The sequence below is a fragment of the Periplaneta americana genome, chromosome 14 (assembly GCF_040183065.1).
Source record: "Periplaneta americana isolate PAMFEO1 chromosome 14, P.americana_PAMFEO1_priV1, whole genome shotgun sequence".
NCBI classification, from domain to species: Eukaryota; Metazoa; Arthropoda; class Insecta; order Blattodea; family Blattidae; genus Periplaneta; species Periplaneta americana.
In genome coordinates, this window is record NC_091130.1 from 66,671,443 (window position 1) to 66,797,106 (window position 125,664).

Below are 125,664 nucleotides of genomic sequence, written 5' to 3' on the forward strand. Positions count from 1 at the left end.
GGGGTGTTTGTATAACCGATCATTTACGAAAACAAATTGTACCAGTGTCATAGGAGCAGTATGAAACAAAAAAACACTGATATTAAACACAAAACTGTACGTACAAGTAACACAGAGAACTGACTAGCCTAGTTTGAAAAGTTCAAAATGGCCATTAAAGTAGGCCTACAATTTACTTATTTATTTAACCTGGTAGAGATAAGGCCATCAGGCCTTCTCTTCCCCTCTACCAGGGGATTACAACTACAATATTCAGAATACAATTATAATTACAATTAATATTAAATTTACAAATACAATAAAAAACAAAGTACTCAAAGATTAACTGATTAATAAAGGCTAGACAGTTTGTTGTAGAAGTTAAGAACAAAGAAAGATTTTTTTACTTAAGTAAAAATTAAACTTACTCTATGCAGTAAGAAAATGCTTAATGAGTTTGTTTTTGAACACTGTTACATTTTGACAGTCTCTGATGTCACTGGGTAGGGTATTCCACAAGCGCGATAGCAAGATTGTGTATGATGAATATGATGATGCCTTGTGTGTTGGTATGGCTAGTATGCGGCTATTTTGCGTGCGTGTGAAGATATTGTGATACGATATGAAGGACTTGAAAAAAAAGAACAAGGGAATGATAATTTCTATGTTAGTTAAGCCATAGCCAGTTTAGAGTTTGAAAGGATGGGGTAATGTGGTCAGCACGATGGACATTGCAGACAAAGCGAACACAAGAATTATGAACACACAATCTTTGCAACTGGTTGACATTGAGGTCAGTCAGTAGAAAATCGCAATAATCAAAGTGAGGCATTACTAGTATTTCACTAGTATTTTTTTTTTTAGTGATAGCGGGAGAAATTTTCGAATGCTGTTTAAGGAATGTAGTACGGTAAAGGTTTAGGAAAAGAAGTCCATTTTTTTGTTTGCTTCAGAGCTGAGAGACTTTTTTTGCCGCTAAATCTCGCAAACAGCGCTAGCGAAACTTCTGCGCACGTGCAAATTTGAATTTGCCGACTAGAATGCTTTCAGTGAACCGATGTTTCGGTTGGCTGGTATTCGGGTAATCGCTCTATTTTATAGTCATCACTGTGCCTCTAAAATCCAGTATGTGCATTTAAAGATTTTTTCAGGAGAAAGAAAAAAAAACATAGTCACTTTTAATTCCCTTGATTTTCAGAGCTACTTTCGGTATAATTTTAGTCATTACATGAAAAATGAAATTATACAGAAAGTATTTTTGAAACTCAAAGAGAATTAAAAGTGTGTTTTTTTTATTATTATTATTCCTCCTGAAAAAATCTGTTTAAATGCACATAGCAGATTTTGGTGGTGCAGTGATGATATGTATTTACAGAGCTACTGCCAAGAGTTTTTGTGAAATTGACAGAGGAAGTGTTGTGATAAGTAGATGACTTAATCTGACTCATAACGTTGTCATGGCAATAATGTAGTGGTCCCAGATTTTAAATCTAAAAAAGTGGGACACTTAAAACTTTTTTTTAAACAAAGATAATTAAGCCTGCTCATCCTTTAAGTGACATTTCCAGCTGTACAACTACTAGAAGGTAAGGATGCCGCCTCTCATAGGTCTTACGAACTATATTTTGCATAACCATGTATCTAAGTCAAAATCTTGCGATTTTTCAAAGAGAAGTACAAAACATCCCCTAACTTCTAGTCACTGAAATTGTTTTTTACTGTAATCACAGCTTTCAGCATGTCAATGTCTATGTGATTTCGTTCTTTTGTCTAAAGTGCATTCACCAGAGAGAATGTGCGCTCTACAGCACCATTGTTTTCCGGAATATAAAGTGAGAATTTCAACAGTTTATTAATGTTTTCAAATGATACACTCTCTTTTTAAAATACTGAAACACTTCCTGCCTGCACTCGATAGGAGATAATTTGTTACCCAGAGCATATTTCTACTGTCTACGTAAAATATAATATATCCATTTTCATTAAATAACATATTTTCATTAGAACAATCAAATTTCTTCTCTATCATAAATTTTAGGGAGTTCTGTACATCTTCCCATGTATAAGGCTTCTTTAGAGAAGTCCATGTCAAGCAAGTTAACTCATGAAATGGGTGGTGGTGGTAGTATTCACTTGAAGGATTAGGTTCATGTTGCACCTGTTCCCAGAGGACCTGTAACCTACCTACGTAAATATTAAGCTGCTTGTGCCCATAATGATGATTATAATAATACTAATAATAATAGCAATAATGATTAGATTCATGTTGAACCTGTTCCCAGAGGACCAGTAACCCACCATGTAAATATTAAACTATTTGTGCCCATAATAATCATAATTTTTATTATATTATATTTTTATTATAAAATGGACTTAATACTGATTTTACTGTAAAACAATGTAACGTGATTTTATATATATATATATATATATATATATATATATATATGTATATGTGTAAGTTAAGTATTGTTATTGGAAGAAATTACGACTATGGTACAAATCATTAACAGAAAAGAATGGAAGATTTGCAGTGTCATGTTTTAATAATAATCATTTATTAGGGAATGATGTAAGAATTGTAATAAAAACTAATAAAATAATGAAAAGTGTAACATGTGATTAAACAAAATGATAAATGAAAGAAAAAGTAATTTTACACCACTGAAAACTAGAATGGATGTAAGGACAACCAGAACATCAAGAAAGGAAAAAATTGTTATTTGTCACAATATTAATGTTAAAAATACAATTATTGATTATAATCAAACTAAACAATGTGTGGACATGTACAAAGAATGAAAAATAGCAATTTCCATACTACTACTGCTATTACTGCTACTGCCACAGCTTACTTAATACCCTAGGAATGAAACCAAACCATTTTTCCCCCATTACTACATATGCTAATGGATTATGGTGATTTTTTTAGTTTGAAGGTTGAATTTTCTTTTGCCAACTTCGCTTCGAATTTTGATACTGAGAAATACAACTGGTAGTGATTTTCTAACTGTTATGTTGACAGCAGGAACAGTTGTTGTCGGTAGTGCAAATTCTGAAAATTCAAATTGTTCTAGATTTCTGAGCTGATTAGACTACTGGAAGCTAGTGAAATTCAAATATACTAATAATTAATTAATATCAGTATTATATTAATACAGAACAGTTATTTCATGTGTTGCATTGTGATTACAATTCAAGATTATAGTCAGGGAAGTGTAAATAAATATAAAATATGGTATGATACATGCACTTGGGCGATTGATAGAAAATGCGGATGGAGACAGCAATTATAACTAGAATAGCAAAATTAGGGTAGGAGTAAATATTTAAATATTCTTAAGCATACATTTCAAAGTGGCATTTGGTTTTCAGAGTTTGTACTAATCATTTTACGTGATCAAACAAAATACATTTTTATACTTGTTTTTTTTGAAAGATGGGACATGACAGGAGCGTTGCGATTGGAAAAACAACAATGTCACATAGCGTGGTAGGCCTTTTGCTATGGTAACAACGATTGAGTTGCCAAACGTATTGTTCCCCTTGGCGAGTGCTTAATAGCTCTCTTGGCTACATTTATTGTGCACACAATGTTAGCATTGGTGCGTTTCGTTTTTGATTCTCTGTCGATTTTTGTATTGTTTTCTTACCTTCGCGTCAATTGTCAATGAATATTTTAACGTCAGCTATCTTAACGACAATTGTTAGCTTCCATCAGCTGGCAGTATAGTAGTCCATATTGGCAACATAGCACTGTAGTTCCAAGCTCGGCCGCTTAACTGTCATGTCCCATCTTTCAAAAAAACAAGTATAGGTTAGGTCTTGTGAATTGTAAACTGTTTAGTCAAAGCAATGAATTTCATGTTGTCAGACAAAATATATTTCAATATTAGATCATAGTAATCTACTAATTGAACCATTCAGAAAACACCTCCGAACATGAAAGATGAGATGTAGTAAATAAGCAATGCATTGTTATTGTTAATAGTATATTATTATTATTATTATTATTATTATTATTATTATTATTATTATACGTACATGACATTGTGATTTTACCCTCTTTGGTTATATCTGCTATTAGTTGTAACACTGAAAAAAAAGGCCAAATTAGCCTTTTAGGAACTACTCTTATGTGATACTCACTAGTAGTTGATGGTGGTAGTGGAAGCAGTAGCAAGCAGTATCTAATGCCTAGGCACTTGGAGTTTTACATATAGATATACATACATACATACATAATGATGATGTAGTAGATATCATAGAATATTGTCACTTGTTTACTTGTTTCCAATATCATATCACAAGTTCAGTAGTCTCTATGCTGATATTCCTTGTTTTCTTAGTAATATTGGAACTTATTTCACAGCAATCAGCGCACAGTCTCCATAAAAGAAACAACTTGATGCGTGAAACAGACAACCTGCGAAGAAATAGCTATAAAATATGCCACAACAGTAGATATGATCTGGTATAGAATAAATTGGAATAATCAATTCACATTTATTCATTTTTTATATTTTTATTAACTCAACAAGGTATTTTCAATTACAATAGGGTAATATGAAGAATTGCATAACATACTTGGAATAAAATTCAGTAAGATCTAAGTTGATGATCCACTGAATGCCACTTGAGACATACTTCTTCTATAAACACTTCAAGTTCTCTACTATGCTCGGTGCACAATGAATAGCAACGCAGATAGAATAAAAATTAAAGGAACACCACTTCTGTTATCACACATCCTAATTCATAACAGAGCTGATGTCGTATTTCACGTCACTGTACAAAATTATTGCATTCTCAAATACAAAACAATACTTAATCTGAATTTCTGAACATCTTATATCTCTGGTGTAAAATTATAATGTGAAGGACATAATTATATTTTCCAACGAAGTGAACAGTATTTTATAATATTTACTGCATTTTTTTTAAATAAGTTACACACCTAGAGGAGCAGCTATGCAGTGTGATATCCTATTTTAATATTCAATCTTCAAGTTTCTCCAAACCCATCTCACTAATATTGAAACTCCACACTAACATAAGCAAAACAGCCACAAGTTTTGATCAGGGTTACAAAACTCACAGAAAAAACAGAAGAAATAAATATGAACCTAGAAAAGTGCTTTTCAGAGTTTTTTATTATTATTATTATTTTTTTTTTGTAATTTCTCTTTCCTTTTTAAAATCTAAAATGAGTGGGGCATTATGGTGATATTTTGTACAGGGTCTTACAATTGTAAATGACGGCTCAGTGATATCTGTGACTATAAGAGTTCAGAACAGAATAATGGCAGTTTTATATTATTAATTTTTATTCATGAATAAAGGAATCTTTTACATATACACAGTAAATGTACTTACATGACTACAGGCAGTCAGTAGCCATAGGACTACTTCATCTCATGGAAGCAAATTTACGATTTTAGTATAATGTTAAAAATTTGTAATTACTTCTTCACGTGAAATCAATTTATGACTTTGCTCTTGTTATCACAACAGTATGCCATGATAGACCTTCAAGCTTGCCTGAGTACTTCCTGGAAAAGAAGCTGCAAGGTTAAACAGTCTGAAGGCCATTGACAAAAGGTCAATGGAATTTCTAACAAGAAAGACTACAGTAATTCAATATTTCAGATTTATTAACACTGAAGTATCATTAATCATTTGTTGAATAACTTCTGACTTTCACGTGTTAATATTGAAACTTTTACCTTAATTAATTACTAGTTTCGGCTTGTATTCGTCATCTTCAGATTTCTAGTGCTGTCTTACTAGGAATCTAGTAAGCAATTAAGGCAAAAGTTTCAATACTAACACAGAAAAGTTAAGAAGTTATTTATTTAACAAATTTAACCAATCATTAGTGATAAAACAGTTAAATGTGTTAATCAAGATGTACTATTCAAATATCTTGAAGTAACAGTAACAAATATAAATGACACTCAAGAGGAAATTAAACGCAGAATAAATATGGGAAATTCCTGTTATTATTTGGTTGAGAAGCTTTTGTCATCCAGTCTGCTAACAAAAAAGCTAAAAGTCAGAATTTATAGAACAATTATATTACTGGTTGTTATGTATGGTTGTGAAACTTGGTCTCTCATTTTAAGACAGGAACAGAGACTAAGGGTATTTTAGAATAAGGTGCTTATGAAAATATTTGGGGCTAAAGAGGGATGAGGTTACAGGAGAATGGAGAAAGTTACACAATGCAAGAACTGCAAGCATTGTATTCTTCACCTGACATAATTAGGAACATTAAATCCAGATGTCTGAGATGGACAGCGCATGTAGCATGTATGGGCGAATCCAGAAATGCATATAGAATGTTAGTCGGGAGACCAGAGGGAAAAATACCTTTGGGAAGGTCGAGACGTAGATGGGAGGATAACATTAAAATAGATTTGAGGGAGGTGGAATATGATGCTAGGGACTGGATTAATTTTACTCGGAATAGGGACCGATGGCAGTGTGAGGGCAGTAATGAACCTCTGGGTTCTCTAAAAGCCATTTGTAAGTAAGTACTGGTGATCAAGATGTACTGTAATATATTAAAAGAATATCAGTGTTCAACATGGCTTCAACCGTTTTCAAATAAATTAAAAAAAAAAACACAATTATTTCAGAATATGTAAAACAAATCTTTGTATAAACACTGTCTAAAATAAAATCTATAAACGTAAATAACTGCTAAGCTTCATAAGTAGGCCTACGTTACATGGAAAGCTCATGCCTAGCACTACATACAACTTCAATTTAGCTATCTTCTTGCACCCATGAATACAGAAATAACTCATCACTAAAGCTACCTCATAACGAAACAATATAATGGATCACAGACCATGAAAGCCTTTTAAGAGTATTTTAACACTGACATCTTGAATATTCTTTTACAAAAATTTCTGCTGTCACTTAAACATCCTGAACAGAAACTAATGTCGGAAGCTAATAGCACCATTCATAAACATTTCACACGATGCAATTATTTTAATCACAAAACTTCGAGAGGTATGGCTGAATAAAATAACATTTAATGTAATAGATAGTCAATGTACATTAATTTATATTTTCAGATCTATAATATAGTTCATCAGCATTTCATAATTATTTCATGTGAAACTAATTTGTTAATAGGTTATTTAAATATAAACTATAAACAATCTAAAATTAAATTGATAAAGATTTCAATTTTCTCTTTTCTTTACAATAATTAAAATAAGGCAGGCAGTTTATTTAATGTAACATAACATTTGCAGCTATTCATTGTGCACCAAGATTATACCTTAAATTAAACAATAAACTAATAAGGATAGAGCCAGCTATCCTCCTCATAAATAACTCACACGCAATGCTGGTAAATATAACTAGAACAGGAAACAACCTGTAGCTAAAGGTTGCAAAAGGCATCTTTTTTATTATGTAAATATGAGCGCATTCAAACTTTCAACCTCTGATCACTCATCCACATCAGCTGTTCTGTTTCCTGTAGCCATTATCACATATCTCATTAAATGGCATAAAGGTTCCAAAAAGTTTACCAATAAATACTGACTGTAGATACCATTTAATTGCATATTTTGATTATGGTACGAAAAGCATACATTTCAAATCCATAATAGGTTTTGTCTGGTGAAACGCAACTTACTGTATAAAAACAAGATACAAATATCACAAATGCCTTTAAGTGGGAAAACAACTTTTGGGCAACAGAAAGCCAATATGCTTCCTGAAGGCTACAACATAAACAATAGGAGGATTGATTAAACTCGTCTGATAATAGCCTATGCTATATCCGTAAATAATTCTAAACATATAAACTAATAATGATTTAGGTTTCCTAATCATGTGCTGAGAATATCTACAACTTTTGAAAACCTTTTACAAGTTTCATCATGAGGGCTGTGTTACTCGAAATATTGTTATGTCGTTATATTTCAAAAGACCAAACAATTGGACAGTAAACCCATCGAACTTCTGTAGGCTACATGAGAGTAGTCAGCCTAACTTTATAAGTCCAGTTGTTTGGACTACCCGAGAGTAAGTGTCATCCTAGGTCTTGGATAGTACAACACTGATGACGGAATCTGTAGGTAGTTCCAAAACTGTCGGAGATATTAAACCTCAATGAAGGTTTAAAAAATCCTAAATCTTCAACAGGAAACAAACACCGTGAAAACATAAAATCTGGTGACATTATATTATGTAGGTATCAAGATTCATTGCCACAGAAACAAAAATCATTAGCAATTATGAGATCTTTTCTCTATACTGAAAGTTACCTATCCATAATCTGAAGTTCGTATTCTTCTGATAGTGACAATACTATCATTTAATCACATACATTACAACTTTAAAAGTATAAATAATTTAATCTCTCTAGTCTGATCTATAAATAATAATTATATCAATATTGTTAAAGACAGTTTTGGAACATAAACATTTTAAAAATACGCTTGTAATTATATAATATCATGATGTATCTTTACAGCATATGAGTTAAAGTTATTTTTATTTATTAATTACATATACCCCTTATGAGAAATGAGAAATTGTCTTGTTTCTTCAATAAAGTTTAAACGTCACATTTTTTAAGTTCTCATTTCTATTAACTAGAGCCCGAATCTTATGCAGTATCATACTGTAAACTATTTGCAGAAATATGCAAGAAAAAATCTTCAAATATTTCACATAAAAAAATGTACACTTATGTCGGATAATGCTTCATGGAATTTATGACCAAATAGCTCATTCTTACGATGAATTAAAAAAAAGCGATAAAACAAATATAAGAAAAATTCATGAATTATCACAAGCAGATAATAGAATTAATTTACTTTCAATTCGTAAGAAAATGGAACATTTATTCACATTGTTATCTATATATTCAAAGCAGATAAAATGGAAAATGTGTCATTTTTTTACTCAACTATAATTACAGTGTAATTTTTAAAATATAATTCAATAGAACTGCTTCTCTAATTATTTCAGCATCAAAATTCTAGTACGTAGTGTCTAACATTCTCCACTGAAGGAATTTTCTTCCTAATACCCCTGGTCACATACAACAGATTGATCAGCCTAACCCACTTTCAAGACATCTTTTATCGATTTCACTATGCTGCCATCTAGCGACTGCAAAAGAAGTCACGTTATAACATGGACCAAAAGATTGCAGCAGCACTTCCAGCTAGTGGTAGATACCAAAAAATTCATTTTCGACGGTGGAGATCCTGGTGGTTTTTCTCTTTTATATGTTGCCATTTCATAACATTGGAATGGCGAATCTGATATATATGTGATCAAGGCTAATACTTAGCATTCCATTTTCTTACACTACATGTGGCAAACTTCCACAGAACTGAAACTGTGAATGTTAATAAATTCTATACATTTTTTTTTTTTTCAGTTCTTATAATTTAGTCAAGCTTTAAGTATCTAGGTTGTGATATTTCTTATTTTAAGTAAGAATACCTCTTTAATAAAATTAGTAAATTTAACTTTATATGTGGCACAATTAAGGGATCACGAAAATACACTAGAAGAGAAACTAAATTAAAGTTCTACAAGGTAATGGCCGTCCCTATATTGGTGTGAGTTTTGGACTCTAACAAAAAAGGAGGAGAAAACCATAAGGCAGCCGAAATGAGGTTTTTAAGAAGTGTGGCTGATTGCAGGCTTTTGGATTATAACCCAAGAGGTAGAAGAGGTGTCGGTAGGCCAAGGAAGAGATGGATCCAAAACCTCATTTGAAAACTATGAGATCAGAACGAGCCTTAATGGCTTAACCAGTGAAATGCTGATGATGATAATTTAGTCACAGCTTAATTGTATATCTTAGTGAAAACTGCATTAAAGATCAGTAGGCCCTATCTTGAGTAAAAATCAATCTTAAAAGATAAAAATCACATTTCACTAATTTGTTTGTTGGCGTCTTCAATTGTTCATTAAGTTCATCTCAAATATTTATTTAGGGGCATAGGGAGGAACAATGAAAATAAATAATTAATTTAATCATTATTACAAGTATTAAAACAATACTTAATTTACACTAAATGATGATTAGCTTCAAATTGAATGTGGATTTTAAGCAGTTTTGTTCCATTATAGACATATTATATTCATTAAAAAATGAAACTGTCTCCTTTCTGCTCTTCAAATGGGACAAAACTTAAATAAAAGATGTCTTCTAACTAAAAAGGTAGTAGGAATGGAAGTGCAGAAACAAGATACAACAGCCATTCCTATATATACTATACTGAACATAATTCTGATTTTCATATAATATATAGAATATAATAAAGTGAATGAGTTGGTGAGTGAGTGGGAGTGGGTGTGTGAGTTATGAAGTTAAACAATATCTTGTAAATATCTGACAAAGAATTTAGGCATTAAAGTGTAAATACTGAATAAATTACAGCACAGTTAAATAAGAACGACTGAAAAACAACAAAGATAAATTGTTTTTAATAAAAACATCTAATCATGCACATTTAAGCTCACTAAAAATTTTAGAAGGAATATTTTAAAGTTTCTTTATAAAAATTACTGAACAAACACATTTATTTATTTTATAAATTACAAAGTTTTCTTTTCTAATGATTGTTTTTGAGTTGAATGAAACCTTATAAATGAATCTGGAAATACTATTACTGTCAGACCGTCTTTCATTTAGCCCATTATTTGTCTCATTTTTATCCCTCCTGGCCATTGATTGATTGATTTTACGAGAGCTGGATCCGGCCGTTTAGGCCCACTGTACATCCTATTTGTGATGATTGTTTAAGTTCAACAGGTGGCCCGGGTGGTATTTGTGAATCCAATGCTGACAGGCAGATCATCCTTCCTGGGCCCTGCACATAAGGTCCCATCATTTACTGACGAGCCCAGAGCTCCAAGACCTTAGAACCTACATCAGCATCAGAAACCCATACTTCCTCCAGACATCAACCCAGCCTATTTTTACTATTACACATGATAGACGAAATGAGGAGGAAGTGGAGTGTGTTTATTGAATGAAAGAGGGAAATGGGAGTACCCTGAGAAAATTCCTCTGCAACATCTGTTCTGGCCACCAGAAATTCCACTGAGACCTGACTAGGGATCGAACCTGGGCCATATGGATGGAAGGCCAGCGCACTAGTTCTGTAGCTGTGGACATGGCCTTCCTGGCCATACTGAAGAATTTGAGTTTCAAAACTAAACTATTTTACGTGTTTAAAAACTGATAACTCGATTGAAAAGCCTCAACATGTAGGTAGTTTAATGTACAACAACATGGGAATATCAAATATGTAACGTTAAATTTTAATAAATTTAATTTAACATTTTAATTCACAAATCTGCAAATGAGGAATAAAATATGCAATTACATAAAATACGGGCTCTAGTAATAATAAATTCCTTTAATAAAATTGACGAGAAAGAAGATATAACATGTACTTCTATGAAGGCAACTTTTTCCTGGTCTGTATTACATCGTGAACCCTAAGAAGGCTCGCTGTAGCACCCAATGAATATTCTAAGATACAAAGTCTCACACCTACAGATTCCATATCAGAACATTCTTCTTTCTCACCAACCAGAGGCAATCTTCTTTGAATTGAATGTAAAGTTTTTATTATGGCTCCCAATACACTTTCATCAAGTCCCGAACAGGCACTGTTTACACAACGGAGAATGCTCTCAGTATTATTAACAAAGGAATCAGAACTATAAAATTGTGCAAGTTTCGTCGTATTATATTCATCATTGCAATCGCCAATTTTAAGTACATTGTTCAATGAGTCTACAATATTTTCACCTTCCCCTCTGGTCCCTTCTTTATTATTCCTGGTAATAACATTGTATTCAGAACCTATTTGCTTCTGTTTATGCCACGCTAATAATTCTGCCCGACTTCTAATACCACACACCGAAGGGTTAAGCGGTCGTATTCCACTCTTCAGTGAAAGATTAAGTTGCAGATCTCTTTCGAAATAACCTCCAGCTCTTGTAAGATGTGGGTTCAAGTTTGGCAGCACTGCACAAGAGGCAGCTACCATGCAAAGTCGTAATGCACTCTGGCAGGCACAGGCATATTCGGTGGTTAAAACAGAAGTAGGTGCTCTCAGAATAAGCTGATGAACGTTCGGTATGTCTAGCCATGTGTAGTCCACACCATATTCAGTTTCGGATTTCACATTTAGCACACTATCAGCACAGCCATCAAATTGCGAACATGACAAACATGAATAAATAAAAAGAACCTCTTCTGGCAGTACACCTTGAAGGACAGCAACGTTCAAACGTCTTAGGCGAAATACTGTTAGGTCAGAAAATAATGCTGAGGTTACAAGTAAGATTCCTTCGCATTCAAGATCCAGTCCTTTCTTTTCAAAGTCTGAAATGAACCTATTTGCTTCAGCCTCAACATCAATATCATCGAAACATCCACTCTCTGGCTTGTCACTGTCTCCAAGCATAATGAATTTTATTTTCCATAAACCTGACCTCAACAAATTTAGAACTGGTCTCTGTACCCTGAATCCCTGTCGAACGCAGGACTCTGCAACAGCTCTAGAACTTCCATCTTCAAACTGACATAAAAATGGAAAATGTTTCTGTAAAGTTTGTAGAGAATTATAAGAATAAAGCTCCAGTTTTGGATCACTGTTATTGGAAAGAATCCACTGACACAGTAATGGAGAAATGACTTTATGTACAGCAGCTGGAAATCTTGTATAAAAGAAATTGTGAATAATTCTTTCAAAGCAAACAATTCTCTCTTTGAGTGCCTCATCACTCATCCCAGGAAGCGCTGATATCTGGCAATGAAATGAACTCAATTTCATCTGTACCATTTGTAATTGTCTTGCAACATGTGCAGGGTTGTCTATGGATTCACAGTTTCTTAAGAGTGACGAGGTTATGATGATAAAACTCTTCACTCCATCTCCCAGGGATTCATGCACTTTCCTGGCACAGTTCATAAGTACACTTCTGGCTGGGAGTTGCGGATCAGGTTCAGTGTAGATGGATGTCAATATGCTGTAACCACTGCGGGTGATGGAGAACTGGCCTGTAGGCTGTTGCACCATTATTGCTCGGCCTTCTGGACCAAAAGCAACAACCACAAGCTCCTCCATTTCTTGAGCAGCTGCTGATGCAGACTGTAATACTTTATTCGTGATTCTTGACATCTGTTGGAAAAATGTAACCATTTTATTACACAGGACTCAGCTTTGTGGTTCTGGCAGCAGGGGAAGATAAGAAGGGAATCTGATAGTGGGGAGTGATCACAGGTGGTCTTCAGGAATGACGTAAACGAAAACACTGTTTTAGATATGGTAGGCTAATATTTCAATAAATAATACTGTTACCCGTAAACTAGGCTGACCAGATTTTTTTATGCTCCAGCAGTGGACATTGGCAATTTCAAAAAAAAAAAACCATGAATGCTTACCTAGTCACTCTCTATTGAAATGTTGCAGAAACAGTAGATACAATGATAGAACTTTGCATATTAAATTTGTAGAGTATCTTAACTTTTTTAATTAAATGCAAAAACATACGTAATTCCTATACATAATTAGAGCCACTAAGAATTCAATTTCAATACTGACACATTCATGGAAGTTTTTCACATAATATTGTACACTTTGAACTCTAACACACACATTTTACTACCTGTCTGAAGAATGTGTCTTTTTTTAAGTATCTGTTCCTTCCCATACAGCTTCACACTAAGTACTTCACATGAGAAATGACAGTTTGTTTTCACTTGTAAAAAAGCTTTAACTGTTTCAACTTTCATTCTTGATATTTCATCAGTCCAAATTGAGTCCATTGTGGAGAAAAGTCTTTCAATTGATGAATTACTGACTGGAAGACACATGATTAGTGACACTATTTTGAGAAGATTTTGAAATAGAATGGATTTTTTTTTTTTTAAATGTTGAAAAGCATCATACCACTTTTCACCTGTTGGTTTGTCACAAAATTCCTCATTTTTTGAACTACTTAAAAATAGACACTGTGGCAGTTCTAACGCTTCCATGCAATGCGAATACTGAGATGACCAATGCTATGTTCTTCTCGAAGAGTACAGAATATCTCATAATGCGCTCGCTGGTTCTTCTGTCTGATACTAAGAACCATTCAGAAATGTGCATGAATCGCAGCAGTTTCAATAAAATGTTACTGAAACAAAATCAAAGCTTCTGGGCACAAAACGGAGACTTTTCTCCTCGGAGACAATATCTCAAAATCGGGGACTGTCTCCGGAAATCAGGGACATCTGGTCAGCCTACTGTAAACTTGCTGAAAACTAAAAAAAAAAAAAAAAAAAAAATCAGGAAGTTTACGAATACACTTGACCTCATATTTCTATTAAGATGCATCCAAGTATGAGAGCACAAAGCAAGATATAAACCGACCCCAGCCTATCTGAATAGGCTACACGCATCCCTTTCCAAGATTGAGTGTAACCAAATCTAAATTTCATGTTCGAATCCAATGTTCGGTGTGCATTGGATGCTTTGTGTAGGCATCAGCCAAGTAAAATCTCTTTTAGACTATAGGTTACATAAAAAGTACTATGCTTACCTACCTGTAGTATTATGTTGTGTTGGCCTTCATAAACTATCAGTTTGAAACAGTAAACAGTTCTGATCAAGTTTCAGAAGACTAATTCTATTAACACTACCATTTATATCATGTCCTGCTTAAAGGGTTCGAGAAATAAATGCTCACCATTTAAAATCAATGAAGATATCGTTATGATTTACATCTGACAAGATGCAGAAACTGTCCAAGTTTATGCACCAATGGTTTAAAAACAGTCGCATGTTCATGTGCATGCGCACTAATGTTTATTGTGGAAGCAAGCCTGGCACCATTCAGTAGATCATTCCGTCATTGGAATACCCTCCTTCATCAAGGCGACAATCAAAGGGAATGTGTATCTGGACATGTGCAGAACTTTTGTTGTTGATCAACTCCTCCCAGAATCGGTTTTTCAGCATCATGGGGCTCCACCCCATTACTATGGAGCAGTGTGTGGCTTCTTGAATGCAAACTTTCACAATAGGTTGATTGGAAAAGGAGAACCCTTGCCTGGCCACCTAGATCACCCAACTTGATGCCCATTGACCTTTTTCTGGGTCTTTATGACGAATGTTGTGTACCAACGTGGTACAGTTGATACTTTGGAAAAACTGAGACAACGCATTATAAATGCAGCTGCGCTAATCACTCCACAAACGTTATGGAACATTTGGCAGAAGGTTGAGTACTGTTTGGATGTCTTCAGGGTAGCTCGAGGCACACACATCGAGTTGCACCTGACCATTCTCCGAAACTCTAAGAGTTTTTACATCAAGTTGTACAAAAAGTTATGTTATAAAACCATTATTTATACTTTAAATTAGCACTTATTTCTCGATCCCTCTAAGCGGGACACAGTGTATATAACTGATCACCTTTTTATTCCTTAAGGTTTATAAAAACTAGTATACTTGATTAGTGATAAGTGAAACTACTGTTATTTTACCTTTATAAAGGAAGTAAGTGCTTAACAATGTTTAATTAGCTAAAGAAAATAAGCATTTAAACATTTTTAATTAATACCTCCTACTAAAGAACAAAAAGGAAGGAATGTCTTCTGAAAATAAAGGTTACAGATACCCAACTCTAATTGGTTGTTCAGGGACAGCTTCTTTTTGTACAGAAGATACGTATTTATAAACTTTGTTACTATCTTGTTTATAATCTAAACTTTCTATGAATTTATTGAATGAATTTCTTTTCGCATTTACTATACCATTTTTTAAAACTTGCAGCTTTGTTCTTCCAAGCGAATAGACTTGCTTTGTCCTTATTAGTTTCAGCAGTCCATTCAGCTTGCTCTCATTCAATTTTTTTTTTTTTTAGTTTTTCTCACTCTTTAGTCCAAAAGTCAACTTCGCTATCAAAATTTGTTGTATATCTGCCAACATTTTTATAGAAAGAAAAATACAGGCAAATAGCTCCTGCTCCAGCTCCTCTTTTTGTTTTTATCGCAGAAATTAAGATTTTTCGCATAAGCAGCCAATATTCGCGACAAACTTACCTGCATATACTTCTTTGTTCACCTCTCAGTCACATTTCGTGCTAAGAACAAAAAAACTCGTCCCTGCAAATACCTAAGATATTGCTGAACATTCAAGTGGCCAAATAAATTATAATTTAATAACATGCTAAAAATCTGTTGTATTTGGAAAACCCATTTCCTTTTGGTTTAGTTAATTCATTCACAAAGACCCTGCCAATGCTTGGATCGAACAGCAGGAAGCAGACCAGGATAGAGGGCTCAAGTATATTCAAGGGTAAGTGAATCTTGACCGAGCATAACCATTGTTTTGCATGACTAACATGTTAGCATAGCTCACAACTGTAAAATAAAGTGATCCCCTTGTACATATTCTCACTACCTATCAGGACAGAACGAAAGAGTCAACTGAATAAGAGAGCTAAATATTCAGCAATTATATCTTAAGTTTTGATTAGCACTTCAGCCAGGCTGTTTCTGAAAATAAACAAATTGAGAGGGCTGCATATGTTGCCGATAACCAATTTCAGATCGCTATGTGGTATCAAATAAGAAATAAGTCACATATATTGTAAGGAACTTGAATTGTGTTAATCATACCAGTTCATAGTGTTGGTGTAAAGCATTTGGTATATCAACTACGAAACTGTATCAATCCTATATTAATTGTTACCAGTGGCGGCTCGTGGGTATTGAATTCAGGGGGGCTGCATATAAAAATAAACCGTGCAAATTATCTTATTTAAAGATTAGTTCCATGCGCCTTGTCTTGTAGGTTGCGGACTTTTGAATCATCTTCTTATTAAAATCCGATATGTCGTTTAACATAGTCTTTACAATGGAAAACAGTCAGTCTCTCATCTCTCATCGTATTTCTAAGATAGGATTTCACTCTTTTCAAACACTAAAAGCAACGTTCTGGTTCGGAAGTTGTCATTGGTATGGTGATAGCTATGCGTAGTAGTTCCACAACTTCTGAAAATGAGGCCTGCAAGTTCTCAGGTAGAAGAAACTGCAAGAGCTTGACTGCATCACTGATATTTCTGAATTCTTGTCTCTGATACAACACAGTGAGTTACGTTTTTAGTTTGTCTTTATCGAACATTAAAAAAAGCTTCACACATACATTTAGGTCATTTTCAGGAAATGAGCTTTTGTAGCATTCAAATTTTTCTTGACACAGAAGAGAAGATAATATCAGAAATGATCTATGAATTGGAATCGGGTGTTAGCTTGTGTGATAATGTGGTCACATACTTCCTTAGTTGCCGCAACCCTTGTCTGAATCCCTTCGACCTTCCGACACTTTTTAGAGTTTTCATTTTCACAGAACTCGCTGCTCAACTGTGCACTGATCCGTATTGTTTGTATGGCATTAACAAAGCTTGATATGCGGAGTCGGCCTCGGTAGCATAGTCGTTGTGGGTTCGAGCCTGGCCCAGGTCAATGGCATTTAAGTGTGTTTAAATGAGAAAGGCTCATGTCAGTAGATTTACTGACATTTCAAAGAATCCTGCGAGACAAGATTCTGGGACACCGGCGACGCTGATATAACCCCTACAGTTGCGAGTGTCGTTAAATAAACCACAATTTATTTTTTTTTATATGCAGATTTGGACCTTAGAAATATCTAACTGGCGATGTTGTAGTTGGTTGTATAATATATCTACATGATACATCAGTAAATGAAAAAATCTGAGCCAGAAATTGAATTCAGGATCTTCAAGAGCACGCACCAGGGCGCTTGCCTCATTTATTGTAATGTTGTTAGATGTTTCGGATTCCATTATGGTTTGAAAACATTATAGCAATGGCTCCTTTTTCTCATGAACAACATTTACTGTTCTTATTTTAAAACTCCATCTTGTTGCCCCAGCTGATGGAATTGTCTTTAAACACATTAATCTAATACAGACTAAGTGGAGATCAAGAGAAGAAAGCAGGGATACTGGATAAATCAGCAAAAAATATGCCAGCCTTTCTATTTTGTTTAGCGGCTCTTTCCGTTATGAGATTCTACTGATTGGCACTTAATTTCACATTTCTCCTGAACTGTTAAGGTTCTGAAGTGAATAGACTGTAAATATTGTACAGAATTAAACATTGTTACACTTCTTATACTCACAACATTAAAGAAAATGTATTTAAAACTGCGCGCTACTGACAAGTTGCTGCAAATTTTGCAGTGCCTGGTGACTCTGGATTCATGGCCAGGGGCAGCAGGGGGAGGGGTAAAACTAACGCACAAAGCATCCGAGAAGAGACTGGCAGCTCCAGGGGAGGAAGTGGCTTCACCCATAGTCCTTGTCTCTGGCTTCGCTCTGGCAGCACCAGAGGAGGAAGTGACTTCACTAACGATTGCGTGCATGTCAATGAGAGCGAGATTTAAAAAAATTCGAGCCGCTAAATAGAGACTGTATAATAAATGTATTTCACAACATAAAATGAGACAAGAGTCACAAATGTCTGGGGGTGCTGCAGCTCCGCAGCCCCTCTTCAAAAGCTGCCCCTGATTGTTACATAAATTTGTTTCTTATAGTACTGTAGCATTAGTAGAAGCCATTAATATGGGACCTCCAGAAAGGAACAAAACTATTCATTCAGACAGACGAGAAATAACAAGTAAAGTTATCATGTAAAAAAACTGAAGACCATATTACACTAGTCAGACTTCAGATGCATACAAACAATTGTTCTTCCTCTGACACACATCGTCAAATGAGATGTACTGCCTCATAACAGATTTACATATCAGCCAGAACCTCAATCAGAGGATATGATGGGATTAAAGACCTTAAGGGGTTAGGTACAGCTTACAGCAGTAAAATTTTTGGAAATATTCAACATTTTTTTCCTCCATTACTGTATCTTGTACAATAATGAAAATTGGTACAGTGAAACCTGTTCAAATCGGAACCTGAATAATCCGGAATCCTGTCTATTTCGTAACAATTTATTGGTCCAGGCAAAATTCATATGTATTATGAGTAATTTTTTCTGAATAAAATGGAAACTGTCCAACGCGAAAACGGAAACTGTCTGCTACTGTTCAAAACAGAAATAATATTTTGGACACACTACTTTAATGTAAACTATATTTTGAAACAGTATGTGCTTTCAAGGAATGTACGAAATACATAGGTCACTAAGATAAAAACAAGTTTTGTTTGCAAAAGTTTCGAGGGTATGAGGGTGTGTTGGCCTGGTGGTCATAAATTTTATTACCCTATTGACTAGGCAGACGAGTCCCTTAAAAGATGTTCAGTGCTTCACAACCTGTATACTGTCATAGCTGGGTAGAACGCAAGTGTATTAGTGATTTCGTGATAAAAAAAAGTTGCGTAAAAATGTTGCACTAGCATTAACTGATGAAGTAAAAGTTATCGAAAAAATGAGAAACGAAGCATATGGAAAATAATGTTGAAATTTAGGAATGAAAAACTCAGGTGTAACTTACACTTTCAAAAATGAAGGCCGTATCATGAGTGAGTGGCTTGCGGTCAATGATGGTGACATAAAATGGAAACAGAAAACAACTGGTCACATAGAAATAAATGAACTGTTGTGGGAGTGGATTCTTCTTGCCCTTTCAAAGATCATGCCAATTTCTGGACCTATTCTGCAAAGCAAATCTTTGAACTGGCAAAGAAATTAGATAATCCAGAATTCAAGGCTTGTAGGCTCCTAGTCCAATTAAATAATGTGCTGTTATATACAGTACAGTATTATAGTGTTAGATATTAAATTTAGTGTTTTTAATACACTTCATAGTGCTTAATGAGTGAGTTACGATACAATTTATACAGGAAATGAGATTTTCATGAAGATCATTCACCAATTAAATAAGCGACATGAAGCTGATTTAATGTCAGTAGTGTTAAACGGAATATTTTGTAATTCCTACAATTTGCGGCATGTCATTTTGTTTTTCATTTATACAAATGATAAAATATTTCATTTTAACTTCACACCTGAATAACACGGAAACCTGTCCACAACGGAAAAAAAATGAGGACCGTGTCACTTTCGTCTTGAACAGGTTTCACTGTATATGTAAAACACTGTCCTTCTGCTATATGAAAAAAAAAAATATATATATATATATATATATATATATATATATATATATATACACATATATTTACAACTAAAAAAAATTATATATATATATATTTTTTTTCAAAATTCAAAATGATGGCAGTTCACTGTGCAGTGATGAAGTGTTTCACTCATAACTCATAAACTTGTTAACTTTTTCATGTTCTCTTTCTTTTATTTTATTTCTGAAACTCATGTTTACAATATCATGCTCTTTCAACTACATTCCTTAATAAATAATATTTTTTTTTATTTTGTGTTAAAAGAAAATACTGCTATTTGACCATTTTTTAAAATGAATTTATTTTTTATCAGACAATCTATCAAAGGTAGAGAAGTGATCTTGCATCATATTGTAGATATGGCATGCATAAATACACAAAAAAATTTCATCACAGAATGTTGGATAGTTTTTTAATTATGTGGGAAACACTTCATCACTGCACAGTGAACTGAATTTTGAAAAAAAAAAAAAATAAATAAATAAATAAATAATTTTTTTTTAATCGTAAATATATTTTTTCATGTAGTAGGAGGACAGTGTTTTATACATACTAATTTTCAATATTGTACAAGATACAGTACCGGTAATAGAGGAAAAAAATGTTGAATATTTCCAAAATTTTACTGCTGTAAGCTGTACCTAACCCCTTAAATAGTTAAAGGTTAAAAATTGGACAACAATAATCTAGAATAGGAAGGAATGGAGAAAACTTGTCGAAAAGATTAAAACTTCATTCTCAAGATTTGCAGTGCCGGAAGAAGGAGGTTTTGTGAAGGTATACAAATTTAAGTTGTTTAGAACCCAATTTCTTAATAAATTAAACTGTTAGGTATTTATTTTAGTCTATGGGCACTGTAAAAAGAATTGAGAGAGATTATAGGGAAGGGTGCCGTGAATTTGGGAACTTGTATCTTAAATATTGCAATATAATCGAAGATTCCTCTGCATAACTATAAAAACCTAAGAGTGTTATCAAATGGTGTAATTGTTTCGAAACATGAGCACTTCTATGTTCCGAATGCAATATAGCCTGAAGATTTAGGGAGATTGTCAAGATGATACATTGCGTGTTAAGCAAGAATTCACCATAGGATTGTCTGATATTTATCTTACAATTATTGAGAAAACCTCAGAGAAGCCTGACTCCAACATGTATTGAGCTATGCTAGGGCCAAAATGTGAGATGGTGGTGTAAGGGTTCGAATCTCATTGCAGCTCCTCTGTCCTCTCCCTCCCTCTGTCACTATCTATAAGCTACAAAACATTTTATTTATAACCTGTCAATACATAGCTTCATGAAACAGACTAAGTTTGGGCTTAAGAACAGAAGAAGAATACTTCACACTTACTTTTAATGTCTTCCGTTTCTCTCACTAGTACCATCTTGAAGAGTATAGGCTGGGCAGTAGTGAACAGTTCCATTAGTGTCAACATAACTTAAAGCAGGATTAGGTGCTGTGTTGTGACGGTTACCCAATGAAGTATACCTGCAATATAAATTACCAATGTGGTTAAAGAAAAACAAAGAATTACAATAGACATGAATGAAAAATATCTTCATAATTATAATTTAATAAATCATTATTAGCTCTTGTATACACAGCACTGTTTTTTTTTTTACTTGGTCATTTAACAATGCTGTATCAACTACCAGGTTATTTAGCGTCTATAGGATTGGTAATAGTGAGATGATATCTGGCGAGATGAGACCGACCATTCGCCATAGATTACCTTATATTTGCCTTATAGTTGGGGAAAACCTCGGAAAAACTCAACAAGGTAATCAGCCCAAGTGGGAATCGAACCTGGGTCTGAGCGAAACTCTGGATCGGTAGGCACCAGTATGTACTTTTTCTGGGGATGCCAGAGTGATTTTTATATAGGGTGACCAGATGTCCTTTTTAGTCTGGACATGTCCTCCTTTTTAGGCCTTTGTCAGGGGTATGGGCGGATTTTAAAAAAAATCAAGAAATGTCCTGATTTGACGCCTTTTTCAAGTAATTTGCCTGCAGGTGGCAGTAGCATCGACGGAATATACTCTCTTACCTCTCTTTGCTCCTATTTGTTATGGTCGTTGCTTTCATATGTAGCTAACTGTAAAATAATTTTATATTATTAAGTTTTATCATAAGTATGCTGTAACAAAATAGATATTTACATCATTTCAAGTACCGGTATAATATAGGCCTAAGCCTAAATCTAAATAGATATTTTCTATCCTCTTTAATATTACGGTTCCCTTGACTTTCATATGTAACTGTAAAATCATTATTATTATTATTATTATTATTATTATTATTATTATTATTAAGTTTTATCCTAATTGTTTTGTAATAAAATAGATATTAACATACTTTTAAGTATGATATAAGCCTAAATCTGTACCGGTACTGTAAATTTTTGTAATAAAATAGACACTGACGTAGTATAATATAGGCCTAAGCCTAAATCTAAATTGATATTTTCTGTCCTCTTTAATATTATAGTTCCCTTGACTTTCATATGTAAAGTCATTATTATTATTATTATTATTATTATTATTATTATTATTATTATTAAATTTTATCATAATTATTTTGTAATAAAATAGATATTAACATACTTTTAAGTATGATACAAGCCTAAATCCGTACTGTAAATATTTTGTAATAAAATAGATATTGACGTACCATAATTTATAGTATAATATAGGCCTAAGCCTAAATCTAAGTACATATTCTCTGTCCTCTTTTTCGGACAATGTCCTCTTTTTTTAAGCTTTGTGTTCTCTTTTTTTAGCCATGTCAATCTGGTCATCCTATTTTTACATGTAAAAAAATATGTAACTTAACTTTGTTTTAGCAATAAATTGTTATTATTGTTATTATTATTATTATTATTATTATTATTATTATTATTATTATTATTATTATTATTACTATTATTATTATTTGCTCTTAATTTGTGGAGGGAAAATCCCGGACAAAACTTTAACCATATAACTTGTCCCAACCAGGATTTGAACCCAAGCCCACTCATTTCACGGTCAGACATGCTAACCATTACAAAATTTCATCCCAAGTTTTATTTTTCGATATATAAATACGGAACCCGTCTTCGAGACAAATTCTTAGAGGAAAGAAAGTATTTTAAACCTAAAAATATTGTAAAGTCACAGAATAACTGTTAACATATGGAGTAAATTGGTTGTAGGTCAAGAGGGCTATTAGGGCTATTATTAGTTTTAGGTATAGCACATGGCTAGCAAGAAAAACAAAAAAACTTAAAATAAAACACTAAATTATCAACTTCTGGCACAATTTCATGACTTGGTTTAAAATATTTTTCGAATAATTAAATTGAAAATATTGAACATAGCTGCAGACTACTCACAATTTCATAAGAAAATGCTCAAATTTACATACAGATACATTCTTGGAAAGACAAATATGGTTTTCCTACAGCAGATTACTCTACCTATGTAAATTAGCTTTCTCATAATGAGACATGAAGAAATATTCAATTAATGAATGGGATGATGATGGAGGAGGAGGAAGAGGAGAACAATAGCACACGCATACAAGCACACACACACACATACATACACAGTATTCACATAGACACATTCACAAGTGCAAAGTACGCTGTAATGTTATATCCCCAGATGACACGACATATACAAGGGCGGCAACCTAACCACTCCCATGACTTTCATTTCCTACTCAGCCATGCAAAAGAAGGGTGTGGTCAAAGATGTCACACACGCATTTTAATTACCCTAATTTATAAATTAGTATGAACACAGAGGTTTTGCGTTTCATTCATTCCCAAAGGAATTGCTCAGCTTCGTATTTCCCAACAGGCCTCTATTAAGTCCTTGTAATAGAGGTTCAAATTACACTTGCACTTAACATAGAGCTATTTTCTGGTTTCCAATCTCCAACTCAAAAGTGCCCACAAACGTTTTTACTTTTAATATACTAATTTTTTGTAATCCAGCAATATAAACATAATATGCCATATTACTCCACCAGAGCCGTAAACTATTACCATGTGCCAACGTAAACGTGACTTCTATTATGACGGCATAACTTGTGCCATAAAGTTAACTTTATGAAACGATTTGCCGTGCAATAATATTTAATACATCATTGTTGTTACAGCAACCTCTTTCTTCATAGACCATGATATCAAACTACTCATCATTATAAATCTGACGTTATTTCTTTATTAATTGTTTTATAAGGCTGTCGTACAAAAATAATACATGAAACATGTTTATAATGTTATACAGTTATTGCACTCGTCAAAATTAGGAAACTTGCTTCGCTCATTCCCTAAAAATTGACTCTTGCCATAACGTATCACATTATGAACTTGTTTCATAATATACAATTATTTCTTATCTAGATTTTTTAAACCATTATGTTCACGACTGTGTGCATTTTTCCATGAGCGTTATTTTAGTTACAATATATCGGGGAAAAGAAAATCAGCACAGTATGTTACAATTAAAAATTAACACCATGGTTATCTAGAAAGTGTTCCTACCCTAATGGGACGAAAATTTGCAGGCACTTCTGAATAATAGGATATGATAAGTAATACTGCACTATCACCTTTACTTTTTAACTTTGCTCTAGAATATGCAATTAGGAAAGTTCAAGATAACAGAGAGGGTTTGAAATTGAACGGGTTATATCAGCTTCTTGTCTATGCAGATGACGTGAATATGTTAGAAGAAAATCCACAAACGATTAGGGAAAACACGGAAATTTTACTTGAAGCAAGTAAAGAGATAGGTTTGGAAGTAAACCCCGAAAAGACGAAGTATATGATTATGTCTCGTGACCAGAATATTCTACGAAATGGAAATATAAAAATTGGAGATTTATCCTTCGAAGATGTGGAAAAATTCAAATAACTTGGAGCAACAGTAACAAATATAAATGACACTTGGGAGGAAATTAAACGCAAAATATATATGGGAAGTGCGTGTCATTATTCGGTTGAGAAGCTTTAGTCATCTAGTCTGCTGTCAAAAAATCTGAAAGTTAGAATATATAAAACAGTTGAATTACCGGTTGTTCTGTATGGTTGTGAAACTTGGACACTCACTTTGAGAGAGAAACAGAGATTAAGGGTGTTTGAGAATAAGGTGTTTGAGAATAAGGTTCTTAGGAAAAAGGGATGAAGTTACAGGAGAATGGAGAATGTTACATAATGCAGAACTACACGCATTGTATTCTTCACCTGACATAATTAGGAACATTAAATCCAGACGTTTGAGATGGGTAGGGCATGTAGCATGTATGGGCGAATCCAGAAATGCATATAGAGTGTTAGTTGGGAGGCCAGAGGGAAAAAGACTTTTGGGGAGGCCGAGACATAGATGGAAGGATAATATTAAAATGGATTTGAGGGAGGTGAGATATGATGATAGAGACTGGATTAATCTTGCACAGGATAGGGACCAATGGCGGGCTTATGTGAGGGAGGCAGTGAACCTGTGGGTTCCTTAAAAGCCATTTGTAAGTAAGTGATACTAATAATGGTATGAAATGATACAATGATAAGTAATGTCCCGTATCATAGCAATGTGGTCTAAGGCAGACTCATATTACAGAATGAGTACTGATTTTGGTCTTCATAAAGGAACATATTTTCCCATGAAATTTCGGCCAGTTTATGGGACTACTGCCCAATCAGCATCGTGGGAGCTACTGTACGTAGTGAAATCCAGTTCCGCAAATCATCTGTAATGGTTGGGGGGATCACGTGCTAATCACACAATATCCTCTTACTGGTTGGATGATCGTTCACATCTACTGAGGTATGTGACGTGAGTTGACTGGACGCCTTGGCTCTCTATGGGCTGTCGCGCCCATTATTATTATTATTATTATTATTATTATTATTATTATTATTATCATTATTATTATACAAAGATTCATGCCAACACTTGAACTTATAGTCCCAAAATTTATAATATTAATTCATTCATTCATAGTGTTCTGCCCAAGGGCAGGTCTTTCACTGCAAACTCAGCTTTCTCCAATCTTTCCTATTTTCTGCCTTCCTCTTCGTTTCCTCATATGATCCATATATCTTAATGTCATCTATGATCTGATATCTTCTTCTGTCACGAACTATTCTCCTGTTCATCATTCCTTCCAGTGCATCCTTCAGTAGGCAGTTTCTTCTCAGCCAATGACCCTACCAATTCCTTTTCATCTTCCTGATCAGTTTCAGTATCATTCTTTCTTCACCCACTCTTTCCAACACAGCTTCATTTCTTATTCTGTCTGTTCACTTCACACGCTCCATTCTTCTCCATATCCACATTTCAAATGCTTCTCTTCACTTCGTCGTAATGTCCAGGTTTTTGCTCCATACAATTCCACACTCCATACAAAACACTTAACTAGTCTCTTCTTTAGTTCTTTTTCCAAAGGTCCGCAGAAAATGCTCCTTTTTCTATTAAAAGCTTCCTTAGCCATTGCTATCCTCTTTTTGACTTCCTGGCAGCAGCTCATGTTACTATTATAGTACACCCCAAGTATTTGAAGCTGTCCACGTGCTCTACTGCATCATTTAGAATTCGCAAGTTTATCTTCTGTACTTTTCTTCCTATGACCATGCTCTTCATCTTATTTGGATTTATCTTCATTCCATACTGTTTACAGCTGTCCTTTAGTTCCAGTAGCATATCCTTTAGTATCATTTGCTCTTCTGCTAACAACGCCATATCATCAGCAAATCTTTTTCCTCGTTAATGATCAATAAATCATAATCTATTGAGATTTTTCATATTATTGTTGAGGTTCACCCTTAACCAATTTGGACCTATGCAACCAGACATTAGACGGACTCATAGCTGGACTCCCATGAAGTGGGTCAACATGAAGTTGGGCATTCACAACACTGACAATGGAAATAATACAGTAGCATGCAAATTAATCCGAACAACGTAATTACTTATGCAAAAACACTCAAACGGGATAAAAAAAGGATCTAACACATACCTCAGTAATCTATGTGGCCTCCCTTGTTCCTAATAACAGCTCTGAGATGATTTTGCATGGATTCCACTAATTTCCCACAAATATTCTTCATTTCTTCATCGCGAAACCATACACCAATAAGGGCAGAAATCATCTTCTCCTTTGTAGAACAATCCATTTTTTGCATTCTTCTTTTGCAAATTGACCACAAGTTCTCAATGGGGTTGATGTCGGGTCAGTTGCCTGGCCAGGGGAGTACCTGAATATTCTTCTTGTTGAGGAATTCTGTAGTTTTTCGAGACGTATGGCATGGTGCCAGGTCTTGTTGGAACACACCTCTGCCATCCGGAAATGATTTTTGCAGCTGGGGTACGATTCTGGTTTCCAATAAGTGAATATATTTGTCAGAATTCATTATTCCCTTGATAGGTATTAATGCTCCAGGCCCTTCATGTGTAAAACAATCCCAAAACATTACTTTAGGGGGGTATTTGGGTGCTTGTTGGAGATGAGCTGCTGTTACTTTTTCGGATCCTTTCCGTACGTAAGAAACACAGTGGCCGTGGACCTCGAAATGAGACTCATCGGAAAAAAGTACATTCTTCCAGTCATTCACTGTCCAGTGTTGATGTAATTTTGCCCACATTAAGCGTTTTTTGCACATAACAGGGGTTAGCAGTTGCTTCTTAATAGGCTTACGAGCCCTTCGTCCAGCTTCCAAAAGCCTATGCCGCACTGTTGTGACGTGAATATTCGCCCCAGTGGTAGCCATTAACTCGCGGGTTAAGTCGACAGCAGTTAGTCTAAGATTTACAGTAATTTACTTTTCCTGACAATTAAACGATCATCTGCAAGTGAAGTCTTCCTTTTCCGGCCACAGTTTCCTTTTTTCTGGGTTGTGATGGATCCAGTCTCCCTGTATCGTTTCATGATCGAATTAATAGTAGCCAAACCGATGTGACATTCTGCAGCAATTTGCCTCTGTGTCATAGAAGAATGCTCTGCTAATGTTATAATTTTAGACCGTTTTCGTGGAGTTGTATCCATTTGTGAAGACGACAGAATGTACACAGGATTGCAGTATTAAGTCTTCAACACAATTGAAATGCTTATAAGTACAAAACGACAGGCAAAATGTCATATATTATAAAAAAAATAATGACAGACCTTCAACAATGGAATTACACGTATTACAGATGTCAATTAAAGCGGTATGAGCAGCTGTGAGGCCAACAATGACAGAAAATGTAAAAATATGTCGTGTTCGGATTAATTTGCACGCTACCGTATATCCACACTTTAAGCAGGATTTGGATCCACGGCTATTGACTCTACGCAATGTCAAAACTACATAGCTTAGCTGTATACATGATCTCCACAAAAAGTAATCACAATAACAATAATAATGGTAAAAGTGGCTTGCCTAAATTGAACACTGTGTAACAATGATAATATTTTACGCAATAGTAGAAAATTGCATAATTTATAAACCAATAATATCATAATAGAGATTTAAAATACATTAAAGATGACAATAACAACAGTATTATTATTATTACTATTAATAAATAGCCACCATGTTGGTCTAGTGGCTACAGCGCTGGACTTATAATCCTGGGTTCGATCCCCGGCATACCCGTGATTTATAACTTGTGTTGAGCAAGATCGTGGTCCAGATAACACACTGGTTTTCTCTGGGAGCTCCGGTTCCCCTGTGGCATTCCAACAAAATTTCATCATTTCATCTCATTGTAGGTGTAGCATGGACCAACGTCCTACAGTGCATCCTGGGCAATGACTCTTATCGGTAAATTGGTCTACACAATTGGCTTCATATGGATGAAACACAAATAAATAGTCAAATATAGCCGCTACAGTAAAAAGAAAAACTATTATTAAGTACTATAAGTGCAAGGTCACTTACATTTAGAATTTATGTTAAAATACTAAGAAAATTTTATGAATCCTGGAGTCTCACAATGAATGACAGTATATGAAACTAAAATATCTGGCCATTAACGCAAAAATAAAGATAATAATCAACATTGAAGAAGAAATATAAATCAAACAAGTCAACCAGGCGAAATATTTAGAAACAATTACAAATAAAAAAGAAGGCATTGGAGAAGAGGATAAAAAAAACCGACTTGAAAGAGCAAGAAAATGTCAAACTCATTAAGGTGGGATAACATATTGGTGAAATCTTGGTTGACTTTGTCTTGAGCTATGGAAGTGAAATATGGATAATGACTGAATATTACAAAAAAAGAATACTGGCTATAGAAAGGGATTATTTGAGATGTAGGACAAGAGTTTTTAGCAACACACAAGTCAAGAAATTAGACACAGAATGAATGCTGTATTAAACAGAATAGAAAGCAAGAGTTTTTGAAGTGGATTGGTTATCTGATAAGGATGAAAGTTGAGAGGTGGCCTGAAGAAATTCACCAATGATAACCTTCAGCAAAAAGGAAGAGAAGTTGACCTTGAGAATTAAAGATGTAGAGAACACGAGAAGATAGTGCTAGCTGTAAAATCCTTTATAGATAATAATAACAATAATAATAATAATAATAATAATAATAATAATAGCCAATACTAACAATAATATATAATAATAATAATAATAATAATAATAATAATAATAATAATAATAATATATATATATATATATATATATATTTTCACAATTAGATAATTCTAAGCCATCATTATACAGTGTGTCCACAGAAAGACAAAAACATTCCGTGATTATAAACTGCTACAACTTTGTAACTACATAGGTTGGATAAAAAGTTATGGCAACACTGCTGTCACATGACGACAGTGCGTTCGAGAGCTGCCAGCTGTGTGGACATGAACAAGGACTGTTAGATGAGTTAGTGCAGCCAGCGGCGACAGTACTGTCAAGCTACTGCAGTGTGTGTAGAACGTTGACTTTCATAGGGACAGTGCGAGTGCCCTAAGATCAAGTTTACAAAACTAGAGCAACGTTCCTGTATCAAAATTGAAATGGCACATAGAGCACAAGAATGTTTTCAGGGACTGCGTGAAGCATGTGGCGATGCAATGTTGCCATATTGCACAGTGGCATGATGGGTTAAAGCGTTCCAGAAAGGCCTTGTTGGACCAGTACCAAAAGGAAGGTGACGACTTTCTTGAACGAATCGTCGCTATGGACGAAACCTGGACTCGCTCGTATGAACCAAACTTGAAACGCCAATCAAATGAATGGAAGCATCCTGGTTCTCCTCGTCCAAAGAAAGTGCGCCCTACACAAAGTGCTGTGAAGGAGATGTGCATTGTGGCGTATGACATTGATGGGGTAATACTGCACCATGCTGTACCTCCAAAGCAGACAGTATACATGGACTACTACTGCAGGTTCGTGCAGCACCACCTTCGTCCAGCGCTCAGGAGAAAACGACGACACTTGGTGGTACAGAACACCATCATTCTTCTTGAAAATGCAAGGAGTCACACCACTGCTGCTGTCAAGGATCTTTTGCGCCGCTGGCAATGGGAGATTCTGGAACATTCACCGTACTCACCCAATACGAGTCCATGCGATTACGATCTCTTCATCAAAGTGAAAGAACCACTGCGAGGGACCCGGTGCAATACCAGAGATGAACTTATCCATGCTATAGGGCAGTCAATACGGAACATCAACAAATATGGATGCGCTGATAGTGTACGACGCCTTCCAAACATTTGGAAAAAGGTGATAAATAAGGGGGGCGACTATGTTGAAAGTACGTAAATGTTGTACCCCTGTGAATAAAGCCATGTCAGAAATATCGGACTGTTGCCATTACTTTTTATCCAACCTTAGTATGTGTATTACAAAATTCATATCGGTGCCATTAAAAAGAACAGCTCAAAGAATTTCAGGCAATGTGTAATTGTAATTGTTGGCAGAAAACAATAGATGGCACCATAGGAAAAAAAGACACTGTTTCTGCTCTTTCGCTTGTCATTGTGGCATTGTTGGATAGAAGCAAATTGTGTTAAATGGTGTGAATGTTTACATTTCAGTGTGAATTCTGCAGCATTTATGAGAGAGTTATGGCGAACCCACAGGAATGCACAGTTGGTAGGTATTGTATTGTCAATAGGTGCTGCATGCTGAAACTCCCATCTGAACGCACGCTGAACTCTCGCTACACTCCATGTGCTATGGTACTCCAATACATACCAACTATGTTCCTGTGGGTTTGCCATAACTCTCTAAATGCTGCAGAATTCACACTAAGTTTTGAAATGTAAACATTCACACCATTTAACACAATTTGCTTCTATCTAACAATGCCACAATGATAAATGAAAGAGTGATAACAGCATTTTTTTTGTCCTGATTTAACACTGTTAGAACCACCGTGTCAGCATAGGGAAAGTCGGTGCCACTATTGTGCAATTCCCCCACATGATATACAGAAAGCAGGGTCAAATAAAGGGTTTTCTCAACAAAAAAGAAAGCTGATCAAGACTGCTAGTATTAATGACCATTATCTTCGTGATTGAATATTACATAAGAGTAAATCAAGGTGTGTTACCTATTACTTACATAATTAGTTTGGTTGAATTTTTACTAATATAGAGGAAGAAATGATTTTTTCTTTTTTATGTTCATGTCAAACTATATTATCTCCATAATATTTTCTAAATTACAATACAGTCTGATGTAAAAATGATTTCAAATATAATTTATTCTGATAAATTAAGTTCTTCTAGTAATTAATAATTTTAGTATTTTAATTTATCTTGCATAATTGGCATATAAACAGTTTTTCTTCTCTCCTGAAAAAACTACATCAGTGGACTTAATATGGTTTGTAACGGACCTCAATTAACAGTAACTCCACTAACTCCCAAATCCTTGCTATTGTATAAACGTTTCAATAACTAACCATTCATTCTTGTGTTGTGTAATTAGCTTTTAGATGGGATGAACTTTGCGTATAAGTAATTTTTCTGTCACCTTCATTTCTTATTAATTTAAATAGCTTAAGATTGTCAGCATAGAGTAAATATTTTGAATATTTAATAGCGTTAGGTTAGCCTTTGATAAATAATAAAAATAACTGTGGTCCATTAGAAACTTGTTCTACAATATGATTACAGAATAAAATATGTCACTAAAATGTCAAGCTTATTAAATCGATATTGTAACATTATTCATTCTTACCAACAGCAGTATTACAAGAATTGTTCCTGATCAATAACTTGAATGTTCACTGCTGTAGACGTTGATGCTGGCACTTTTATGAAAGATGGACAAGTTCGTTTAGACATTTCATGTTTGCTGTCTGTCTGACTTTCAAAGGATCTTATACTCAACATTTCAGCTGGTGAAGACTCAGATTTCTTTGACTCTCGCATCTTATTGATTTCTCTAAGTTTCCTCTCGTAAAATGTTCTCGGTGCATTTTCAGGTTTCTTTTTAACATAGAGACGTAACACTTTTTTGGGTTTTGGTTTGAATAACTTTCTCCAATAAATATAAAAGAAACAAGCGAAAAATATTAACAAAGGTATTAATGACAGGAGTAAATAACTTATCAAAGCACTTTTATCAGTAGCACTAGTGAGTGGTGAGTCAGGTACCACAATTGGAGGATCGAGATCTAAACTAACTTCACACTGGAATGAAACACCGACATTTCCATACTGCTGATAGAATCGAGTGCATGACACATCAGGTTCATATCCACATCCATTCACATTCACATACAATGGCAGCGAGCCATTTATCACCTCTTCAGAACTGCTATTAGTTTGTGTATCATTACTTATATCGACGTACAAGCTATTTGCAGTTGAATTCCAGACTGGATAAATATTATCAATATTAAAATCCAAGCTATCGTTAACATATGTGTAGTTTATCATGTAATTTACATAGATCTGTGAGCAGTTATAAACAGCTGCTGTGCAGCTCTGACGACAAGATGTCCACAAGCACTTTGAAGTACCATTTAAGTTCCTTACAGTTGTAGTCCTACAAATAGCAGGTGTCAAATCAAGAGACAAGGTAAGGATTGTTGAGTCTGTGAATAGCGCCAAAGAAATTATAGCAACCGTAAAGCTGATTATGATGAGGACTGCACACAGTCTAGCTTCAAGGTCACGTAACCAATCAGGCTCACGACACCTACGGTCCTTCGCCCGACCCATCCCGGATGGTCAACCATTACACTGACAGCTGAATAAATATGGATTAAAAATCTATCACGATACACAAAGCTGTATAAGACTTTCACTTAACACTGCAGCTATAACGAACAACAACATATTAACACTGCATCTGTAACAACAAACAACATATTCTTTAGAAGTTTCAAGAAACGAATATTTGTGTCAAAGTCTTTTGCAGTTACCAAAGCACCTCGCAATACTACACTCTAAACTCATACTAATGTATGTGGGTTAGCGTGGTGTGACTACAGCTTCCTCCCTCCCTCTTCATCCAGCAGCTTTTAGTTGTGGTTAAACCAACATGACATAATCAATAGTGTACTTGTTTGTGGCATGCCAACGCCATAGCAACCTTCATGACTGATCCCTATCATGTCATGCAAGCTCCAGATTAAAAAAGATAAGTGACCACAATATGACCTTCAAGTTACACCTAACAGATGGCTAGTGGAATAAATTATTCAGTGTGCATTTTAAAATCGGCAAGGAAAAGAGTTTGAAAGGTGAAACATTGCATGGTATCAAGAAATAAAAACTCTTAGAGCATGCAGCAGTATTTAGTTAAATGGCAAAGGCCATAAAAATATTCGAGCAAAGTGCGTGAATGTGGCTGGAAAAATATTGCTGATAACATCTGTCAGCTTCGTGGCAGCAAAGGTACATGACCAGCTTAAGAAACTTCAACTTTGACATTTCCCTCTGCACGAGAGACCGTTTACATGAAGAAAGAAAGTTTGGCATAATACTTTTCACACAAAAAAAAAGCAGGTATCATTAAATGGAAATGTTAACATAACTTGTGTTAGGGCTAATTTAAAATCAATACAAGAGCCCCACCTCACACGTGAGACTCAATACCAAAGCACAAAACAATGATACGACACTTAGAGCCTTTTATCTAATGAGGACAGCATGTCCCCATTCTACCCTTCACTCCAGAAACAATCAATTTGTGTGTTACATTTTCAAGGCTAAAGACTCAGTTTGTTTTGTGAAGAGCAACTTACGATATTATAAAGCCTCAATTGAAAAGAAAATTTAAGTAATTATTTACACAAAACTGATAGTTGGGTAACTCAGTTGGTAGAATGGAAGGTCCTGGGTTCAGTCTAGGCTAGCAGAAGGAATCTTCTCGTTGCCAAACTACCATAATAGCTCTGGGGTCCTCTCAGCCTTATGCCAAATTTAGTATTAATTCATTACTATCATTGGCGACAGGTGATGAGCTTTAACCTTAGCTTAAAGAAAATTGATGTGAACGCAAAATGTCTTTAAGTTCTTCCACGCCAATCATATTGTTTTCCAACAATCAAAGTTTAATTACTGTATGTTGTTGGCAATTTATTTTCATCTCAACTGTCGCCCATGATACCGATCTAGTAATATAAAGCCTTTCCCAGGGGTAAAAAGCGGTTAGGAACACAGTGGTGACTACACACCTCATTCTAGTACCGAGGTCATGAAAGCAAAGAGTCTGTCCCTATGCCTTCCACGCATCCTCATAGTGTCTGAAGAGAGGCTCATTCTCGATTACAGTAACAAATACGATCATAACTGTATACAACATATTACCGAAAGATAGGTTATTGGACAGCACAGCAATTTCAATGGACCTTATTTTCGGAACAGGATAATATCCAATCCTTGAATGGTAAGAAGAAAAATCAATCTCCTTAAATGTATCCAGCTGTTTGCTGACAACACTATAGTCCACTGTATTCTATTCAATTGTTGTTTTTTTTTTTACTCACATTGTCGTGGTGAGGGGGCTTAAACTTGTTTAAGCTAACAAGTAACAAAGAGGTACCCACATAAGCTGCATTACCACCAATGCAGTCCGACTATATTTTTCTGTTTATATTCATAGTCCCTCAATGTAAAATTCTCTGGAGGTAAAATAGTCCCTCAATCGGATCTCTGGGTAGGAACTGCACTGAGAGATGCCAAGAATCGTACTAAAGTACTTATTTGGAACACCAAAAGTCTCACCGCCCAGTCAATCAGAGCCAAATTTAATATTGAAAAGAACCATATAATGAGACAAAGTGGCAAATATAATACTAAAAGGATTGAAGTATGGTAAGAAGAAAAAGATGAAGAAGAAGAAACAGCTCCATAAATTTTTAACTGCCAGCAGAGAGGAAAAACACTACTACACTACTAGCTGCTGCTGCTGCTGCTATGGCGCTACAGCCCGATTTGAGCCTTGACCTCCTCAATGCGTCTCTTCCAATATTCTCTATCTCTGGCCTTCGTTTTCCATGCCCTTATCCTTAGTATCCAAAATTCATATCCATATTTCTTTGCCTGAGTTGTCTCCTGTTTAATTTTCCAATAATCTGAGGCTTCTCTTTTGAGGTTTCGAGACAATTGTATTTTTACGGTATGCAGTTGTCAGCTGACACGCCCAACCCCCAACCTGGAGGACCAGGGTTTCCCTTTTTGTCTGGATCATCATACTAGACCTTACTGACAAGGGTGCCCCTACCAATAGCTACACTACCGTCAGCATCGGTCTAGTGATCATCTGACCACGCAAGCCCCACCACTTCGTCAAAGTAGAGAAACCAACAGTGGGGAAAACACTACTAGGGAGATCTGTTAGGCTTTTGACATGTTCAAGGCAGACTTCGATTCAACTTGTTTCACATTGTTGGAAAAAAAATATATAAATATAAAATAGAAAGTTCTGATGCTTCTAAGGTTAAATTTTTTCAAAAAAGAAAATATCAATACAGCACAGAAGCCTAGCAATGAACTTAACAATTAATAACAAAACCCAAAAGAATGATAAATATAATAATGGTGGAATATATTTATTACAATATCAGTCATGGTCATAAATATACTGGTATTGGACAAACAAGACGTAATTTTAAAACTAGATATAGTAAGCATGGCAGAGATTTTGAATATAATAGAACTAAATCGAAGTTTGCTACACATTTAATTAATATAACGGACATGAACAGCAAGGAAACATTAATCATTTTGAAATTAAGTGATAAAATTATACTAAATGCTACAGAAGAATCCTATACAGGGTGATTCAGTGACTATGTTACAAACTTTTAGGGATGATGAAGAGACAATTATGAACAACTTTCATATGTTGTTGTTGTTTTCTAATGCCAGGTGTTTGACAATAAAATCATTTGATCTCTTGCACTCCAATATTTTTCAAAGATATTATCATGGTCAGCCAATGAAAAACAGATTTTGAGGTGTTCCGAATCCATTGCTTGGTTTGAGTTGCACAATGGGCAGTTAGGGGACTGATATATTCCAATTCTATGCAGGTGTTTGGCCAAACAGTCATGGCCTGTTGCCAATCTAAATGCAGCTACAGACGATTTTCGTAGCAAATCGGGAATTAACTGTGGATTGTGATGCAGAGAGTTCCATTTTTTCCCTTGAGATTGTGTTATCAAATTTTGTTTGTTGAAATCTAAGTATGTAGATTTAATAAATCTTTTCACAGAGTAATACGTAGATTTAGTAACAGGTCTGTAAGTAGCAGTGCTGCCCTTCTTTGCTAAAGCATCCACATTCTCGTTTCCCAGGATTCCACAATGGGATGGTATTTAACCACAACTTTGATATAGGAACCTATGTCCGGAAGCATTTCGTTTGGTAGTAAAAAGCCAAGATGTGTTAGTCAATGTAACCAGCTAGATTCGAACTGAAGGACATCATTTTGAAGTTTGGTTGTAGACGGCTTATTCCTGCGAATGTTGGTGATTTCTCATAAACATGGTATAAGCTAGTTGGCATCATAAATTATATTTTGATTGATTAAACCTTGAAACTTGCTGATATGCATTTCATTTATGGAAGAGCAAAAGAAAATGGAAGGAAATTTGCAAGGTTTCATCCATCAAAATATCATTTACTATGCTGATCAACTTAGATCATGTATATGAGAAACCACCAACGTTTGCAGGAACAGATCATCTACAACTAATCTTCAAAAGGATGGCCCTGAGTTCGATTCTAGCTGGCTACACTGACTAACATATCTACACCTGTAACTATGAAATGGGACGTTTCCGGACATACGTTCTTATATGAAAATTGTTCATATTGATGACCTCTATCATACCTAAAATTTTGTAACATAGTCACTGACTCATTCTGTATAGCAAAATATTACAATCGAAAAGATAATTTAATAAATTAAGTTATAGATAATCTGTTTTACAATATATCGGAAATTAGTACCATAAACTACCACCAATGCAACATTACAATATATATAATTTGACCAGAAATAATTGTAAACAGCAGATGACAGTAGGCCTACACTTTGAAACATCATACACGACGCAGCATAATCAGCTGACCAGTACGCAAGTAAATTTTAATCAAACATTTGTTTGTGATCCCCCCCCCCATTACCATACCAGTAATTAACCCCATTCGAAAAATACAAATGCCTATAAGATCGTGAACAACGATAATTTTACTCAAAACCAGAAGATACCACCCAACTTGTCAGGTTGTGTCAATACACAAAATACCCGAACATAGTCCTTTGAAAATCCCAGTGCAATTTATGAATCTCTGTTACATATGGAGAAAATTGGAGAATGGCGCGCGATCTCTTGTTTACAAATTATTGGGACAATTTTTTTAACACAAAGTTAATTCTAATGTTGATTGTTCAGACATTTTATTTCCTTTCATTGGGCAGCTCCCCTCTCAATTATTTCCTTTGGGGGGGGGGGGGGGCCGCTAAATTATCAATCTATAGGGACAATCCCAAAACAATTGATGAATTGAAAATGGTAATCAGTAATTACATAAACTCTGTGACGAGAGAAACTTTAATTAAAGTTTTCGAAAATAAATTAAAGCAAGTGAATTTGTATCTTCAAGAAAACGGTAAACATTTTCAACATCTTCTTAAATAAATTAAAGCGAGTGAATTTGTGTCTTCAAGAAAACAGTAAACATTTTCAACATCTTCTGTAAATAAATTAAAGCGAGTGAATTTGTGTCTTCAAGAAAACGGTAAACATTTTCAACATCTTCTGTAAATGAATTAAAGCAAGTGAATTTGTGTTTTCAAGAAAACGGTAAACATTTTCAACATCTTCTGTAAATAAATTAAAGCGAGTGAATTTGTGTCTTCAAGAAAACGGTAAACATTTTCAACATCTTCTGTAAATAAATTAAAGCGAGTGAATTTGTCTCTTCAAGAAAATGGTAAACATTTTCAACATCTTCTGTAACGGGCAAATTGTATATTATTTGTTTATTGTTTATTTATTATTTATTTTCATTTTTTACTTCATACATTATTGTTGCAAAACATTATAACCATACACTAGCTTCCACCTGAATTTCCAACACTAGCGGAATCTCAACTGCACACCATACACTAGCGGCCATCGTTGCCACCTGAATTTTTCTTCCCTAGCAGAATCTCGGCTGCACACACGGTGTGGAGCGATTTCTCGATGGCACTGTAGTACTGATGATGTAGTGGTGATAGTAACAATGACGATAGTATTAGTAGCTGTAGCAATGATGATGATGATAATAGTAAGACGATGATGATGATGATGATGATGATAATAGTAACAATTTTGCTCGTTTCTGTTTCCTTTTCGAGATAAAAATTATTTTATAATTATGAAACATTTCATAGAATGTTTTGGGAAACCCATTGATTTAATTCCCAATATGCTCAGTCAATTTAAGAGAGCAGTGTATTATGATAATAGATGATTGAAAGAATTTTAGTTTTGTCGTTTCAATATGCAGAAATTTGATCCTAACAAATATAACATTATAAAATTCCTTTGCAGAACGAAAGATTACATTATTTCGGATGAATTTTTTTTCTTCCAGAATGCACAATCTTGTTGAAACGATATTTTTTCCTGAAGAACTACATTGTCACTGGGATATTGTATCTGTCTGCAAGCTGGGATAACATCATCACGAAAAATCTTAGATATTTTTCAGAGTTTGAGTTACCTTCTATGAAAAATGGACCAATTACGCTACTTCCAACCCACACATTCACTTTCTGAGGATGCTGTGTGTATGCTTCTGCCATCCAATGAGAGTTATGAGGAGATCAATATAGACAGTTATGACGATTGACACTACCATGTAAACAAAAAGTTGCCTCATCAGAAAATATGACGTGCCTAATAAATTCTAGAATTTGATTTTCCCTTTCAATTAGGGTTTCACAGAACTCACTTCTTCTGTCAAAATCGACTTCACTTAGTCCTTGCAAAAGCTAAATTTTGTATGGATGCCATTTCTGTGATCTCAACAAATTCCATACTGATGCTGACTCATACTGTATTCACATCCCACCTCTCTAGTAGATTTATGCGGACCTTCTTCAATGGATAATAATATTTCGAGGACATTTTCTCCACCTGTAACATTCTTTGGTCTTCCACATTTTGGTTTGTCCTTTAAGCTTCTAGTTTCATTGAAATTTTTCACTATTTTCGAAACTGTAGATTTATTTTATTGGGTTATTTTACGACGCTGTATCAACATCTAGGTTATTTAGCGTCTGAATGAAATGAAGGTGCTAATGAGTCCGGGGTCCAGCACCGAAAGTTACCCAGCATTTGCTCGTATTGGGTTGAGGGAAAACCTAGGAAAAAACCTCAACCAGGTAACTTGCCCCGACCGGGATTCGAACCCGGGCCACCTGGTTTCGCGGCCAGACGTGCTGACCATTACTCCACAGGTGTGGACGAAACTGTAGATTGTGTTATGTTTCTATTCTGATGTACTTCATTGAACAAATCACAAACCTCCTGTTGATTCCTCCTCCTATCCCCATAACCATCATCAGGACTTCTATTCTTTCCCATTCATTCACAGTCTGGTATATAGTCACGAAGCTTGACTTGTTGAGGGTAGTAGGAACAATAGACTGTGCCAGTACTATTTCGCATTGCCTGTGATGAAGCGATAGTAGCAATCCTAGTGGTTAGCAACTATCTATGGAAGCATATTCCCTACGTATTGACCTTCGTGACTGTATATTACTAGACTGTGATTCATTGAGGAAGATTTTCAGCTCAAGAATAAAAACTGTTCATTGTTGATTAATGTTAGTGTTTTGTTTAATTTCATGGCCTACTCTTCATGATTGTAGATATGGGATGGAACAGATCAGTCATGTAACTGCGAGAGGCCTAGGCCCAAGTTCACGAGTGATCATTAAAGTTCGCAGCTAACAACAACAACAACAGAAAGATCTAAATTGAAGTTCAAAGCACTGATATAAACCTATCCAATTTGTTGTTAACTCTTTACAGAAACAAGATTACAGTTCCGTGATACAAACACAGAGAAGGTGAAAAAAGTATTATATCAAAACAAGTGTTTCAAATGGGGATATAAAGGCCAGAATTTGAAAATTACAAGTTCAATTTGCATAATTGAATCGTCCCATGCAGAAAGGGCTTCAGTTCATTAGACCTAGTTTTGAGGAAGAAAAAAAAAAAAAAACGCTCTGTGCACTATCTTATGAGTTCAAAGCTTATGAAAAAAATCACGGTTATTTATTGACCTAGCATGAATGGAGTGTTTCAACGACTTTGAAGTTTTTTAAATGACCAAAAAAAAAAATGTTTTGTGTGCTGGACTGAAGCCCTTTCTGCATGGAGAAAAATATATTGTGACAGCCGGGTGTCGATCGCACGTCCCACAGAGGGCGGGGAGCACGAGAGACGGGCGACGAGGCGGGGGAGGTTGCGCGCACATCTGGTGCATGCCGAGAGGGGAAGAAAGCCAACTGCGGAACGAGGTGAAGGAGGAAAAGAAGCACGTGACAGATTATTCTCGAAAACGAATTGTCCAGAAACGGAAACATCCAGAAATCGAAGGCTCGCGAAGTGTTGCCTAACAAATAAAAGGAAGCCAGCCTTCGAGAGGAGTTCAGTTTTTGGACAGCAAGCCAGTCAGTCTTGTGTAGCAGTGAAGCCAGCTTCGAGACCAGAGTTCGACTTGTGTGTGTCCGCAACTGGGGGAGTGTCCTGGCGAGTGCGGCGTATCTGGAGTCTTTGGTTCGACGTGCAGTGGACTGCAGTTGGGGGACCTGAGTTCGAAGTTTAGTGGACTGTCTCTGGAAGACTTGGGTTCGATATACTGTGAACTTGAGTGAAAGAGCTAGAAGGACTAGCCAAGGCAACGAACTGTGAACTGAGAACTGACAGTTCTATTTTGTAAATAGTGCTTTGTGAACATTAGTTAAGATTAGCAGTACATTGTTGTTCCCAATAATCCAAGTGAATTGTCATTGTCGTCTGTGGAGTGCAATAACGAATACTGTGTTGCTGTGTGGAGTGGAAATCCCATTGTTGACGGGAGTGTTTAAATTCAATTATAGAAAGTGATTATTGTTGTAACAATAAAAGTTACATTATTCTTTTGAATTAAAAGTTACAATATCTTTACATTTTTTTGTATTTTCTTGAAAAAAAATGAGCATGATTAATTATTTCATTGAGGTAATGGTTATAGTTTGGGGTTGTGAAAGAGTAATGAGCATAAAATAAAATAAAACAATTGGTGCTGAAACAATATTAATGTAAGCAAATTTTAGAAATTAAAAAAAATTACAATACACTATCTATTTCTTTAGTAATCTTACTCTTCTGGGTCAACAACTTCACTTGTGGACCAGAGTGTAATTTCTGATTATTGAGATATACCGAAGTACATATGATATTTCCGTGCAGGAATTGTGCGTTTTCATTTGATGAAGGATCTGTAGAGCAGTGTGTGTTGGACATTGTGCCACTGTCACACATCTGTGACACAGTGCACGAGGGTTGGCCACTAAAGGGAGACTAAGAGGTGGAGCTTAAAGTGAGAGGATTCAATCCGGCATCAGAATTGGAATCCGGTGTGGCTTAGTGGACAGAGTGTCAGCACGTAGAGCTGAAAACCCGGGTTCGAAGTCCGGTGCCGGAGAGAATTTTTCTCCGTTCCACCGATCCTTCATCATAGAATTGCTGATGTTCATTAGGTACATAAAGGAGTAATCTAGTAATGTCATTTATTTTTGTCGCTTTCACTGGAATTTTTTCCATTGGATATGCACGGTTTGATGGAAAAGACGTAATGTGTGTTTCATGATATCAATAAACTGGGATGTGATTATGCATCCACGTAACTGGATATTGTATGAAAACTGCATCATTGTGTCTGATATCAAAATGTACTTCTTATCTCATGGTACCGACTTCGGTACAGTTTCTTTTACACTACATTGGCTACCAGTTCTTGAAATCCAAAATGTCCTCAATTTGGACTGCACATACCTCAAACTTCGCAGATGCGCTACTTTGTATGATCAGTTCAGTTATTTCATGAACAGAGTACAGTCGACCATATCTTCTAAGGGGCTGTTTGATTGTAGCAAAATCTCTGTCGCAGGGCAGAAAAGAATGACCTCTTACAGGAAAGAATTGCTCTGTTAAAAATATGAGCAATCTTGCTAAAGTATGGTTCTTATTCTGCCCTGCACAGTTATCGGGAAACAAATGTAGCTCTGTAATTTCAGAAAGAATGTCTTGCAGATAATTATATAGGAAAGAACATACCTCATTACATATTTTCTTGACAATACCCTCATGATAAATGCATATTATAGCTTTATTTTTCCTAATGTAATGAATGCAAAATATGTTAACAGTCAACTGCCGCAAGTAAAATGTTTCCTGGACAGGAATAACCGGTAAATAAATATTTTGCATAAAATCTATTGCAAGAGATAATACATGGGGTTGATCTTTAAGTTCGTTATAGAATTCCCTAGGCTTTGGTTTGTGCAATATTGTCTCAGCCAATGCACACCATTTTACTTACCATTAATATGGGGATGTCGAAGTTTAACTTTTATCCAGTGTTTCAATAGTAAAAATATTACTATTATTATTATTATTATTATTATTATTATTATTATTATTATTATCATCATCATCATCATCATCATCTTTGCACAAATACAGATTCTTAGCAAGAAGGGCTTCAGTCCTGGACTGAACTCCTTTCTGCATAGAACTCTGAGCCTGACGCTTCAGTTTCCATCTTTCCAAGCATTGGACTGAATACCTTTCTGCACAGCCCGACGGAGCCACCCATAAAGATATGATTTCCATTGATATCTCGTTTTTCAAAATTTGTGACTTAAGTCCTTTCTGCATGGGGCGATTCAATTAGTTTTCACATGGAAATCTAAACAAATATATTTGAAAACTAAAGTAAAGTCTTTTTACTATATGGATGTGGAATTTGGAAAGAAATAGCTGAAATCCACAAGAAAGCAACTGAAATATCACTACATATGAAAGTTCAAGATCACACAGAATGAGACTATTGAACATTAATGTAAAGTCTGTTTTACTATATCGATGCGAAACTTGGAAAGCAATAACTGAAATCCATAAAGAAATATCAAATCCACATAAACAGATGCTTAAGATTTATTACGGAAATTTGAGGCCAACGACTATTTCAAATAAGAATTTGTGGAAGAAAATGTAGAAAAATGGGATTTAGAGAGAAATAAAATATAGAAAATGGAAATGGATTGGACTCCACTTAGAAGGGAACAACAAAATATAGTAAAGGGAGCCCTAGAATGTAACCCTCAAAGGGAAAGAGGACGAGAGGCAGATCTAGAATCATGTGGCATGGTACAGTAAGGAAAGAAGCTGGAGTGAAATGGAAGCTTTGGCAGGGTACAGAGATCAGTGGTGTGCTTTCATACAGGCCCTCTGCTCCCTAGAAGAGTGACGGGAATTACTGTTACTTTTAACTATATACTCCCTTGCTAAATCATTTATAATAATCATTGAGTGATAGCAATGTTTGCTAACTTACCCCTCATCGTAGAGACAACAATATGGCACAGATAAATCACGTAGGAAGGTCCACACATCCTGGTAAGTCCAATCCAAAAGAGGACTTACACGCATTACTTGTGGCCAAGTTTCATCCGTCATCTGAAATAAAACACATAAACTGAGCTCAAAGTTAAAGTCTTATAATGCGTTTATTCTTATCCTTTTTTTGCTGTCCTGAGTTATAGCAGAGGCAGAATAAAATGGTAGAGAGATCGCAGGGAACAATTCCTCTTCTCAGGGTTGCCAATTCTTCCACATTTCTCCAGGATCTTTCATAATTTGCCTGCAGTATTTTACTGCAATATCTGTCTACTGATGATTTTTTCTGGATTTTTTGAGAATTCTTTGCACCATGTAAAAAATAATAATTAATTAATAGAGCCAATATTTGTATGCAAAATGCACGTTTCTTGCCACATATCTAAACATACAGTAGAATCCCGATTATCCGTCACCTTATTGACCGATTGGCAGATTATCCAACTGTCTTTCTCTCGCTGCTTTTGCTGTAGAAAAAAAGAAGTAAGACTGTACCTAATATTACGTACTTTTTCTAGAGAGGGTTATTACATGCCTTCACCCTGCAGCATTGCTGCCACTGCCGGTAATGGGAAAAGTTACTAGGAGTGTTTTCCCAACTTGTAAAATAGTCACTACCTGCTTTCAAAGAAATGATCTCAAGAACTTCCGCACAATTTATGGCAAACTATTGCACCATTCCGTCCTTGTCCTACTGTTCCAGTGGCCCTACTGTATAACTTCTAGATCATTAGATCTCACAATTGTTCATTGATGATTGTCAGATCTAATGATACAAACGTGTAAAATAATCCCTGTAAACGAGTTTTCACTTAAACACATTTCAATTATTCCAAAATCTGTCAAGAATTAAACACACATTATAATCACGATTTATAAAACAAATCAATATTTAGATCCAATCGTGAACGTTAAGTCAATTTTAAATTGGAGTCCACACTTTGAGTAAATGAAAACTCGTACAGTAGATAGTTTTAGTTTTAAATTTTAAAGTTTTGATATTAATTTATTTTGAATATATTTATGATTATACTTCAGATTCAGCTTGTCACATGTACATAAACGAGGTTATGTTATTGCAAACGAAAGTATCTGATGATACGATAAGTTCAGCTTGTCACATGTGAGTCATTCCATGTCAAATCGAACACCTACAAAACATGACAACTTAATATTTGCTCCAATTTTTTTTTTATATATTCTATTGATGAAATTAAATAACCCATGTGTAATTTTTTCGGGCTGACACAATTATTTAGTCATTTATTAAATGTTACATTTTCCGTACATTTGGATGCAACATATTATGAAAATGGTTATACTGAAGATTCTATAAATCGTAGAAATTTCGTATTTATATCATTTTAAAGTGCAATAATTGCAGTATTATATACTAATTTTTAGTGTTCAATCAAAATATAAAATGGGCCCCTTTTAGGGGGTTATATTTTTTAAATACGTTTTCATATATCAGGGACTTACTTCTAAAAAGGGGAAAAAATATCATTATATTCTTTGAAATGTTTTACGTAGAACTGCGTTGGTTTTAGAACTCTATTCGAATCAGAAGTCGCTGTGCAAATAATTTACTGATGGTGTGTTCGGGTGGGAAGGCTCGGATTGAGTGAGACCACGCGCCGGAGCATACAGCGACAGCAGCAGCGAGAGTGACTAATACATTATCAGTGGTGTGGTGTTACTTTACGTAAATAAACAGATAACCTCTAGTTCTAAAAACACGTAATGTCCCTTCAACACTTAGCAGTTTCCCTTTAATTTACCTAACAATAATTCCTAAGTCTTTCGAAGTAGGTATCATGTTGTGTTGTGTGCATGTCAAATCAAACACCTGTATATGAAACGTGACCATTTAGTATTTGCTTAAATCTTCTAAAATATGTTGTGCAGATCAAAATAAAAGGTCTGTAATTTTTTCTGGGATCATACTTTAAAATTTTATTATTTATACTCTTTTAATTATATGACAAATTCATCCACGACGCAGTATGAAAATGCTCATTAAGATTCTATGCATCATAGACATTGAGTGTTGGTGCCATCTGAAATGGGAAGAAATGAACTATTATATTAATTCTTTTAAGTATAAGTTGAAATACAAATAGGGTTGTTTTAGAGGGTCACTTTTTAAACATAACTTAATGTTTTTTTTTATAACAGCTTACTTTAAAAACGCAAAAAAATATACGTACAATCTATTATATTTTACATAGAACTACGTTGGTTTCAGATTGATTTCGAGTAAGAAATAACTTCAAAAATAAATGTCACCACGAAGATGAGTTTGGGATTTGTGCTGAGTGGCATTTTTTTGCTACATCACATGGAAAAGGGCCTTGTGATGGCATTGGCGGTACCGTTAAGCGGCTTGCTATGGAAGCTAGTCTTCAACCCGGTATAGATCCTATTGTAACACCAAGGAAACTGTATAACTGGGCTGAGAAAAACATTTCTAATATTGCTTTTAAATTTTTTACCATTAGTGAACACAAAAAACATAGCAATATTTTCTACTCAAGGTACCAACAAGCAGAAGTGGTGCGAGGTACCTTACAACTTCATTCTTTTGTTCCACTGACAAAATCTCAGGCCATGATAAAGAACTATTCCCTTCAAAGTGAGAGCAAAGTGGTGGACATTAAATAGAATTGATATTGGTTGTAGTGAAAAGTCCTGTGTTGTGTAAACTGTAGTTATTTTCACAAGTGTATATTTTACAAAAACAATATTTAAATACAGTGCTGTGTTATGTAAATTACGTAAAAGAGTGATATTCTAACCGTGGAACAATGTAAAGTGGTCACACGACTCTCATCCGGAGCTGCACCTGCACATCATCTTGCAACAGTACTTATGCAGCCCGCAACCTCAAGACGCACAGCTTGGTGAATCATTTAATTATTCTTCAATGGCTCGAAGTAGAGTTCTGATTTTTTTAAGGGCGGTTAAAATAATTTCAAGGTATTTAAGGATTTTTTTCTGTAATTTTAAAGTAAGTCGCTGCCATTAAAACATGTAACACCAAATATCGTAAGATGAAGATTACATTTGTAAAAGGTTTCTTTCAACCCATAAGCAGTGCTGACTAGATCAGACACTATGGACAGTACTCTATAACAGAGTCGCCAGTATGAAAGGATAATTCCAAGCCTTTGGTGTGAGACGAACTTGATAGCTCAGTGGTAGAGCGCCTGACTGGAGAACAGGAAGTCGCAGGTTCGATTCCCGCTCGAGGTTGTGAAATTTTTCTTTCATACCATGGCATGATTGTGACTATAATAGTATTTAAATTCATATTTTTTATACATTTAAATGTTTTTTAAAACAAAGTTAACAACTTATATTTTTATATTATTATGCGAAGAATAAAGTGTATACTGTCACCTTCAAATTGAGACAAAGAGCAAATCTCTGTGATGATTATTAGTGGAGATAATCACGTTTAACAATAATGATGCGCGACCTATTTCAGAATCTTTGATAACACATATCTATTACAATAATCGATATAGACAACAATAATAAAACCCGTATTTATTTTTTCAATCCATAGAATGTCTAAAATTTATTTTATCTAAATCGGAGACATGAAAGTCAATTCCAGGCTAAATTTGTGCGACTTGACGTGGAATGACTCATGTACATAAACGAGGTTATGTTATTGCAAACAAAAGTATCTGATAATGCCATAAGTTCAGCTTGTCACATATACATAAGTGAGGTTATGTTATTGCAAACGAAAGTATCTGATGATGCCATAAGTTCAGTTTGTCACATGTACATAAATGAGGTTATGTTATTGCAAACAAAAGTATCTGATGATGCCATAAGTTTTGGCGAAAATGTTACCACAAATAGCCTATACATATTATATAACATGTAAAGAGTTTTTTTTTCTTAAGATGTTATAATTTGATAAGTCACTGACGAAATTAAACACACTTAATATGAATCTTGACCATAGACTTATCTGAACCTTTCCAATATGAATTGTAAATTATTGCCTCTAACTACACCACCTCACAAGAAAAGTGAGAAGCAGAAAAAATAAGCCTAATTTGACTGAACTGGTGAAGGGAGGAGACTAAAGGTGATGGGAGAGTCTTTCCATCTATCTGTTACTTCTAGCTACCTTTACTATAAATCACATTGATACAAACCTGAAACGAATTCAATGATTCCGAATACGGATCTGTTCTTCTTGTGCCCATAAGAACTGCCTTTAGTTGAGGTTTTTCGTTTAATATATCTCCAAGAGCATGTTTAATTGGGCCAGGCACTGTCTTCAGGTCTAGGTTATACCTGGAGAAAGGGGAAAATTATAAACAATAATTTACATATGATGTTCATTTGAAAACATTAATTTCAATTCTTTCAAAAAAGGTAAGAGTTGGATTAAAAACCAGTCTTTCATTCTCTCTACACAAAATGATTAATGTAAATAACTTGAGGTGATCTCTCAGGTTGCTGTAGTAAGGAATGGTTCCTTTTAATATGGATCTGATTTCCATTAGATGCAGAGCTACGAGGCGCGTCCATAAAGTAACTTTCCCATTCGTCCCACAGCTAGCAAACCATATGTTGCGCGAAATGACTGTGTGTACGTGATAGATTAATGTCCCGAGTCCTCTCAGTAGCTTCGTAGCATTGGTTGAAGATGGACGCTCCTATTCCAGCTCCCACTGTGTGTGAAGTGCGATCAGTGATAAAGTTTTTGAATGCACAGGGCATAGTGCCGATTGAAATTTATCATCAGCTGTGCCAGGTCTACAGCCCTAATGTTATGAGCAAGCAGATGGTGCGTTGCTCCACAATATCGTCTGTGGTAATGGTTGGCCTTCCACTGCACTCCTCATCATGCACATTTTGGCATCCTGCTGAAAATTGTCTACAGCAGCAATACACCATCTGCTTGCTCATGACGTTAGGCCCATAGACCTGACACAGCTATGACCTGTTTGCATTCAAAACCTTTATCACTGATCACCCTTTACACGTGGCAGGAGCTGGAATAGGAGCGTCCATATTCAACCAATGCAATGAAGCTACTGAGAGCACTCGGGAAGTTCTGCTAGTGCATGTGCCATGCCAGGACATTACTCTATCACATACATGCAGTCGCTTCGCGCAACATATGGTTTGCTAGCTGTGGGACAAGTGGGAAAATTACTTTATGGACATGCCTCGTATCAAGGAAGTTTTTATTTCTGAGAACTGTACTCCTGTGAATGTTTCAAATCTCGAATGGTAAACAGACAACAATCAGCTCTTACCATTATCTGCGCATTTCGAACTGGCGGACCAAGGTCAAGCAATGGACTGGATTTGCCACACTTGCTTATCCCATTCCTGGACCATACTCCTCAACTAAAGTCAGCTAAAGTGCTTCAGTTGTTACTCATGCATGGTTTGCACATGACCTTGATCAGTCAGTTCGAAATGTGCTGAGTATAGTTCTGTTTGAGGTTTTGCTATGTGCAAATGATCTTGTGAGTTTATTTTGTTCCATTCATGATGCTGTACATATTTTCTAACATCGAATATGGAGAGATCTTCGAAAATGTGCTATAGACAGTATGTCCACCCACACCTGTCACTGTTATAGTTTTTTGTATACCTCTGGAAGTAAAATATTACTGACTACAATATTTCAGAAACATTACGATATTATCTATATGATTTCTACATTGAGAAAAATAAAGACTACAATCACAATCAAGTCCACTTTTCAAGTCATGATTGCCTTCATATTTACATACCTCTTCACTGATTCTTCAATAAATTCTTCAACTTGTGGAAATGGGTCTCGTGATTTTATGTATACTGCATAAAGCGATTTCTTCATACACGGAAATTTTCTCCGCATAACAGCTGAAGCTAGATGCAGCAGTGCTGTGCAATCCTTCCCGCCATTGAAGCTTATAAAAACTTCTGATGGATTAAACTTATCAAAGCACTCTTCAATTACCTGAAGTCAAGAAAACATTCCAAATACATTAAATTACCAGTACTTGTTACGTACATGATTATATTATCTTACATTAATTTTCACAATTTCATAAATGAAAAAAAGCTTAAAGTAATTTCATTCAAGTACAAATTACCGTTACAAGAGCTTATTACTGACAGTTTAGCAACAAAATATATGATCTACACATTACAGACTAAATGAAAGAATAAATACATCTGTATGTTAATATTTAATACATAATAACAAATATGTACAAAATTATTACTTGATATTCTGTCAGTAGATGGTTAGACTATGTGTATCAGGATATAGATATCTACATCCTTTTAGATATACCATTACATGTTCTGTAATAAATCCCACTTCTCTTAGGTTTCTTTGGACAAGTGAAACAAGTGAATTCTTGTCGCTTGAATGAAGACAACTGTGACGAAGCTAAATATATCAATATAAAATTTTAATGATAAATATCAGTGTTTGATTTGTCATTTTCCTACAAAGGCATATGATTTACACTTGCCTTCTCTGCTCAGTATCGAAAATGTACCATACTTCAAATTCTTAAATATCTTATTACTAAACAACGCAAAACATGAATAATTACTTTAGGTATTATTAAATTCTGAGCATTAGATGCACACATATAATTCTTACAAAAGTAGACTTAATATATTAACAAAAACTACTTAAAATGAAACTCAATATGTAATACTAACCTCTTTACACTGCAGAAACATATAACAGATATAGAATGTAAAGCCTGAAAAATTGTAACCTTAAAAAATTCCATTCAGTAAGATGTAATCATAATAAATATTATTGTTAACCAATGCTGAGTTTTTGGCAATAAAGCCATTATCTCTCTTGCTCTCCAATATTTCACACACATAGTGAATTTAGAGGAGAAGACTGGATATTGCTGAAGATGATTCTGATCCATTTCTTCCTGAAGACTGCACAATGGACAAAATGATGAAGAAAAAAAATTCCAATTTTGTTCAAATCTTTTGACAAACAGTCATGTCCTGTGAGTAATCGAAAGGATGCAGCTGCACTTTTCCTTGGATACTCAGGAATTATATTGTATTGTACATTGAGACACTTCTATCTTTTATTATTTGAAATTTTGTGGAAATGGTATATTACATCTTGATATCTTGAGTTGATTAATCTTTTAACTGTTGAAAATGATAAAGTTGACATGGGGTTTTGTACAATTTTACTTCCTATCTCAGCAAGATAGTCAGCCGCTTCATTACCAGATAATCCACAGTTTGCTGGTTACCAATGAAAAACTATCCTTTCGTTAAATTTCTTCAGATGATGTATAATTTTCCAACAATCAGTTATTTTTTTAGTTTTAGGTGACAGATTGACACACTGTTATAATAGTAATAGCTGCTCTAGAATCAATGAATATAACAACTTGTTGAAAATATGAGCTCCAATACAACAGATTTTTAAGTGTTGAATAGACGGCTTCAACTTCTCCATCAAAATATACCTAGGTAGCTTTGTTAATTTTGTGTGACAATATGGACATTCACAAATTCGTTTCTACGAAAGGAGGAGGAGGAACAGGTACAATTATCACATCTGGCTGAGATTAACAGTGTATGAGTACTTATAAGTGGGGGGAAGGATACGGCATATCATTCATCTTTCCCTAACCATACAAATCGCACCCCTAATAATAACAATCTAAAATTATTAATAAAACTTTATATCTATTTTCAATGCTATAATACTTTGTAATTTAATGAAGAAGGTTTTTGAATATTCTGTGTGCTGGAACTTAACATGTCTTATGTTTCGAAACGGCATAAGATTTCATCAAGATGAAATCTCCAGGATAATAAAGCTAAACCTAAATAGTCACTTACTCTGTTGGGCAAGTTATGTCTGACTACTCCAAACAACTGGACCTGACTTCAGTGGTGTATCGTCTCTTTTGGATATAGCTGAAGTTGGTAAGAAAGTATGAACTCCGACTTCAATCTCAGAATAAAATGCTTCAAGAAAATACTTTCACTTCCACGTGAACTGCTAGTCTAACACTCGGGGAAATTTAATGACACACTGAACCACATTTGACTCCTAAATTTGCATTACTGTAGACTTAACCATTAGACTTAAACCTATGCTGTAACTATAAAAAGTACTCTGATGATTCACATGGTGGTCATAAAATGTCTTATCACGCCATGTAGCATTCAAGTAGGTTTAACGTTTTTAATAGATAAGAAGTGTTTAAGAAAGAGTCAGAGTCGAAGGTTTTATGTATCAAAATTTAAATCCTGATTGTAAGAATGAAATACATAACATATTTACATTAATATAACTGAAAATATTCACCTTCTTTTAGCAAATACTATTTGTGTGCATCAATGACTGAGTTTCACACAGTGTGTCTATGTTTCAATATTCACTTATTGTAAAATAATGTGGGTGTATTTCAAGGGGTCTAAACATAACAAAAATCAGTAATGAAGAACAAACAATTTTAAATACCCATTGTAAAGGCAACCACATTTGATTGAAACCCTGATTTCTACACATTTCCATATTTCTACAAAAAAATTTGCACAGGGAGACTTCGATTACAATCATCAATTCACTCCATAAAATGGGGACAGCTATCAAAACAGTTATCTCTTCAGTAATTTAAACCCGTTTTATTGTCAGAGTCTGGCCGGAAAAAAAATATAGTCACATCTCTCTTTTAGATTATAACTTAGAATAAATTTATGTATTTCAAGAAAGGCCATTCCTTAATCCTATCACTTGATTTAATTTAGTAAAAATAAAATTATGTATTGCAAGAAAAACCAGTCCTTAACCCTATCACATTGATTTAATCAATTTTAAAAAATAATTAATTACCTTAAATGTACTGTAGAACATCAAAAGAAAAGCTTAACAAATGTTTTAAAACTTAATAAAACTTAACCACATTTTCAACGAACACCATGTTTGTTTACAGACTTTCACACTGAAATTTGCAGGTGGCATGATGTTAGAGATATAGAAACACTAGGATGGATGCTCGAGATGTGAACATCTAGGAGAAATTTATTGATACATGATCGAGAAAAAAATACGATTAATAGAATTTGGATGATAATCGAATTTAATGGCATTAAATAGCAAACAATGGTCAGTAGAAATGATGACAGTCGAAGATTACAATAATCGAAGCTCCACTGTACTTCAAAAACAATTGCCAAACATTTTTGCTTTGTTTATCTCCAGTTATTTTTATTCAGGTTGTAATTCGTTATTCTTTTTGAAGACACATTAGGAAACTTAAGAGAAGTCTAGAGCTAAATGTAAACTTTGAACAATCATAAAACTGAATGTTTTACACATTAAACCAAGATTAACTTCTTCATAACATATTAAATTTCCAGATAGTTAAATTTGAATGTACTATTAATTAAAGTTGGGAAATAACCAATATTTTTTATACTCTTGTGACATATCAGAATTAAGACTAAAAACTTTCAAGATCTTATTCTTATTCCGAATAAAATTAAAATTACATTATTCACAACATTGTATGTAAATGGGATGCAATGCAGTGAATAGCCAATTTTAAATATAAGATACAGAGAATAAAAGTAAAGCAACTCGGAAACTGTCTTCTGAGCAGCAGGAAAGTGGACGACATTTCATCTAGCAATATTAGCTGCTGTCAGTGTAAGTCCATGCAGCAACAACTGAATAATATCAAAATATAACACACAGAATACCAAGCTATCTTTGTTTGTGAACAGAGTTAAACTTTAATTCATATAACTACTGTATAAGAAATGTGTACACGATCCTATATCATTAGTAAAAAAATATTAAGTCCTCATCAGTAGCTGATCACAGATCATTATCTGGCACTTAAGTAGATCTTGAGGTCAGATCCAGAATAGCAGATGTGGCTCTTCTATATAATCCAATTTTTTGCTGTTGTGACAAATGTTCGTTCATTCATAATTATCTCATAATCAGAATTATTTTTTTTTACTAACTATATGTTGTTGTTGTTTAGTCAACTGTCCGAAAATAGTCTGAACCTCACAAGTGACACCAAGAGGGCACCACCTATGAGGCAACTAGGCCAGGAGATAATAGGATAGGGTGGCCAGTTCCTTTCCTCCTCCATTGCATAAATCGCCCACTAGCTACATATTACACTAATCAGACTTCAGATGCATACAAACAATTGTTCTTCCTCTCACACATATCGTCAAGTGAGATGTATTGCCTGATAATAGAAGTACATATCAGCCATAGCCTCAATCAGGCTAGTTAAATGTCGATTTTCAAAGCCTCACTCCCTTTTATGAGAACACAACTGATATTAAAGATGGAGTCCATATCTCTTGCATAGTTCACGGAATAACAATAATAAAAATGGAAAGATAATTTACAGCAAATGGATAAGCATAAACTAACAAAATTGGTTTTTGTTATTTTCAAAGAGACACCAACTCTAGGGATGACTGAAGCATTGATGGAACAATTTCTTACACCTACATTTTAATTCATAGAAACAGACCACATAGTCTGAATCTAAATACAATGTGGGTGGGAAGTAACTACGTATTATTAAATGCCAGTAGAATTTTTAATATTGATGGAATCATAATGAAAATAGTGTGTACATATAGGTCATTAAATAGGATTTAAACTTCCGCGCATCGATAGAACATATGATGGCCGTGAGAGGAAGTATGCGCAACAATAGCAAAGATGGCCAATTGCCTGTCTGTTTACAAGCAAGTGCAGATAGCTGCACGCTATTAAGTGTGAAATTCCGTTGTTCTTGTACAGAGATGGTGGCATACAGTGAAGGGAAGGAATGCCACAATCTGTCCAGAGACAATAAAGAATTGTCATAGGAAACTAATAACCACAGGTTTAGTTAAGAATACAGGAAGAACTGGCCATCCATCCACGTCTCGTTCTGAGGAGAATGTGGCGGTTGTGTGAGAAATGTTCAATCGTAGCCGGCTAAATCAACACATCAGGCAGCTCGTGAAAGCGGACTCACAAGGTATGCTGTACGTTAGGTATTGCAGAAAGAATTGAATTACCGCCCATGGAAACACCATTACATGCAGCAGCTCGCACCAGAAGACTGTGTTCGCAGAGAGTATGGGCAGTTGATGCTGGGTTGGCACAAGGATTGGTCTCAACTGTTTCAAAACATCCTCTGGAGTGACGAGGCTGTATTTCATGTGGAAAGTTTCGTCACTCGATACAATTGGCATTATTGGGTGGCACAAGATCCCAGTATGATGGTGGAGAAGATGCAGTCTCATCCAATGGTGTGGTGTGAAATGATGACCCAAATGTCATCAGGTCATATCTCCTGCTTAACACCAGGAATGCGGAATGCTACCATGAAGATGACGTTTTGCTCACGGTTTCTAGATGGGGAAAATATCAACGACATTATCTTCATGCACCACCTCACTTTGCAAATGTCGTATGTACATGGTTGAGTGAGAAATTTCCGGGACACTGGCTGGGGTGACGCAGACCTCACGAATGGCCTGCAAGAAGTCCTGACCTGACATCCTGTGACTTCTTTTATAGGGCTGGGCAGAAGATGAGGTGTACCGGATGAAACCTCGCACACTGGAAGACGGATTTGGGATGTTATCACCAATGTTCCACGCAACTTCTTCCAGAAGACTGTGAATTCCATTCCCAGCTGCTTGAGAAAACTGGTCGACACCACAGGTGCCTACATTGAATTTTAAGGTATGCATCTGTATTCCCATTTAATAATGTACACATAAAATTAATTTCAATAAATTAGCATTGTAAAAAATATAGATTTTATAAGATAGTTATTTCCCGCCCATCCTGTACTTCAAAATGATAATGAACTTATAAAAATGTAAGAGCACTCCCACAAACTTCTTTTGAAGAAAAATTGAATAATTAGAAAATTGATTATGCTCTCAAGAAGGAACAAAAACAAACAAACAAACAAACAAAGATTAACGATTATATTTCCATGGGAACATGACAATGGAAGGAGCAAGTGCAGAAGGTCGTGAAGAGACACGTATAGATACAATGGATTATGTTAAAACTTCAGTTTATTCATGACACTGAAAGCTGGACCAACATTGCTGAAAATCGCCATCATGATTCCTCTCAAGTACCGTACAATAATTATTAACGAAATTAATTTCTGGCACAGTATGTCATCTTCAGAAAACATTCATTGTCTTTGACTGATTCTAAAGTAATTGCACTATTGTCATCATGTACTAATCAACTATAGAAAGATGTGATAAAGAAAATGCTGATTGAATATGTACTGAATCGAAACATTTTTTACAACACACAATATAAAAACACTCTCACAAAATGATTTAAGGGGTAACAAGTGCTGTAAAATTCAATAAAAACTATTCATAATAATGTTTTCATAAACAAGTTTACCATAATATTGAGTGATCCAGTCATCGATCAAAATGAGTGCGCAAAGAGAGTGAGGTTTGCATCTGAATACATTTAAGACAATACTAGCAGGGTGCTGTACTTTCAGGAGACTTAGATGGTAAGGTTAGAGTAGTAGACAGTTTCTTTACTTTAAGAGAAAGAAGCAACCAAAATCTGTTACTTAAAAAAAAAAAAAAACTGGGTTTGTGACTAGTTTTTTTTTTTTTTTTTTTTTTTTTTTTTTTTTTTTCCAGTTAGGGAAGCTTCTTTGTTAATTATAAATGAAAATAATTTTAAAATTCGTTTTTTCTAGCAGGCCTTTCTAATAATAGCATGAAAATCACTACATACAAAAAGAAAAAGACAATCAATGGACAATGGATCAATAAAGATTGGTGATGGTGTTCATTCAGCAATCAGCGTCATAAACAGACTAAAGCTTAAAATAAAACGAGACTGTTATTATATCACTTACTGTAGTATTCATATAGAACAATACTTTAAATAAGAATCTGATTAAACAATTACTTATAAATTAAATATAATAATGTTTAAAGAGGAACCTTCACTCAGTCTATGTTACAACAAACAAAGATAGATGCAGCAATACTTGCAGGAAATTTTACAGAATGTTTGTTTTCATCATAATATATGTGAACTTTAATTAATGCTTACTGAAGCATACAAAAAGTATGTGCATCAATTGTGCATAATTTCTAACAAAGCAAACATATACGGTGGCAGGATACCCTATACAGAAATATATGAACCATCACTTGAGGAAAAATCAATAAACACTGATATAGCTGTAACAGTAAACATAATAATAAATTTATCAAAACTACTGATATAGCTGTAACAGTAAACATAATAATAAATTTATCAAAACTTCACAACATTTTAAAAACTTTTCATCTTTTCTTAAATAAGCCAATGAATGTTAAATTTTGTAGGCAGTGATACAGTTATTTTCTATATCGATGGCCTAGATCTAATACCACGTATGTGATTTTTCCAAAATTTTCAGGAGAGACATAAAACTGTTTATTATTTATACATTCTATTTGAACACACAATAATCAGTATAAATGTAGCATTCTTACTGATTATTGTGCTTTTCAGCGATTCAAATAGTTAGAATGTATAAATAATAAACAGTTGTATGTCTCTTCCGAAAATTTGGAAAAATCACATATGTGGTATTAGATCTAGGCCATTGATATGTAATTATAAATTTATTAGAAAGAAATATATTGTCAAGTGAAATTAAAAGAGCTTTGCAATGGTAAAAAGTTAAGTTCTTACATAATGAAGCTAAATCTGCTCAAAATGCTCGCTCAAAAGCTTTCTTTTGATTACAGAAATATCTTACAAAAGAAAATATGTTCTGTTTCAAATTTTGAGATATTTGACATATAAATGTTTACATAATGTCATAGACAAAAAAGTTATTCTTCGGAACAATTTTATGTTTTTAATTTTCTTAATAAAACTGTATCTAGAATTATACTGGAATTTTCCCCGCAAATGCCCAAAGAATTCTGAACATAATAGGATTTCATGTTTACTACTGGACAATATTTGAAAATAATGTAAATAACTGGACATTCAACATATTAAACACTTACTGGATTAATTACCGGTACTATAACAGTACATGTTCGTATGAAAATAACATTTTCAAATTTTAACCCTTCAAGTAATGATCCAAAAGCCTCAAAATTGAGATCTAATTAAAAAACTTATTATCTTCTAAAACAGATACTGAAACAAAGTGTCTTATTAAAATATTACTACATAGGCCTAATGTCTTTATAAATGATCAAAACAAATTCATTTCTTTGTGATCTTGATTAATACAATATAAACAGTATCTGATATATTTAAATTTTGCAGTAATTACTAAATATGTATTAATGGCGTACACCAAGAATAGTATACACTTCAGAATCAATGAATGTGCATGGACGTATATTCAAAGCTCGGACATATCTTCTCATCATTACAAATACAATTATCAATACAATTTGTTCTAAGAAACTCTCTGCGATTTACCAGAAAGACTATTTACAAATTATTATTTACTTAATAAAACAATAGCAACTTAAAAATCTGTGGAAATGCCACTACTGCGCATAAAATATAATTATTATGTACACTTTACAGAGAATCTTGTGCTATGACAACTCCCAGCTCAGTGATACAGTGACTTCCCAAACTGCAAAATGTGCATCAATTCAAAAACTGCAATTGCAAAACGCATGCATAAGCAACAGAAATAATTTACAGCATGTCTGGCAGAATTACTACCAATAAAAATTGCATATCTCTCACAAATGATATGTTGCTGAATAAACTTTCTTTAATTTTTAAAGTTTCTTAAACTTTCAAATTTTGATACTGTGTTCTGTTTTCATTATTTAGATTATTACATCAAATACAAATATAAATTAATTGTCTTTATTCAGAAAATGTAGCACTGGATAAATAGTGACAATGAATTGCTCAGTCATGTTGTTTTCTAGACGTCTTTCATGTTTCTGCATTGTGAACCGACATAACTGTAAAATTTGGGGAAGTGAAAAACTCACATTTAATTGTTGAACACGAGTGTATGAGTGTAACAATCCGAAATTGAACATATGATGTGTCTTCACTTCACAATCTCTTATTGGGTCATTCTATTTTGAGAGCAAATAACTTATATGAGTTACCTGAACAAGCTGAAAAATTATACAATTCATTTCATACTTCAAGGATGCCATTTCAAGCAAAATGGAGCACTGCCCTATTATGTTAGAGAAGTCAAGACCTATCTATTCTAACAGTTTCAAGTGAGAAGAATTCGAAGAGCAGGTCCCATTCCATGGCATCCTACATCACCAGACATGATTCCTTTGATGATGATCTTCGGCAAAGAATTCATGCTGCTTATAAATCTGTCACTGGAAATGCTACAAAAACACCTGGAGGAAATTATGAGTATTGCCTAGACCAGTGTTTCTCAATCTTTTTGATGATGAGGCTCCTCTTTCTTTCACATTACTTTAGTGCAGCCTCCTGGTCTAAGGTATAGACTGTAGAACATAATATGAAATTTGGTTTAGAAACTAGTGAAGTGCTTTGTGTGGAGTGTGGCATTGTATGGGGCAGAAACATGGACGTTAGACGAAGTGAAGAGAAACAAATAGAAGCATTTGAAATGTGAATATGGAGAAGAATGGAACATGTGAAGTGGACAGACAGAATAAGAAATGAAGTTGTGTTGGAAAGAGTGGGTGAAGAAAGAATGATGCTGAAATGATTAGAAAGAGAAAAAGGAAATTGGTTGGGTCACTGGCTGAGAAGAATTCGGGGCAGAAGAAGATATCAGATGATAGACATTAATATTATGTGGATCATAATTATGCGGAGTTGATTCCCGATTTACCACGCAAATCATCTGTAGCTGCATTTAGATTGGCAACAGGCCATGACTGTTTGGCCAAGCATCAGTCTCCTAACTGTCCATTGTGCAACTCAAATCAAGAAATGGATTCAGAACATCTCAAAATCTGTGCGTCAGTGGCTAACCATGACAATATCTTTGAAAAATATTGGAGTGCAAGAGGTCAAATGACTTTATTGTCAAATGATTGGCATTAGAAAACAACAACATAATTATGCAGGGACTAAGAGGAAAGCAGAAAAGAGGAAAGACTGAAGAATGCTGGGTTTGCAGTGAAAGACCTGCTCATAGGCAGAACACTTACGTATGTATATACAACCATCTAAATGGATTAGGATTATATTATTAAGATGTTGCTAATGAATTGTTAATTGTACAAATAATTAAAAATACTATATGAAATTAAAAAAAAATTATTATTATTATTATTATTATTATTATTCTTATTATTATTTTGTTCGCCACCCCACATTAACTGCTCCTTGTTGGGAATCAATGGCCTAGACATTGTCCAGCCACCAATGGAGTACATGTGGAGGTCTACTGAAATATGTAACATATTTATGTATCTATACGTAAATAGATCGTTATTTTTTCATAAATAGTTTATGGGATCATCATCATCAATGGCACGCAGCCCTTCATGGACCCTGGCCTTCTTCAGAAGTTTTCGCCATTCCTCCCTATCCAATGCCAAACTTCTCCAATTTCTAACACCCAAAATCTTAATGTCATCCATCACACAGTCTTCCCATCTCAATCTCGGTCTCCTAGCCTTCCTTCTTTCCATCGGAATAAATTTAAATACTCTCTTCACAACTCTAGTTTATGGGATATATGTAATTTTTATTGGTAGTAATCCTACCGGATATCCTGTATAAAAAAAAAAAAAAGACAAAATGAACAAGAAATTTTTCTTAACACAAATTCCTACAGAAGACTCATATTAATGATACAATTCACATGTTATGAAAAAAAAAACCTACAGTATGTACATATTTATTAGTGTTTCCAGTGTCTGCGACCAGTGAACAACATATTATTCTAAGAGGAATTAATGATTTAAAGAAGTATACAGGCGCATCCCAATTATTTTAATCATAGCAATGTCGACCAAAGTAATTAAAAAAAAAAAAAAAAAAAAAAGAGGAAAAAAAGGAAGTAACTATAAGTGTTAACTCTCCCAATTATCATGTATTTCAAGCTTGGGATTTAATATGTAACATAATGTTTAACAGACTGACAATACAAAACAGATTGATTTAATACAATGTTACAAGTTGTGCTACTATTAAATTCATAAAACTAAATACAAATATTAAAGAAACAAAATACTTAATAAATTTTACAGAAGAAAGAGTTCGTCCAAAAGGGTGGATTCGAGAAGAGTACCTAAAACACTCATTGCATTTCCACAGTGAATAGCAAATAAGTAGTGCAATGGCGATCACCAGTAATGAAGATCAAAATTTGGCCGATTTGAGATACCAAAACTTTAGCATCATGACTTTAAGGACCGAAGGTCTCCACAGCAAAGGGGATAGTGATATAATTGTCTAAAAGAAGAGCATGTTTATTAACTTTTTTCTTCATGGCTAATTCAGCAGCAGATGCTATGCATCTGGAGGTATTTGGCAAGTGAGATGGAGCTAGTGTGTTAATGCAAGTGAAGTCCCAAATTACAGATTTTCCTCTAGACCATGGAATTAAGGTGAGACCATCGGGTCGTTTACCATCTATGTGGTGGTTCCAAAAGAGACAGGATGCCACAAGAAGTCAGAGATCTTTTGATGATATCATTGAGGGGAGTGATGTATGTCTGGGACTGCGACCCTTGCTCCTCACACAGCTGAGTGCATGATGGCCGTAAATATCAGCAATTCCTCCGCAAATACATTGGTGTGGCTGGCAAGAGTTTACAACCAAGGCGTAAAGCCATTGCGATTTTAAAGGATGTACTATTTATTAGAATGTCGATGTGAGGAGATACTTCTTATGTATTTTTATTAATTGTAGACCTAGTTGAGTAGAAGAGAAGGCCTCAAGGCCTTGACTCTGCCAGATAAAATAAATTATTATTATTATTATTATTATTATTATTATTATTATTATTATTATTAAAAACAAGGAAAAATGTGCTCAATAATTAGTACAAAATTCATTTAGAACATTGAATTATTTAATAACTAGCCACATGACAATGAAAGAAACATACTATCAACAAAATTATGTTCAGATCCAAATGTAAAATGCACCTTTCATTACACATGTTAGTCAGCTCATATGAATCGTTAGTATTAAGAAAAATTGTGCGAAATTGGATAATCTCATTAGAATGTACGCATTTGAAAAGAAATGTACCTACATTTTCTATATCACAAATCAATTCTGAATCCAATTACTTACAAGACGAGCTACAGCAGAATATTTATGGGCCCAATTATCTAATAAGTAAATATGTAGTAGCATTTCACTATGTGTCAACATTGTAAAATGCCATTAAATTCCACTACAAGATTATAAATATGTTTAACGTTGCTTCTGTTATTTATTTCCTTTACTGCTAGAATTTCCGAACTGTACCTTGCTGTCAAGTCAAGTATTACTAGATGACAAAATGAAAGAGAGAACTTCTTAATTTATTGTTGGCCCAAGTCAACCCTGAATGCCTAACACCTTCTACAAATCTGTCCAAAAGTCGGAAAATTGCATTTAATGAAAAAGCTGGCATATATTTATAAGAATCTGTGCTACTAATGCCACTCCTTATTCTATCCCATAATAGTTGAATTAGTATTCATGCCACATCCTCATCTCTGACATGGCTAGGGTTCACAAATACTTCATGTAGATCTGAGTCCTAAAAGAAGAAGCTTTCAGTTGGAGGTACACTTACTTACTTACTTACTTACTGGCTTTTAAGGAACCCGGAGGTTCATTGCAACCCTCACATAAGCCCGCCATTGGTCCCTATCCTGAGCAAAATTAATCCATTCTCTATCATCATATCCCACCTCCCTCAAATCTATTTTAATATTATCTTCCCATCTACGTCTCGGCCTCCCTAAAGGTCTTTTTCCCTCCGGCCTCCCAACTAACACTCTATATGCATTTCTGGATTCGCCCATATGTGCTACATGCCCTGCCCATCTCAAACGTCTGGATTTAATGTTCCTAATTATGTCAGGTGAAGAATACAATGCGTGCAGTTCTGTGTTGTGTAACTTTCTCCATTCTCCTGTTTTTGGAGGTACACTGGCTCGCAAAACTTTTGTCCTATTAAATAATGTGGAGGTGAACTCTGTGAGGTATTATGTTAGCAATATGTCTACATACCCCACCACACATGTCGTGCTGGGGAGGGAGGTATTTGAACTCTGAGATACAGGTATATACCTAGCTAATTGAACCAAAAACCTTTTAGAGCAATAATGGTATATATATATAACCTACAGAAATAAAACACTGAGTCCATTTTGCACCGAAATATTTAAAACATGTTGTTTATTTCTCTTGACTATTATAGACCTTTCTAGGAAAATTTTACATCTTCCTTGCACATATACAGTAAACACTGTGTTGGAATCTAAACATACAGTAGATTGCATTACGTTTTGGCAAGAATATTATGAATATCCATGGGGAAAATGTGATATTCTCAGATTAAAAGATTTTCTCAAACACCAGTCTCGGGGCCTATTCAGGTATTACGTTCTATTGATCCACAAGATTCCAGCCAGAATATGTAGCACCAAGACAATGCAGTGGACGTATTTCTGTCACTGTTTGGGATGAATTTCCAGGCTAGGAGGAACTCTGTGGAAAATTGAACCAAATTTGAGTTCCCAACAACATATCCACATGCTGGAAAATATAATGCTACCTAGTGTGCGCATGGTGCAACCTGATGGAATTATATTTTTTCAACAAGACAATTTCTCCATCCACACATCTTTGTTGTATCAGAGATGGTTTCAGACTCATGAAAGTGATATTTCACTTGTCATTTGGGTTCCAAAAAGTTCTGATCTCAACCCGTTGGAAAATGTTTGGGATAACACAAGACTCCAGACGTCACAACAGTTATGGGAAATACTACATAATGCTTGGGATGATGTAGTCACGTCTGAATGCTGAATAAATGGGTTGGTAATTTCTGTGAGGAGAAGAGTGGACAACTTTATATATGATGGTAAGTGAAGTGGCTATTGATTAGATTAATCAAAACAAATTAAAAAGGAAAGTAATATTTCATTTATTTGCTACCATTGTTTGTTACAAAAATTCCCCTTCATTAACACTTAAATTGGTGAAAATTCAATTTTTAAATAAATGTCATAAACCCTGTTGGAGTGCAAAGAAAACAAATAAAGAAATTAATCTGTGGCATACTATAATTTGATTGTACTTGAAATTAAACATTTTCACTAATTTCCTCTCCGTTATAATATTTAAAATACATAAAAATAATATTTTATATCTTCTAAATCAGCATTTTTTTACTATTCAGTCAGTGTTTGTTTACAAGTCAATATCATGTTTGGTGTTGAAAGCACAGACATCTGCTATTTTCTATATGCTTTGTTTATTTTTTAGTTCATTATATTCACATTTTCGTTCCATTGCTATGTGAGAGAAATATGCAAACCTTTTTTGTATGTATGAAAAATATAAATTAAACTGCTGTATCCTACGGGGATACAATTATTGACAATTAAGGTTTACATTATAGACATACTCATAAAAATTTGTCTTAATAAAATTATTTACCCTATTTTTAGAATATCAATCTGTTAATTGTTAGTGTCATCTCTAATTAATGTAGTTAATGTAGTGTTTTTACTAAGACAACAGCCAAAGGAAAATAAGCTATAGGCACATCATAATGCAAAGAACCATGACGAGAGGAGGAACTACAATATGCTGTGTTAATTTACCTATGGCAGTACATCACTAAGTAAACATAAATGATTCTCTTTCAATTTAGAACCAACTAGCTTAGTTCAACCTTTCTGTTGTGAGGAGGGGTGGTTGTTAACTGTGGGAAGGCTACCTGCCTGAGTGAGTACAAATACAAACTTAAGAACGAGAGAAACTGTACAGTATATAAGACAAAAGTTTTGTGAGCCAGTGTGCAGTATAATTTTGTAGAAATATCTAATTCTCTGGAACAAAAATGTATGAAACCATATTATGATCTATATTGTTTCACTTGACATTTTATGTTATGGGGTTTACAATAAAATTTCAAAAAGAAAACTGTTACAGCTGATTTGAGTAAATGGAAATTATTGTCTTGTTTTTCAAAATAAAGACAGATTAATTTCCTTAAGGAGCAGATCTTAAAGATGCACGGGGAAACATCGAACAGACCAAACAAGACTGATGATGGGTCATAAATCCATGTTCATTGTGAGGCTACTCCACACAGAGAATCTCACTATCAGTGCAATCATTTAAAGCTGAAATACTTTACAAATCTAAATCTGAATCTGAAAACTATGTATTCTTTGTTTTGTGAATGCTATTCGAATGTTACTAAAATTTAAGAGGAGCCAATAGAATAGAAAATATGCTTCAAGTATTTAAATAAGTATTTTGATTTCTCATTCGCATTACCAAAATCTGATTTTTGTAACCTATGCTATCACTATGATTTCTCTGAAGTAGTTGATTCTGTGATAACAAACGAAAAGTAGATAAACACAAAAGCCTAAAACAATCTTTTCCCCATGACCCAAAATCACGCTCAAAATCTGCTGTTGCCAAAAGTCCCTGTAGTAACAGACCACTTTCATGAATGTCTGCTTTGAATGTATATTTTCAACATTCATATACATGAAACTGAGAAGTCATATACAGTAAAACCTTGCTAAAACGTACCTTCTATAAAATGGAAACCTGCACAAACGAAAAATAAATTTGGGAACGGAATGATTTCCCATGTAGAATAATACTTTAAAATGGAAAACTGCCTAACACGAAAACGGAATCATTTTTGGGCACCATTTAGATAAAAAACCTGATTAAAACAGATAATTTTAAGCGTAACTGTTGCTAAATTCTTTCAAACCATTTTAAATTTTGTAATAATACTGTACGAAGCATGACATATATTTCTGTGTGACTGTACATGGATGGAAGACTTTCGTTATTCTTTGTCAGGGGTTGGGAGTGAAGCTTCTCTACATAACCATGTCACTATTCTGTGTTTATTGCCAAGGAGCCCCCGCAGGTTACTGACCTTCTGTACCTTTACTTCTTCCAATCCTCTTAGATTTTCGTTCATTTATTCTCAGTTTTGTGCTAATAAGCCAATACAGTGATAAAGGACAGTGCGAGTAGAATAAAACTGTGAACAAATTGTAGTGTAGTGTCAATTTAGTTTCACATTTCCGTTTATTTATTCTGAGTTTTGTGTTAATAAGCCAATACAGTGTTAAATAACAGTGCGAATAAAGTAAAACTGTATGATTTAATAAAAAAGCCTAGATGACCAGTTCTATCATGGAAGAGTGGTTTCATAATTTTAATGGACCAATGAAATGTCAAGGTCGTAAGGTCATACTGTTTTTAGACAATGCTACCTGCCATCCAAGGATTGATTTGTGTAACATGAAGTTAATCTATTTTCCATCAAACACAACTTCAATTACACAATCGATGGATCAGGGTGCAATTTACACTCTGAATTGATGCAGGACGTGAAGAAAATCCTACAATGTTCCCTTCAAAAGAAGTTGCGGCAATACACTTAAGAAATGTGGGGGCCAAGAAACTAGGGTGCAGAGAGAGAGGCTGCAATTACATAAGTTAATAATTATGAAAATAAAATTCACTTTGCATGTACTGTAGTAACTTTTATTTCAAATTATTTCTTCATTGTGATCTTCCTACAGTGAGCATATTGCAGTAGTCTATTCGTAGATTTGCCAAAACTCAACTCTTTGTAAAACGAAAACCTGTGAAAACAGAAAAAAAATTCTGGAACGATCGCGTTTTGTTTTGGGAGGTTTTACTATATGTTCTATTTCTTGGAAGACAGTATGTACAACCTTCACGCTTAGAAGCCACTATCTCTTGGAGTGCTATAGGAAAAGGGATGTTCTAGCATTAATGTCATATGTGTCAAGTGCTAATAGACTTTTCTATGAACAGTACCTCAATGCTGAACTGTAACAGAACTCAGACAGTGATGATGAGTCAGACTTGGAATATAGAAGAATATGGATGTTATTGTTTATAATACAATACAATACCCTAACCACATCAACCATTAGTTTTACTTAATTCAGTATCTAAATGTATCACTATCAAGAAATATCCATAAAATCTGACAATCACTAAAAATATAACTTTTAGTTTGGCTTGGTGCTACTATAGTACCATACCCAATATGGTTCTCTGCAATAAGTAGGTATGTGACTTTTATAAAAAAAAACAACAAATTTTCACAATGTAGAAATGCCAATTTTCCCCACTACAAAACTATACATATGCACAGGGCAAAATAGCTGCAAAAAATATGCAGGAGAAATTTGAGGGAATTAAATTTTAACTTCAGTTTCACATAATTATCTCATATCACGAAAATCACAAACTTACTCAATGCAGAGAAGGCTTCAATTGTTCGATTGTTGCTTCCACTGATCAATTACTACTTTAATTGCTGAATAGCTGTTGTATATTATATTCCCCTCCCCTCGTATATGTGGTACCTAAGAAGTTACGTCCATTTTTGGCTTTTCCCCTTCAAAATTTTCTAGAGCTCCTTCAGTGGAGTAGCATAATCCAGAGTGAGACAAGTGGCCAACAGGCTTGGAGTTCACATATTCAGTTTCTTTCAGCCCCGAACCATTTGCGAGAATGCATTTTGCATACCTTTTAAATTTCTCCTCCCATTTCTCCTCTTTCAATTCCAATGTATATTATACAAATAATCCTCCAGTGGCTTAAGGAGGGAAAGCTGGTGATCAACAAGATCTCCCAGCTAGGTCCAATGGACCCGTCGACCAACAGCAGGTGTGGTCCTCCAGATATTCTGGGGGTTGTGTGTGAATGAAGTAGCCACCAAAACGTTAAAATATGGTGTTCACTTAAATCGTCTACAACTTGCCATTTAACAAGAAATGGATTCAGAACACCTCAAAATCTGTGCTTCAGTGGCTGGCCATGATAATATCTTTGAAAAATATTGGAGTGCAAGAGGTCAAATGACTTTATTGTCAAACGCCTGGCATTAGAAAACAACAACAAATATATACGTTCGTAACCAGGGGTATACGGACTTTTTACCCAGTTTGTACAATTAATTTGACATAAATTATATAATGTAATTATTTACATTGCTTTACTATTTATGAAAATCGGTATTCGAAATTCAAAGATATATTAAAAGATATTAGTAGTGTACAAAGAGAAAGCTTGTAGAATAGTATATTATAGGGGAAACAAATGCCTCTTTTCTCTTGAATCATGGGAGGGAATTTTGTAAAATAGTATTTATTACAACCATTCATCTCCATATACAAAGGTAGCAATGTAACACCTTTACTGTTAATAATTCTCGTACAAATACCAACCCCAAATGATTCTACCTCCACCGCTGTGGAGTAATGGTTGGGAAGCCTGTGAAATGAGCAGGCCAAGGTTCAAATCCTGGTTAAGACAAGATACCTGGTTGACGTTTTTTTCAGGGTTTTCCCTCAATCCATTAAGAGCACATAACTTTCGACATTGGACTCTGGACTCATTTTGCCAGCATTATCACCTTCATATCATTCAGATGCTACATAACCATAGCAGTTGATAGTATCGTAAAATAACCCACTCTTATCATACCTGGCTTTTTAATTATTTGCAGCACGAAATTAACTCAAACAGTTAGATACATTACACATTTTAAGAGAAATGAAAGAATTTTTATCTACTTCCATAATGGTTATATTTATACTGATTTTACACAGAAAATCATGTAGGCCTAGATAATTTTTATTTTAAAACATGTAGACTAAAATTTTCAATTTTAAACAAAATTCTATAGATAATTTGTATCTCTGAAACATTTCATTTGCCACTTATTTTATGTAAAAAATAAATTCAGCAACAAAACTGATACCTTGAGTCGATTTTAAATAACTAGTCATTTCATACAATAATAATAAAGAAGAATGGATTTCATTATGGTAGTAGCAGTAGCAGTAGCAGTAGCAATAGTAGACTAAGAATAGATTAAATTAGAAAAAAAAACTTTGGGAAGTTTAGCTCCCTCCAAGTCCTCCCTTAAATCCACCTATGGTTAGGAGATACCTGCAACACAATTTTATTTGCTGCTTTTGCCATTTCATCATTAACATATTTTTACACGGGCAAGCTTAATTTGTCGCAAATTTTGTAATATTTATTTTTCAACAAGCCATGTTCAAATGGAATATTTCTGGACCTAAGCCATTTTTCAGTTTGTTTGTTCCAAGCTGTTCTTGGATTTTATTTTTTCAAGTTTATGGGGATGTTATGGAACACTACTCGTACAAAAACCAAATTTGATGTTATTAAAAAAACTCATACTTCACTTTATCAATGAGAAGAATATACTTCATGCCCAATATTTCAAGAAGGATACACTTTGAAAGATGAAGGTTGAGAAACCGGCCCATTTCTTAACATCCGGCCACCCAGCTTATTTTTACGACTTCGTCAAATGCATCAATTGCATGAGCAACCATAATGTACAAATCTTTACAAATGGATAAAAAATATCAATAGAAGGTGCTATTGATCAGGTCGGATGCGGTTTTGTTGTATATTGCAACGGCCAAGAAGTGTACACACAGAGGAACAAACTTTCATCTGAATGCTCCATTGTGCAAGCTGAGCTATTAGCTATTAAGGAAGCACTGATATGGACTAAGATTCATAATTATAATTGCTATATCTACAGTGATTCTCAAACAGCCCTCAAATCTATAGATAATAAGTTTAACCTAAATCCTCTGGCTGTGGAAATAAGAAGACATTTAAATTTAATACTTTACGACAAACACATTTGCTTCTCATGGGTGCAAGGACACAGTGGAACAGCAGGAAATGAAAGAGCTGATGAACTGGCAAAAAGTGCTACAGTTTCGAACTTCAATATGAGCTATAGTCTTGCCCTTATTCATATGTGAAAAGGAAAATAAATGAGCACATAATGAATAGGTGGAACAATCATTGGCTATGCAGTACAAAGGGTTCAGTTACAAGAGAAATCTTTTTTCTAGGGTCGACACCCACTTAAATAGCAACAAAATTATACCGGATTTTATACTAATGCAATTTTTATCGGATCATGGGAAATTTGGGTCTTATTTAGAATGATTTAAATTACATAAGGAAAATGGCTACTTATGTATCTGTGAGAAACATGGATCACGTTTTGTTTCATTGTCCAGTATTCGAAAACAGAAGATTTATTTTGGTCGGACATTTACATTTTTGTAATGTAATATGACGAACCATTTTTCAATGTGTTCAGAAAAATATGCCGTTATAAACAGTTTTGTAATTTTATATGTAATATATTTAAGAATTTGTAATGAATTCAAATTAATGTAATAGATATCTGTTAATTTCAAGTAGCAAGACTGGGTTACCCATGTCAAATGAAATTCTCCTTGTAATACCATAAAATAACAGTCTATACTATAACTAACCCTACTGTACTTTCGGGTAAAATAGGGTTCAAGAAATTGTATAATCAAATAAATATTTCAAAATCAATTAACCTTCTGATAATGAACATGAACAAAACCGACCTAAAAAAAAAAAATTAGGGGAAATTATTGCACACAGACATCATACCAAAATCCACATTTCGTATCCAACAGTAAAAATGTATATTTCTGTGAAAATCTCCAAAATAATATAGTATTACAATACCTTTTTTTTTAATTTCGTATGATGAGAAAATAAACAATTGTATTTTTTTATCCCACAAAATCCAGAATCCTGTAATGACGTAATTTTCAGTTTCCAAGAAGGATTATTTTTGTATTAAAGTCTATATTTAGAATTTAAAAATTTCCTGCTGCTTATCGTAATTATAATTCGAAATGATGATTACAACAATACAATTTCACATGATCACACAATCCTATCAAAAGTGTTCATTATCTACAAATTCCTGTTTCACAGTTCCTGAATTCCACATAAATACTGCACCATAACATTCACTAATACTTAATCCTACATTCATCTGATAATAGCAACATACCAACACCTTAATTTATGGGAGTCACGAAGATTTTTTATGTATTTTGCAACACTTCAATTCCTTTATCATGTAGCAAATGATTTTAGGGCTTATAGTAAATTTTTCTTAACTATTAATCAAAAGCTGTATAAAAATTAAATAATTTAATATGCACCCAAACAAGAAGATGAACTTACGTTTTCTGGCTTGCACAAAATAGAAAATATTTATAATCCCAAAAGTAAGACATTTGATTTCATTTAAACATTGGAAGATTTAAGTAGATATATAATTAATTCTGAACAATTTTACACAGGAAAGCCGTACATATATTATAATAATTTCTAATATTTTCCTATTCACTTGCTTTGCAGATAGATGGAGTCCCAATTAAGCCTAGAGAGAAATCAGTAGGATGTCTCGAGATCTTTAGTTCTCTGACAGATAAAGCTAGATCTAAGAACAGCAAAAGTGGAATGCAATAAGCCATCAAATACTATATATCCTACCACTTACTAAAATGTCAATACTTAAAATGCCCAAATGACGTAACGGTCCACTGTATTTCATGGTCCAAAATCAAACAAGGTCATGTCCATTTCCTGCACTGCCCAAATGACAGAAGGTTCATGAACAGCAACTCATAAGGAAAGGTCGCATGTGACATTTTAATGAAATTCATACTGGGTTGCAAGATTTTAAGAACAGACTCTAACACACAGCAATAGGTTACAGATGTAGATGGTTAGCAATTTTTCGGCAGAAGGGGAGAACTGAAATTATACCAACATTAAATTTCTGGACTACACATCAACTTTATATCACTGAGACAGTAAAATGGCTTACTTCACAGGATAGACGCATGAGATTTTCTAGGACGAATCCTTCTACTTTCACTTTTTTCCCCTCGTTCCTTTTAATTAATAATAGTGTACTCTTCAGTATTATGGAAATTTCTACAGCTAAGTCGAAAATTATGATTTCCAAGGTACTGGAACTGATTAGAAACAAAATATTCCTTGACAATGTAATGCTGGAACAAATTAACAATATTTTAATCTTTTAAATCCTACACAGACAAATTTTTTTGTGGTCTGTGAAGTTTAAATGAACGAAACAGACAATAATTATAAATTAAATATTATTTATAAAGTAAGTTGGTAATCTTAAATTTTATGTAACATTAGACGTAATTAAAATAATTTAAATTTTTCTTTATGTTGTAATGGTTTTTTTTTTCTTTAAAAGGAGTACAATCATTTCCACTGCAGTCAACTGAAACCCCATCAGCTTGCATGCATACTATTACATCAATTGCTTTACAAGGACCCTTCCCATCCTTTAACACGCTCAATTGATTGCAGTGGTCGGAATGTGAACTTGCAATCTAGACATGATAAGCTGGCTGGACATGCCTTGTACACCTTAAACCATTCAGCTAACAAACCCAACACGATTTTACCCAATAATACAAGTATACAGACTCCTGGTTAAGAGCCAGAAATCTGCATGCAATAGTGGTGTAAGAAATCTTCTGGTGTTTGAAGGTTAATATTTTGGCTATTACAGAGACATTCAGTGTTAAGCAGCCTTTAGTTCAGAGACATACCAGATTAAGAATATACAACACAATGGCTAAACCAACAATGGCGTATGTCTGTAAAGCCTGGACTACCAGAAGACAAGATATGAATTCATGCATACAACAGTAGGTTTGATAAAAAGAGATATCATATCCTAGAAGAATTAGATGTGTCACCAATCATAACTTTCCTACAAGACTGCAGAAAAAATGAAAAGATGATATTGAAAGAATGGAAGATTGTAGATGACCTAAACAATTATGCATTACGACCAGCTGATAAATACTCACAGGAACATCTCTTTTTTGAGATCACAACAGATCACTAGGTCCAATGCTTGCCAGGATGATGATGATAAGGATGACGATACTCTTCAGTAATGTTTACTTTTTAAATGATCCATACATTTTAAATACTTTCTCACATGTAGCGAAGTATGAAACACAGTTCGTATAATTCTGGAATAGCTGACAGAGTGGTGAAATATATTATGTTTGTAGACTTTGAAATAGATTTGATTCTGTCAGTACGTTGGTTATATAGCAGATACTGAAGAGATGTGGAACACTTTAATACACGAAGAAGACCTTTCAGAAACTATGAAAGCAGTTCTGGAGTAAGACATGGAATTCTTTCTCTCCTTGACAATATTTCTGTTGCCATTAGACAGGACTATAAGTAGGGTTACAACAGGAAGTAAAAGGAGAATCCAGTAGAGATTGTAATGATCACCTTGAAGGGCGAATTCTGATCATTTTTCATAGTAAACTAAAACAAATAGGTAAACAAATAAACTGAACTTGTGACAATAAGTTCAACTTAACAGGGATTACACAATAGAACCTCTCTTATTCTCACTATTTTTTCTTGAACACATTGTTTGTATGATATTAAAAAAATCATATAAACAATATTAAATTAGAGTGCATCGAACATTGCTCACTGCAATATTTTCCATACGAATTGTTAGAAATTACTGCTCCTGAATTATAATATTCTTAGAAGTATCTTTTTCTTTTTTGAGAAAATAAAATATGTAAGTTTGATGATATTTTTAGAATGTACAGTACATTCGTTACTTGATTTGCATTACACTAGGCAGACAGAAACTGGTTTATTACTGAGTGATCCAATTGGCAATAAAAGTACAATATAATAATTACAAATAAAAAAATTACTATTATAGTAATCACAACGAAAAATTGATTCCCTTGTTTATATTGATATTAATGTTAAGGAGGGTAAGCTCTTTAATTTATTTTTATAATTTTAGTTTTTTATCACCTTACACACCTGATGATGATCGTGATTTTTGAACAAAGAGAATCACTCAGTTTAAAGCAGTGTATTCCACACACAGTTCTCAAGTATGATTCATAATATTTGTTAATGGAGTCAGCACAAAATTCAGAGATGGTTCAGCATTCAGGTCCCCTGTAGCTTGGTACATAAATTGTAGGTGACGGAAGTGTTAATAATGGGAGGGGGAAATAAGATACAAAAGTACGACTGAGGAGATTGGACAGCACCAGATTTTCACTGAAAAATGCCTCCTAGCATGTCTCTAGACTTTGGCATGTCTCATAACAGGTGTTTTGTATGGTTCCATAGAAAGCATTACAGGGTTATTAAATTAAAACTGTATAAAATTACTGTGATGCAGGACAATGAATTGGTGATCCTGGCAGACTAAGAGTTCTAAGTAATTTACATGTTGGATATGAAGTTCTCAACCATTTCTTAAATGAAACCACAATAAGCGAATGACGTTTGGTCTCATATGTATTAAGTCAGTTTCGAAAATAAGTTTTGCGAGTCAGTTATGTCCAGGATATTTATTGAGGAAATCAATAGACAATAGAATAGAAAGAGACATCTCTTGTTTACTTTTCCACATAGTTTCCATGAAGACTGAGACACTTATCATATCTCTCTATGAATTTTAAAAATCCATTCTCATAGAACTCCGTGTCCTGCGACCAGAGATATGCGATAACAGTGCATTCCACTTCGTCATTGCTGTTGTAATGGTGTCTAGACAGATCTCCCTTCAAGGCTGGTCACAAGTGGAAGTCACAAGGCGCGAGATGGGGACTGTAGGGGAAGATGATCCATGCTTTCCCAACTGAACCTCTCCAGAAGAGTTATTGTTGCTGTTGTGTGGGGTCTTGCATTGTTATGAAGAAGCACAACACCACGGTCTCTTCCATCGAATAGCAGCTTTCAATCTCCTCAGTGTATTACTATTGGGCACACATTCCACAGAAGTCCCTTCCTTCAGTCTACTCCTGCACATGTATGGTACAGATGCTTGCAATCACATTACACGCAGTGACATACACGGATGTCCCTGAACTGAAGACCGCACAATTTCCTCCTGCATACATTACTTCTGAAGATATAAATACGCGAAATTTATTTTCGGGCCTAACTTCGTAGGTGCAAAAATGTCTGAAACAAGAGACTCAGCACTTTCAGCATGTACTTGCTCAGTTGGGGTATGTACATAGATCTTAAAATATCCACATTTAATAATCCGTTATGTGATCTATGCTGTTGCAGTATATTAATGAGGATGAGAAGCTTGCAGTGCCATGTGTACCAGCTTGCACACCACATACTGCATGGTGGCCAATTGCAAACTGGATCACTCAGTATCATGGATGGCAATGTGGAGTATGTTGTAGTATTGAACTGTTAGCAGATATTACATGCATAATTCAGGTAGATACTACAGAATTATGACAGAGCCAAATACAGCACTGCACCTGGTTGTCTTTTATATTGCTAACCCTGTGTAACCAACTGACATGACAAGTGAACTGTATGAATTCAGCAAGATTTTATGACAATAATGAAAAAATATGTTACACCGCAATCACCACGATGGCCAATGTTCAGTCCACTTCTGCTGTTCTTTACCTGATTTCTTTTTGTGTTGAGTATCATACCGAAATATCATGTTCACTTTACTTTGTCTGGATCAGTATTACCACTAGTATTCTCATTTGTCATTATTTTTATCTTCCTTATTTTTCCTGTTATCACCTTTATCCTTCCTTACAGTCTTCTTGTCAGACTATACGTAAATACAAAACAATCTTGTAATCTGTTGAGTTGAATAACGATGACTTGGATGATGAAAAAAATGAGATTAGTACCTGTGATAGATGATGATGATTAACTTAAGCCTGAATCACTTTTGTAGTTTGCCGAAGCTTATGTTACATTCGAAAATGTAAAAGTCTTTTGTTTATGAGCTTACTGTCAAGAGAGAGAGCACGTGAGAGAGAGTAATTTAAAATGTTGTTGTTATTGTTTTCTAATGCCAGGTGTTTGATAATGAAGTCATTTGACCTCTTGCACTCCAATATTTTTCAAAGATATTATCATGGTCAGCCACTAAAGCAAAGATTTTGAGGTGTTCCGAATACATTTCTTGATTTGAAATGCACAATGGGCAAAATTGAAATAATGGTCATTTAAAATAGAAAGGACACTTTGAAATACAAAGTTCCAACAAAACATACATCCATGAGAGATTACATTTCAGACAAAGAACGTGCAAATTTGAAATACAGTCTGACATTTTTTGTTCAATGTTTTATATTCCTAAAACATTTTAATTTGAGTTTTTTTCTGCAACTACTGATTTATTGTATGTAGTGTTTCTTCTCCCTAGTGTCTTCAAATAACGACAGAGGCTTCACTATATGAATGGGTTATTTATGAAAGGCCCTAAGTCTTGAATACTAAATTGTTAGCAATTTAAGAAAAACTGCTTTATGGCCGAAATTTTGAAATTAAGACTGAAATAAAAATTGTATCATAATTTCTACTAAGCATTATAGAGTGTGAAACTTAGTCCTCTTCATATCTAAATCGATGTATCTACACCCAAAGAGCAGTATTACATTACAAACTCATTTTCACAAAATTAGTGACTTAGGCCTTTCATAAATAACCCATTCATATATGAGGAAGTCTCATTAAACAAATTCGTTACATACACAGAAATTGCTAAATAACTGCGTGCACATTCACACACAACCACGCAAGAACGAGCATACACACACAGATGATCATATGAGGGACTCAGAGCACAAATGGTATGATTCCACTTTTCATGAAAATTGAGTTATTAACACATTTTGTAGCAAGAATATCCGTACTTTTCAATGTTACAAGGAAATACATATTATACAAATTATCACAGTGCTCACAGATGTAAGCAGTTTATTTTGTGTATTGAATTTTCTCCAGACTTATTCAGAGCACAGAGTTAACAAGTTCGTTGTCTAGTGGCAACACAGAAGACAAGAATGTTAGAATATCTCCAAATTATAATATTAATGGCAAGTAGAGATTACGTTATATAAAAACGCCGAAATAATAATAATACCTGAAATATTGGTCTAATGTGTATACATATTCTATAAATAATTTATCATGAAACATAGGTCATTCCATATCAAATCACAGAAAAAAGTGAAATTCTCAACCTTTGTATTTTTTATTTTAAGAAAACTTATTCCACATTTAGAAAATGTAATTGTGTACAGAAAGTAGTTGGTTTTAGATCTTTGTAGCAACTGGAATTTAAGCTATCGTTCTTTGAAAATTGACTAATATCAGTATGTCAAAATTTGATACACTGACCAGTTTTAAAAGTGCTATTTTCAAGGCTATTAAAGATACAGTTGTGGGGCAGGTGTCATTGCAAAGCTTATGAAATGAGCTTCCAAATGATATATAACATGATCTGAAAAAATTGTTTGCTTTTTCAAAATCATCCTACATAATTTCGAAAAATGAATAGCAAGAAATACGACTGTTACTTAAAATATATATATATATATATATATATATATATATATCATTTAATGTATTAACTAAGTTCCAAGTTTGAATTTAGGACGATAATAGGATCAAGAGATATAATTTAATATATCAAGTATTCTATGGAATTTAAAACATGTTTTCAGGTGAGTTTTGTTGCGCCTAGAATTTTTAAGCTACACAACATATACCAATGAAATAAATGGTGATAGATAGACAAAGGCTCAATGTATCCAACATGACGTTTATTTGGAGCAGGTGACGTCATCTAATGATACACAGGAGGGGGAAAGTTTAGGCACGAATTAGCCGATCGTGCAGTGTAACTAGAGAATGTGAAGTGATAGAATGTTCACAGTGTCAAACCATTGGTTACTAACGAGGCTACAATCTCAATTGAGTAACAATCAGCAGTCGACAAGTTAAATTGGAAAAATTCACAAGTAATGTTGAATGAAGAGAGAAACTACACAATGTCCGAGCATTTATAGTTCAAATGGACATGGGTGCATAAGCAACAGATACCTTACATTCAACATCCCATCCCGACATATGTATTCATGCATAAAACTTATAGCCGTTTCTGATACAGCCTATACACCTTGGTGAAAATTCGTCTTTTTGGTCAAAAATCACATTTTTAGTTTTTAGCACTAAAAAAAATTGTTTATGGTGCAAGGAATCTCTGGGATAATTTTCATGCACTTATGCCCCTCTAACTGCATGTTTCTGCGGCCATTTTTAAAAGGCATATGCATCTATTTATTTTCATTTAAAATATTTCAAACTCATTTTTTTCTGCTTTATTTTCCGCACATTTTGCTTTGCTAAACATGTTATTTCTCCTAAAAAATATGTACTACATCATTTTACTAGCTATCCCAAATATTAAATTAATTATAATTGATTGAATTAAATTAGCTCATAAATTAAGTTACTACTTTACCTTATAGGTTTATCTAAATTTAAATAAATATGTAGTCTACTAGTCGTTAAAATTGAAGAATATTGCTGGAGAACCTTTTAAGTGTAGTTTGTAATTTAAATATGTATTGTATTGATTAAGGCTGGTTGAGTGGAAGAGAAGGCCTTATGGCCTTAACTCTGCCAGCGAAAATAAAACATTATTATTATTATTATTATTATTATTATTATTATTACTACGTGAACGATTTTTTTTTTTTTTTGTGAGCCTTCTTTAATATGTATGTTTCTTTAAGCCTCACATTTTCTTAAATATCAATTTTCTTTTGCAGGAGTTGCTAATTTTTGGTTGTTTTTAGAGTTGACTACATATATATTTGGGGGGGAGGTTTGGTTAAGGAAATGAAAACACTGGACAGTACATTTCGTTTTGGGGTGTTTGAAAGTTATAAAAATGTAATTTCAAGCAAAAATGGTAACATTTGTATAAATAATAGCAATTTTTTTTTTAATTTAAATTTACAAAAATGTTAATAATTCACACATTCTTAAACCAAATTAGATGAAATTTGATATACACATAATTTAAAAGTACTAGTAGAATAAATGTACAAAATTTCAGACTTTTACCTTTATTTGTTTAGACAATTTCACCTCAGTGTATCCTTAAATTTATTTATACATGCATTAACATCTAGGTCATAATGCATGTGTATGATCTTCGAGTATAGCACTAGGCCATGGACTATTGTAGTGATTTTCCATTTCTATTATCGTATGTTATACAATTATGACTTGTATTCATTTTAACTGAACTCAGTTTTTAATAATTATGAATATTATAATAATGGTGATTGGGGCAGTGATAAAACATGGGATGTAAATTTCCAATCTGACTTTGCATTTGTGACTACGGGAAACCATGAGAAGTCTCCATCAGACTGGCTGGCCATGAGGTTTGAACTCCCGACCTTCCAAATGCGAATCTAGTGTGTTACCATTGAGCCACCTCACTTGATTGCAGCATTCTTAGTTATGACAGTACAAACTAATAACCAAAATAACAGTGTTATCACAAGCTGAAACAATTTTTATACCACTGCCTTAACAATCATAACTCATTTTTGATATTTAAGTGTATATTAGTTAGCAATTTAGTCAGTGTCACCAACTCTGTGCTCTTCCAACCAAGTGAATGAATCTTGTACTAAAATTATTTATAACTTCTGACAATGCAATGGTCTCAAATTCAAATTTCAAACATAGATAGGACATTGAATGACAGATAAAATGTACCATTTAAAACAAAATTCAAAGGGCACATTTTCTACAATTAAAGGTCAAAGATCATAATGGCTAACCTTGACATTTCAAAAACTAATAATAAACCCACGTAACCTATCATTGGAAAGAGTATGAAATCAGCTTTCTAACAGTTTCATAATCAACTCTATGCTTCATATGTCCCAAGTTAGAGTAATTTTTATACCACAAATCGTTCAGCAAACATGTAAAATGTTACTAGAATTTGAAAGGGTCAGGTTGTGAGCTGTGTTGATTTCATATAGAATGATCCAAATATGAAATAAAGTTTTTGATGCTGATTTCGGTCTGATAGAGGCAGTCAGCACAAGAAAGATTTTATATATTCTTCAGATATTTGGATGGACATTGCGAAAAATGCATAGTGCAAGAAATTAGTGGTCAAAAAATTCAGTTCTCTTAAACAGCTAGAAGAAAAGATCATAAAAAACAAAAAAGCTAACAATGTATACTGGCTGCAGATGAAATGTATGGGCTATAAAACGTCATCACCTCTTAAAGAGAGCTTCAATTCGGATCATGAGTTCCATGAAGTTAATTTCACAAAGAAGAGAAGAGTAAGGCCATTAAAAAGTCCAACAGGAGTTACTCTATAAATAACCCGTATTTTGGTTATACATGTTAGATCACCTAAAATATATTCCCCCTGTGTATTATGGATACTACCAGAACTTAGCAACATGTTCGTCAACACTTCTGACAAGAAATGTTGAAATTTGTGACAGTGAAAAATAACGAAATTGTACACTGCACTGAACTTTTAGAGCACAAACCCAGCAAGTCCATTTTCAATATTGAAGTTATTTTTGTTGATAGTATGCAGTACACAAAAACATGAGAATTAATTTTTTTTAATGAAATAAAGTGTGTATTAAATTATATACGTGAATAAATATTCTTTACAATTATTATTAATTTCTCATTTTACAAGTACTCATTTTCACATAAGTATCCTAGATGGAGTTACACCATTTGTGCTCTGAACTCCTCATATCACACAAATTTATTCCGGTTTGAAAACGTGTTCCAAAAGCATGAAGATAATGAAGACAGTAAGAACAATGTAGAAAAGATTAATTGCTTTACTGCACATACTGGTTTTGACAATGAGACTACCAAATGCTAGTTTAAAGAAGAAGGAATCAAATTGTAGATGGATAAAATAGATTTATATTCAAAGTATAGTAGTAAATTCAATTGCAAAATATTAATTTACCTGCTTTATTTTTTAATGATGAAGTTTTTTAAAAAATTATTATTATTATTATTATTATTATTATTATTATTATTATTATTATTACATGGTAAAGACTGCATTAATCCTGTTCATGATAGGGACCTATGGCGGGCTTATGTGAGGGTGGCAATGAACCTCCAGGTTCCTTAAAAGCCATAAAGTATTATTATTATTATTATTATTATTATTATTATTATTATTATTATTATTATTAATCAAATGTTCAGGACATTGGAATTTCTCCATTTGTTTTCTAATATGCCAGTAAATTACTGTGATGTTATTAACACTTTTATCTGAAATGTTGACAGCTTTATAGTTTAGTATGTGCTATACGTTCATAATTGAATCTTCTTCTTTGCAAAGAACATTTTGGTGTTATTAGATTCAAAAGTACAGAAAACACCAACATTTTCAGTGTGTAGTGTATTCTCTATTTCATACTTTAGATGATATTAATTCTCAGCCATTCACTGTAGAATTTTAAACTGCGTATGATTAAAGTCCCTATGAAGAGTTCCTTTCTAGAGATCTGAATGGGGAATTAGTTTACGTCTGGAATCCTGTCTTCTAACGAAACTCATCAACATACAGTATATAAACTGTATTCAGCACCTTCTTTAACTTGTAAAGAGGCAGTCTACTTCACCAAAAAGTTAGTGTTCAAATTAAAGATAAAAGAAAGAAAGGAAATACACTTTAGTGCTCGAAACCTAATAATATCAGGATAGAAGAAAACAAAAGATGGTCAAGGGAAACCAGGAAAGTGAAAAGAAAGGAGATTGACACAAGTAAATGGAAGTACATAATGTCTATTTCGGCTTGGGATCATGTGGAAGCCAATCTTGTTGTTATCAGATATTATTATTTTGCTAATATAAAAATTTTACTAAATGCACGAGGTCTAATGAAATGGCATAACTGGACTTCGACTAAAATAATTTATCTGTGAAGTATATGAAGAGTACAGGGGAAAAAACAAAGTCACAATTCTCATAAGGATGATGTCACCAGTATATTCCTGCAAACTTTTAGTGTTTTTCTTATCAAAACTGGTAAAAGAGAATTATCACCACGGATAGTCATCCTTTCCTACCTTTTCATTAGGAACAGCAATAAATTTTGCATTAATAGAATGAATTAGAAGATGACATCACCCTTAAGTGAATTGTGACTAATTGTTTTTCCTCTGTACTCTTCATATGAATATGTCTGTTTTCAGTTACAATGAAGAACAGGTATGAAGTAATTGTTATGGTAATGTACTCCACATCTAACAGAGACAATCTCATTGCAGTAAAAGCATTAATTTTCATAGATTTTAATTTTGTTGCAAACAAAGATGAATATCTGTTATGAACTATGCATGTCAAATATTAATGTACAATGAGAGACATATCTGTTGAGTATACAAAAATGTTTCAAGATCTGTAGTGCAGTTCATACAAGGATTATAGTTTTAATTCTTTCTCAGCATAGATATGTAATATTTAAACAGAAAAGCAAATCGAATATCTCGTCAACATATGACCGAAAACTTTCGGCTCGGAGCATGCAGTGTGCGGCATTTTTGACTTTGAAAAAAAACTCGAGTAACTCAACTACTATGTCCCTTGCATGTCTACAACCATGTTCAACAAGATCAATATCTCACATGAAGTTTTGTTGCCTTAAAGAGTCAGTCCAACAATGATTGTGCATAAAAGTGCACCTTGTACTTTCATCGACTATTTGCCAAGTCATGCATGTCATCATCAATTTCTTAAGAACCTTACAATTGAGAAATAAGAATTCTTGGCCAAACTCTTGGTTGAATTTTAATATTACGAAAATGTATCATATTAAGGAATGAAGTTTAAAACTATCTTTCTTTTTAATTGGATTTTCTGGAAGAAATAAGAATGCAATTAATTTCGGAATTTACTAAAAAATTAGACTAAATTCATGTCCACAGGATGAAGAATCACAGAATTCCAAAACAGGCAACTCATAACATGGACAAGAAAAGAAAACAACTGACACAAACAAAGAGGTGTGTATTCTCTATTCTCCCCTCCTGTTTGAATGCACATGCTTGCCTCTATCTCTCTAACGGTACTGGTAACCACAATCATGACAAAGCTGTTACAAATTAGTTCTGGATTATTTACAGATTATTAAGTTAATAACAATAACTGATTTCAAATATTATCAATCAATCAATCTTCTTAATGTATCCTGACAACTTAAAGTCCACTATAGTCCACTGTAGTCTATATAGTCATTTCAAATATTATAAAATTACTTAAAATGATGAGCATAGTTCAACTTATGATTCGTTAAACTCATGAACTGAGCTGTTCCAATTAATTCAAGCAAAACTGATGCACTCTGATTTCAGCTATACTCTAACATGTGTTATCATATGGTACTCTGTAGAGCAAAGCTATACTATACAAATGGATCTGTAAGTGCTGAAATGTCTGAACATGTCCCACACCAGAAATGAAAAGGCACAACAAATACAACAAAGAAGCTTGTGCTGTGTAGCAATCAGAATGTTAACAGTCACAATCAGAGTTATTTTGTACATCCGTCATATTCTGTGTGCTATTGGAAATGGATAAAATAATGGAATCTTTGGATGTTGTACAGCACTGAAGTAGAAGGCCTCTGAAAACTTGTAGTACTAGCAGCATGTATGTCTTTAATAAACCAAACAAAAAAACACCCAATTGTGTAAAAGTGTAAAAGAAATATACTTTTGAATCAAGACTGATGGAGTGTGCAACAAAGCAAGTTTTAAACATTTGCAGCTGCATACCGAGTAACAATAACACCAAGCCAATGATCTGTAGGAAATTAAACACGCATAAAACTCGAATTAGTCAAAAAATTATAAAATCAAAATGAAACTGCATTCTTTCAAGAATATGTATACTATTCACATATGGTAAGTAACATGTGCTGCCATACTGACCACAAATCACGTCATGTATTTCAGTTGTCTAATATATTGTGTATAATAAGCAACCTTATCGATATATAATAATTGTAAAATAAAAAAAAAGCATCAAATAAACCAAAAATAAAAATCTGTTTGCTACTTATATACAAAATTTAAAGCACCATGTTCCCACCAGAAAACAGTTCACCTGAATCTCCTGATACAAAGAAAAAAAAGCCACATTTCTTCACAATAACATATAAAGATGAGCAAAGGAAGAACCGTAAGACCCCCAAAAAAACCCCAACACCTCCAACATACGGTTGTTTCACTCCTGCTTTCCTCTCGCATCAGCACGCACCTTCACAGCTGTGGTGATGGCTGCAGGCAGGCCCTTCATGGAGCCCTGTTTCATCATCGTGTAAACACCTTCTTCCAATGGATCAACCACAGTTCCAGCTGGTAGCTTCATGCGAAGATAAGTCTCTGCCTCTTCTACATGCTGGCTTGAAGTGGACTCCAATGTAATCTTTGTTACGTAAATATCATTACCCAATTCTGGATAGCTGCCAAATACAACTGACCCTTTGAATTTCTCTACTGCAAGGTTAAGAACAGGCACAATATCCAGTTCTCCACTGCTCAGATACAGCTCTTGGGTATAAAACTTATCACCATCAGGATTTTTTAATAGATGTTCCAAGTTGGTTACAGCATACTCGAAGTATTTTGGAATTCCAGGGAATATATAAACGTTTTCAACTTTTACTACAGGGAAAGTACTAGGATATATCACTGATGAGTCAAAACATCGCTCTTTAGGCTTCAAATAAATTAGATTTGACTGTAGGGGAATTTGAGCTATCTTCAAAGCAGGGTTACTATCGATATCTTTAATGTCACAGACACAATTTACATCCAACAGGATCTTAGCTATTTCCTTGTTCACTTCGACAGGTCTTCCAAATGCACGTGCAACTCCAAGATATGTAACATCATCGTGTGTAGGGCCAACACCTCCACTCGTGAATACATTGTTATATTTCTGGGAAAAATTTGCCACCTCCGATGCTATTTCTTCAATGTCATCACCCACAACAGATATTTTGCACACCTTTATACCTAGTGAGTGAAGACGTTTACAAAGAAAATGGGAGTTTGTGTCAACAATTTGACCTTTTAGTATTTCATCCCCAATTACTATTATACCCGCAGTGTGGGAAGCCATCTTGCATAACATTAAAATTATTATCAATTGCTACTCAATTTATTTATCTTAAAAAAATTCTTACCTATCAAACTCACTTTCTTCAAGAAATACTTAGCAGTATGTTTATTTTCAAATAATTGATATGTCTCACTTTTCAATAAAATAAAATGCACTCTAAGTAATAATAGTTTGTATATTCTTCTAGTTACAAGTTGTCTATTGAAAAAATAGTTCACATCTGCAGTTCACCAAGTTTGCTCAAATCTTCTGAACGGTTCGCAGTATTGGCACTGTCTTCAATGTCACGGTGCGCTCTTTCTTCCTTACTCACAACTAATGTTTCACTAACAGTTTGCTGTGCTTCTTGTTTCTGAAGAAGTTGAGCATGCAGCTCTGCTGTTAACTGCCCATCAATTTCTGCTGTTTTTTTCCTAGTAATTTCATTTAGCTGTAAGAATAAAGATTACAAGCTTTAAGAATCCACGTAAGTTACATTTCATAAAAATGCACTAAAATTACAGCACAATACCATAAAAATCAATTTTAAGACAGAAGTTCTACACGAACATTACACCATGTAAGGAAATAAGGAGAATTCCACAGATAAGATTGGATAGCTTTGCAAGGTCAAGCCCAAATTATATAATCATAGAATTGTGTAACTGAAACTTTAAAAGTACTCATAGTCAAAATAGAATTTCACGCCAAGACAAACATAGTTTGATAAAGCTGTGAACTTTACTCCTACTCATTCCTAAATTGAGAATTGATACAAAATAAAACAATGAAAACTCAAATGTTAAATTCCTCAAACATGACACTATGTAGGCCATGAATAATAAATGCAGTTGAAAATGTATGTTTGTCCTTTTTTTTTCACACACATATGTAATAACTACAGTACATGAAAAAAACAGAGGACTGCAAATCATGAAGTACAAATGCAACATTTTTATTATTTGCAAACACACCAACATTTTCTTTAACTGGCACTATAAATCTGGATGAAATTAATCGTATTGTAAGACATTTTTTATTTTAACTGAGTTCTAGATGTAGAAATATCCAATGATTTGAACATGCATGGAAGCTCCATTATCAATGTAATAAAGGAAGTTAAGTTAGATCTAATTGGAACTGTAAATTTTAAAATTGTATTATTACTATGTGAATTTAAATTTAAGTTTTAAACTCTCTTTGTTTCTTGTCTATCTTTGTCAAATATGTGAGCATTACTCTCTAAGCACGAGATTTACTCTTTTGGGGATGTGCTACAATAGTGGTTCTCAAAGTGTGCTCTGTCAATCTCCAGGGATCCGCCAAGAGTTATCAGAGGATACATGGGTTGGCCATATTCTTTTCATTATAATACTCACAAGGAACAGCCTCGGGTTCGAACAAATAATCGCACCAGAATGCAGTTCAAGATCACGTACGTGCACTTGCTTTCAATGGTGACAGTCATTTGTCTATAAAACTCCGCAGTTATGTACTAGAAGGCTCCATTGCATCATACTTTGCACACAGTCTGTTACTCCAATCGAGATTGTGATGGTGGTGTTATCGCAGGTCTTGTTGTCGTGTATGTGTGAGATGAAACATGATGGTGCGAAAGTAGCTCAATCCAATTAATGTTTTGCGATTGGTTGAATTGAAAATATGATCTAAGGTGCACAATGAAAATGGTATTGGTGTGGAAAATGAGTCATTCACATATTTTCTTATATCTCTGATTATAACAAATATGAAAACCTCTTACAAAGTGGAAGTATCATAAGTCATTCACATATTTTCTTGTATCTCTGATTATAACAAATATGAAAACCTCTTACAAAGTGAAAGTATCATAAAATTAAGTTGCAGTTATGATAATGATAAGCAGTGCATTTAATACAGCTGGGATAGTTCCAGTTCGACAGGAGAAGAAAGTAACACCAGAGCGAATATGAACTTTCACCTCCCAAAATGAGCAAAGTGTCCATTGTCATCACAATATTTGATGAGAAAACATTATACAATATTTTTAGACGATTATCATATGAGAAGCTACTGAAAACGAAAAATAATATTAAAGTGGTAATATGTAGCAGAGAAACGAAAAGGTGTAGCGTGGTCAAGGAAAATCACACATAACAAGAAAATGTCATCAAACAACAAACAATAGCCAAGTTTGATGAAGCAAGAGCAGAAGGGTATAGTGTACATTATTGGAACTTACAACATTGGGCAAATGAAGCAGCCAAAAATATCGGACTTTTGAACTTCAAAGCTTTAATACATTTCATTGATAATTTGGAATAATGTCACGACATCAAACTAGGCTCCAACCAAAGAACACGAATCAGAACAAAGAAGAAATAATCCAAAATTCAGAAACATTAGTTACCATATCTATCATGCAGCTATATGTTGGCTATGAAGTGGTATGTTTCTCATCTTCTGTGGACAAAGTTCTTTCACATGCAATCTCATAGTTGAATTGACTCTGGTCACAGTTCCTAACATACTCCAGTTGTATATGTTCACTTGCAACATAATCATTGACAACAGTAACAATTATTTCTGCATGCTGGATTATTTTTTCTTTGTTCTGATTCGTGTTCTTTGTTTGGAACATAGTTATATGGCGCGACATTATTCCAAATTCAATTTTCAAACTATTAATGAAATGTATTGAAGCTTTGAAGTTCAAAAGTTCGATATTTTTGGCTGCTTCATTTGTCAAATGTTGTATGTTCCAATAATGTATGCTATACCCTACTGCTCTTGCCTCATCAAACTTGGCTATTGTTTGTTATTTGATGACATTTAGTTGTTATGTGTGGTTTCCCTTGATCATGCTTACATCTTTTCGTTTCTCTACTACATATACCAACACCACTTTAATATTACTTTCCGTTCTCTGTTCGGGATATCGCTTCAGTAACTTCTCATATGAAGGGTACAGGAAAAGAAACAGCTTTGTCCACTTTTCTTCAAAAATGAGTTATGTATGTTGTTGTTGTAGTAGGATTTCTTGTAGATTAATCCTATGAATGAAACACTGTGATACAATGTGAACAGTCTACAACAAATTTTAGATTTGGCATACAATGTAAAGCTCCATTCTGGTTGGATGATCGTCCATCTCTGCTTCGGCATGTGAGCGTGAGGCCAGCAGCCAGCTGGTCGGTCTAGGCCCTTCACGGGCTGTAGTGCCACGGATTATTATTATTATTATTATTATTATTATTATTATTATTATTATTATTATACAATGTAAAGTATAATATAATATGCTAAAGACAAACTTCAAACTACTCTCCTGAACAATTTGCTAAAGTGGACTGAGCTTGTTCTTTTCCTGAACTTTCATATGTGTTGTTTCCTCGGCTATGACAATCGTCAAAAATATTGTCTAATGTTTTCTCATCAAATAGACACTTTGCTCTTTTTGGGACGTGAAAGTCCACATTCACACTGGCTGCTACCTTGTTCTTCTGTCGAACTGGAACTTTCCCCCTTGCAGTCAATGCATAACAGAGACTTATTATTACGACACTTTAACTTTGTAAGAGGTTTTCATATTCGTTCATAATCAAGGACGCAAGAAAACATGCAAATGATCTATCATTGTGCACCTTACGTCGTATTTTGGTTCAACCAATCATACAATATTAACTGGATTGATTGTTCTCGCCGAACCATTGTGTTTCTTCTCACTACATACACAGGCAACAAGATGTGCGATAATACTACTGGCACAAAGACTGTGCACACAGCGTGATGCAATGGAACCCTCTAGTGCAGGGGTTCTCAACCTTTTGAAGATTGTGAGCACCGCCCACATGTAATATTAGGTGAGCGAGCACCATGAAAACGAATAGTTTAATAGGCTTATGTGAATACATAAATACAAGTAAAATATATAAGGTAAAGGTAAATGTATCCCCGTAACATGCTATAAAGGCACTTGGGGGGGCATGGAGGTAGAGCCCCATGCTTTCCATGACCTCAGTACTAGAATGAGGTGGTGTGGTCGGCACCACACTCTGACCTTTTACCCCCGGGAAAGACCCAGTACTCAATTTTATAGGAGGCTGACTGAACCCTGGGGTCGTTCTGAAAGTTTGGCAACGAGAAAAAATCCTGTCACCACCTGGGATCGAACCCCGGACCTTCAAATAAATAAATATTTTAAAACACTCACAAGAGTTATAATATTCTTGAAGTTGATTATTACTCAGAATTTCTGTGATGCCCATGGAAAAGTCGCTTATAGCTACAAGTAAACAGTCCTACAGATGTTCATTAGTTAATCGTGGTCGTGCTTTGTTCTTGAGGTTATTTCGGACATAGCCAGATATTTGAGAGAAACACTACGCAGTATTTGAAGTCTTTTTGTGTCTTCTGCCCCCCCCCCCCAAAGGTTATGAATTTCTCATTTTAAAATAAATATTTCAGAGCTAAGGAGGACTGATGTTCTGTATGAGAAACCATATTATTTTCTTGAATGATCTTCATTTTTCTGATGAAATCCATACTGAATTGAATGAGGTTATACATCATGAAAAAACCTATCAGGTCTGCAAGATATTATAACGAATGCATAGGAACGCTAGTTGTTCAAGTTCGTACAACAAACTTTGAATTGAAAAAAGATCTCAGAAGCGTGCGTGCTCGTGAGCACTTTTTTACTCACATGACGAAAGCACCAAATGTCATGAGCAACAGGTTGAGAACACCTACTCTAGTGTGTAACTGCAGAGTTTTACAGACAAACTACTGTTACCGCTAAAAGCAGGGCATGTATGTGACTTTGAACGACATTCTGGTGCAATTCTGTTTGTTCGAACCCAGGGCTGTTCCTTGTCAGCAATTTTTTCATAGATACAGAAACGTCCTCAAGCTCTTGTTTAAGTGGCTTGTAAGAATCTTTTTAGAAATATTTTCCACCCTGAAATCTTTTACTTCAGGATGTCCATTTTGAGTTATGTTGTAGATCATGTAGTATTAATCATAGTGCACCACTGAGAGCATTCTACATTACACCACATTTGGAGTAAGAAAAAGAAAAGTTTCCCTAATTTCCTCGAACACACATTACACAAACTATCAACCATATCTTGTCTTTTCATAATGCGAAAATATGGATCAGACATGAAGTCCATCAAGCTTGTAAAGCAAAGCATATTGAAGACAGCACAAACAAATCAGGGGACATACTGTTGGAGGACAAATTTATCATTCCTGACTTACCTAGGAGGAATCAGTGGCACTTTTCTGGTTAACTATAGGCCAAAACTGTTTGGTTTCACATCTACATAGAATTTATATATATCCCTCACCACATTGTACTCTCTGTAAGGATGCGAATTTCACCTTGAATAAAGGACATCTATCTACTGGACTGTCCAGCTATTAAGAAGATTGGTGCTGACATACCTTCTCAGCTTACATATTATTACTGGGATGCATGTAGGAGAATGGAGGAAATATAAGTTTCATGAGCACTGGCAACACCATATTTTCCACCCTTCACCAAACAGACAAATGGGTTTAAAAAAAACTCCTTTTAGCATTTCAGAACAACTGACAAACATATCTAGAACAAAATATGAGAGTTTGCTGGCTGTAACTTCAGACTGGACTTTAAAATATAGGCTAAATTTAGTGAACTTACTCTTACTCAATTCTGGTGTAGCCTTTTTCAGGAATATTACGGAATTTTAAATGTACAGTGAAGAAACTCCTTTCATTTCCAACAACATATGTGTGCAAAGTAGCATTTTCGAGATAGGCTGCAACAAAATCAAAAAACCGTCGTCACCTGACTGTCACATAAGATTTTTTTTTTACTTGGTTATTTAACGACGCTGTATCAACTACGAGGTTATTTAGCGTCGATGGGATTGGTGATAGTGATATGATATTTGGCAATATGAGGCCGAGGAGTCGCCAGAGATCACCTGACATTTGCCTTACAGTTGGAAAAAACCTCAGAAAAAACCCAACCAGACAAGCAGGCCAAGCGGGAATGAACCCACGCCCAAGCACAACTCCGATTCGGCAGGCAAGCGCCACAAGATATGAAAATCCAGCTTTCTTCAAGAAAATTTGCGAGACGAGAAATAGCTCCATTCTTCACAGTAGTTGTTAGAAGATAAGATTTTTTTTTATAATTATGCGCGAAATTATTAGAACTATAAAAGCATTTTATAAATTCTATTACAGGACCGACATCTACTTAAGAACTCATGGCTATTCATGGTAATGTATTATTGATGCTAAAATATGGGATATTAAGTCCATAATAACCCCACAAAAAAATATCGAGAATGTAACTTGATATTGTACTGAAAATGTGGCATATAATCTGTAGCATTGACGTAAATTGTCAATCAATGTCTTTCTTTAATATGATTCATTTGAGGATCTATGAATATTTTTCTAAGTTTAAAGGGATATGCAAGCAAAACAGTACGGGAATCACTGTGCTAGAACTTGGATTCTTGTTTATATTTCTCTAAGCATTTTTTTTATTTATTTTTTTTTTTGCTAGCAATAAATTAAATTTACCTTTAAAATCTATTCTCCAGGACTGAATGATAAATGCAACAGTGTTAGTGTGTGCAAAAAATATTACTGCTGGTAATGGTCAATCAACTATTATCTTATGAGGACCTAAGGAAAATGCTTGCAGGCTCTGAGGGACAGGAAGGAGAAAAAAAATGCTGGTAATCATCAATCAACTATCATATCAGCTCTTTAAAGGATCAGGCAGTTTTATATGTATATGTGTATGTATTTATTTACACTGCAAATGGGTAAATACCTGGTGGCAGTGGTAACTAATTACACTCAAAAATGACAATAATAAACATAATTAATAATAAATAATAATAATTTTTTTACTTGGTTATTTAACGACGCTGTTTCAAGTATGAGGTTATTTAGCGTCGATGAGATTGGTGATAGTGAGATGATATTTGGCGAGATCAGGCCGAGGATTCGCCATAGATTACTTAACATTTGCCTTACGGTTGGGGAAAACCTCGGAAAAAACCCAACCAGGTAATCAGCCCAAGCGAGAATCGAACCCACACCCGAGCACAATGCAGGATCGGTAGGCAAGCACCTTAGCGGACAGAGCTATGACAGTGGCTAAATAATAATAATAATAATAATAATAATAATGATAATAATAATAATAATAATAATAATAATAATAATAATAATAATAATAATAATAGTATTATGGAACTGAAAATATGAGTGCCATGAAATTAATGCAAGCTTTTTTTCTCTTGTACGGAGGAGGGACCCGAAGGCTTGCACTACTGTCTGAGACTTATTGTGCTTACCATTCCTATTCTGTGAATGACTGGGTAGCCGAACAGCAGCACTCTTGAACAAGTACAACACATTGCACTGTGAACTTAACCCAGGCTGTGGTATGGATGATGATACGTGAATAAGTTAATGATGGCAAAATGTGTCCAAGATCCAATGTTGAAAGTTACCCAGCAATCCTGCTTCAATTGGTTGAGGGGGAAACCCGGAAAAAAACTCCAACCAGGTAACTTGTCCCAACCAAGATTTGAACCCGGGCCTGCTCACTTCATGGTCAGATGTGCTGTCACTCCAAAGCGGTGAACTCTGACGCAAGTTTTCTCATTATACATTTCACGCATTTCGTAACAATTCTGTTTCTTTATCACGTGAATGATATTGTCTATACAGTATTTTATTCAACTATTATTCAAAAGACATACATGACACATGTGACCTCATTTATAGAATGTGGAGTTTAAGTAGCAGTTGCCTGGGTTCGAATCCCGGTCGGGGCAAGTTACCTGGTTGAGGTTTTTTCCGGGGTTTTCCCTCAACCCAATATGGGCAAATGCTGGGTAACTTTCGGTGCTGGACTCAGGACTCATTTCACCGGCATTATCATTTCATTCAGAGGCTAAATAACCTAGATGTTGATAAAGCGTCGTAAAATAAACCAATAAAAAAAAAGTAGCAGTTAGCTGGTGATATAAGAGGTAGGTCAATCAAATGAGCGATTTGAAACCTCGGTTTTTCCCAGTAAAACTCAGTTGAGTTTGCTGCGAAGATTCCCATCGTGAATAAAAGTGTATGCCAATTAGTTAGATGGAAAACTGGAATTGTGCATATGTGCATATGCCATCAAGTTTTGTTACAAAAATGACGATAGTTTCGTGACGACACAGTGGTTGTATCGTTGGTATTACAATATATATCATAATAAACCAGTGAGATCTACGCATGCTATTAAAACATGGGTGAAAAATTTCACAGAAATAGGTTCTGCTCTAAGGAAGAGTTAGAAGTGTGCAAACATTAGAGAACATCACTGCTGTAAGAACTGCACTTGAGCAGAGCATTATGCCATAATGGTCGATAATTTTTTTATACCTCAGATTACCAACATCCAAAGATCAATGGGGAGGCATGTTCCAGCAGAATGGAGCAACCAATCATACCACTGGAGTATCAATGCAACACCTCAGATATTTATTTTCGAATCATCTTATTTTCAGGTAGGCCTACAGAGATATTCCATGGTCGGGAAAGTCACCAGATCTAACAATTTCCTATTTCTTTTGTGAGTGTACTGAAAAGAGTCTTCAGTCATCCTCCACCATAAGATATCGAAGAACTCAAAGAATTCATCATGAAACATCTCAAATCCCATGGATATGTTCCACTGTGTGATCAAGATTACAAGAATGTGTGTCGATTAGCAGCTCCAGATCAGAAGGCAAGCACCTCTGCTGACTGAGCTATACTGGTGGCTGGGGACCACCTTACCAGTGCTACTGTGTTCAAAGGAATCTCTGAGGAAATACAGAATGACTTACCAGCGTGAATGCTTAGTCAGAACTATATTAAACAAGAACTCTCATATGCAGAGTTTGTTTCGGTAATAGCAGATGAAACAACTGATATTTCATCTGTATTCCAATTGGCTGTGTTCAGATATGTGTTAAACAATGGATAACCAGTTGAACGATTCTGGGAATTTTGCAACCCTTCTGGACATGACTCTGTATTAATTTCCCGATGTATTCAAAATGCAAAATGTAAAATGTCTCGAAAAACTTGTTGTTAACCCAGACAAATTAGTTTCCTAGAGCTATAAATGTGCTAATGTTATGAGCGGTGAAGCAATTATATTCAACATACTTATAAAAATGATCGTCTTGTGCATTGTTACACTCACTACCTCAATTGTTAAAGCAATTTAATTGTAACTCAATGCACCAGTCAGAACCAAGGTGTTAGTGTTTTTTTTTTCAACCTGAGCGATGTCATTAATTTTTTTGTAACTCGCCACAGAGAACTGCCTTACTTGACGAAGTGATTGGAAAAAGAATTCTACATGCTTCTGCATGGAACTTACTCCCATTTTCACTTTTGGCTAGCAGTTTTCTACAACATTACACCTTACGTGGATGTCTTACTTAACTAAATTCAGAAGAGGAATACTGATGACCTACAAATAAGAAAGAATGTAAACACATTCAGAAGACAATGATAAAGGAAAGAGAGGGAATGGAGGCAGAAAGTATGAAGTTAAAAAGGCAGAGCTGCTATCAAAGAAAAGAAGAGATGAAAACACTTATGTTAGTAGAACTATGGCAGCTAAGGGAGTTTGTAACATCATTGCAAATAAAGCAGAAAGAAGATTCTCTTTTACTGCTCACTTCTCTGAAGTGTATCCGATGCCGAAAAATTTCAACAGTACGATAAACACTTCCCTTATTTAGGCTACTATTGAAGAAATAATAGGTGTTTATGAACTTCTGGAAAAGGATCGTCTTAAAACAGAATTGCAGATTATCTACAGAAAATCAGATTTTAGGAATATGAGTAGCACATTCAGTCTTTCGCAGATGCTCACAGAATACACAAAATAGCCTACATTTTCAGAGACTTACAAGCTTTTGTTCATTGTTACTACAATAATTTTATTTTTCCCTGTAGTAGTCTTAATATTTATTATTTAAATTTAGAATCAATTGTTTTCAAAATGAGTTTCATTTCCAGTATTTTGAAAATATATGTCTTAAATTATTGGCAATTAAAGATACATGTAACATTTAAACAGTAGTCTTTTTTTTCTTTCATTATTCATATACCATTGTGAATTCCCAATTTAATAACTCACGAGCCGCCACTGCTTACATAATAACTATACCTTTTCAACCTCAATTTCTGAAAAGTTAACCTCAATTTATGAAATGGTTAATTCATATTCGGAAAAAATAAACTTGATATTTCGGAAAAGCTAACATCAATTTTGGAAAATGTAAATTCAATATCGGAAATGATACCAAACTCAATAAAAAATGAAGTCAATTTAGAAGTTGAAGGTTTTTCTCATTTTTTCAACTGTATAGTAACACTATACATAATATTATATAGGCCTACATATTAAAAACTGATTCTCCATATTCTCTCAAGAAGAAAGAAATAGGGACCTATCGCAGCTACACAGTCATTCAATGAACGTTTATTCATAATATTCGTTTTGTAAAGGATGGCACAAAGCTAGTTACAGAGCCTGTCCTGAACATTTAAAGCTCCAGGAAGTTACATCTTCATTTGTACAGCTGTCAAAAGAAAAAGTGGCCGCTCTCCTGAAACAAAGTTCACTTCGGGTATCTTCGCTACAATTCGGAGACAGGCGATGTTACATGTTGTTGGACCACGTTGCCTGATATCTATAGTATAATTTAAGTATTCTGTGTGTTATTCGATAGCATAATGGTAGCGTTTAGGCCTCTTATTCATGAGGTCCTGCGTTCGACTACAACCTCGTGCTTTTTATGTTCTTTTTTGTTCTGTTTTTGAGAGAGACAAACTATACATAATGGCGCCTTTCTCTTTTACGATTATTTTAGTAATTAACATCAGGTTCATTAATATAATATGCCATGACTTTATCATTATGATATTGTGGCTGCAAATGGAAAGAAAAAAGATTTTATTCTCAATAAAAATATCTTTCGTGGCATAAACAAAACAAATTTACTGGCGTCGGTCTTAAAACATCCAAACAATTAAGCGTTCAAAAAACAAAACAAAAAGCCACAATTCAATATTCAGTCTATCTTCCTCTTATCTCGATCATCTTGCAGTCGAGTGGGCATGGAATTGACTAGTCTTTGCAAATAGCAACTGTTCTTAGACACGATATTTCAGGCATTCTGAACATACATACATAAGTGTTCTGTCCATGGGCAGGTCTTTCATTGCAAACCCAGCAATCTTCAATCTTTCCTATTTTCTGCCTTCCTCATAGTCTCTGCATATGATCCACATATCCTAATGTCGTTATATTATTCTTTTCAACCAGAGACCCAACCAATTCCTTTTTCTCTTTCTAATCAGTTTCAGCATCATTCTTTCTTCACTCACTTTTTCAAACACAATTTTATTTCTTATTCTGTCTGTCCACTTCACACGCACCGTTCTTCTCCACATCCACATTTCAAATGCTTCAATTCGTTTCTCTTCATTTCGTCGTAATGTCCATGTTCCTTCCCCATACAATGCCACACTCCACACAAAGCACTTCACTAGTCTCTTCCTTAGTTCTTTTTCCAGAGGTCCGCAGAAGATCCTTCTTCTTCTTCTATTAAAAGCTTCCTTTGTTCATGTTTGCAGTTTTTCTTGGGAAGGATAGGCCTAAATGCGGTAACATCCCGTTGCTTTCCGCATACCACTATCTCTTTCGCATCTTATTAAATTCCAGGGGGCCCAAACGTGGAGATGAGGAGAGTGGTTTTGACTAATTGGGCCCTCCGGACTTCACCGAAAGTCACGGCAAGGGTTAAATATTAATTCTATCAGGATGTTTGACCCGATCACAGACCGGGAAATCTCAATTAGCCTTTGCCCCCCACATCCTGGACTAGCTTCTACGAATCATCAGAAAATCTTAGAGTGTGACTGGGCCAATTTTTCCGAAAATGTTTCCATACTTTTGCCTTCGTAGCTCAGCAGATGAACGTCGGAATTTAGATGTCAACGTCTCAGGTTCAATTCCTCGTTACTCCTTTTCATTTTATTGTGATTCAAGATAGTATAAAGTAATAATACAAAAAGAAAAACTAATACCAGTATTATGCAACTGGATTTTTCCAAACCTAATATTAAATTTATGTTATTTATATCGCTAAAGAACGATTACATATAAGTAACTTGAATATTATATATACAGTATTACTAAAGAATGATAACAGAATATAAATGATAAATATCGGTTTGTTTAATTAATATAAGATATTATATAATACGTATTTAATTATCTAAATAAAATAACCTATTTTGTGTTATAATTACTTACATAAAATACAGATTATTTATATTGCGAAAGAACAATAACAATATAAATAACTTGAATATTATTTTATAATGCTAATGAAGGAAAACAGAATATAAATGATAACTTGAATATTATTTATATCGCTAAAGAACGATAACACTATAAAAAAACGTGAATATTATTCATATCGGAATTTCACAGATTTATTACAGATGTATTTAAGAAATTGTAGAAGAATAGTAATTAGTAACAGTGTCCTATTTATTCTTCTTGGAGCCAAATTTGTAACTTTTAAAAGTGTGGTTACTATGTTGAAGTGTATGTGTTGCAACGGATGCTTGATTTGTTATGTATGTGAGTCAGTTATGGGATGCTTGATGTCGTTGTAATGTCGTAATTATAGTTTGATTGTGTTTGTGTGATTATTGTGTATTAATTTATGATGTATGGTACGGAAAGCTGCATATTTGTGTTATAGAAGTGTTACGTATGTGTGTTGTTAATGTTTTTGTATGTTTCAAATTGATAACTGATATTTGTTTTGCAATCGCAATGCCTAATTTACGGATTGTTTATGTTTTGTTTACATTGCATAAGCTAATTTAATTTTCTTTTCCATTTCTCTTTATGCTTATCTTTTTTTGTGTATAAAACTATAGCCCTAACATACATATGTAAAATAGGGCTAACCCCCATTGGAGATACAATAATAATAATTATTATTCATATCGTTATAAAACGATAACAGAATACAAATAATGACTTGAATTTTATTCATATCTCTAAAGAACGATAACAAAATATAAATAAAGAACGATAACTGGATATAAATGATAATTTGAATATCACTTACATCACTAAAGAACGATTAAAAAATAAAATGAAAACTTGAAGAAGGCCCGAACCCACAACCTTTGAATCATTAAACAAGCACTCTACCGCTGGTCTACGAGGCGTAGATATGGAACACTTTCATAGTTCCGGAACTGCTTATACAAGCACATGCATCGTGTAACATCGCCGCGACCAGAAGTGGACTTTGAAATTATTCGCTGTTCACGAATGCGGCCACTTTTTTTTTTTTTTACAACTGTACAAAAAAATTTATGTAAATAGAAATATAAATTCTTCTCCAGTTGGTACAAACTTATCCAATGTGAATTTTCCATCATTCCTGGCCCCAAAAATTTAATCTATTCAAAAATCCTATGCTGAACCAGGTTCTTACTAAATTAGATTCTCTATTAGCTCTGCTATATCCTCTTAGAACTGCATCTCAAATTTTACCTGTCCTTGAAAACAAAAACTGAACAATATCTCTAACAACACAAAATGCATTTGCACATGGAATTGTCAAGGAATTAGCAATAAATATAACGAACGTTACTATTTTTCCTTAATTTACATGATATTGACATACTGTTTGCAATGGAAACCTAGCTAACACATCACATTCACTTTAGAATTTCGGGCTATAATGCATATTGAGCAGATCCCAGTGGTAGTGATGTGAGAAAATGGAGTTCTGCGATATTTATTAAAGGGCAATTCCAAGCATGACGTAATTACATTTGTACACATTTTCATGCTTATTTTTCGTAACATATAGAAAAATAAAATATATATTCAAATGGAACTTATACAAAATTAAAAGGATTAAACTTACTTACTTACTAACTTTTAAGGAACCCAGAGGTTCATTGCCGCCCTCACACAAGCCCGCCATTGGTCCCTATCCTGGGCAAAATTAATCTATTCTCTATCATCATATCCCATCTCCCTTAAATCCATTTTAATATTATCTTCCCATCTACGTCTCGGCCTCCCTAAAGGTCTTTTTCCCTCTGGCCTCCCAACTAACACTCTATATGCATTTCTGGATTCGCCCATATGTGCTACATGCCCTGCCCATCTCAAACGTCTGGATTTAATGTTCCTAATTATGTCAGGTGAAGAATACAATGCGTGCAGTTCTGTGTTGTGTAACTTTCTCCATCCTCCTGTAACTTCATCCCTCTTAGCCCCAAATATTTTCCTAAGCACCTTATTCTCAAACACCCTTAACCTATGTTCCTCTCTCAAAGTGAGAGTCCAAGTTTCACAACCATACAGAACAACTGGTAATATGTTAAACTACGAAAAAAAATGTAACAATTTGATTTCTCTAAGTCAATTATTAATAATGTTATAAAATTTCCAATCTGCCATGACATAATTATACTATTCGGACATTGTACTTCGCATGGTTTTACATAAGTTAAAGATCTGCAAATTATAGTGGAATTTTTTTTCTGACTGCAATATACAAAGGTCACTTACTAAGTCATGGCAACTAATTTTTTTTAGGCAAATGTGTTGTTATACAAACATTTCATTATACACATATGAAAATTCATAATGTACTTTACCAACCATGTCTGTTACATGAGTTTCTCAGGAAGTATTGTAGACAAGGGAGAACAGTAAAAATTAAGAAAATGTTATCTTATGTCATAATGTTGAGAACAATAGTTTGCATGCACATTAACACATTAAAAAAAAGTTTGCACGCACATTAACATATTTTGAATACATTAAGATCCTTTGAAGTAATCTCCAAGACAATCAACTGTTTTGCTGCCAACGATGAAGAAGACGACCAATACCATCAGCTGCTTCATTGTCCAATCTGGCAATCTCGCATCGCACTGCGTTGGCTATGTCTTCTCGTGTATGAAAAGGTCTCCCAAACAATGGAGCTTTCAATTTCGGTATCAAATCGAAACCGTATGGTGACAGATCGGGGAGTAGGGAGGATGCTCTAATCTCAATTCCAGCACAACCTCCAACAGCTTCTACGAGTTGTGTGTAACATTCTCTTGCATTTTGACCGCAAAGCACTGCTATTTTTACATATGCATGTTATTCTAGCCGACTCTCATCCATACTTAACAAACTACAAACATCAACAATGACTTGCCCGCATCCCTTATAATGTAAATGTTGCATATCAAACAATGTGGATTGTGGTCCGGGATTCCGCGGAAAAAAATAGTTGCCATGACTTAGTAAGTGGCCCTCGTACTATGTCACTGAAAGTTAAAGAAATCTTTTGATGCAAATCTGAAATTTCTGTATTGAATATCCTTTGCACAATGAATAAACTCGAAGTGACGTAATTACACAACACCGTGACATAATCACACTTCCAAATTAAACAATTAACACTACATTAGCATGACACATGGTTGTTATACGACATTATTTTAAATACTGAAATAATGCAATAATAATAATAATAATAATAATAATGATTTTTCAGCTCACCATTCTGTTGTTTGCAGAATGTGTACTATTATTCCACTTCTGGTATCAGTTGCCACTTAATTACGAGTGAAACGCGGAAATGATAATTTTTTTATGATGTCCTTGAATTTGAATGTTACTCAAAATTTCAGTGATGAGTCTTTTTGTATCTTTTCCTCTCCAAAGGTTGTGAACACTATTTGTTTAGGCTCATACAATAAAGTTTGAATTTTCTGATTAAGTCCACACTGACTTAAAAGGAATTACACACCATGAAACACGGAAAAGCCTGTCAGTTCTCCAAGATATTATAATGGATGGATTTCATGGTACTCGCTCATTTAGTATTACATGTGGGTGGTGCTCACAATCTTCAAAAGGTTGAGAACCTCTGATATAGACATTGCTGTAACTACATTAACCATTCAATATGTAGCGCATGCAGCCAGTAGCCGTTCTCAGAATTATAAAAACATAAATAGAGTTCCATTTACATTACATTTAATACAACTTTAGCTCATTAGAAAGTAGTATGAATTACTCTGACAACATACAAATACCCTCCATACTTACTTACAAATGACTTTTTAAGGAACCCGGAGGTTCATTGCCGTCCTCACATAAGCCCACCATCAGTCCCTATCATGTGCAAGATTAATCCAGTCTCTATCATCATATCCCACCTTCCTCAAATCCATTTTAATATTATTCTCTCATCTATGTCTCGGTCTCCCCAAAGATCTTTTTCCCTCCGGCCTCCCAAGTAACACTCTATATGCATTTCTGGATTTGCCCATATGTGCTACATGCCCTGTCCATTTCAAATGTCTGGATTTAATGTTCATAATTATGTCAGGTGAAGAATACAATGCGTGTAGTTCTGCATTGTGTAACTTTCTCCATTCCCCTGTAACTTCATCCCTCTTAGCCCCAAATATTTTCCCAAGAAACTTATTCTCGAACACCCTTAATCTCTGTTCCTCTCAAAGTGAGAGTCCAAGTTTCACAACCATACAGAACAACCAGTAATATAACTGTTTTATAAATTCTAATTTCAGATTTTTGACAGCAGACTAGATGACAAAAGCTTCTCAATCATATAATAACAGGCATTTCCCATATTTATTCTGCATTTAATTTCCTCCCGAGTATATTTATATTTGTTACTGTTGCCCCAAGACATTTGAATTTTTCTACTTCATCAAAGGATAAATTCCCAATTTTTATATTTTAATTTCGTACAATATTCTGGTCACGAGACATCATATATTTTGCCTTTTTGGGATTTTCTTCCAAACCTATGGCTTTACTTGCTTCAATCACCATGGCATGGTGCGTCCTCAGGTTGCAGATAGAGGAGACGGCCTCCAGATATGGAGGGTAGCTGTGAATATATTGAATAAGCAGTTGTGGACAGCCGATAAGGGCCATAGTTCTATCTTTTCTCTACAGGTGGCAAACTGACCATTGTCTGCTAGTGAATTTTTACCGTTTCATGTTTACTGTCATTATATTCATTACATTATGCTAAATATAATGTGTAGACAAATAGCCTTTTGCAGAAAGAAAACTTATTATAATGTTTAGAACTTTGTGAGAATTATGATGAGAAATCTGTTTATTAAAAAAAAAAAAAAGGTACTGCATGGGATTCGAACTCGAAGCCAATGTAGTTCAGCTTTTATCGTGGTTCTTGCCTGAACCATCTATGCTATTGGAGCTTTGATAACTCAGTGTGTATTTCCTACCTTACTTAGTCATAAACAAATTACACACAAGATTTTCGACTGATGATACATATCTCTATTCGATTCATTTTACATTCTTCAGAGCCTCAGAAGATCTAGCATACACTATCCGGTCTGATCTGTAACATATTTCAGACTACTGAACCAAATGAGCGAATTTAAGCTACTTAAATATGCTTGTCTTGTGAATGAAGCGTCGCATGTGCAGTGCGGAATACTTGGGACTTTGAATATTTCAAGTGCTCATTCTTTTTGAGTGGCAGTGTACATTCTCTGTTAAATATGAATCTGCTCAATCAAAATCAAAATCTTGTTCAATTTGGAGTACGGGTATCTCAGGGAAGTATTCTGGGACTGCTGCTTTATATTATATATACAGAGGGTGCAAAAAAATGTATACAAACTTCAAGCAAAGAAAAAACTATGTTAAAATAAAGCTGAATTCATACAAACAGAAAATGAGCACTAATCATCTTAGACTTTTACAGTTACAACAGTTGCTCAAAATGCCCACCATGGGTGTTGAAAAAGGCTGTTAACATAAAAAAGCTGAATTCATACAAACAGAAAATGAGCACTAATCATCTTAGACTTTTACAGTTACAACAGTTGCTCAAAATGCCCACCATGGGGGTCGAAAAGTATGTTAACATAACAAAGCTGAATTCACACAAACAGAAAATGATGAGCACTAATCATCTTAGACTAGAGTGTATGAATGGTGGGTAAGACGGATATGCGTAACATGTTCAGGTACACTTGGCCAGTTACTGTTCCATCAAAAAAGAATGGTCCAATTAGACCCCTAGATGACAACCCACACCAAACATTAATTCCAGGTAAATTAACAACCTTTTCTACAAAAACATGTGGATTGTTTGCACAAGAGTAGACACAGTTATGCCGGTTAACAGTTCCGTTCAATTTAAATTGTGCCTTATTGGATCAAACAACTTTCCCTACAAAGGCCTCATCCTCTTGCACCATGTTCCGAAAGCACTCGCAGTACTGCATTTTCCGATCAGGGTCATCTTCATTTAATGCATACAAAAGTCTTGGGATGAAAACTTTCAACTTTGCTGTTTTAATAATACGACATACACTGGTTCTGCTAATCCCAGTCTCACGTGCACATGGCTTTGTAGATTTCTGTGGTGAGTGCTCAAAACGTTCCAAAACCATAGCCGAGGATGCGGGGCTTGTTGATGAGTGAGGTCTCCCAGATCTGCTCTTGTAAACATCGCATACAGTACCATGAGTCTCAAATTTGTCACGAATGCGTTCAATTGTTAATCACATTGGTGGTTCTGTTCTGTACTCATGTCTCCATTGCCATTGAACTTCAACAACATTCTCGGTTCTCCAATACCACTTCAAAATTGCTTTCCACTGTTTAAACGATAATCTTGGCTCCAGTTTGTTGTTGTTGTTGTTGACTGAACTGTCGCGCAGTAACGCTAGCATAACGTATGTGAGTCTCATCTGTTTACAGGACATCATACTACGCATTACTGTTGTTTTTCGATCCAACTTTGAAATATATTAAATAGATATCTCCTGTCAAAGTGTACATACATTTTTTCGGCACCCTCTGTACATCAGATTTTCCATCTTAAGATCACTTAACAATAGCCCATTTTGCTGATGATGTTGCTATCCTTAGTAAAGGTGTGTGATGAAAGATGGATAGAACAGAGAAAAATTTTCTCCGGTACCGGGACTCGAACCTGGGTTTTCAGCTCTACGTACTGACTTTATCCACTAAGTCACACTGGATTCCAGTTCCGATGCCGGATCGAATCCCCTCAGTTTAAGTTCTACCCCTCAGTTTTCCCTTTGGTGGCCTACCCTCATGTACTGTGTCAGAGTATGTGACAGTAGCACAATGTTCAACACACTCATTACGAGTGACTAAGTGGCCAGGATCCAACAGGATGAACGCTGTCTTGAATCATTAAGTGATTACATATGCATATCATATTATTATGATTACTTTGAGTAACTGTCATTAATCCACCACAAGATCCAGCCCATAGAAGACTCAAAAGAAAATGGCATAGTGATAAGATACTATAGAGTTCTTTTGGGATTGCCAGTGGGCAATACCAGAGCTATCTTCTAGAAGCCAGGGCATTTGTATGTTTGGCAATGTTGAGCAGAGGCAGAGGCAGAGGCAGAGACGAAATAGAGCATGATATTTAATGATGTGGAACATTTTCGAGACAAGCACATTAATTATAAAGTATCAGGTATTTTTAGAAGAAACACCTTTTGCAGGTGAATACCGAAGCTGGTTCAGTAAAAGTGACAAGATTTTTTACAAATTAAATTACTTTACAATTGTGGCTTCAAAATAGTAAAATTCTGAAGTAGATAAAGCAATACTACCATATTATAGAAATCTCGGCTATATATTAAGAAACAAAAATACTGTATTACTTTCTGTTATAAAATGTTCAATTATGTATGCAGTTATTAATTAAACAGTCTAAATAACAAAATCATTAATCTCGTTTGCATATGTAAAGTGATCTTATGTCTACAATCCATGCTTCTTGCAACAAAGAGTTTCAACACAAGGAACATATTTTGACGTACACAGTTACTGTCATCCTCTGAGGAGTTTAGTGCTGAGAGGAATGCAGTTCCGACTAGTCTAGCACGGTACTGGAAAGGGAGGGAACAGTGACAGATGCAGTCTGGAAGGAAGTACAATCACACTGAAAACATTCGCCCAATTTACGAGAGCAGTATGCCTATTAGTTTTCTAACGTATTTTTGGCGAGATAGAGATACAACCATTCGTACTTACGTGTTCAGAGAAAAAAAGTATTGTAGAAAATTTTATTTATTTATTTACTCTGGTGAAGTTAAGGCCATCACACCACCAGAAAGACAAATACAATAAAATAAATGAAAAGAAAAATCATAATACAACTACAATAATATAAGCTAAATGAAAAGAAGAATCATACTACAAAATTTAGTGATTAGTAGAATTGAATTAAATTTGTAACGTAATCAATTTAAATATACTGTACTGCTGAACTCACTTGAGAAGTACACAGTCATACACTACTACAAACTGAAGACTGCATATTTTTGGGCGATTAATACTTCCCATTCTGCTTGGCTCGGCTTGGCTGTAGCAATAAAAGAATCTACCTGCAACCCCCCCCCCACCCCCCGCACCAATGACAAGAATACCTCAGGTCCCAGCGCTAAACTCGTCAGAGCAAGACAGTAGATTTTACAGTCTACAGATTATGTAAGCAATGTACACAAACACTAAGATTTAAAGGGAATTAACTAATATATGTTTAACCTTGGCCTATTAAATTCCTGCGAATAGGGTGAAAAATCGCCAAACTTAATAGCCCTGAAGAAATAAAAGAAATCTTCCCAGTTGTTGACCACTTAAATGCTGGTCACGATCAAATGTATCTTGCAGTTCAAAAGACTGTCAAGAAAGTACATTTCTCCTAAAAATTTGAACTGTTGTCCATTCCCAATCAAGAAACAGCAAACAACGAATGAATCCTTGCACAGTTTTTCAAGATGCAATTAAAGCTTTTAGTGTTACAGGGTTTTACCTTCTTTAGTTGTGTTGAAACTGCTTTTGCTTTGTTTTTTAGTTTCAAACTCCTGGCACCAGCAAGCTTGAAGACATTACTCTTGACTTGCTTGCTTTTCTTTTGTTTCCCCATGTGTTACCGTTTTGTCACCTGGAAAGAAGTGCAAATGCGTTATTCCTGTTCAAAATGATTGCAACATCGGTACTTTGATTAATTACAGCAGGGATGTGTCACTAAGTCCCACTACATAGTCAGAAACATTTGGTATTTATTTTCACTTATACACTTTCCTTGGAAAGTTTTTATCTTTTGAACAAGTCACTCCACAGTGATTTATTTGAAAATAAGTGTAGCCTGCAACTCAACAAACCTGCTCCAATCTAACAGAGATACTTTAAATTGGGTCATAATTTCTGTAGTTGGCCTGGTAACTTTTGCTGAAATGGCTTTGCACTATATTAAAGAGTCAAAAGACTGGCATTTCACATTGCATCTGTAGTATATGCATTCGGCTACAATGTATTCTAACACGGAATATTACATCCATGCTTATAATGAGTACCTGCAAGAACATACTGATATGAAGTAATCCTGTAAGATTCACACTAAATGCTTAGTGTCTATTACAATTCAAAAAGCAATTATTTCCGTATTTAATTAAGGATAATTAAATTTCTAACTCAAATAACGTCGTTACAGGAGAAAATGAATTTATATGCTTACTTTAAGGTCGTGATCTCAGCATTTTTATATCATAACTCGTAAGTAAAATATTTACGATGACCTAACAATGGTCTGTCATTACAATTTTAATTAGGCCTCTCAGAAGACTGAAACAAAAATTGGAAGTTTCATACTCTCTTTTTAAGCTTATGTGGAATCTAAGTTCACTGCAATTGCAATTCAATTACTTTGTCAGATTGTGCTTTTAGACATTTTCTTTGATTATTATTAAAAAGAAATAGATAAACGAAATCATTTAATATACCATATATCCCACTGGCGGAGCATGACTGTAGAAGAAAATGTTATGTTTTATTTAACGATGCTCGCAACTGTCAAGGTTATATCAGCATCACCGGTGTGCTGAAATTTTGTTCCACAGGAGTTCTTTTACATGCCAGTAAATCTGCTGACATGAGCCTGTCGCATTTAAGCACACTTAAATGCCATCGACCTGGCCCAGGATCGAACCTGCAACCTCAGGCATAGAAGGCAGCACTATACCAACTGCGCCAAGCCGACAACTATAGAAGAAGTGTTAGCAGTTAATCAAGATTGTTATCAGTATCACAATTTTAATGAATCTTACGTCAATTGTGATATCAATTGATCTCTTAAATACCATTCTACACTGAAATTATTTAGAGGTGGAGTGGTCTACCCATTTCAATTATATCCTTTTTTTAATTGTAATTTCTACTGCCAAATTATCGTTTTAATAACTGTTCTATGATACAATGAGAGCCACTTATTTCGATTCAATTCACTATATTAATAATGCCACTTTTATTCTCATGTAAATGTTCCCGGAATCGCTTACATGGTCGCTTCTCACTCACAGCTTTCACTCATGGTCAAGGGAAGAGGGAGCACAACTCGCCAATACGCTTGACACCAGTTTCTGGTTCCAGCATTAGCATAAGAGAGATTGCTAACAAGAATTATTCATACATAACAACTGATCTTTGTAGTAAATATCTTTCGGCCTGACCAAAAATGATGTTCATATTTTAATTAACATGCATAAGAAGTAACTGTAAAATATAACTTATTTTAGTTAAAATAATATTTAACAAAATAACTTTCATTGCTAACACTGCTAACATGGACACGCCATCATTGCTATAACCAAAAAAAAACTTTCGTTTTCTGGATTACACGTAAAAGGCAATATTTATAATAAATTCCAAAAGTAAGACATGTGAGTTCATTTATATGCTGTATAAATGAGGTATAGATAAATGTAATTAATTTACACAAATTTACATAAAATAGCTCTGTGAAGGTTTAAATTGTAATGAACAATTTTCACTCAAAGCCATAACAGTGTTTCTAAGTTACGTTTTCAACTTAAAAAAAAATACTAAAGTGGGAAGAAAAAAAAAATATATATATATATATATGAAAATGGACAGTCTCTTCATCCCTTGCATTCTTCATTTACATCTAAAGCTCTTCGTCCAACCAGAGGGTTAATGCAATTCACTATTACAAAACAAATGTGTGTTATCTCAGACAACAGTGTCGGAAATTATATTTTTAGTTTACAGTGGTTTCTTCTTTTCAATTTTTGCAATTTACGTAACTATGAGTACAGCACGTAAATAAAGAGAAATTGGCTAAAATAATTTTGCCACATACAAATGATAGGAGTAGCTACTTACCAATAAAGTATGCATTAATGCCTTCATAATACAAGCAGCAGTGTGATGTACTTAACGAAACATATTATTTCGGAATATGTATGATAAGAACTTTCTTGTGTTAAATATTATTAACGTACCTTGTTAACATGTTTCGACCTATTTTCGGTCATCTTCGGAACTAGTCGTTGTTGGTCTTGGCACCTCTTGTTTCCTGTGTGGGTGCGTTCGTAGTGTAGAGTCAAAGAGTGTATGTGTTTTGAAATTGAGTTGTGTGTTGAGAATATCATTGGGGTGTGTTTTCGTCTGTCTGTATATTTCATATTGTTATGGCATCACAGCCATAACAAAATTACAAAACACCCCAACGATATTCTCAACACACAACTCAATTTCAAAACACATAGCCTACACTCTTAGACTCTACACTACGAACGCACCCACACAGGAAACATGAGGCGCCAAGACCAACAACGACCAGTTCTGAAGATGACCGAAAATAGATCGAAACATGTTAACAAGGTACGTTAATAATATTTAACACAAGAAAGTTCTTATCATACATATTCCGAAGTGATACAGTTTTAAAAGTTGTGTAATCAAGATGTATACATATTATTTGTTTCAGTGACAACTTGCTGTTTGAAAAAACTGAATCGTACCTCATCCTTTTCCTGAAGTTGTACTGTTGTATGTCCATCTTTTAAAAGCTTTTGACATGTAAACAAAAAGAGGCTGCATGCCACACAGCATCTGAGGCAGTGAATAGCACTGCAAATTAAATGCTAATGAGTCAGACACTACAAAGTTTCCTCTACAGTAGACACGTTCAGCACGGGCAATTTTAGCCTTAAAACAATGTGCAACAATGATGTAAATGTGCAACAATGATGTAGAGTATCTTTTAAGCATGTGTCTGCATGCATGAGATTCTACGTCACTATTGCACCTCATTTTGAAGGCTAGAAATGCCTACTCTGCAGTGTTCAACTGTGATAGGACTGTGTCTAATTTCCATTTTTCCTACAATATTTGCCCCTTGTTAAGAACTTCATTCAGCTGGACTACTGTAATACTACCTCTGGTCTTCCAGCTATGTCAGAAAATACAACTGCACATGATACATAAAAAAGCAAAATAGACAATGACAAAAATCATGCTTGTTGATTTTTTCATAAAATGACTGAAGCTGCTGCCTCTGTGGTCTGGTAGTCAGCATGCTGGGTTCCAGATCTGGAGGTCCCGGGTTCGCCTCTTGGGGAATTTTCCTTGAAGAAAAGTTTCCTGGATGTCTAGTCTGGAAATTTGTATGACTACGAGTGTGATTGAGAGTGTGCCAGATTATTAATTCATCAATCCTAAAAAAAAAAAATGCAATATAGCAGGACTGTCACTGGGCAGAAACCTGAACACACCTTCTGTGTCACATTGTTGATGAGTGCCGCCCATCTGTGAGCTCAACCAGAAAGGACTACAAGATGCTAGAGAGTTAGCAGTGAATTAAAACAAATATTACTGAAGTGCACTGTTACATCAGGAGATAAGCACACCACACTGAGAACCGAGATTTGTAAAAATATAATTTCCGACACTGTTCTCTGAGATTATCCAAATGTTTCTATATTAAAGTTCGTCGTTATACTATACTATCTTATAAAACTGTAAGAAGTAAATATTTATTTTCCACTGCTATCAGCTTCACCCTTATTATCCAATGTGAATCATCCAAAATGGAATATGAATTTTGAAAGTGTAAAAGTAGAGATGAATCGCAATTTGTAAATATATTTTATCCATTACTAGTATCTAAACGGTCTTTATTTCACAGTCCTTAGCAACAATGGCTTTATTCAAAGCACTGAACTAAAAGTTTTCAATTCACTTCTGTGAATTGTGAATTAAAAACCATGACAACCAACATATTAGCAACAATAAAATCCATACATTCATTAATTTATAACTTCTTCACAAACAACACATCACAAAGAAAACACATAGAATTTAAAATTAAATTTAGATACCAGTAATGGATAAAATATTGTATAGCACACGAGCGTAAACAGATTTTATCACCCTCAGCTTCACTTCAGATGCTAAAGTGTCTACTCGCGCATAAAGTCTAATTTTACTCTCTTATAGCCTACTATAAGGTGTGGTAGAATGAACTCATGATTTTGACTTATGTAATACTCATTCGACAGTTGGGATGTATTGAAGCTACTAGGCATGGCATAATATTGGACTAGACAAGGTATGCCATTTAAGGTTAGAGTATCAATTGTTTAGGTTTACATGGTAATGATTTCTGTTCTGTTACAAATATTAATTATGTCTGTAAATGTACTGAATAAACATGCCTCGTTGGTCAGCAGAACATCGGGCATTCACTATTGAAACATATATATAAAAAAAAAAAAAAGGAGACTTAGTGATAACAACACAGCGATTATTCAGGCAGCATTTCAATGTTGCAAGACATGGAAGAGTTCAGGATCACAACACAATCAATCAACTGGATTGAAAAATTACGAACAACAGCTTCTGCAAGAGATGACAAACCTGCAGGCAGAGTTCGAACTGTGTGTACACTGGAGAATATCGACAGAATACATGCTGCTGTCATTCACAGTCCAAAACGATCTGCATGTCGACAAGCTGTTGCTCTTAACATATCCAACAGGTCTCGTCGGATATTGCACATAGACTTAAATTACCACCCGTACAAAATTCAAATATAGTGCAAGAGTTGGACTGTGACTTCATTTCAAGAATGGAATTTTGCAATGAATTTATTCATTTATTGAACGAAGATACAGGAATTATTCGTCACTTAATAATGTCAGACGAAATTGGACACCACATTCTTGCCAAACACCTATATCACTTTGGTTTACTTCAAACACCCATCTGCAAGCTCTGTAATCTGGATGAAGATATGGACAGGGACCACTTAATGTACTGCCTAGCTCTTCACAGAACATCTGAGACCGAAAAATATTGGGAAGCCAAGATGAAGATGATGAATCAGATGGACAATTGATTTTTTCTTAATGTTGCATGCCATTAGAACAATAATGCCATTAGAACAATAATGCCATTAGAGCAATAAATGTCAGACAAAGCCCACTTTGGATTGTCTGGTAGTGTAAATAAACACAACATGCTACACTGCTTGTAACTTTTTTCATGGGGTTATTTAAATAGCAAAATGTATGAAACTCGTCTAGCAGATTTAAATACCCTGAAGGAGAGAATTAGAGAACAAATTAATGAAATTCCTTAAGACATGCTACTGCGCGTCGTGGAAAATGCCATGACTCAGGTGACAGAGTGCATCAATGTCAATGGATGACACTTGGCAGGCATTATTTTCATGAATTTGAATTTGTGCTCTGTAAAAAATGTCAAACGTTTGTCTCCTCATTGATAGGTATTTCGATAAATGTTAATGGCAGGTTTCTGAGTAGTAAAGATTTAAAAATCATGAGTTCATTTTGCCTCACCTTCTATAAATTACTATTAATATTTTCAAACAAAACTGCATGTTCACCATATAATGCTAAATGTAAGCATTACTAAAGAATAACAACACAATAGCGTGAATTCCCTCTGATTGAGGTTCTGGCTGATATATACATTTATTATCAGGCAGTATACATATCACTTGATGAAATATGTCAGAGGAAGAACAAATGTTTGTATACATTTGAAGTCTGATTAAAGTACTCAGCGATGCAAGCAATGGAGGGGGAAAGGAACTGGCCACCCTAACCCATTATCTCCTTACTTAGTTGCCTCACGAGTGATGCCTTATTTATGAATAGTCAAATGAAGTAGGCTTATTACTGAAATAACAATAGGCCTATATGAAATCATCAGGAAATACAGATTTTGACAAGTCTTTCATATGAGAGTCTGTCAGTGACCATTCGAAATGAGAATCAATAGAAAAGGTCAATTTATTTTCATATTAAAAAAACTCCTGTTGAATGCTATGTAGACCTAAAAAGATGTCAACAATTCTATGTTCACGTACAATTCATTCGTGTTTCTTTCCTCAGATTTATTTAACAACACTGTACCAACTGTGACGTTATCATCAGAGGAAATGGTGATAGCAAGTTGGTATTTAACGAGAAGAATTCCGAGGATTCGCCATGAGAATATTCAACATTCGCCTTGCAGTTGAGGAAAACCTCGGGGAAAAAAAACCCAACTAGATATTCATGTTAAATAATTATTTTGAAATTCATATTTAATTAAAAAAAGAAATGGATCTAGAACATCTTAAAATCTATACTTTAGTACCTAGTCCATAACTTATATTATGAAAATTTTGGAGTGCGAAAAGGCGAATGGCTTTGTTACCAGTCTTCCGGCATTTAATACAGGCCTAAATACCAATAATTTTTATATTAAAAATAAAGCATTATTAAAAGTTCTAAATAACTTCTTCATGCATAACAAATTTCACTTTTGCTTTACTTTAACCCTAAAGTATGGCCAATTTGTTTACACTTGAACAACTTTTTATCACCTCCTTCAGTTTGTCGAGACAAAATTATTTTTTAAAAGAGTAATGCTTACATCTTAACACATATTAAAAAAACAAGTTATTAACTTTTACAATATGCAAGTATCTCAAACAAGTTAAACTATAAATCATACCCAGACCTATGTATGACCCAGATGTAAATTGAGGTTAGGTCACCATATAGAAACAAGAACCCTCTGATTAGACATTTACTTTTATTAACCAAATATAAATATTCCTACACCTGGTGATCCTCACCATTTTCTCCAAAACATTGTCTCTTAATCTGAGATTTGTCTGGAAGATCTTCTGAATATCTTTTTGATATCTTGCACTGTTCCTCGATACAAACATCTTTTGGCAACGAAAATGTCACACGCATCATTTCCTTATTCACAGAAACATTCCGGACATGAAATATGTCTACAAGATTATCCTTGAGTTTTGTATCCAAGTTCTCTTCAACCAATTCTTTCGCTATAGCTATTGGATTGTCACCTTTCGCAAAACAATATAAATGGACAACAGGGAAATTGTTTACTTCTATCGATTCTACTTCAGATGACGTAAAAAGGGCTTTGAAGTATTTCAGGAATGTAGCAGCCATAGCAGGCAAGTTCATTGTAATGTGCATTGTGCTACTTTTGTAGTTCCCACTCTGCCACCTTTGCAGCATATCACGTTTCATATCACATTTAATAAAATCTCCTCCATCTTTATTGAATGTCTGTAATAGTTTTAGTACCTTGTTTATCTTTCCATTATGTAGCAACCACTTATGTGATTCTGGGTTTAAATCGTTTGCCAGAACAATGCATTTCTTTTTAGCAGCTGGTATAGCAAATGGCCCTACTCCTGCAAAGACATCATACAATATATCTCCTTCCTTAATTTTTTGTACGATTCTCTCGTGCTCAGAACTTAAACGCGGATTCCAATACACACTTGAGAAATCGAATTCAAAGGTACAGTGATTCTCTCGTACTTGTGCAAAAAAATTATCCTCACCACATAATACTTCCATATTAAAATTTCGGTATGTATTGTCAATAATGTCTGTTTTATTAACAACTGTCTTTGCACCTTTAACTTTATCAAGTAGAATTTGACCAATAATATGTTTATAGTCCAATAAATGTTCACGCAGATTGATATGAACTATGTGTCCTATTATTGAGTAGCTTGTTAAACTGTCTTTGTCTTCTGGTAAAATAGCTTTCAATAATTCGTCGGCTCTCCAATTTTCATATGTCAGTTCTATATTCTCAAATTTGAGTGAATCTTCGCTAATATTACAGCTCTGAATCGCATCTTCCAAATCCTTGTAGCATCTTACAATCATCGGATTCAATATTACCTTCCTATTTTTACCACAGTCCAATAATTGTACAGGTTTAAAATTATCAACTTTCAAAAGATACCTTTTTATATGCTTCATCATGGGACCTAACCTCGTTTCATCAATCAATAGCCACGGAACATTAATTGATTTCAGAAATTTGCTTCGATCAAGAGTTTTCATACCTCTGACTGAAGTCGGTGGTCGCAGGAGACACCAATCTAAACTTTGGTTAATTTGGCTAGAGTCCGACATACTGGACATCGTTCTGATTTGATACAATCCTCTTTTACTATTAGACGAGGTATTAGTAGGCCTATACGCAAGTTTACATATCCTCAATCTCAACCTCAATACAGCCTGCAAAATTGTCATCAATAATATCTTTAGTCACAAGGATAAAGAATGTGCTCTTATTTTATAGGTAATTTAGGATAGACTGCCCAGACTGTCAATCGATGAAATATTACCATTACCTGTGCTATAATTACTTGATTTTAAACTCAATCAATACACGTGACAACCTAAGCACTCCAACTACAAATCTTCCAACTTTCCGGTAAGTCTTTATTACAACCGTTGCTTACGAGATTACACAAGCTGGCGCATAGCACGATCGAGAGTAGGTCTCTGTGAGTCATGACAATTTCTGCCGCTAGGTTCGCCTCGTTGCTTACGAGATTACACAAGCTGGCGCATAGCACGATCGAGAGTAGGTCTCTGTGAGTCATGACAATTTCTGCCGCTAGGTTCGCCTCCCTGCCCTATGAAATGATGAAGAGTACCATTACAAAGCATTGTGCATCATGAAAATAGTTCGATTAATTGTGCATTACTCATTGAGTACGAATATTACAAATATGCCAAGCATATTACAGTGTTATTTGAAGTTTGTTCAGCTAAGTTATATTCGAAAATTGTCTGTGTTTTGCTATGTGAAGAACTCTGTACCAACAGGTCGTATCTTTATAGGTTAAGGTAAATGTCAAAGTTCTCTCATATAACAAGCAATGCTATGTTAAAAGTGGCGAATTGCGTTTTCCGACTCTCGAATGATGTGACCCGAAATGTAAAATAATTTCATGCATTGTTTCACTTACCAAGCATTACTGATATAGGCCTAATGAAAATGTGAACGACGTGATGTAAACATTGAAGATAATGTTGTTACTGTTTTCCCTTTCTCTTTTAGAAAATACCGACAAAAGTAATGAATTATCTTCATGCTGTACTTATTAGGTAATTAATATGTATTTGTCTGTATTTTAGACCTGTGTATTGTTACGTAATTATCAGTGAATTAGAGTAGAGAACTTAACAAGGTTAGTATGAGATTAGGTAATGCACCTCAAACTGGTAACTAATAATGGCTCCTGCGAAATAGGCTGAGGTGGTTATCGTGTGAATCAAATTATATCTAGAATATCTAGTTTTATTATATACGGATACGTAAAGTTTTTTTTTTTGTTTTGTTTTAGCATGTGTTTGTAATTTTGTGAGGTTATGTCTAGCCTAATTTCTTTTTATTCTTGTATCATTACCAATACATTAATTTATTTTATATTCATTTCAGATGTTACGGAGGTGTTACATCTATGGTGGCAACTCTACTTACGTTAGGATATGAAGTAACAGTATATATTCAACTTCATCATTTGCTAAAAATTAAAGAAAACTATATGTCTTCGACTCATTCCATCGTCATTTCTTCTTATGTATGTGAACCACGTTCATTCTAAAAGTGCTACATCAAATGAACACTATAGACAACGTGATGGAACAATTTACAAGTTACTGTTAAAGTGCTCAACATTTTCAAGTGGTGCTATACCCATTGTTTCAAAATGTACATACATATTTTTACATTTCTATAAGAGGTGTCATAAATTATTTCAGCATATTTGTAAATTCTTCAAAATTAATTCTTCTAATTAATACCATAAAGTAATGAAATAATATAGCCTAGGCCTATATGTGATTTTATACTACCGGTATTGATGTTGATATTGGTAAATTAATCCAATTTCACAGTGTTGTCTTTTGTATTGCGGTTCATAACAATTATAACAATATGTACGTGGAAATGTTTTTAAAATAATAAATTCTAGCTCATGATTTTAAGTGGTCATTTCAATGGGAGGTTATATTGGAAAGATGATCACAAATGGATAATTTACTGCAAGATACAAGAACTGAATATAAGTGAGTGTTCCGTTGAAAGTGAAAGTGAAAATTTCGTTTTACAAGAGCTAAGTAGGCGTAATATTTATTTTAGAAATTATTTGAAAGCTACAGAATATGAAGAATAGACCTGTAACCATAGAAATCAACTGCGAATGGTGAGTGGCCAGGTTTCATTAATAATTGAAAGGAAGTAAAAATTATTTTCTTCTTATCATCCTGTTTTCAATATTTAAATTTAAGCACCTTTCTCTTCCTTGTTATTTCGTGAGATATTACTTCATACTATCACATAAGCTAAATTTTTTCTGTACAGATAATAAAAATTACATACATAAGTAGGCTACTTGAATACTGACGATACAAACTTCATATACATACCTCATCAGGTATATTCAAGAAGACATCTAATGTACTGTAACCAGCACATGATTAAAATACTGATCAGATGTCCAACAGTTTCTTACTGCACTCTTCACTTCAAAAGTTTGGCACATAGTTAATGAAAATCTTGATCAGGAAATCATTCATAAAAAAGTTAAATGTACACGTTTAAAACTATCCTATAAGATAGGGCATCCTCGTTGTTACTTTTAAGTTTTAGGAATGTACGCTTATAACTGTATCACAATCTGAAATAATCATAATATTTATAACATGAGGGTCCTTGTAGATAGTCAGTTCCAGTGTTCTATATCTAATTAAGAAATGGCCCAGTTTATTGCACTTTCAGCACCTTTCTATTTAGGGGCTTCTGATTAAGTTTCCTAATCACTTCGTATTTACTGGAAATATCTTTGGCAATATTGTCCAGTAGTGCTTCACAAGTTTTCCCAAAAGAAAGAGGGACATTTCCTCATCTTTACATGTGTCGCACTTCAGTTCTTGCGAAAATCTTGGCTTCAGAAAAGAATACTACAGCGTTTACTATTACTATGCTCAATAGATTAATCAGTAGGCCTATAGAAATGTTTTCACCACTGCAAGAAAAAATCGCGTAATAATTATACTTCTCAATTATTGTGACGTTCGTATTTTTTTTAAAAGAGAGGGAAAAGTTACGCCTTCTTGCAAATGCTTAATTATGAATTCAAGGAAATTAAAGATAATGCAGTACCTTAATTAGTTGGAATATCTTATTTAATAACAATATTAATAATATTAGGTGAAAAGGGTAGGCTATAGTGCGTATATGTAAGATGTCAAGTTAATTTATTTCCGGAAATGTTTGGTGTATGAAATGAAGTACAGAGCAGACAGTCCCTCAGTTTATATGTAATATGTTTTAATATCAAGAATGACAGCCTTTTATTGTAATATAATTGAGGAGTAGAAGTTTGCAAATTACGTCTATTGTCCATAAAATATTGTACGAAGCATTTAATAAGCAATGGTGAGTCCTTTAAATGTCCCAAATGTCAATGTCTTTTAAGTGTTCTGCTATGAATATATAGGGCAGAACAGCGCTCCGAGCGGCGGAATTGGCATTACGAGGGAACCACTTCAGACTCGTTTTTCAAGCTCTATGCGCCAGCTTGTGTAATCTCGTAAGCAACGATTACAACCAACGAGTAATTAGATTACACCACATCCCGCAGCAGAGTATTTACGTACGTATAACATCCGGTGAATGTTTACAAGACAAACATTTTTTTGTTACATTGTAAGGATTTTATTTTCTCGGGAAATTTTATTATTTATTTACACAAATAGTGTAAGTTCCTACATTTTTAAATACAGATTTAATAAAAAAATCACCGACCCTAACATGACTACCGTGATCGTAAACTTCGGAAGTCGTGACGTCACTCGTTGCTAGGAAGCCATCATTTTTCCTAACAACTCGTTGCTAAGGAGAGTATAGCTCTATCCTGGCTCTATCCCACAGTCTAGTATATAGTCACGAAACTCAATACGTAGTAAATATGAATCCATAGATGGTTGCTAACCACTAGGATCGCTACTGTCGCCTCATCACAAACAATGCGAAATTGTACCTTCACAGTCTATTGTTCCTAGTACCCCCATTAACTCAGGCTTCGTGACTATATACTAGACTATAGAGATGGCCGAGATTTCACAAACCGATATTTTGTCACAGATAAACCTGTGACTGATGACGCGAAATATCTGTGACAAAATATCGCTATCGAAATCTGCTCCGTATTCAGTACTCTGTGACTGTTGCAACGTCTGCGACTGATATTTTCTCCTCTACGTCGTGGGTTTACGCATGCGCATGATACAATAACAGCAATCGGGCGGTGGTATTTGATTATTTTTTCGTGATATTTTGTTCAATATTATTTTTTTCAAAGTGATGATGTGTTGCAAAATTATTAGCGGCATTATAATAATATAATCATGAATCTGACATTTTGTTTTCATATTAAGTCTGAATATATGTTTTATAACTATTTTATATATTCACCCCGAGATCTTCACATTTTCATATTACTGTGAATATATATTAATGTATAAGTATTTTCCACTCAATTTTTACGCAGTAACAATATTTTTTTAGTTATACTATTAATTACAAACAGAATAGTTACAGGAGCCTACATTATTTTATTAACTTTACATGTACTTCTCTCATTTATGTATGCTCCAGTTTTAATGTATAGCTCTAACACGAACAGTGCAGGGTAGTATTCATTAAAATAATTAAACTTAAAATAAAATTATTTGTAATAAGTTCATTACCGGTATGTTGTTTATGGTTATTAACTCTTAGGAAATCGCACAGTGCTTTCTAACATTGGTACTCGTGTGGGGTGTTATTTCACCCAATTAATAGGCCTAATCAATGTTCTAAACTTGATATTTAGTAATACTTATCTAGATATTGTTAAAATCATCAACTTGCAAGTAATTTTCAACTTTTAAATATAATAATATGGGGTAGTGAGCAAAAATTGTCAATTTTATAAATTCCAAAAAGATCTGACATCTAGCAGACACTGCTCCAACAAATCGTTCTCATTGCCCTTGCACACTTTTAAAATAGACCCTACACTTACACATAAATGGGTTAATTAATTACATTTGAAAATAAGGGGTATCAAACGTAAATCATGTTAGTTCACTCCGTGTCACTGAACGTTATGCTCTTCCGAACTTTCGAAGCATTTCTCACAGGCCGACAACAGCACCTATAGAATTAAAACCGAACGAGATAAAACTTATTTGGCTAAACTAACCTTGAGGTAGTTTCCTTCGTATTCCCCTTATACACCTTGCATATCCGAATCTGTGACAGATTAGGTATGGTTAGTTTAGGCTTTGTTATGCCTTGGATATACGATCAACTGCATCTCCACAAACAATCAAATTCAACGATTTTCACTTCCTAAATCACCGAAACTACCTCAGCGCTAGTTTAACCTGAGGAACTGTCTCTCCACAAAAAAATTCTTTATAAATGCAATGATTTTCACATCCGAAATTGCCGAAACTACTTCAGCGCTAGTTTCACCATCTTATTATAAATGATATAGTGATTACACGATTTAAATAATAATAATAATAATAATACCATTGGTTTCCAATACTTTATCTTGTGTAAAATCCTGTCTGAACAACTGTCTTGTTCTGTAATTATTTTCTATTGTTTTTCCGAATACTTATGTTTCGTTAATTTTTATTGACTCAATATTATAATGTTAATGCACGACTTAAAATAATTTATCGATTATATTATATACAATAAAAAGGATCAATTTTTAAAACGATTAGGATAATCACATAACCTCAATTTCTCCGTATCCAACTACATTAAAAATTATCAACTGATTCCATATCTACAATCAACTACGATATATACCTCTTGGTATATAAGGTTAACTTTTTACATGTTACTGTTCAGCTAGATTAGTATTTATTTGTTAATGGTACATGTACATAATTTATTTGTTGGATTTTCCCATATAAACCACTGAAGTGTGGCGTGTATAGAGAAATCGTATTCACATTGCACCAATGCACTGCTCTTCAATATTTCATGTTAATTTTTATCGGTGTGACAAAATATCGGTATAATTCATGCATATTGTGCTTACTTAGCGATATAAAATATCGGTGTGACAAAATCACAGATAAAAGTCACAGATATTTAATTGTCACAGTCACAGTTGTCACAGATACTTGAAAATATCGTTTAAGCTCAACTCTATACTAGACTGTGCGTATACCAGGTTTGTTCCAGTACGGTTCAGAATGCCTGCTCATGCGCAGTAACTCAACGCGCATTCCAGCAAGACTAGAACTGATTCCGAACCGATACTGAACTCCAAATTTCCTGTTCCAACGTGCTTTAGAACTCGTTCGGAACGAGTGAAATTGGTTCTCGATTAAGTGTAGGAGCTGGGAATTCCGAACTGTTGACACATGCGCAGATGGTTTAATCTGAAGTTAACGGCTAAAATGATTCGAGACTAGGCAGGTTAAAATAAAAAAAAATAGTCCATCATAAGTGATTTGGAAGGTGCTAGCGATATATTTTACGAAGCATTAAGTTCGGAAGATTAATGTAATTTTAATATGAGAAGAAACTCAGAAACCCTGTTTCTGACACCGTACACAATTGGCGCAGTATACTTGTTTTTTTTTTTTTTTTTTAAGATGGGACATGACAGGAGCGTTGCGATCGGAAAAAACTGAATGTCACATAGCGTGGTAGGCATGTTGCTATGGTAACAACGGTTGAGTTGCCAAACTTACTGTTTCCACATGACGAGTGCTTATAGCTCTCTTAGCGACATTTATTGTGCACACAATGTTAGCATTGGTACGTTTTGTGTTTGATTCTCTGTCGATTTTTGTATTGTTTTCTTACTTTTGCGTCAATTGTCAATGAATGTTTTAACGTCAGCCATCTTAACGTCAATTGCTAGCTTCCATCAGCTGGCAGCATGGTAGTCCATATTGGCAACATAGCACTGTAGTTCCAAGCTCGGCCGCTTAACTGTCATGTCCTATCTTTCAAAAAAACAAGTATAGTCGAAAGTAGTTCCGTATCCAAATGGATTCGAGAAAGTCCAAAATCTTTCCACTTGTTTCCCGTTCAGCAATGCATAGCAAAGCACCACCACCAGTTGATGGTTGGATCCCCCTTTGGTCTTTGGTTTCTTCCAAGATTTTCCACAGCCGTGGGACTGAAGCTGAATGGTCTATGGCGAGTCCTTGGCATCAACCCCTTTGATTTGATTACCTGGTTGGGTTTTTCCGAGGTTTTCCCCAATCAAAAGGCAAATGCCAGGTAATATTTTGGCGAATCCTCGGACCTCACCTCATCTCACTACATCTCGCCAAAATATTGTAAAAAATTGCACAAAATTGTAAAAATTGTAGAAAATTACTGAATTTTAAAACTATAAAAATTTGTAAAAATTGTAATTGTAATATTGTAAAATTTTGACTTGTTCCACATCTTAAAGCTTCATTGCTCATGTAAGATCTATGGAATAAAATAAATGAATGAATGAATGAATGGATACTTTTGATGACACATCTGACATTTCATCTGCTATCACAGAAACAAAATCTGCAGTACTTAGCTATTTCGGCCAATATTTGTTCACGACACACTTGAAGCATGCAACTCAGCAGATCATTCTGTATCGATTTTGATATTCCCTTGAAAACAGTTGCAGTAGTGAGGTAGTCTTTTAAGACACCGTCTAATGCAGATGTGAAATTTATTAAACCTCTAAAGATCCCCGCATTTGATGATGATGTTTTTTCATGTCCTCGCAGTGCTAATTCAAATTCACTATAGAACTTAACACAATCGATAATTTTCGATAATACATACCGATTTTTCTCACCTCGTCATTGTCTTTCTCATGAACGCAGTATCGAGTTATTCCCTGATATCTGTTTTTCCAAGCGTTGACAGATCCAATGTTGCATTCTTATGAACCATTGATTCGTGTTTTTTAATTTTTTTGAGTCAAATGACTTAAATCACACACCCCTATTTTAACCCAACTAGCATCACTTTCTTTGGCAAAGAGCAAACACGGGAAACAGAACAATTTGTTTGTGACTTCACATCCACAGATCCAATTATTTCTTTCATAAATTTGAAGCCTTGAACACTCTACAAAATGATTTACCCTTACATGATCGATCCTGAGGAATTGTTAAAAGTGGAAGAGGTCTTCCTAGAGCCTTTATGTCAAGTTTTTTTTTTCTAATGGAAGAGTTGAAAAGTTAGTTTTCTGGAGAACATGAACACATTTTCTGCCATTACTAATGACAAGTTTTATTATTGTTAGAAACACATAACGTTATTACGTAAAACGTATTAACAGTAACACTAGTTGTACTGTTGGTATCGTTAGGTACTTATACAGAAGTCTGCGCCATGGGAACAGAATCTTGTAACTGCTTTAGTGCTTCATTGAAAACATTTCTTACAAATCCATGAGTCAGTCCTCCCCCACAGTCATCCCTGTTGAAGTGTTAACAAAAGAGAAACCTATTCTGTTTAGGCAGCTTTGGCGTAAGATGGATAGCCCTCTTGCCTTGGAGAGAGAAGTGTGAATGACAGACGAGGGTAGTGTGAGTGACAGAGAAGGATGTGTGTGTGAGAGCAAAGCAGTGTTGGAGTCACAGCTTTCGTTGGTGACAACAGCGTTTTTTTAAACACACTTTTCCTCTACTTCTTAGGGCGTGTTCCCATTGCCACAGACTGTTTTAAAAGATCTAGCTGGTTCACTTTTGAGAATGAACCCGAGATGAAACTATTTTGCCTGACTTTACTGGCTGTAGCTCGCTTATGCTTTAACCAAAAGAAGCCGAACATCCAGCAGTTTCTTTTCTACAGTTACTCTTAATTATGAAGAGAATGAGTGACTTTCAAGAGACAGGGAGTTCAGTGAACTTAAGGATGAGCCATGCCTGCATATCAGTTACATATAGTCTCTCAGTATGTCTATACATTATATTTTATTTTATTGGGTTATTTTACGACGCTGTGTCAACATCTCAGGTTATTTAGCGTCTGAATGAAATGAAGGTGTGATAATGCCGGTGAAATGAGTCCGGGGTCCAGCACCGAAAGTTACCCAGCACTTGCTCGTATTGGATTGAGGGAAAACCCCGGAAAAACCTCAACCAGATAACTTACCCCGACCGGGATTCGAACCCGGGCCACCTGGTTTCGCGGCCAGACGCGCTGACCGTTACTCCACAGGTGTGGACTCTATACATTATAACTAAGATAAGAAATTGATTATACATATGTCAAAATCTGGTTAAAATACAATATTATAAACTAGTAATTAATCACAGAATGTAAGAAGAAAAGTTACTCATTATCATCATGTTCTGTCTCTAATACAAGTACAATCCTGCAGTGAAGGCTCGTGCCTTGAATAGTAAGTGAAGTAGGCCTACTGTGTAACCACCAGCTCAGCATCCCTGGCTGGAATGCGGTGACTGCCTGGTAGTAAGACAAGGACAGAGGTTTGTTGAGGTGAAACATGCGTGCTACTACCTAAATAGAAAATATTACTGGTACTCACATTATATTGCTCATGGCGAAAGTGGTGTTGCTAGATCTGATAGGTCCAACGCGCAGATGTGAAGAAGTCTGATCGTCACTTGTATCACAGTTATCACTATCACTATCAGTGCTGAAACCGTTTCCAGAAATGATAATGCTGTCGATAACATCAGGTAGTCTTCCATCTGTTTCCCAGTATGAGTCCTCCAGTTTCTTCACGTGGTCGCAGCAGCATTTCCAGTCGTCTTTCGTTATGGACGCTATTGCATATTTTGCAATATTGTTCAGCGCCTGTAACGACAGGTCGCCTGTAACATTATTTTCTCGCACTATGTGCTTCATTTGTACCCAAATGAGTTCAATTGCACTAAGTTCACACATGTATGGGGGTAGTCGCAATACAGTATAACCATGTGAAGCAAGCATGATGTCTGTTTTATAGAATTTCTGCGCTGGTTTGTTTGCAAGAACTAATTTGTAAAGGTCTTCTTTCCGCATGGATAAGTCACAGTGCACATTTTTTTTGTTATAATATCCTGTTTCACAGCACACTGTGATGGAACTTTGTCAATTTGCATACTGTGATATGGGGTGTTATCCATAATCACTACAGCTTGGGGAGGGAGATTTGGAATTAGTTTTTCCGTAACCCACTTCTCGAAATTAACATGGTTCATTTGACCATGATAGTCACCAGTAGATGTACCTGCCTTATAAATCAACTCAGCATTTTGAATGAAACCGTTACTACTGCCCGCATGAACAACGATTAATCTGTTTTTGGCATTTACGTCCATATGAATACCTATATCACTATCATCTTGCCAACATTTCCTGAAAGTCAAGTTACTGTCGATCCAACTTTCGTCCAAGTAAACCAACTCACGACCAATTTCCCTATAGCGCTGAATTTGAACTAAATATTCGTGCCGCCAACTCAGAATATCAGGTCTCTCTAATAACACTTTCCATTGACTTCGACATTTTTTCCATTTAAATCCCATCCTCTTCATAAGAGTTTGGAGGGATGATTTACCCCATGGAAAGTGTATTTTCTGTCGAATAATGGGGAGGAGTTTCGGCACGGTCGGAACTTTCTTCTCTTTTAAGTAGATGTCGTGTACAGTCCTGCAAATGACACATTGATCGAAGTCATCTACTTGCATTGTCGTATGAAATTGAGTAGTGTGTTGAGAATATCATTGGCGTGTGTTTTCGTGTGTCTGTATATTTCATATTGTTCTAGTGTGTTGAGTTTCTGGCTTTTTGGTTGGATGTGCAGTATTTCCATGTCTGTGTTGATGGCTCTATAGGTGTGGTTGGCATTTGTGATGT

General features: G+C 34.5%; 1 protein-coding gene and 1 long non-coding RNA gene across 4 annotated transcripts; one reads left to right on the plus strand and one right to left on the minus strand.

Moving 5' to 3' along the window:
* Window positions 1-9,338: 9,338 nt before the first annotated feature.
* Window positions 9,339-106,549, minus strand: LOC138713378 (FAD synthase-like). 2 transcript variants are annotated; one of them, XM_069845446.1, is made up of 8 exons: window positions 106,415-106,549; window positions 91,117-91,228; window positions 84,600-85,896; window positions 50,058-50,266; window positions 48,459-48,600; window positions 44,219-44,340; window positions 21,512-21,649; window positions 9,339-13,172 (listed from the first exon to the last, which is right to left on the minus strand). In XM_069845446.1, exons 3-7 carry the CDS (start codon window positions 85,476-85,478, stop codon window positions 21,514-21,516), a joined length of 1,488 nt encoding a protein of 495 aa, XP_069701547.1. In that variant the 5' UTR covers window positions 85,479-85,896; window positions 91,117-91,228; window positions 106,415-106,549; the 3' UTR covers window positions 9,339-13,172; window positions 21,512-21,513. The 2 variants fall into 2 exon arrangements, with proteins under 2 accessions (XP_069701547.1, XP_069701546.1); XM_069845445.1 differs by having other exon boundaries at window positions 91,111-91,228.
* An 8,757-nt stretch (window positions 106,550-115,306) lies between these two features.
* On the plus strand, window positions 115,307-117,030 carry LOC138713390 (uncharacterized). Of its 2 annotated transcripts, none has more exons than XR_011335857.1 (2): window positions 115,307-115,874; window positions 116,209-117,030. It is a non-coding gene; the product is annotated as an uncharacterized lncRNA (long non-coding RNA). The 2 variants fall into 2 exon arrangements; XR_011335856.1 differs by having other exon boundaries at window positions 115,307-115,613.
* The last annotated feature ends 8,634 nt before the right edge of the window (window positions 117,031-125,664 follow it).

Excerpts from the sequence above, each read along its gene's own strand:
- LOC138713378 (XM_069845446.1), bottom strand. The coding sequence starts at position 85,478 with ATGTTATGCAAGATGGCTTCCCACACTGCGGGTATAATAGTAATTGGG. Across the intron at positions 50,267-84,599 it reads CCATCACCACAGCTGTGAAG|GTAATTGAAGAGTGCTTTGA; the intron begins GTGCGTGCTGAT and ends TCTTGACTTCAG. Across the intron at positions 48,601-50,057 it reads ATTGAAGAATCAGTGAAGAG|GTATAACCTAGACCTGAAGA; the intron begins GTATGTAAATAT and ends CCCTTTCTCCAG.